We start from the raw sequence: 144,179 nt of genomic DNA on the forward strand, positions 1-144,179 counted from the left end.
TCACTCAAGGTTCCTCCAAAGGTCAGTGGATTGCTCCTCTTCGGTCTTGTTTCAACTTTTTAATCTCTTCTAGAAGTGGAACATACCCTCTTCTTTTCATCCTTCTTGCTTTCTGCCCTTTAGCAGGGTATAAGAGTTCTAAAACGGGTTTTAATTTTAAAGATGGAAAATGGAGGAATGAAAGCCAGGTTCACAAAGGTATTGGAAACACAAATTAATCTTCAGAGAACTTTTGTTTAGCTTATTTTCACCAAATTAGAACATTTATCTTCTTATTATTTTATATTATCTTCTTAATATTTTTCATAGAACTTCTAGAAGATCTGCTCTTCTTTTCTTAGAGCCTTACCTAATCTGCTCTGCATTTCTTTAATGATATTTAATTTTCAGTGCAAGGTGTCTGAAAATGTTCATACTACGAAAAGTGATCCGTCTGTTTTGATAGACAATTTCTTTTTTTACAAACAAATAAATCTAATTTTCCTGAGAGTGTGTTACAAAGTTGTTATTAGTTGTGTTGATTACTCTGCATGCAAAATTTTTTCTTTCCTCTGTTTGGATTAAGACTAGACTAGGAGAGTACTTGGGGACATGTCCTCACGTTCTCCAAGGGGACTTAGAGGTGAGCCCCTCAGAAAACACTAAAACTGAGCAAAAAATAAGTATTGTTTGTAGCATTAGTTTTTTTATATATGTTCTCCAGTTGAAAGAAGAAATCTTATGTGTGCCTAGAAATAAAAGTGTGAATCTACTTATTGGCCAATATTCCAAGAACATGGAGATGATTTGTTCAACTTTACTAACTAGTTTGCATAAACCAGAAATCAGTGTGTAAAAAATACTGGAAAGACCAGATTCATACTTATTTTCAGAGCCTTGCTCATCTATCGCAACTTTATGCTTGGCTCTCAGTGTTTGTATCCTTCTAGGGGAACTGGCAACTTGTAGCTGAGTTTCATGCGGCTGAAGTTTTCATAAAGCCTTAGTGGAGTATATTCAGCAGAGCATTTAGAGCGTAAACTGTTGGCAAGGCACATGAGGAATTCCTTGAGATTCTCTGACAGTTTTATAGATAGTATTTGGAGATTTTTTTCCCATCATATGTGGTACTGCTACTGTAAAGATCCAATTTACTTTGGCTAGAAGTAGACATGGAAAGCTTTTTTTTCCCTTGCATTTATGGGTGGAGGTTTAGTGTTCCCTACTCATCCTCAGACTCTTCTAGGAAATTCAGAGGAATGAAGTGCTAGAGGAATAGATAGAAAATTATGGGTGTGGAGGGGAGGATATCATTGGGTCCTTTTGAATAGAAGCAAAAGTGAGGAATAATTAATTAAGGTTTGGTTATAGATACTGATGAAGAAGACAGAGTGCTGCCCACAGGGACGGATAGCTCTTTGAGCAGATGTGCTGAGTTTTGTTTGATAGCATCCCAATGGTGGAAGCTTTAGTTTGCAACTTGCAGTCCAAGTTTCACAGGTTTTGAACAGTTCTATTCACAGCATCCGTCCCGGGCTGTAAGCAGAAAAAATATTAGTGTTTTGGTTTCTTTCTATTTTAAGTAGACTTTGTCTCCAGTGTAACTGAAGTTTTGTTGTTCATTATGCCAACTAGTATGTCTCAGAGAGAACTGAGGTCATGGAAATCGGCTGGGGAAGGATTTCACAGCAGCAGGAAGGAGTCCAGAAATGGCAGTAAAACTGTAGCTTTTGATTGGTTGTTGTGGTCTATTAAATTTATGTTTAGGTGAGAACACTTTTGAGATATGAATTGGCACTTTGGGAAAAACAAAATTATTTTGGGGTCATTCTTGTATTTTAAGCTTTAGCAGTTAAAAGTCTAAACTCAAGTGCTGCTGTTCATTGCTTTATATAAAAGCCAGGCTGGGAGACTGATTCACCTAATTTGTGAAAGGAGTAAAATAACTGCTCATCTGGAAAGTCATTTTTAGATGTAATTTATATACTTTGAATAGATCACCCAAAGTATATCACAGTGTCATCATAAAATAGATCCACTTCTACTTTAAGTGATAGTAGAACAACAAAGTTATGTTTACAGAGGGTGAATTTCAAAATAAATGAAAAAAATTAGATAACCCAAATATGCCCCAAATGCATAATAACTTACGTACAATAGTAGTTTTTAAAATGAGTTTTGGAATACATTTAACAGGATGAATTACATATATTTCTTCTTTTTCCTCGTTATGACTGTACATGAGCTTCAGTAATGCATGTATGTAAAAAGCAGAGCTTTATGAAAATGTTTATTGGTTTACTCATTAGTGCTGGATACTGACTCTTTACTAGAAGACATTGACATATAGAATCACTGGTTACAACAAAGCAGATTTGCAGGCTGAAGTTACAGTATTTCCATGCTGTGCTGTGGTTATTTTACTGTGTTTTAGAATACACGGAGCCATTATTCAGCCACATGGCAATGTTAAATTCTGAGTATACGGGAGTATTGCATGAAACCACTGACTGCCAAAGTTAGTAGTTTAAAGTGGCTGGCAGGAATTGTCATAAAGAAAGAAAAGAGAAAGGGAATTATACTGAATAGACATACATACAGTTTGGTTTCCCACCAACCTCCATCTTTTTTTCTCATTTGACTCTTTTTTTTTTCCTTTTTATGACTCATTGGATTTTTCTCTTACTCTCTGGGAAAGCATTGTAACAGGGAGTAGAAATTACAGATTTTAATCTATATTTAATATTTATAATTTTGTATTATGATAGCCATGGCAACATTGGATATAGCTGTTGGCTAGTGTTTTCATATGTGAATACTGGTTCCTGTTGAGAAAAAATGTTATTTAAATTGGAATTTGTAACATCCCTCCCAACCCCTAGAAGTTTGAACACCATCCAGAGTAATTCAGAATTAAGGTATACTTCATCAAGCAACTGTGGAAATGCTTATAAAAGGAGGAAATAAGTGTGTTTTATATTGTTCCTGTATTTTATATAAAGCATGGCAAATCTTAATTTTATAGAGCTTGTATATTTTAGCTGGAATAGAAGACTTACTGGAGGTCTCCTTGGAGAAGCAGAGAACTAGATGGAGAACTTCATTAGTTCTTGAAGGATGAAATAGATTATTGAATAATCAGCAGAGATCTTACCTCCCAGCTGTTTGAATTAAATAAGCTGTAATAAAATGTACACAAGTCCTCCCAGAGATGTAAGTGGATGACTGTGCCTGAGGAAGAAGAATTATAGAAAAGAACATCTTAATTTCAGTCTACTGGCTCTGAAACTCATTTAATAGGCACGGAGAATACTGAGCTCTCATAGAAATTAGCCTACTGAATTTTAGGCATCCAACTCAGAAAAGATATGCCCCTAGTATTTTCTCAAGTTATGTGTGATTTATTTTTTGCCTGTAGAGTAGATGGAAGAGGTTACCTTTTATAAACAACAGAAAACTAATTTAGAATTATTTTTCTTAGGATTTTCTTGCTAATTCCCACTAAAATAAAAAAAAGAAAAAAACCTCAGTATTCATTTTATAAAAGCCAAAACAAGAATCTCTGAGGCCATTAAGTCTAAGAAAGTAAATATGAAAGCTGAGAAGGGAAAACATGTAATACTGTTATAATGATTCTTGAATGACACATTTATGTTAGTGTATAATTAGAAAGCTACTATTTATACAAAGCTGAGGAACTATTAGCTTTTATCTTACTGGAGGAGGTGCTAAAACAACAGCAGCAAGAAAGCCAAATTGCATTGTATTTGTTCAGCTTAAGAAGAGAGTGAGTAAACAAAAGAATGGCAATTCTGGAAAGCACAGAGCACTGGGCCATATTTCAGTACGAGATATGTAGTGAATATAGAGGTATAAATGTCTAGGAGAACATTTATGTGATGCAATAAGACTGCTGCATTCCTCTTATGTGTCCCTGAGAAGATGAGCAAAAATCAGCCAAATATAATATATTAGGATCTTCAGAAAACTTTATGTTTACAAGAAGTAGTTCAAGAGATGAGTTTATACCGAATTTCTACTTGGATTGAAAACTGGCACAGATAATAAAGATAGAAATTGATATTCGTCATTCTTCAGCATTTATACTACATGTACTTTGATAAATGAACTAAAAAATAGAGTGAATGGAGAAGTGGCAAATTTAAGACATGATAATTTTGGTGAAGAAGGTTAAGGAAAGTGGGAGAAACTCCTATGGGACTTGGCAGATCTGGCAAGTATAATGTAAACTATTTCTGGCAGAATCGTGTGAGTTGCTGTGGTCAGTGCCCCTGGGCGGGTTCAGGCATCCTTGTGCCCACCTCACTGGCACTTCTGATCAGAGCCTGGCACCAGTCCAAGATTAAATTGGTCAAGTTGATACTATTTTTTTTTGTGCAAGTAATTAACCTGTGTTACCCATAAAAGAAAAATGTAACAAGTTCAAAAAGATTTAATAGGATATTAACAAGGATGAGACCTATGACAACAACACTCATGAAAATAGGATTTTTTTTTTTAATATCACCTAACTCTCATGTCATAAAAGACCAAACCTTGGTCCATTGTATCCCTCCATAGTTGTTCTAGAAGACTTCTTTGTATCTTGCTAGTAAGCATCTGGTACTGTTTGATGGATGAAACCTGGAATGGGCAAGCCACAAGACCGCTGTGGTCATTGTGTTCACAGTTCACCGATACGGATAATAATTTCTGAAGGAGAAAACGCTTGTTTGTACAGGTCATTAGTAAAGGGCAGTGTAAATGGCAAAATTACTCCATTTAGCTTTTGGATCTTGCACATTTACTCTGTGCAAGATGACACTTTTGTCTTATCTGAAAAGATATAATCTTCACCATTCATATTAATTCATAACTGATCACCTACAAATGAGCTAACTACTTAGACTTGTATGGTTTTAGTATCCTAGTCTAGCTAAGTGCTTCTGGAGACTTAAAGCTCAAAACTCTGCCCACTCAAAAAGCTTGTTAATGGGTCCCACATGACACAGCTATCAATTTTTTAGTATCAGATATACATGCTGTATCCATTATAACTTTCACTTAGGAGCAGGCTTGCCCTAACTGTACAGTAGCTTGTAAGGCTTTGCTCTTATTTACAGTTTGAAAGGAGAACAAAATTAACAGTGTTAGATGTAAGTGCAAATATGTATTGCTAAAGAAAAGCAAAGTATTTGCATGGCAGAGAGAGGCCTGATGTCTTCAAAGAGTTGCAAGACTCCATCACTTTTTTTACATTTCCCAGGTTGTTTAAATGTGCATTGTAAGCAATGATAAAATGACAAGTTATCATTGATCTGTCCTTTCCTCCATCTCAGAGGGATTCATTAAATAATGCATGCACCCATGTGAATTACCCTTCTTCACTATACTATCCCCAGACCATTAGCCAAATATAGCAACACCAGCATCTTTCAACCCCTAGAAACCCTTTGGCTTTCATTTAATTAAATTATCCCATTATGAAAACTCTTATAATGAGATTAAATTTAATTATTTATCAGACACTTATTTGCACTAGGGAACCTATCAATTATGCATGGTTGTGCTAAACATTTTTCAATCCATCACCTTTTCTTTTCATGGAAGGTGCAATTTATTAAGTGCATTTGAAGTACTGTAACAGAGGAGCTCTACAAGAAATGTGCATGCCATTCTCGTTCAGTTAACAGCAAGTGAAATAGGAAAACAGAGATATGAAAATATATTCTTTCTCATTTTGAAATATAGTATATTGATAAAACTGCAGATTTTGTAATTACCTGCTATGTTTGCTTTTTTGACAGCCTCACTAAAAAGTTTGTGTACTGCCTTTTTTTCTGGTAGTATTATTTTTCATATTAGGTTATATTAGGTTCATAGGTTAGTTCAAGGTTCCTAAATGCACAGAAATTCAAATGCAGTGTTCAAATAGAATAATTCAAAAAAAAAAAAAAATTGTGACATACTGAAGCTTGTAGCTGTGTATCTAGAAGAATATCTTATGAATTTCTTGAAGATATTAATAACCTCTGAATGAAATTAGTTGGTAGTAAAGATTAAATTTTAGGCAAACCATTAATGTGCATAATTATAAAAGATCATCAGTCAAGTATCTTTCCTAAGAATTTGGATATAGAATCAAAAAACATATAATCTGCCAATAATTGTTTCAAGCAGAATGACATTTTCTTATGAATGTTAAGAAGAAGACATAAACGTCAATACAGCTCTGTGCTTTTCTTTTATAAGACCCTGTCAATATGTAATTAATTATTCAGCTGGAGTTGTGTGTGGCTCAGGGCAGGATTTCAAAGAGCTTTCTTTTGCAAATTGCATAGTCATCATATTATTGTTTCACATTTTTTTTTCTTTCCTTTCCCCCCTCATTTAGAAATACTGTGTATATAAAAGCTCATGGACACCTGCTAGGTGACATATGCAATGCAGTGATAAAGTTAGGAGCAGTAGGCTTTTTAGTAGCACTAGGCTTTAGCAGATGCTTTTAATACATTAGAAAATTTTACCCTGCTTTAAAAGTGCTCATGTTTCATGTTCAAATATGAATGGAGGTCAAACAGAAAGATTTATATCCCTTTTTCCTCAGTTCTGAACGTAAGAGGATATTTGCTTCATTAACTTTGAAATTCATTGGCCAAATAGACTGCATTGTAGAGGATTTCAGAAAATGTGACCCTTATTACTTATTTGACAAATTACTTATTGAAAATTTCAGTCCTCATCTTGAAGGAGTGAGACATGATGCATCTGTTGATAACAGTAGAAAAGTACTGCCTGTATTTGGCAAAACACTCATATCCTGTACATATGACTTTATCAATGGCAATGTTTTTTTAGTATTTGGCACTTTCTGCCTGAGAGCCAAGACTGTTAATTAAATCTCAGTGCACCTTTGTGGGCTTGGTAACATAGTTTTATTCCTGAGAGAGACATTATATTCATTAGAGCAGGTCTCCAGATGATGTTCAGAGCTGAAATTTCCTTCTTGTTATGCTGCCTTTGCCAGCTAAGGATCTAGCTCTGATTTTCCAGAATATGCACCCATCCTGTGCTTATATAGAGGTACTCACATATAAATCCAGATCTTGCATACAAGCAAATATTGGCAAGTGCTCACATACAAGTATGTTTCTTCTGAGAAACTTGAACCTATTCAGTGTTCCAGGATCATGCACCAAACCCATGGCAGTGCCATAACTGACATGTCCTCCACAGAATCAAACCTCTAAATGAAGCTAAAAAAATAATATTTAGACCAAAACCTGTATCACGTTACACTGCAATGAGATTGTTGTAGACCAACAATTGGGTGGTGAAGGGGTGAGTTACATTTAACATCTTCTCATCCTAAAAGCATATTTTAATATATTTTTTCAATAAGTTACATCAGTATCTTCCTTTTAACTCTGACTGATTTAACACTGGCTAGAGTTAATAGTAGAGGACAAGCCAGGCTGACAATACGAAAAACAACTGGGAATGAGAGACTAAGTAGAAGAGGAGTAGCTATCGGGTATCAGTTCCATAGGCATCATTTAAAATACTTACAACCTAGGGGTAGAGAAGAATAAAAGTTGAGTTTGCTAAGGAGTCTGGAAGCACAGGAAGAGAGAGCAAGAAGTGGTAGTAGGGGCTGCTGAAAGCTGAATTGCTTTATTCTACAGCTTGCTTAAGTAGTATCTAGATGCTACGTACATTTGTATTCAAAACTCTTAATTTGGACCACAGCTCTTCATGCAGATAATTAAAGCTAGCTGTGGATTTATTAGCAATGACTAATGTTTAAAAGCACATAAACTTTGACAAAGATGTGTCAATTCCTACATTTTGCATTCTGAAACCTTGGCACTGGCTGTCTGCTAGCGCTGTCAGTTGTGGAACAGTATATCTTAGTCTATGTTGGGGGCTGGTAAGCTGACAAGTTATTCCCATTTTTTCCATTATTTAATTATTTGGCAGCTTTGAACTTTATTTTGAAGCCTCCTTTAAAGAGCATACTGGCTACCTAGCATGGTATGCTCTCTCTATATACTATATATATATACTATATATATAGTTTAGCAAATAAGCTAAACTGAAGAGTTGAGACATGGAAATACATGTGCTCAGCCATCTGCTTAAATTATAGCTACCCAGCCAGGACTGATGCACTGGTAAGTGTTCTCAGTCTTTGATCCTAAATAAACTAAAGATTTCAGTGTTTGTAAGTCGGCAGTGGTTGCAAGTCCCCATGTCGCCACTTTCCTTTTACACATGATAATATCTTGTTTTTCAAGTGGTACAAGAAAGGTGAGCTCTCTAAGAGCTTCAAATGCTGAAACAGTAAAGAAACTCTACATATAACTTATATTGTGGAACAAGTGTTTTGGGTGCAGCTTTTCAGTATATTGAGTAAAAGTTTCAACAGTTTCACATGGGCAAAAGCGTGATCTATGAGGAAAAACAGAATGTCAAGGATGATACCAACATTGATATCAAACACTTACTGTAAGCTTTTAATTCACAGCTTGTTATACAAGGCAAAAAAACTTCCATTAGCATCCTTTAGCTGTTATATTTAATAAAGAAAACCTTTAATAGGATATTGAATAGGTATCAAAATGTTAAAAAGTTATTGATTAGGACTCTGTACCTTTTTGAGGGTGAAAACATCTACACAATGTGGCCCAGTTTAGCTTACTGTAACTTTCGATCTGGACTTTTTTGTAAAGGATGGTTACAACATGCACTTAGTATGGTTCTGCCTTTAATATTATTTTTAAAATATTTTAAAAGAAAAAAGATATTGGATAGAAATTCAAATTATTTAGAAGCACTGAGTAGTGGAAACCTTTGTTGCTTCTTTATTGCTTTTACCTGCTCTAGGTGATTGTCTAGAAATAGGTTTCTGCAGAGTGGTTAAGAGAGGGGTAGAAAATATGATGTATTGTGGAAATTATGCTAAAAAGTAAAAACACATTTAACAGTGACAATGAACATGGATTTTCAGAAAATTATAGAAGATAGTCAAATCTGTAGGACACGTTAAATGCAAAGAACATTCAGGTTTTATTCTTTCAGTTTTTTAAATATTGTTTAGATGAGTGAGGCTATTGTTAGGGTGAAAACATCTGTGGTTTGAGTTTGCTTGTTTGAAGAAAACATTCCTTTTTAACAGATTATCAGTAGTTTCCCCAGTACAAGGAACCATGGCTTGAAATTGCCACAATAAGTCATTAAGTAAAGGAGAAAGGATCTTGCTTGCACTATCCCTTGCATAAAGCTTTTTTTTCCTCATTTTCGATCTTCAGACTGACAACACTTCCTATTTGCCTTGAAATAAGTTGACAGTCCTAAGAATTTCCAGTAAGCTGTCTATCAAAGCTCTTTTAACACCTACTTTTTATAAAATCAGTTCATCATAGCTCATAGAGGGTGTCATTCTTGTGGCTTTTACTTCTTTTCTAGTGGTCTTATCCCTCAGCACATTTCTATGCTGCTGTTGATTTTATTTTCCAATACTTATCAAAATAAACTGAAAGAATGGGTTAGAAAGGATCCTTTTCAGTGATATCACTCTTACGTATGGCCAGGTGATATGTGGTGAGAAAGAGAAAGTCAATCTGGCCAGCATATGAAACAGGACAGTCCTGCTGTTGGTCACAACAGTGTACAAATTCAAGTCTGAAATGCTGATCTGAATAAAGCTGAAATGATCTGTAATATGGAAGAAGAAACTTTTTGATCAAAGGCACAGCTGGGTTCTGACAGCGGGAAAAGAGCAACCAAAGGGTAGAAATTTCTCTGTCTGTACTATTATTTTCCTTCCTTCAGTAGCTCTATAAAATGAGTTTGATTTCTTGAGGTACAGCTTTGCTTATACAGATAGAGACTGAAAGGATTTCCCTTGATATCTTATAGATCTTTCCCTCAGGGAATTACATTTCTAGATACAATGAAGTTGCTCTGTCAGCAAAATGAATGTCACCAAAATGAAAAAGTTCATTAAAATAACTAAATTGGAATTGGATTGGATAATCTCAACCAAGTCCCATGAAGGGTTAGCAGATTCAACAATAATATGCTCCTACAGTTTTTATGAAAATAGGCAGACGGGTTGTGGAGAAAAGCACCTAAACATCCTTGACTGAGGAAACGGCTAATGACAAACGTGTCTTTTAACCTGGGAATCCGTAAGACAGGGTTGCCTCATTCTGGCAGGATGGCTGGAGGTGTGTGGGTCTTCAGCTCAGGCTAGATGCTCTTCAGCCCCTGGGGGCTCTTGGTGGGGCAGTCCTCTGTGTGTCCCTCTACCCAGACTGGGATTTTGGTAAGAGATGCAGGGTGGACTCATCCCACAACAACTCCTACCCCAAGTCACACATCCCCAGTGCTTCCCAGCCCAGAGATCTCATTTCTGAGCAACACGCATCCCGGAAGCCCTACCTCTTCCACTTAGGGCTGCACCATCCTCATTCACAGACCTCCCTTACTTCTCTACCTCATGATTACACCCTGTCTAAGCCCCCCTCTCCCAATCCTCTCCAAATTTCCCAGTATAGATCCTTCAAACCTACTGGAGCTACTTCACCACTTCATTTCTGCCTGTTGTGGAAGTGTTGCTTTGAGATTCCTGTGCTCCCCTGGCTGCAGGTATTCACAGCCACTTGCTCAGTGGCAACTAAAGCCAGCTGGACCTCACCAGGTTTTCTGTGCAGGAAACAAAATGCCTTCCTCTGCCACCACACTCAGCTTCCAGGAGATGTAAAATAGCTGGTAAGAAGCAGCAACTGTGAAAACTGAAGCCTATGAGCTGTGAAATAGAGAGAATCTCTGGCAAGAAATTGTACGAAACTCTAAGTTCGTAATTCTATCTCCTGCAGCCTTGCTCTAAAATACCCTGGCTGACCTCTCTGGCACGTTGTGAGGAAAGTTCAAGTATAGTTAAACAACAAAAATCTTACATTTATAACCTGCAGTCATTAGCTTTTGGGGGAGAAATGTCAAAGCATGCTTTCTGGGTCTGTTTGGTGGGTTATCGGGTTGATTATGTCTTATTCTGTTTTAGGGATATCTTTGATCTTACTCATTGATATTGTAGTTTTAATTATGTCATAGGTTCCCAGGATATTAATTTGCTATGTAGCTAAATAAGCATTTTAGCAAAGGAATTAATGGAAACCTCCTTAGAGATGAGGATTAAGAGCCATGTGAGAAGTTTGGTAACGCTGACTAGGCTAGGAGCTGGAGCATCTTGATCAGTATCTGTATGAAAAGACTTAATATAGGCTGTAGAGTGGGAGATGCAAACAGGGCATGTTTGGAATTATACAGTAATTTTAGATGGTGAAAAGCAGGAAGCAAATGTTCAAATTAGAGTTTGAGAACATAACCATGTGACTCTTATTAAAATTAATAATAACTGCATAGTTAAGTCTCTGTGCACCACTTTGAAAATTTCCCTAGGTATTTTGCTATGAATATTTATGCAATCAGAAATAAAATGCAGACAATGAAGCAAAAGCCAATGTAAATACAAAGTGATCACAAAATTTACATTTTAATTATTTACATAAACTCTAGTTTTGTCCAGTAATAAAATATACATATAACTAAGGAAAGAAACACAAAAAGCTAGTTTCAGCAATTATTAAAGGAAGTAATGCTTTTCTGTTTTAGTTTCTAAAAGAGTCACTAAACCTGCCTGCACGTTTAAGAAAAATATTTAAAAGTTACAGTCTAAAGTATGTTAAAAAAAAATTTGACTGCATCACTTAAGGGGAGAGGTGTATGTCAGTCAGATTCCCTGTTATAAAACATCTTGTACTGTTATTCTAAATCAGTCTCAACAGTGATTTCGACTGGTTTTATGTGTGCTGAAGACTGTATCTGCTATGAACAGGCCAAGGATTTTAAGCGGAAGGTACAGGACGAGAAGAACAAGTGAAAGGATGGGGTATGCGTTTGTTTAAGAGCCTGTAGTGTCCTCTGACCAGTTACCACTGACTTACTAAAACACATAGGCTGCTAATATTTGATCTGATCATGAATGGTGCTAATTTTATTATCCACTGATCTTCCATTCATCAGTATAAATGCAAACCAAGGTAATTAATTACACATTCCTGATATAACTGTCACTGCAGGGAAGGATGAGGCAGTAGAGTTATGTCTGAATCAAATTAAGCAGCCTGCACCCCATCCAAAATGAAAAAAAGAAACAGGCGCATCTCCTGAACCTTTCACCAGTATGAACAAGCTGCTCCAACCCTTTCTGGTGAGACCAGGCGAAGTAATAATTTAATGGGTGAGGAGAAACACGTAGCAAATTCAGCAGTAGCAGAGAGAATGATCCTAAAGTGCTCATTCTCCTGTATGTGTCTCAAGCAAAAATTGAGCACCCTCTCTAGTCTGTGGGAGACCTAAGAGAGCAGCTGGCCTGGGACATATGTTTGGCTCTTCTCTGATGAAGACTTTAAATAGCTTATGTAAAGGAAGACAAAGTGTGTAAAACAATTCACCAAAGGGTGACTTGAGAAAGGATTGGAAAATCCTACCAGGTAAATGTGGCGATCACTGTTCAGCAGTCAGCTGGATAGTAGAACCTGTTACGAAAACACGCCAGCCGGTGCCTACTGTCAAAAAATGGTCTCTGCTCTGAATATAATTCAGAATACCGGTGAGTTAGTACTTCAGTGATTGCAAATTAGTACTTTGGTGATTCAGCTCAAGAGAGCTGATGCAGTGAACATAATACAGATCTATAAATACATCATTTCTTTCCACGATCTTCAGACTTAAGAAAAGGGAAATGCAGTCTCCTCTGCATGGGAGAATTGACTCTTCAGAGAGGGTTTATAATGTGGTTAGGGGCTAGACAGCATCACATTGAACGATGCACTGACTTTTCTGATAAGCACTGTCTGAAAAGTAATTTCTAGAGTTAACAGGGAATTATGTAAATGAAGAAATAATCAGATAAGGTGACCAAGACTGAAGAAATTAAACACTTTCAGGGTGCAGTTACAAAAAGATGATTGGGATGCATTTAACAGACTTCAGCTAATGAAGTTTGTCTTGTGATTGCAGGCAGAGGAGGAAAATGCACAGATTTTATACAATAAATTGGTATTTAAGTTTTCTATTTCATTTAGATTTGCAGGAAGTCAAGATTTTGTGTGTTTCAACCTAAGCTTGAAAAGATATTCACAGGAAATTTTGAAAATAATCTCTTAAGTAATAGCTCATTTTTCTGTTTTTTTTAAAAACAATTTTATTGTTCTGTTTTTACTATCATCATATTCAATAACTGATAAACATTCTAACAAGTCTGATAAACATTCTAGTGAATATATTAATCAAATGCAAATTGCTTAAAATATTGTGAAAACATTATGAAAGTGTCAGATGAGAAAAATGTTGATGATTTCATGTAAAATTCAGTTTCTTCATGAAATTTTTCTCAGGGGAAAAGATCAGCCATGTTTATTAAAAACTAGATTAAAAGCAAGCTTAATTGGGTATCAGGAAGATGCAGAAGTTTTTTCTGGGCCAAATTCTGCTCCCTTCCCCATCTCAGAGGTCTACCTCAACTGCGAAGAGGTTGTGCTGTTCTGCTGCAGGCTTTTCTACCACGTGCATGTCCAAGAACTGCCCTGGAGCCTCCCCATGAAACAAAGTTTCCGATCTGAGCCTGGGTCCTTCATTTAGGCAGGCCGATGAAGTTTCTCCCAGAAATAAGAGAATAATGGAAGTGTCCCACTGGGAAGTGCACAGCAAGCATAGGTGGCTTTGAAGGCTGCTTAGTTTGACTCTGTGGGTGCTGAGTCCTAGAGGCGCCCCTCAGCACCATGTTGTCCTATGCTGTCCTAGGCAAGGCACAGAGGGTCTTGCCCCTCACTCTGTTGTGCTGCATGGGATGCAGGATTCATGCTGAGCAACCTGGATTTGCTTGAGGACGTGGATGCTGTGGTGTCTCCTGAATCCTGCTGAGCCTTGGGCAACAGAAGATGGTAGCCAAAGTGCAATGTAATTGCCCTTGGCAACAAGAGAAACGGCGTTCAGTGTATTCAGCACTCAGCAGCATAATTTAAGTGCTGGAAAAGTTACTATCTGGCATCATTAGTTCCTTCTTTTCACCTAGATGTCCAAAATCATTTCTTCAGTTGAATTGTAAGTTAGATCAAAAAATACTTCCAATTCATGGAGTTGGGAGTAGTTTGGGGATATTTTTTTCTTCTAGAACCAGAAAAAATATATTCTCTTCACTTTATTGACCCAATTTATAATTAGCCACTCAAAATATTAATAACTTGTCTCAAATCTTGTCTTTGATTGCAACTGTTAGCTGACGGTCATTACGATGTTAACCTTTACCTGGCATTCCAGCTGTGACTGGAATATCAGAGTTCAGATATTATAAAGCATTTTCAAAGACTGAACTTAAATCTGAGCATTTCAAAGCATACATGCCTTTTCATCAAGGCTTTAGAAAAGGATATTTAAAACTTTTTTTTGTGTGTGTGAATCTATTTTCACATTTCAGAAAAATCAGAATAAAGAATAAATTCATTCTTTGGGATTTTCAAATCATGGAGATCATCCAAGAGCCAGTGAAGCAAGCAAAATTTATTCAATTTACTGCTGCTTTTGGTAGAATCAGCCCTCTGCAGATGTTAATTTGAACATAGCCGCATTTGTTGTTAGACGGGGAAGAATGCCTGTGGCTTATTAATTCTTCTAGGATGGGAGGAAAGAGACATATTTTCATAAATTAAAGGGAATATTAAATGAATTAATCATTCCCTTGAGCAAACAATACCTCTGTGTTTAGTGATGTGGATATGTGGGAATCTCGCAAAGTCTGTGTGTTGCCATTTTTATTATTTATTATGTTATCCTGTTCCCACTGATGTCTCCACATGTACTTTCATGTTTTTTGACTGTTAAATGGCATCATTGCTTTCTAACTACTAATAGTTCTGAGTACCATTAGTTCTCAAATATTTGAGGGAAGATGTGGTGGCATCATACTTGCATCTTTCTAGCAAGAGAAGTCACGTATATGCTTAAACTTTTGATGTTCCAGCAGCTGAAGTTGGAAATTTGGCATGTATCTCTAAACTGGGCAGTGCAGCTTTATTAAAACAAAGAAACTTATGTTCTGCAAAGTTACAAGCAAGCTTAGGTGAGGGCAAAGATTTAGAAAATCAATGTCTTAAACCAATCTCTTAAATCACTGTGATTTATTCTTCTTTTTATTCATACTCTTGAATTTCTAAACCAAATGTAAACAGCAGTCTTCAAATCTCTTATTCAGGGTCTCTGAAGTCCACTTCTCTTACTAAATTAATAGGAAACATTTTTACTGCATATTAACTTTCAGCTATTTTTTCATTGCTGTTCACTTCAAGTCATTTTATGGTACCCATTCAAATTTGGAGAAACCAGTGTCTCGGCAGACTTCAGTGCTTCAAGACATAAGCAGATAACTAGACCTGGACTGTGCCATCTGAGCTGTGAGGGTGGGCTCTGGGATTGGCACACAGTCCTTTTGAGGTCAAAAGGGCTATTAATGGGTACAGTCGTCCACTTTTTGGATCAGACTGCAGGGCTGTGGCCAGGGCAGAAGCAGATTCCTCCTTCTATTGGTTACTGACCAGAGGAACAAAGCCAAATCCTGGAACTCACCAATTATTGGGAAAGATTTGGATAAAGCTCCCACCGTGCCCGGTACACTACTTATGTTTGAAGCTCATTCCATAAAAGGAAACTCATCATAAAATTGAATTTATTTTATGAATATGCATATATGATATTTGATAGTATTTGGAAGGTGAAAATATTAATAGCGTTTTCTTATTTGATAAAAGATTACAACTGAAAAGTAATAATGAGGCTTTTATGAGAGAGGAGAAGCAGGATGAAAGAGCAACGTATTGCAGAGGTGCCACTGCTGGTTTGTGACAGGTCTTGAAGGTCGTGGAGGGAACAGAGCCTTACGCTGCCAGCAGCGTACCTAGCCGTGGGGCTGCCACTCTCCGGTCCTTGGATTTTCCCCTTCTGACCTAAGCTGATGGCTGTTATGCACCAGATAGTTCCCGATACTTACTGCGTTCAAAATCCTTCCCTTTTGTGGAGGAAGGCTCAGCAGGAGGAGCCTTGGTTCTGGATGGCCATTCTGCCCTGCAGTGACCAGCAGGGTACAGTTCCCCAGCAGCTGGTGGGACGGGGCTGCTCCCCCCGTGAGCCCCAGTGAACCTGGGCTTTGCGGAGCGGCCACAGGGGTTGGCGTGATGGCAGCAGCACCAGGCTCCTTACCGAGGCACTGGCGCTGCTGCATGTTTCCCAGGGACCGAAACGAATCACTTGAAGCGATCAGTTCCTATCAGTACAATTTTGACTTTATTTCAATAAGCTGTCTTCTGTTTTGTTTGTCTCATTGGTTTCCTAATGTCTTCATTCAGTGCTTTCTTGGTGTTCTTTCTTGTCTTAAACTAAGTATAGTGGAATACACTGGTGGAATATATTTTAGGCTAAATTTTCCTAGTTATCTCTAAGTTTGGTTTTGTTGCCTTCCAGAATAACTATTAAAAATCAGTCTACATATACAAAGGTACTTTGCTTATGAACAGAAGGAGGTGGTAATAGATGCACAGAAGATAAATAAGCACTCCTGAATTGCGCTCAATACATTCCATATACTGAAAGTGGCCAAATTACAATATTTAAAAATCAAATTATAGTATAACAGTTAAAAGCTATTTAACTCTGCTCATCCCACTCTGTTTCAAGTTCTTCAAGCAATTTTGCTCTGTTGCATGTATGTGTGTCCTGTTCTTGAGCATGTCATTGCATTCTGCTGTATTATGATTGGAAAAGTGTTCTGCCTCTGCTTGGTTTACTGAACTTGCGTTGTTTCCTTTGACATATAAACTGGCATTCTGAGTAAGGTGTGTTTTCATTTTTCTGTGGTTCTCTGAAATAATAACTTAGCAATATTATTTAATGGAGTATGTTGTCTATAGAAATCCTTATGCTTTAGAAGACAAGACATCCTTAAAGACAAATTTTCAGAACCTTGGCAGGTGAGTTGCTATGGTAGAAATGACTGCTTCAGTGTGTTGTCTAATGTGTCATGGGCACAAAACGGAGCAGCAACGTAGCTGATTTGTTTTTTCAGATTTTGAAATCCAGCTTTGGCCCTTCCTAAATTCTTGTGAATCGCTCTTGAAATCTTTATTTCAGCCTGTTTCCCCCTAAATTAATGAAAGGGCTTCCAGAAACAAAACTACTGACTGCCCTTTGTGATTTTTTTTTCTGCCTGAGCCTTAGTCTGAAAGGGATGTTATCTTGTGTTCATCAACTGAAAATATAAGTGTAATTATGTATAATTGGTTTAGGAATTAAACATTTCATTGGAAAAATATCAGGAAATATAGGTAGAAAATCTGTATGATGCACTTAATTAAAAAAAAATCAATATTAGTAGCCTGGAAGTATCCAAGCAGTAAAAAGAGTTTAAGCTTTGTTTACATTTTGGCTGCAAGAGGTGCCTCTCTTTAAGTATTTAGATAAACAAACCGAAGCTGCTGTTTTCATTAGCATGTAATATAGAGCCCAGTTTCCTTACCTCAGAGAACACTAAACTAAAATTCGGTGGCAGAAAGCAACTTGATCTCTTGCAAATATGAGTCTTGATAAACCTTACAGTATGGAAAAAACCTTCAAATTTTGTACCTATTGACATTGCCTAATAAAAACATCTCAAGTACCGGTGCTTCTGGGTGTGTTTCCAATAGCAATGTGATTGCAGGGCTCTGTGGATAAAGTTACCAATCCTTTGAATTCTGACCTTCAGTCTAAAACAGCTTTAGAGGTTACTCTTTTTCCGATTTGTGAGATTGCAGAGAAGAAGTTAATGCTGCTGGAAGGAAGCGGGGGAGGGAAGGAGGCTTGTGGATGAAAACTGGGACTTTGAAGCCATCTGAGAAGTTTTCCTCTGGCCTTGATTTGTAACAACAAATATTGGCAGTCTGACTCTAAGTAATTATACAAAGTTTCAAAATAGAGTATGCAGCAATTGAATTTCTGTGAATACAATTCTTATTGAGATCCAGTCCTGCTTACGTTGTTTTAAAGGGAAATTTTACTGTTTGTTCCCAAGAATCAGTTGGGATTCTTGGGGGAGCTGTAGCCATCGAAACCCGAACTCTAGTTGAAGCTGCTCATCTGTGTGCATGGAGAGAGGAAACCCCAAAGCTAGCTGCATCTCCCCAAGACATGTCACCTGTGGTGTCTGTTAATCTCCATTGAAGAGAAGGGTTGGGACAATCATCTTAAATGAAATGCTTCATTTTACGTGATTACAGCTAGGTGAGAGGAATCCAACCCCTGCTGAACAGATGAGGGTCATGATATCATCACTGTAAAGTTCAAACCCATTTATTGTGGTAAATTCCACATAAACAGTTTAAAGGACGAGCAGTTGATGCAAGTGTGAAATAAATTGCCCTTGTAATGATTACTTTAACTTAGACTTGCGCTTTTTCCTTTTCATTACAAGGCTCAAAACATGGAATATTTATGAACACTTTTAGAAGATACCTCACCATTCCTGAGCATCGTAAGAAAAATATGTATGACTGAGTGTTTCAAGGTTAAGGACGTACATATATGCTTTATTCATCTAACACTAGGTTTGTGGTTTTGAATGTGTGTTTATGAATCGTCTATATTAAGTTATAAATACAGGATTTCCTTAATCATTTGTCAGAATGAGCTTCAGTTCTTGTCTTATCCATTTTCTTCACAATTCTAAATATTTTAATCAACCTTTTTACTATTTCTCTATATCATTATTTTCTTGACTAGTCTCGTGTCAGCAGCTGAAAAAATATGCAATAATTGACACAAATAACTAAAATACAGTAATGATCGACTGCTCCATCTGCTGTTGAACAGTGACATGAATAATGCTTCAGGAAAAAAATATGGAACGTGTTTAGGAAATAGCAAAATGGAATTTGCAACAAATAAACCCACTGTTTCTGTGGTTAGCGAACAAACATATTTTTCTTGCGGAATTAAGAATTCTGAGTTGGACTTTAATTCAGAACTGAAACACAAAGAAGAGTTTTCCATCTCCCTTTTCACCTTACGGGAGGTGCTGACAAAACTGGTTTTGTTCATGTTAATGGAAAATAGCTGGAGAAAGACAGTCTAGCGTTACTGAGCTGACTCATGTTATACAGTGCGCTGTATTTATATGGCTAGCAAAGTTTAAGTTATTGCTGTGAACAAACTTGTAATGATTTGTTAATTCTATCTTTTTTCTTGTAGCACTAGATGAAAGATGAGGAAGGCTTAAATAGTTGTGGTAGGATGAACTATGAAAAAAATGCATGTGTGTGAAATGATGTGTTTTATGGTCTTCACAGAACAACAGTACTTGATTATTTTGTTAGCTAACTGGTAATCTCTTGTTTGTACTGCATTGTTGCATATGATTTAGTCTTCTGAGGAACTACTGATTATAGCTTTTATCACTCCTTAGAGCAATTACAAGCTACTCATCATCATCACCGGTGAATTTGATTTGACTTACACATTTTTTAAGCAAATTATTATTCACACATCAAAGGGAAGGATGATTATTTTGATTTTTTTGCAGTTATGTTTCCATGCAGAGCTGGAGTAAGAGCTTGAATGTAAATGAGAAAAATCAGCCCTTTCCCAAGGATGCTCACAGTTTCAGATTTACCACTTCCATTTCATGCCCTAGCATGGAAGCGGCTAATTCTCTATATAACCTTTTCTCAGCAACAATCACATGGCCTTCAGTGGGACTTAGAAACAGTTACTACTGTGTTTATACATCTTTCAAGCTGAGGTCTTTGTTCAAAAAAGTGGCACTCACTGATTCTTAGGTACCTGAAACAGTATTCAGCATCCCACTCTAAAGCTATTGGAATAGAATATGGCAAATAATTTTCAGTAGTTCAGTTTAATCGATAAGACACTGCTTCAATAAAGGCTGTTGTAGTTAGTAGAGCTACACCAACATGACTCCTAAAGGAAGAGGAGAGTCTTGACCTCGCTGCTGTGCCAGCAGCGTGTTGTAGTCCTGATCTTTTCTGTCTTTAGGGAAAAGCGATGCCATTCCTTATGGGTAGACCATCTGCTTCAGATGATCTGGAGAAAAAAACTAATCAGTCGTTTTGTGTGGGAATAAAAAGTATAATTCCCTTGGTGAGATATCTAGAAGAGAAAAGTGATGTAAGAGATGCTCAGCTGGATGTTACAAAGTACTGAAAGAAATGGGACAGTATTAGACACAAATGAAACTTACCTTGATGTTGGAAACCTTCCTCCACCACTGCTGCACTGCTTATTTATTTTTCAGCTAGAATACTGGGTATATTTATACTTTACATTATTTGTGTGCATAAATACATATATATAAGCTATATACATTTTTGTTGTTTGTTACATAATGCTTTCAAGATGCTTTGAATATATTGAAAAATCATGCATACGTAGACTGAAAAGTGAAAAACTGAGAAATGCCAATATATTGCTATCAAATTAGAGTTTGACCATTACTTTGGAGTAAAATCTCTGAATTTGTTTATATGTTATTTCAGAATCATATAAAGTCATGGATTCCTGTAAAAAACTAAAGCAATATCAACTTCAAGATAATAAAGATTGCCAAATCCTATTTTAAATTATATGAAATGATCTCATACTTCATACTGAAGTTATTGACTTGAAACAAGCATACTTCCATGCAAAGCAGTGAAGGTGTAACTTAGGCCAGCCATTCATACGCCTTGTGACTAAGGACTATGATTAGCAGTTTGCATGCTTTCTTATAACACACTTACACTTTAATTCATTATTAATTGTATTTGGTATAACTTGAAATGTAAAATTGTCCTTCTCAATCACACTGAATTTTTTTAGATGAAACAATTTAAATGGTTCATTTCTGTCACTTCTCGTTTATTTGTAATTACCAAGTTCTTCCTACTTTTGCTCACATGAGTAGCTAGAGAGAATAAGGACTCCTATCATTTTGCAAACTTCTGCTACAGCCAGGCATGTATCTAGGCAACAGCTGCTATGTGTAAGATAAAACTTGTTTGGAGACATAGGAAAGTTTCAGAGGGTTCAACTCTGTATTACAATTGTTATGGGAAAAGCTATGTAACAGCTTCCATGAGCATCAGAATGTGTCTTCTGCTTTAATAAATTGTGGTCTTTTTGTGCATATTTTTAATGCTTAATATTCCAGTAGCATTTCCTATTTGGAGACTGCATTCCACTATTCCATACCACAGTCTTGTATCTTTTTTTTTTAATTATTAGTACAAATCTGTAATTATGGCATCTAAATACCCAGTAAATACCATGTTCAGAACAGACTCATTTTACTTGTGTTAAACTGGTGACACTGCTTATGCAGTTAAAACTATATCGCATGACTAATAGTTACAAAAATACAAAAATAGCTTGTTGTACACTTGATATTATGTAATAGGCCTGGTCCTTTACTTCTTATGACTCTTGAGATGCCAGCTGAGCCAACAGGAATGTGTAATCAGGGCAAATTCAGACTCGATGTAAACATGTACAAATCCCTCTGAAATCTCTATTCCAAACCCAGTGTTAGTGTAATTGTGGTTTAAAATTGACATTGGGTGACAGCGGTAAACAATCCAATCTGCACTGATTTGGTATTCAGTTAGTTGGAAGAACAAACCAAGAAGCCAAGTAAAGGAATCTCTGCTTTCGGCGCAACAAATGCATAACTTGGTTTCAAATAGGTGGAGTGCTCGGCTGGCATAACTACTTTATTGTTATTGAAATACTGAAATATTGAACTACTTTATTGTTACTGAAATATTGAAATATTGAAGCTGCACTCGCTTGCTCCAAATGAGGATCTGCGGTATCAGCTGTATGATAAGTTCATAGGTTAGACCATGCCATGAGGTAATGATATAGACTAATCTGAAGTCCAATCTTCAGACATCAGATAACGAACTTTAAGGCACTGTTTAATGGCTGTATAAACACAGAGGACCTACTTTATCTTATATCCTCCATCTAATTCATTTATATGGCTTCAGTTCCCATACTATCTACATGCCATACTATAGAAGAGATTAAAAATTCAAAGCCGATTCTTCTCTTGCAGTGCATTGTCAACACCCTTTTTCTGATCATCTTAGCCTCAGTGTAATTCATCCCATATTTATCATCACATCATCAAGCTCTGTATGTGTGTGGGAGGGATCTGTATTAGTTTAATTAAATACAGAGACTGGGCAAACTCCTAAAATTATTACTTAGACAAAATTCCCATTAGGGACTACAAGCTCCAACAGTAAACCTGTTTCAGTAAGCTTTAGTTTCAAAACAGTAACATTTATGCTTATATTTTTGATGTTTGATTTTTTCAGATATAAAATGAAGTAGACTCTTGTAAAAATTCATTTGCATTGCTGGAAGTTCCAGCTATTGATTTTTAAATCATTTTTGCATTTCCATAGCATCATTTAAATATCATTGTTTTTGAGAGAGGGTTTTAAGTTACATTTTTCAATGTGAGATAGTATGTCACAAAGTGATTAATTTTTGAGATTTTTTTTCAGAAGATGCTGAATTTCTTTTTCATAAAAGTATGTGCCTAAATTTTTGCGTGAGTGGATGGAGCTGCTAGAGACACTGATGCAGGAAGTGTGTTTAAGTGTATGTAGGATTAGGTAGATTTTCGTTTTTTAATGATCTTATTAACACTAGTAAATGCTTCAGAAATACATATGCTTTAGGGGATCATGGCAGTTCCAAAAAATGCATAGTTCAGAATGATTACATTTCCTTGTATTTCAGTATTTCAGTGAATTTTACCTGAAAAACTGCATAGCTCTATAATAAGTAATTTGTATTTCTTTCACAGTTTAATATAGAACATCATAAATAGTTTTTTTGGCATGAGATCTGCTTTGTGAGTATAAAGAAGTAAATGAATTCTGTTTGTGCTGGCTTCAAGGACAGGCCCAATAGAAATCTGCTTATTTTGACATGAGTTCCCATATATGGTATGCGACTATCCCGAGATTCCTTTTCTGCACTAAACAAAATGAAATCCTAGGTGCGTTTTCAGCTGGAGGTTGACTTGTAGCTTTGCAAAACGATCTGCTTTCCTGAAGTATTCCCAATGTACTTTCTACAAAATAATCTATCACCTACTCGGATATAGTAGCCAGAAGATATTTCTCCTCTAGAAGTATTGCTTTCTTTCAGAGATTAGTTTGTTGAAGGTAAGGATGTATCAGCAGTGAATAACGTCAGATTTTTGAAAGAAAAAAGTTCTCTTTGAAACTATTTATACAATGTAGTTATTTTTTTATTTAGTGCATTAGAGTGGCATAGTATTAAGACTTTTTTTTGGGGGTACTGCAAATCATTAGACTGTTTTCCTCATCATATTTGGATTACGTGTACCGAAAAAGTGTAGAAAAATAAGCGTTACATGAATTGAAAGATACTCTCTGCGAAGTGGAAATGCTCCAGAGAACCCTGGACAAGTTTAGTCATTATGTCTGCTATAGTTAACGTTTTTTATACTTGGTGTACGTATTTTTTTAAATCAGTCGTTTGAATTATGAGCAACTAAAAGTGCTGTAGTAGAAATATATGATAGAACTGTTTCAGTTTAATCACTAATTAAATTATTTAATTACTTATTGATTGGTAGAAGCTAAGCTTTTAACAGTTACTGTTAACACTCAAATTTAACTCTGTACAGCCATCTCTCTCATCTTTAGAAATACTTTTAAGGTCTATGGAAATAGCCTTTACACAGTTTTCAATAATAAAGTTTTAATCTTGATAGCTGAAGAATGGCAATTTAAAATATAAATTGACTATGATGCTGCTTTTAAGAAGCACATATATTTCACATACCTGCCTGGTTTAAACTATTTAAAAAGGTCCAGATACTTTATTTAAATATCTTTAAATTGGAGAAGGCTGGCTTAAATAGTTTTAGCAGACCTTTTCTTTACAAGGTTGCAAGAATCTCAGATATTTGAGAACAAATCTGTTACATATCCAATCAAAACGGCATGTCCAGACGCGCATGTTGGTTGTACGCTTCGGAGCCGCTGTGAGTATCCTTATTTAGCTCCTCTCGCTGATACAATGTTGGTTTAGCTCCGGTTATTCTATTAGTACGGCTTTTGTTTAAGCCCAGCTTGCTAGAGGGGACGCAACGAAACTTTCGCAGGCGGCAGGGTTTGCTCGCGCGTGGCGGGAGGAAGGTGCCGCGGGGGGCTGCGGCGCGGCGGCGGCGGCGGGGCAGGGCGCGCCGCCCGCGCAGCGCCCGCGCAGCGCCCGCGCTGCCGCTGCGGCAGCCGCGCTGCCTCTCGCCCCGGCGGGAAAGGTTGCCTTTAGCCGGCGCAAGCCTCCACTGCCACTGTTGCTTTTAAACCAATAAGGTTGGGACGAGAGAATAGCTGCGGTTTGCATTACCAAAACAAAAACAAAACCTTAAAAAAAAAAGAAAGAAAAAAAAAAGGGGGGGGGGGGAGAACGCGAGCGGGAGGGAGCGGGAGCGCCGCCGTGCCCCCAGGCAGCGCCGGGCAGACCCACCCGCCTGAGCAAACAAACAGGCGGCTGCAGCCGCCGCCGCCGCCGCTTTGTCTGCCCGCGCCGCCGCCGCCCCGCTCCGCTCCGCTCCGCTCCGGCCCGGCCCGCCCGGCCGCCTCCGCTCCGCGCCCCTGCGCGCAGCCGCCGCCCCCGGCGGCGCGGGGCGCGCCCTGCCCCGCCGCGCCATGGGAGGCGCCGCGCGCTGAGCCCGCGAGCGCGGAGGCAGCGCGCAGACGGCACCGTGAGTAGCGAGCGGGCGGCGCGGGCGCTGACAGCGGCGGTGCGCGGCGGCCGGGCAGGCAGCGCGGGGGCGGAGGGGCAGGCAGGAGCGGGCGGAAAACGAAAACAAAAAAAAAACCCAAAAGCCAAAAAAAAAAAAAAAAAAAAAAAAAAAAAAAAAGGAAAAGAAAAAGAAAAAGAAAGGGGGGGGGAGAAATAGCCTAATTGCAAAACAGCCCGTAGTTGTCCAGCTGTTGGAATTACCCTTGCACGAAGTGCCAGGGGTATTTTCTGCCTTTCCTGATAAGAGTAATACACAATTATAAATCACTGGGTCCGGCAGTTAATTTTGGCCGGGTTTCAGGCTCGGGTTTGTAGGCTTCCCGCAAAGCAGATGTTACGGGGTTCTAGTTGTTGTGTTCAGCCAGGTTTTTGCTTCTCCTGTTTGATTTCCTAGAGTGCTAATGGTTCGCTGAGTACAAAAAACATGATCGTGAGCTATTAAATGGAAAAAAGGAAAGATAGGTGATGTGCGAAATGTATAGATCTTTCTGAAAGAGATGTGAGAGCGTGAGAAAAATAATGAAAGAATTGGAAGGAAGAATGCATGACAGAGATTTTGACAGCGCCTTCTGAAGCAGGAAATCCTTTTGCTTAATATGTTTAATTTTTCCAAACACCAAGCAAAATCTATAGATCCCCAAAGGAGAACTTTTCAGGATGTCAGAATAAACTTCTACACAACTAAGATATTTGACATTTATTGATGGTTTAGATGGCTTATTTAGAACTATAAGTTTAGAACTGGGAAGTTAAAGATCTTTTGAAGTCTCATGAAACTTTGCATCTTGCTTTTGAGCAATCGAGAAGCACAAGGCATTCACAAGTACGTATTTCTCTAGGTGTTTTTGACAAATATCAATAAGAGGGATGACTGACTTTTGTAGTAAAAAGTTTATCCTGGAAAAAGTAAATGTGCTTGTGCATTTAGAAATGTCTCTTAGAAGTTTTTTTAAAAGGTTTGGGGGGTTGGGGATTTTTTTTTTCTTTTTTGGAACGCAGAACCTTTAAAACCAAGAGGCAAGCGGAAAACTTAACAGCTTTCAGAAAGAGAGACTCGTATAGTTCATGTAAATTGTTCAAATTTAAAATAATGACAGGAGTTTGGAGAAACAAATGTAACTATTGTTTAGTACATCCCTGGAAGTTTTTAGCATTAGATGCCACATATAAAGGATATTTTGTTTTCCATCCCATACTGCGTTTGGAAAGTGTCTGCCAGGACACAGGCTGCCACTTGATGTGTAAAATAAATAAATAGTATGTGCTTGTGTGTGTGTATGTACTTTATATAAACACACACGTATACCCCCCACCTCCGCATTTTACACGTTCACAGATAGGTGACGTGCAGTATTTAGCCAAGCTCCTCGTTGCCGTACGAGGTTTCCCAAGGCCTGGTCGGCTCTGTAAGTGAGCAGCCATCCCTCCTCCGACGTGCTGTGCAGTGACAGACCGCGTGAGTCACGGTTCGTCTTTGGAGTGCGCAGCGAAAGAATGAGTAATCATTTTGTTTGACTTTCAATAAGTATGAAATATTTCCCGGGAGCCAAAAAATCTTGGAAAAGCAGAAGGTCATTCTTGAATTTCTGGTCATAATAGCAGCATTGTCACATTGTGGCGCTTCTTTCTTAACGTGAAGAGCTTGTTCGCTTCTCAGAACCTTTCACTCATAAGTGTATGAATGGAGCATAGGGGATAGTACTTCCGAAAGAATTTAAACTGGTAATTAAAAATTAAATAACTGCAATTATCTGCTTCTGTTTTAATAAGTGTAATTTGTCTGTGAAGGAAATACCTAGTGAAAAAGGTCTCCCCCCTGCCCTTACACCCTAACAATATGATTACGTGAGGACTGAAAGTATTACGAAGTTTTCTGTGTTGTCAGCAAGGTGCCTTTTTGTAGCCAATGTGTATTTTAATTTCATAACATTTTAGTTGTTGAAACCATTATGCCTGTACATACTGATTGCACAGCGCTTGTAAGGCGGAAAAGAATGCTGTTTGGGGAAAAACACTCTTCTCTTCTCCTCCCCCCCCCAGCTGAAAATGACATTTTTTTCTTTTTCTTTTCTTTTTTCCCTAAGGAGAAATATTCTGATTAGAAAATTACCATTGTCTTTGAGATCTGAATCCTTAAAGTTGAAGTGTGTTTCAAAAAAGCCAGCTCATCTGATGGCTATATTTTTCTGGATTAACTGATTTTTTTACTTAAAATTTTTCTTTTCAATGGAAAAAACTTTTAAATTATAGCCATTAAAAAAAATTGTTCCTAGCAAGCAAAAAATACTGTGGAAAACCTGTAATCCAGACAAGCACCTACATTTTATTTGCTCTGTGCTGCTGAAATTTAGAATCCCTTCCCATTTACAGTTTACTTTTCACAGAACATTATTAACTTTTTGGCTTCATACATGATCTTCTGTCAGATGCTTTTGATTTGTAATTTAGCAAAGTATAATAAACAGTGCAAAAGTCATGAATTTTCCTCCGCATCCTGAGCTCTGTGGTAGGGAAAATGTGATAAAATGTGTACCTTAAGTCTTGTTTGATGATCTCTCAAAGCAAGTTTGCCTTCTGGAAATAATTTCTGGGGTTGAAGAGCATGGTATTAACAGATTTAATGTGGCTATTCAATGGATTGGTGGAGTACTATGTGAGGTTTAACAAAATGAGAGAGACAAATTGAACATCAACAAAACCTACATCTGTGAAGAATTATAAATTAATTAGAAAAAAGGCAAACTTAAAAGACCTCATTAACTAATCAGAATTTGATGTTACTGATTTAAGAATCTTACATGGATGAATTTTAAGTAGCTTTGTTGTCATTGTCCTTTTTTTTTCCTGGCCATACGCTACCTAGTGCCAGTATCTGCAGACCGCATTAAGGAGAAAGATGTGAATGTTACTTGAAACAACCAAACTATACAAAGTCATATTTTTGATGTATTAAGGAGAATGTGTGCATCACTTATCATTTAAGGCATTTTTAGTTTAAGCAGAGCGCAGAGTATCCAGTGTGAGTGACAGCCACTTTTCTGGGTTTTGGTTTATGTGCCCCTTTGACTGGACGGTAGGGCCACTGCCTTTTCTTTCGCTTTTTGTTTGATATGTGAGTTATGTTGCAGAACTTCAATTATCCAGAAATCTGTTGGCAAAATAGGAGAATGTATGAGAATGAGCACACACCACCCAGAAATGTTTTTATTCTATGAACTAGTCGTCATAAGTGTGGTTCCTTACTACATTGTAATTTTGTACTACACATAAAAACCTGAAAGCATGTGAAGTGTAGCATTTTGTAAACTGTAACTAATTTCACTCACATCTGTGTCTAATTGTTGTCTGCATTCGCATTCTTGAGAGTAGATTTATTTTTCCTGGACCACTATGTGGATTCAGCTGACCAGCCTAAGTGAGGATTAGTTGTTTTAAAGTTATTTTGATTAAAGAGTCATTTTTAAATATGGTAACGTGCAACACATGGTTTAAATAATCCTTGAGACACAAAGGAATATATCTAAAGTATGTCTAATGAAAATGAAGATTGTGGATATGAACTTTCACAAATCATAGAGTGTAAAAGGACATATAAGGTATATATTTAATTTACTAGGAATGAGCTGGATTTTTTTCTGCCCTCTCCCATGAATCCTTAAATTAAAACTCTTTCACTGTACACACACACAAACGTGTGCATGCACGCACACACATACTTAAATATATATATATATATATGTATATGTGTATGGAAGTTATTACTTTGTAAAAATTTGGATAGATAAAATAGTGAGGATTAAATGTATTTTAGAGCTTGGTGAAGTGTGAATAATACTAAAGAGTTCTTTGGAAAATCTCAAATAATTAAAATATATAGTTGAAAAAGGAAACTTCTTCTAGTATAAGATGTATGTTTTAAATGATCCTGTGCAAAAGGGAGTGAAGATAGCTCTGTAAGCAAACTTAGTTCTCACCTATAATTTTTTCCAGGTGTTTAGAAGTAACAACAGAAACATATCCTAAGGCACTCTGCAGTTTCTGGGGTAAAGAATTGCAAAAAAAAAAAAAAAAAAAAAAAAAAAAAGAAAGAAAGAAAAAAAGAAAAAAAACTTGCATCTGAATAATTTTTTAAAAAACAAAATGCTCAGTTTTGAATGTATATGCCCCTCTGGTTTGATTTGGCATGCCACGATGTATTGAAAAGCACGTTATGCAGTCCGTTAAGTACCCGGTTGTAGGAAGATTGATGTTTTTCAGCATGCGTTATTGCATGCGTCTTGACATCATTTGTAATGTTATGCATTGCCTGGCTTCCCCTAGCAGTTGTTTACTCTTGCTAGTAGTAATTCTGTCTGTGATTAAAAATAACAAAAAAAACACTACAGCCGCGTAAGCAGGATTTGCTTGGATGATTTTTATGGCACTTAAAATGCCTCATCTCCCTCGTCTCTGCTCTGTGATCGTTTAAGAGATGTCAGTTCAGGTTGAATGGAAGCACGCACGAGAGGTTCTCCATGTGGACGTTAAGGCGGTATCTACCTTTCCCGGAGAGGCTTGCGTGTGCTTTTAAGCTCACGGTGTATCTTCACCTGAATTTTATCACCTGCTGACAATCCTTACAGGCTTCAGGGAAGAGCCTGTTGTCAGAGCAAATACAGCAGTGTTTGCCTAGCGGGATGAGAGGGTCCGCTACCCACCTGAGCTAGGGAAGGAGTTGTTTGATCGGACTGGAAAATTGCGGCTGGGTTTCCCGGTTGGACCAAGCGCCCTTTTCGGCGAGCTGGCCCGGAGGTGAGCGCCGTGGCTTCCTCCCGGCTGCTTAACCAGAAGCGCTCTCTCGAGCCGCTTTATCAGAAATCTCATTAGTGACCTGGGTTTTTACGAGGCGGCCCTCGCGCCCTACCGGGTGCTCTTGGATTTTAATACGCCCCGCTCGGCGCCGGGCTCCTTTCGGAGGCGGTAGCGTGGCGCCGTCGTTGGTAGAGCCGCCCAGCTCCGCGGCAGGTAGCTTCTGCCCCGCCGGTCCTGGCGGGCGCGGGAGGGCTCGGCGCGCGGGGGCCACCGCGCGCGGCGGCGGCGGCGGCGGCGGCGGCGGGAGGAGGGAGCCCCTCCGCAGCTGTCACGGGCCCCTGATGAATCACTGCCCCGTCATTTGGCCGCCGTCTCCCGGGCACGGGGAGGAGGCAGAGAGACCTGCCGAGGGGACAGCGGCGGAGCCTTCGTTTTAAAGACAATATGCCTTTCACGGCCACCCTACCCTCCTCCTCCTCCTCCTCCTCCACCACCACCTCCTCCTCCTCCTCCTCCTCCTCCTCCTCCTCCTCGTCGCTTGGGTTTAAAGGGCAGAATTGTCATCTGCGGTGACGTTCTTTGTTTAAGCCAAGGCCTCGTCCTAAGGCGCAGTAATAGCGGCTTCTGTTTGTCTCCCTGGTTTACAGGTGCAAAAGACCCAAGCCAGTTCAGATGTTGCTGTTTCCTCAAGTCGCAGGTAAGGATGCGATTGGAAACCGCTCTTTGCTTCTGCGCGCCCCCTCTTCCTAAAGCCAGGCGACGAGTAAGCGTTTGCTGTTGTTTCCCACGTCAAGCAGCCTTGTAACTGCTGGAGTTTCGTGACTGAACGCACGCGGCGAAGTCTGTAAGCTACGAATGGATTTGCTTTTTCACTAAATATTTTACTTTTATCTAAGATACGGACCTTTTTTAACTCTTCGGGGCGTCATCCTGTTTTTTCTCATGTAGGTCGGTCTTAAGTAATGAAATATAAAATTAAGGATTTATGCTTAGAGTTTATGGTAAAAATCTCAGTTTGAGGTGAAAACCGGATGGTTGGAATGTCACTTACGTTTAAAGGTATTTATACCATTTCTGTGGAAAGAATATTTTATAAATTTTAATAAGTCTTTAAAAGAGCCTCACCATTTCATTTAAATAGAAAAATTACTGGTTCAAGTGCTTTGGAGGCACAGTAACCTATGAAATTTCTACTGGGAGCAATTACTTAGAATAAGTACATCCAGTAACACTCTCAAACCTTTTAGGTATAAGGAGACGGAAGTACGGGGCACGGTATTGATAAGCCTGGGCATAAACCAGGAGGTCTGTCATGGCGGTGACGGCTGCTGGCCTGTTCGCGTAAGGCCGTCAGAAACGCGCGTCGGGGATGTTCAGCTGCTTGCGTGCCGTGTACACGTTTAACGTTTGCGTTGGGTTTGAATCGCCCTCGCATCGCTTTGGCTAACTGACAGCTGCGATAGCGCAGAGGGCTGAGGCGTACTAACACCTATACGGATGCACCGTACGTCGGACATACCCCTTTTCAGCTGGGCACGCTCTATGTAATCCACAAAGCAAACAAGCGAGCAGACATAGTAATGTTTTAATGCTGCATTTGTTTCAGCAGAAACAGAGGAACAATTAAGTAGTTTGCCAGAGTAAACACATACATCAGGAATATCTCATTCCCTGTCACCAGACGATAGGTTTCAACAATTGCTTCAAGTGTTTTATTTGGTTTGGAGGCCCATTATGTTGCCACTGAGCGGTAAATCTTGAAAAAGCCCAGTGCTAATTTGTTTTTAAGAGACTATATTTCTTCATGTGCTGATGATTCTGTCTTTGTACATACCTTAAAAATTTCTGGTGACATGAATGTCTAAAGCTCAGTACTCTAGCTAAATTTCTTTCTGTTAGAAGTTGCAAAAAGAGTCATGAAAGCTGCTCAATAACTGTGTATATGGAGCAACCACACAAGAGTTAACAGGAGAAAAGATCATGTTGGGAGAAGCTGTTCATTTTCTGCTAAGTGTTTTCAGGATGTTTGTTAATATTGGGCTGCATTTCTTATAGGCAGGTCCTCTCTAATCCGCATTGAATATGTCATTAAAAGTAGTTGCGTCTTGTTTTCAGGTCTATGGAAATGCAGGATCTAGCCAGCCCACATAGCCGACTAAGTGGTAGTAGTGAATCCCCCAGTGGTCCAAAACTTGATAACTCTCATCTAAATAATAATTCCATGACACCCAATGGCACAGAAGGTGAGCTACCATATTTTTTTAGTGTTTCATTGTTCGTTTTTTCTCTTTATTCCATCAATGTTCCTGCAGTCAGTAAGCTAGAGAAAAGATATTTTACTATTTTGGGTGTTATATATTTATGTACTACAATGTATAGAAGCTATGTTCAGTGTTTATCGGTAGTTACTATTATCAGTTTTCTGCAATAGCTCTTGTCCAGGTTTATGTTCCTTTTATGTAGCTTGAATGCCTTGAATAGGTAGTATGCGCAGTGCTTAAAACGGCCTCCTACTAGAAAAACCAAAAAAATATTTTAGTGATGAGAAAAACGGAAGTGTTTACAGTTGTCTTTTCTATAAAATGTGATCTTATGATCTTTTTTGCTATTTCAGTATTTCTTTATGTTCATACTTCTTGCAAGCTCCCAAGCTTTGTCAAGTAGGCTAATAAAACTGAGTGTTGAAATTTCCTAGGGCTAGCTTGCTGCTCTGGGTGGAGTGGCCAAAATTCAAACAGGTGTAGTAATTCAATGGGGGTAAACTGATACCTATTTTTCAAGAAGCAGTCAGCCAGTTGATAAGTTATGTTTGTTCTCAGTAGAATACTAACAGCAGAACAACCTATCTGCTTTGCCAGTAATGACATATAATGAAATACAGAAGGATTTATATAATAAGCACTGAAAAATACTTTTTAAGAGTAACATTGCTCTGGCAATAAAAAGAAAGACCATATATGATTTTTGGCTAGCTGTGCAGAGGGAGACTTAAAGAAGCATGACTCTAATCACTAGTAATGCATTAAATAAAACTTTATGATATAAATATATAGTTAAACAATTGTTGTAGCGAAGATAGGTGTTTTTTCCCCATAAACTGGATCATACTAGTGCTGCCAGGCTGTTTAGGATTTTGGACATGCATTGCATTCTTCCAGGAAAGGCACATGTCAATCAGACAGATGTCATCCCCCCTCAATTCCCCAAACATCTCTGTTATTCATTCTAATTGGAGTCCTCTGTAGTTGGGAGGGCTTATGGGTTATCAGATTAACAGGCTTTTGTGGCAGAGTTGTGTGTAATTTACTTTTACTATTGCTGTAAAAGTATTGTTGTAAGTCAAAATTTTAAGCAATATGAAAAAAAGATGCAGCTCTTTAAAAAATAAATAAACTGCTTGATATGTTAATGTAGTTTAAGCAGAAAAATATTTCATGTCCACAGATGAGTCTTTTTCCTTTATAATATCAAGTTTATTATTATATTTTTATATTATAGTATCAGCTATATACTGATTTTGGTACAAGATAAAATTGTTTGACCCTTTTGAATTAAAATCCTTCTTGATCACTAAGGCCTTTGCTGGAAATTTCATCAGTTCTTTTTACCTTCGGTGTAACTTGAAGGTTCTTTAGTAGCACAGAAATGGGAAGTGTTCCTTGAAACACTGAAAGACATTCACCATCTGGCTACTCTTTTTGTTCCAAATAGTTGTTGTGGGCAGACATATGCTCTGAACATCGGGTTCTTAATAATACTTTGTCAAGAAATTAGTTATATATTGTATCTGTTCATTCCTTGACCTCATGCAGCAAATAATTCTGGAAGTAGTACCCCTACTTGTCAATCTGAATTTATTGAAGAATGTAAATTAAACCATAGTAAATTATTTTTCTGACATTAGAATTTTAAAGTTCAGGTTTATTCTTTTTGGATGAATTCTACCAAGAAAAACATAACTTGAAATACACATTCACCATCAGAGATGAAGCCAAAGTTTTCTTTTGTTTGCCATTTCCCCCCAGGTGACATGATTCTCCTCAGCACTGCAGACTGGTTACTAAGCCCTAGCACACAAACCACGGCAGGTTTGTGTAGCTGTGGTGAACACATCAGAAGTGTGCTGTTAGCATGCATTTTAAGATGTTGTCCAAAAAGAGCCCTGAGAAATATTTCATGCTCAATGAATCTGGTCTAAACTTTTAAACTTACAATTCCTGTCTCTGGTTCCTATTATGTGACAAATAATGGAGGAAAAAAAAGAAGGAAAGAAAGAAAGAAGCATAACAGAATCATTCATTTCTGAAATTAGATGTGTGCTAAGAGCCACGTTTTGTGAGCTAAGCAGATGCTTAAGAATCCAAAGGTGGAATTTTGCTGTTAATCTGTTTTATCTTGAGAAAATGTTTGGTTTGGGTTCTTCTAGCTGCTAAGCAAGCTTAAGAAAAAATGGAGTGAATGTGTGTGAGATTTTCTCTTTTAATGAAGGGTGAAGTAAAGTTATTTTTTCTGCATTTCTTGAAGCAGAATCCTGCTGAAATGCAAATGACAGATTATAAGGATGCACGTGTGTGCGGTTGCCAAACACCTTTCTTAAAATGCTCCCGTGTGGTTTGCTTGTTTGTTGCATGTGGAATGGAAATGTGTGTTGCTGAACATTCACATGTTCAATATAATATGGGAAACTGATTTCTAATTGATGCCCTTGTTCTCACTTATATAAAAGAGCCCTCCCGTTTTGGCATAAGGGTTGTCATGTGAATGAGAAACAGGGCCTCCAGGTATATACATATTTGCATGTTATAAATGTGTGGTAAAGATATGCTAAATTTGATTTGATTGTGCGTGTGATTAGGCAGATTTCCATACCCCAAAGTGAAGAATATGTTTACTAGATTAGAGGAGGGGAAAAAAAAAATCTGTCCCAAAGTAAAAAGACCCTGTTTCAAACAAATGTTCATTGATTCCTCTAAGGTACATTTTCATACTTGTCCCTTATTGATGTTGTTCTACAAGAGGATGTTGTTCTACAAGAGGATGTGGTTGGAAAATAGCTCACTGTTATTAGCTAAATTTTTAAGCTTCACACTTAGTAGTAGATTTTCAAAGCACTGAATGGGGATTTAGCTGTGTGATTGAATCTTTGTTTAATCTCTGCATGCAGCTTTTACGTAACTCTTTGTGTGAGCCTTTATATAACTTTGGTGTGCTTAGTTTCTCATGGGTAGAATAAAATTATTACAGTGCAGAACTGACCAGGTAGTGATGTCCAAGGACTGCAACTGGAAAAATTCTGTTTTTTTTTAAGGCAATTGCTATTTGTTTCCTTCTATGTATAAATTTCTAAACAAATCAGATTGACTACTTCTTGTGTTGGACAGCAGTTCCTCTGTCATCAGATGCTTTTAGAGTATAGTGAGTTCTCTAAACCAAAACTTCTTTTGAGCTTGTTTCAGGTCATAAGATGACCTTCTTAGCTGTGGGTATCTGCATGGTGAGGGGAAAATAAAATTCCATATTATTTTGGGTAAAAAAGCATAAATAATAACAGGAAGATACTAATAATAAGAAATTACCTTGCTAGTGTCTGTTTTTTCTGCCTTTTGTCTGGCCCAGTCAGGCAGCATGGTCTTCAAACCAGTGATGGGGAAGTAACAGGGAAATTATAGATCTTGACCAGTCAGAAATTTCCCAGGTGCAAATGTAGAAGAGTAACTTTAAAATGTTTCACTAAAAATACTCAGAAAAAAGCAGTCTTGGCATGCCAAGAGGGATAGGATGTCTATCATAAATACTGTGGTATTTGAATGTTTCATGATCTTTTAAAGTGTTTTTCCACAAAATATCCTCTGTCTTAGTGAACAGCAGATACTCTGAACACCTTTAAAAATTTGGCCCTGTATGACTTGCCTAAGAAAATTTGTAACAGAGTAGAGAATCGAAGTGCAGCTCAAAATTTTAAGTCATGCCTTATCTCTAAACTTACTTTGTCAGCAAATTGCTGTGGTGGGTTGATACAGAATGACTAAAAGAAACAATAATTGAATTGCTGTTTATTAATTTTCGTTACACAGCTCCTGGCAGTTCCAACAACAGGGTCAACTTTGAGGAGAAAGGCTGGGAGTAGTTCAGAAATTTGTAAGGATGTGTAAAGCTGTTTTCCACGGTGGCCAATTGCATGCAATTTCTGCTTAGAATGATCTTTACTTTAATCCTAAGAATGTGAGTCAATTCTCTTGGATTCCATGTAGTGAGAAACAGAAGCCTATGACCCATTATTATGGTGCTTTATGCAACCATAATGGAAAAGAATAGATGAAGACTGGGAGAAGGAGCAGTAGTTTTCCAACCAACAACATATAATTTGTGCTAGGAGTATGGAGGTGCTTCAACCTTCATTTCTGAGTATATAGAATGAAGAAGAGAAGGCATTTTCATATCAAGTGGGGAGGGAAATTGAACAACAAATTGAAGATCAGATTTTCAAAGATAAATAGGAAAGGAGGCTTCAAAGGGAGTTGGACATCAAAATTCCTTTGGAAAGAAAAAAGTTCTTGCTCTTAAAGTACCTGCTGCAACATGAGAATGAGATCCCACACAAAGGCATTCAGAGTTCCCCACTGTGTGACTACCAGGCAGGTGGCCATTAGCAAGGTTGCCTCAAGTCTGGTAAATGTAAATCCGTCTTCAGGGTTCAAAAGGCAGCACAGTGCAGTATGTTTGCTGTCCGTTTGTAATATTACAGAGTGGAGAGAAACCTGTATTAGGCATTGTCTGAGGACTTACAAAAAAAACTTACCTGTCTTTTCCCAGAAACTCTTGAAAGAGCGGTATCTTTTTTATTTAATGGCTTCAGTAGTGACTTTCTGAAGGCTTTTGAGCCTATCTGTTCAGTAGACCAACATGAGCCTGCTGGGCTTGTGATCCATACTCAGCAGTGAAGTTACGTAGATGTCTCTAATAGCATCAAGGTGTATTAAGTTGGACCTGGTGCAGCATTTTAGACAGCTTTAAGAGCTGCAAGTGCAACAGTTTCTCTGCATTCAAAAAAAAAGGTATTGGGTACTCTTTCTTAAATTTATCTGTTCCTTAATGAAAAAAGAAAATAATGTTACAGTGATGCTTATAAAATGAGTTTATATATGCAGAAGACACTTCAAAGTCAGTAACATATTCAAAACAAAAGCCTTCGTTTAGAAAGGAAGCTATAGTTTACAGCATTTTTCAACAAACCGTGAAAAGATCTCTGTTTTCTTCCCCAAAACTATCCAAGCCATGCACCTCTCCTAATTCTTTGTAATTTCACCTCACTCCTCAGTTACTTACTCTATGGACAACTACAGCACTTTGTTTTGTTTTGTAATGGATGTTATTTTTGAATGTATGCTTACTGAGGTGTTACATTGTTTATTAAATGTGTAGTTCTGTGAGGCTCTCCATATGAAGGACTGTAATAAACTAGTGGAATAAAATACTGAAATCTGTAGGGAGGGTATGAGCTGGTTGTTACTATGGCATGTGTTGACTATATGGTTATGTAGATTTCTGCAAATGAAAAAGACATTGCACTTCTAATGATACTTTGCAGCACTCAAAATAATCTTTTGATATTGTATTTAGTCATGTGCATTTGCAATGAATCATTCTTAATTTTTTTAACCGTTAGTAGTTATTCAACTTTTTGTATATTTTAAGGTGCAAAGTGGTGGTAGGTGAGGACGATCAGACAAAATGATTCTCTTTTAGAAGATAGTTGGTTTCTGGTATCTTTTAACTGGAGTTTCTGACCGTCATTTATGTTCGAAGTACTGGACCAGTGTTTGTGAGGAAGGGCTCAGTGGTTTGAAAATTGTAATTGATGCACCTCCACATTGAGACAACATGAAATAAATAGCCGTAAAAAGATGAAATTACTCTTTGCATTTCAGGGTAGGGTGTTAGTATCAGGAATTTTTGATCTGGGAATGTCTTTGCTTAGCTCTAAAGGAGGGTGATTGTGTGGCAAAAGGCAAAGACTGCCGGAGGTCCCACTCCAACCAGCCTTGCAAAAGCAACCTGGGGGTTTGTAGAGGCTAGTCTTTGACCTACTGCCACTTCTGGAGACTGGAAAACAGATACACATCATTACTCCGTCTGTCTATGTGAAGGCAAACGGGTAACTTGGACTGCCTTTTTCTTCCCTGCTCTTTACCTTTTTCCTGCTGTATCACATTGGCTTCCTTCCAGACTCTTTGTCTTATCTATGCTTTTGTTCTCCTGCTTCCCCAGGAGTCCTTCCGTCTATTCTGAGCCCATATAGCATAATGCTCTATTATTCCTCTTTCAGAGCTTTTTGGCCAATGAGATCACTTTTCTGTTGCCTCAGCCCAGCAATTCATTTTGCAAGGTCTTGAATGAGGAAACTGGCCTCTAAATATTTGCATATTCATCACTTTTTCTGCATGTATGTGCATCTATTTGTGAAAACATCACTATTTTATTTTCCCCCCTAATGTTTTCCTGAAAGAAAGGAGTGTTTTAAAAAAAAGCCAGTAACAATACTGATTCCCAGAGCCATTTGAGAGAAAGAAAATATTCCAAATAACAAAACTACTTAAGATGAAAGCATCTTGGAAGCACCATTATTTTAATATAAGTCCTTTTCACAAGTTTCTCATGAGCCTGTTGTTTGCAGCATGTGCCATTCCTGCCAGCGGATGGAGCACAGAGAGGCATGAGACCCTTGCCGAGGATGCGTGAGGTCCTCAAGCCCTGCTGGCGAGGTGGCTCCATGCAGGCTGTGGGCTGCCAGGCGCCTGTGAGGATGTTCACTGCTTAATCGAAAACTGCGCCTGCCACACAACTGCACGAGGTGCAGCGTCTCTCCAATGTGTCCAGGCTGTGATGCATGATCCGCACACGTGCAGTCTCAGGGTAGTGTGGTTTACCCTCCACAGCAGAAGACAGAAATATTGTAAGTGTGGCCAGTAATACAGAACAGAAGTAAATCCAGCCTCCTCTTTCTATGTGCACCAGCAGAAACTGCAGGGAATGGGCACAGGACATCCGGGTGTAGGGTAAAAGATCCTACCTTAATAGCAAATAGGGTGATAGCATCTTCAGGGAGCCGTGACCCTGTAGACGTTATAGTACTTCCATTTGGATCCTGCACTCTTCTGAGAGGTTTTGCTTATCATAGGCAGATGAAAAAAGATGAAGCTTAGTCACGCTTTAGGGTTAGCCGGGTCATCTGACCCCTAGCCAGCAAGTGCCAAAACTTGGAGAGAACTACCTCTGCCACCTCATTTAACCAGACGTCCTGAGAGTCTCCCGTGACTGCTTTGGGGTGGGGGTGCAGGGGCAGGTGGGCTGATGCTGTCCCTCCGTATCAGGGTGAATCTGGCTGCAGCTCCACCAGCCCTGGAGTTCGGAGCCTGGCTAAATGTGGAGGAAATTATTTTCTGTTTATGAAAGGCCTTGCCCGCTTTGTCGTTCTGCTTCTGCGCTTCGTGTCTCGGTGATGCGTCTTGTACACTGAAACGTTGAGCAGGCTGGAATTCCTCCTGAGGCCCTCGGTTTGCTTGAAGGCCTTGTGAGCTTCTGCAACGTAGCCTCTTTGCCATCGATGGCTGTGATAGTTAGCCTGTGTGGTCTTTCTACGGCATTTTTATCTGGCTTTGATTAAAGAATACAGATATTTTACACGCACGCGGAGCTAACTATTACCCATGTATAGGGGAGTTGCTATGGCCAGACTCACAATTGAGAATTTAAGAAGAAAAGAAAAAATAAAAAACCAATACCATAACACCATTAAAAGGGTTGTTTATGGATATGTGCTGCCTCCATTTGGACAGGAGAGGTGATACAATTGTTTGGTATAAATTGATATGAGAGTATCAAGGGCTAAGAATGTTATTTTGATTCAGATATTCTGATTTCCTAGGCAGAACGAATGAAACTATTTTAGCTGATGTCTGTGCTTCTCAGATAAATATTCAGACTTAAAACTCGATCAACAGCTGCAAATATTATCAAAACATTTCTCTAGCCAGTTTGGGTTTTGAATTTTCTTTCCAATTTTGTATTGTTGTGGAGGCACCATTTCTTTGTAAATTCAAGATTTTTTGCTCCTAATGAGCAGGAAAAATTAAGGCTTTTTTAGTTGTATGCGTAATATAAGAGAAGAACGAGGCTTATAGGGGAAAAACGTGCAGTGAAAGCTAGGGGCTAGCGGTAGCCAGAATACCTCAGGATTTCTGAAGACTTCTCACATCAGAGGAAGGTAGAGCAGGATATAGTCTGGGCTTGAACTAGAATGTGCTGCTTTGGGTGGGGACTTTCTTTGAAAACGGAGCATAAATTTAGTCTGGAAATTACCTTGCAGTAATTACCCTCAGGTAATTCCCAGACAAATGAGACTCAGGAGGAATCTTCTGGTCGGAGAAGCAGGAGCAAGTAAGTTTATCAGGCTTCATGGCCAAGAGCTGAGAATTTGATCGTCTGTGACAACAGGAGAGAATAATGCCCTCCATAGCAGTTAGTATAGTACAATAACCTGTTTGTACAAATATTGCAAGATTCATCTCCAGTTTCGAGTCTTAATAAAGTGCTGGGAAGCCTCATCAGTTTAGAAATCAAAGGTAGATTTTTTGTACCGTTGTTAGTAACTAATAATTATCTTTGAACTTTCAGGTGAGCTTTGGGCTTCTGTTGGGTACAGAAAGGGCATAGTGTCAAGCAAAATAGTGTATGATTAGTAATCGACATTTGAAATACTTCGTCAAGATATACCAAGGCCGTGAAAAGATGAAAGTCTGTATTGACATACTGTTTAGCTACTAATATTGCTTGAAGATTGAGAATTTGTGAATATTATGAAAAAATCTGTTTTTGCAGTGGTAGTACATTTAATAGCTGTACTAGCTTAATGCCAGGGCCAGAAAAGGGGGAGAAGGTGAGAGAGATACTAAAAGATGTTATCAAATGAAACTGAAAATAAAGTGGAGCCTTGATTAGTGGATAAAAACTGCAGACTGGAGGAACTGCAAAATATTAGAGTCTTTTAAAATACAAATTGCAACCTTATGATTTTAAAATTAGATCAACCTAAGTATGGTAACTTGCCCTGCTAAAAAATGGCTTTGGAATATCAAAGGAACCTAAGTGAAGAATATAAAGTGGAAATGTTTTATGTTGCTTTAATAATTACGTTAAACTCTGTAATGCCTAAACATATCAGTGCTAATTTCTTTTCACCAATTGTAACCAACAGAAGACTCACATCCCTAGAGCGTATTAAAGCTGTTCAAAACTTTTGATTTCTAGTTCAATTACGTTACAGCAATTCTTCTCACATAGCCTATCACCCTAAGACAAAACAAAATAGGGCCAAAGATTTATGTTTAGATGTATGTATATAAATGAATTGCTTCATTTATTTTCTTGAGACCTTTGTACTCCATGAATATTGAGAGCTGTCAGTCAGGACTGATTTTATTTTCCTCATTTATTCATATAATAAAACCACATGAACTTGTGGGTTCTGATATGAAGTACTCTCTCTTAGAGGAGTTTAGAAACTAATTTGTAATTCATTACTAACCACCTTTTGCAATATTGCTGACAAAACTAGGCGTATGGCTTTTACCTTCTCAAAATGTCTTAAGATGAAGTATTTTGACAACCAATTTAATGCTAGATCAGCAGTTACGCTATCTCAGAATTTTTGTGCTTTGTTTTCCAGGGCTAGCATATGTGTTACAGGTTACCAGTCCCATTTTTTTTTCTATTATTCTGTTGTGTTATTTTCTTATACAGTCTCTTTTTAAATCTTGTTTTTAAAATCTCATAGGTAAGGAGAAAGAGAAAAGCAGTGGGTAAAAAATATCTCTCCAGTGACACAAATATTTAAGTCTCTAAACCAAATCTAAATTAGTGTTTAATTTTTGCAGCAGATGAGGAATGCATCAGATTTCTTCCTGAACTTCTTGCTGATAGTCTGTTTTATTATAGGAAAATATATATATATATTTTTTTACTAGCATTAAAATTTAGTAGCATATTGATAAAACAAAGTCTCTCTCTAATGCAAGCCTAATAATGTCATGCCTGTGCAAAATTCTACTTTGATAATGGAACAGCAGAAATGGGAACTCTTCTGGTTTGCTTTCTTTGGTGTCTGCCACAATTGAACATACTGTTGGAAATTCCTGGAAAACTTGCAACATGTTGTGTATAGATGTGACGCAGATTTCCCACTGTCATATTGTGAAAGCTTGGAACACGTTGCATAAATTTTATCGTCATGGAAAAACATAGAGCGCTAAAATCCAGAGCATGTTTAAAGAGTGTGTTACTAAGCCATGGGAAAGAGACATCACGTGTAATGGGAAGGGTGAGGTCTGTACTTGCCGCACATAACGTAATCTGTGACCTTCCAAGCTTTGCTTGCATGGACAGCTCCATATTTTGACATAATAGATATGGATTACTGGAGCACTTCAGTGCTAGAGCAGCAGACTTGTAACATTAGGAGCTCCTTCCATGCCTCTCTTCCCCTATGGTTCTGCAGGAAAATCTGCTATCTTGCAGGTCAGTCTTTGCCTCAGGTGAATGACAGATCTTCCTTTTCAGTGAGAAGCCACGTAGTAGATTTTTCTGATGGGTAAAACTGTGGGTGTTTCTTCTTAGTTTGCTTCTTTGTATAGCAAGCTTTCATCTTCTTGAAATATGTTTAGGCTGCAGACAGAAGGAAATACATAGTTGTTTTCTGGCATTTTGATTAAAGTGCTTAGGGAATGGAGGGTTTTCCAGTCTCTATCCATCTTTATTAAATTCTCAACTAGCTGCAGCACAAAGGTCTGTTAAGGTCATGGTCATTTCTAAAGAAGGAATGATAGGGCTTATTTATTATGACCTTACCAATGTGTATCCAAATCAAGAACAATGCGGATAGCTTTTCTTATCCTATTTTTCATATAATCAGGAAATACAACAGTAGAGGGAGGAGGACTACGGAGCAGCTGTTATCAAAAATTTGTGAGCACATCGATCAGCTAATAGAACTAATTTCCATGAAGAGGGCACTGCAGTGTATTTCATCTATTTTTTCCTGTTTCTTAAGAAGCAATATGTTAAGTAAACAGAGTTCAGTTCTAACTATTGATATATTAAAATATTGCTCTTGAGTGTTTCGAGATTTTAAGGTTTTTCCCCAACTGATACCTTTAACAAAGGTCTGAGATCCAGATAAGTGGCGAATTGTACACTAGGTTTCTGTATTGTGTGAGGTAGCTTAGCATAGTCCTGGTGCTAATAGTTTATGGTGATCCAAAAGAATAGTATTTTATTTTACAAGGAATAAAAGAATCATTTCCCCAGGACAGGACAAGGGATGAGTTGGGAGAAGGTAGACACTGAAATCTGCCTTACTGTGAACATTTATCCCGAACTGTGTTGATCTTTCTTCTCTGCCTTTCTTCCTCCCCTGCCCCCCTTCAGTTGTCAACTATAAAGAAAAACATCCTTCTTTGTTATTCACAAAAGTATAATTGCTTTAAGGAAATTATGCTAGGAAGACTTGCAAAAGTTTGGGAAAGCTGGAATAATCTATGAAGCTGAAAAACTTCTTTTAACTAAAAGCAGAAGATAATTTAGGTGTAACTCTGGATCTCTAAATTTAATGTAGAACATTTGTAAAAATCTCGTAATGTATCCAGACAACCATTTCATTACTAAATACTATTAGTATTTGGTAATGAAATGGTTGTCTGGATACATTATGAGATACTCTGTGTTCCTAAGCAAAAGGTTTGGATCAGAGTTGTGGTTCAGACTGTGCTCCCCTGAAGGGAACCTCCTGACCAGTCTTGAGACCATGCTGTAGCTCACCTTGGGGACAGCTTTAGGCCATCCTTCCTTGCAGATGAAACGAAACCAGGAGTGCAGCCAATGTGCTCCTGATGCTGGTGGGCACTCCGTCCCTGGGACAAGGCTAGACCTTCTATGAAGTAACCCCCCTCCCTCCCAAAACACCCATGCTGGGGCTGCTGAACCCTCTTCACTGGCTGTTTCTCTCTATAAATCTCTTCCCATTGGGCTGCACTTCTTGCTAGTGTAGTCATAGCTGAGTTCTGTGTGGAGCTAGTATTGGTTGCCTGAGTTAGCCAGTGCAGACAAAACATCCCGTGTGAGAATTAAATGAAAATATTGAGTGATTAGTAAAATCTTGAGAGGCTGCATGAAAATCCTTTGGATGAGGTGAGGTGAAAGAAGTAGCGAGGCATGTGGAAGTAAGAATTTGTATTGGCAAGGAAAAGAAAGGTCCTTCATCAAAAGGGAAAAGATCGCCCCTTTCATCTGTTGCAAATCTAGCACCGAAAGGGTTTATGTCAATGATGGTTGCAGTTCCTAAATACGTTCTTATATATGTTCCTAAACAGACACGTGCATGCACACACTTAGTGTCAAGGTGGCATTAAGGCTTTATATGTCAAATAGGGTGTAGTTTACGTTATTTTTCTTGGATTCATTTTCTGTCATCTTATAGAGCTGAACTGCACCACTGAAAGGTCAGATATGCACCAACTCTGGTGTGTAGGAAGCAGTGACTGTATGTCAACAAGAGCAAAAGCTCTGCATCCTTCTTAGGATATAGGTTTTAAAATGAGCTCAGTTGTTTGTGAAACGCTGTCCTCATCCTTGCTTTTGTTGTGCTGTAACTCCAAAAGCTGAGTGTGTAAAAATGCAGTTGAGAGGTTGCTACGGTGCTCTAACAGCTCATGGGGAACAGGTATTGCACCTGTTTGAATCCACACCAGAGCAGCCCTCTCTTTGGTCTGTGGGTCAGAATACTGTGGTTATTGACATTACACTGTAGTAACAGAAAGTGAAATTTGTTCATTGAATTGAGGCTTTATTAAGAGTCAGTAATTAGCAATTAATTATGCTAGTGCATGAGCCAGGAGAGAATCTCTCTTACTCTCATCCTTTCTTAGTCTCTGACAGCTGTGTTGGGTCTCCACTGTGAAGAGAATAAAATGTAAAAGCATTCTTTTTAGTGAAGTATCTGCTTCTGTGTCTCCTTTGTGTATTCAGTGTTGTCTAATATGAATTTGCTTTTTTATTTTGAAAGCAGAAATCCACTATGAGGAAAGAGGGTTTTTTGTTTTGGTTTGGTTTTTTAACTTCATTTGAACTTTTCATTTTTCCTCTGGAAAGTAGTTTGGATGGGAACATTTTGACTAGCCCTCAGACAAAAACCATTTAAAAATTACTTCTTTCTAAATTTTATTTAGATCATTGTGTCTCAAGCTTCTAAATGTCTCTGTGACCTGATCTAAATGTAGCCCCTTATTGTTGGGTCTGTAGGATTAAGAGGAGTCAGGACAGGTGCAGAGAGTTGCATGAGGACTTCTCGTTTGTTGCAGTGGCTCTTATTCCTTGGGGACAGAAATAACCCTCTTGATCATTTTATATGTATGTGTAAATCATGCCTGCCAGTATTTTGCATTGTTTGTACATACAGATACATAAAATGCAAAATATCGATAGCTACGATTTAAACATTTTTGGCAGATTTTTGTTTTATTGAATTTGTGACTGTGAGTGTGTGTGCATGTGCGTGCATATAGAATATATTTTATTTATATTTCTGTAGTTAAAACAGAACCAATGAGCAGCAGTGAGATTGCTACTACTACTACCACAGACGGGTCTTTAGACAATTTCTCAGGATCAGGTAAGGAATAAGCAAAGGTTTTATGCTCAGCAATTTTTCATGTATTATTTTCTTTTCCTGCATGGTCTAAACCTGTGCACAGCTGTTTAAAAAGTTTTGTGCACTTTGCAGCTTACACCTATTTCTGCTCATCATATTGAAGCAGTGTATGTCAGTAAGAGTTTTCCCTGAGTAAGGAACATAAGTATTGTGCTTATTGATGTCCATTGGTGTCTTCATTAAGAGTCTCACCGGGGAGCTGGGGAATATTCTGGCCCAAAGTAACTACTCTTTGGTCTTCTGTGAGTAAACATACCTGCCTCTGTGATTTGAGTTGTAATTGAGGTGAAGGTCTTCTTCATTTGTTGTAATTTGTTATTATGAAGGTTTTTTTGTCATTTTTTTCCCCCTTACTGGAAGCCAAACACATCCTAGTTGCTAATGTTCATGAGACAAATACTGTGAGAAAATCCTAAGATGTTTGCACAGTTTTATGTACCTACAGATTAGCTGTGGTATTTCTAGCACATCATTTTTATGGCACAAAGCAAATAAAAAAGAATCTAATAACACGTAGTGGGATTACGTTTCCAGAGTAGCAACGTCTGACGCCTCACAACCGGTAAGGATCCAGGTAGCCAACCTTTTCCTGATCTGGTGATATTCTCCATTTTCTGCATATGCAGTTGAGTGTGAAAGTGGCACACCTGAAAGGCAAATGAAGTTCCTAGAATATTTTTAAGTCTCTGAAAGAAGAAGAAGCTGTGTGCTTAATAGTAGCTACGTAGGTCCATGGTGATGTGACTAAAGCCCAGGCCATACCGTCTGAAATATCTACAGCCTCACAGGCCATGGAAAAAGACAGAAATCAAGTGTGGAAGGACTGGAGAGCGATTCTCTGCATTAGTGCACATTTGCTGAGCCCTCCGAGATGGGTTTTCCCTGGAAAGGGGTAGCTGGCACAGCGTAATTACCTGTGCCTCATATATTTCCAGGTACTTAGCATTTTGGCCAGTTGTTTCTCTGGCTGTCTGATTTTACAGTAGTCTCACAACCTGCAAGTGACCCCTTCCTGGCAAAGGCTTCAATCTCGACATTGGGACGTAGGGGAGAAATGGCACCCAAATGGTAATCGGAGAGGAAAATGCTCGCTGTAGGGAGCTCCTGAAAATAAGGATGAGAGCAGAGCACACAAGCGCATCTGACACATGCTGGAGGAATAAATACTGGAGGAATTCCATATGGGTTTATATAAAATTACGTGTTAGCAGTGTCTGCTTTGGGGGAACCCTCAAAGTCTGAACTGCCGGAAGAGAAGTTAACTATTTAGCCTTGTAGGTATAAAGTGTTTCACTAAGAAAGTCTGCACATTTGTCACATCTTTGTGTAATACTGGCTATTTTGAAGGTCTGAAAGCATTTTAGAAATAAGTAGATAACATGAGGAAAAAGGGAAGGAGGTGCAATACGGTAATGCATCTTATGCATTATGGAATTATTTTAAAAAGAGGCACGTGTGCTGGAGCTGACCATATGTTTTCAATAGAGGCATGCATAAAGGTCCTTCATAAAATGTAGGTCTTAAAAATTCTAAAAGTTAATAAAATGTTGCACTTGAGATATCATAATCCTTTGAAAATATGAAGGCAAATGTTTCCATTAGGAAATAGATTGTTTGCATTGAAAATGTTGTCTGTGTGCAAGGAAAGAATCAACTATTGCTCTGGAGTTGTACAAAGGGGCAATTTAGTATTTGAAATTTGTAATCAAGATTTTAATGTTAAGCATTCTTGCATAGTTCCTGATAAAATATTATTTTCTACCTCAGGTATCAATGATATTTGAATTTAATTAAAGTCTTGTTAATATTCTGAAATTCTATTAGAAAAAATAATATTTATCTTTGGTGTGTGTATTTACACTTCTGTGTGCTTTCTTTTCTCCTCGGTGCAGCAATTGGAAGCAGTGGTTTCAGCCCAAGACAAACACACCAGTTCTCCCCACCACAGATTTACCCTTCCAAGTATGATATCTTTTAAAAATAATAATAATAGTAGTAATAATAATAACTGAAATAGGCAGATTTTAACCTCATTTAAAATAATAATTGGGTCCATCTGTTAAGTCATAATTTAAACCACAGCAGCTTCTAGGAAAAAAGATGTATATTTTTTTAATGCTAAGAATGTATTTGAAAAAAAAATATTTGGAAAAGTCCCTATTTTACTTATTCTTTTGTTACTGACTTATTATTATTGTTTTGTCTTTGTCTTACAGTTTCTGTTCTCTAGTGCAGCCTACGATTATGTGTTAATGAAGTAGCAGGATTATAATAAGGCTAAAAATAAGTACTTGCATGTCTGTCTAATGCGGCGTCTGTCCTATTTTCTGTCATTTGTAATCAATAGCAGACCATACCCGCATATTCTTCCTACCCCCTCTTCACAAACGATGGCTGCATATGGGCAGACACAGTTTACAACAGGGATGCAGCAAGCTACCGCTTACGCCGCCTACCCGCAGCCAGGCCAGCCCTATGGAATCCCCTCGTACGGTAAGGAACCACATCCGTGTCGCTGTATTCCTGAGGTGGACATTTTCTGGAGGGTTACACGGCCCTCGCGCCAGCGTTCGGCGGGGCAGCTGCGCTCTCGAGCGCTTACCGTGGAAAAGCCGCGTGTGGTTTTCCTGTTGCGGGGAGCGCAGCTTGACTCGTGCGTGGAAGAGCCACTGCAGGAGGGCTGCTCTGTTCTCCTTCAACTGGTGGACCGAGGAGAGAGATTCGTCAGGCGTTTTACTGGAGATACGGAAAGGCAGCGCTGAAACGGGGAAGCCAGTCTAGGGACTTCCGTTACGTAGGCACAGCTCCTGCTAATTCCCAAGGAGTTGTGCTCTCCGGCACAACTCCGTCATGGAGTAAGTTGGTAAATAATTTTCAGCTGACCTAGATTATTGTAAGAAAAGTGAATCAGTCAAGCTGCAGTGATTTTGATGGAATGGAGACCTGATTCAAAAGACCCCCCAAAATCCCGCTTGCAATGCTTCAGAACTCCCTGCAGGCGAAAATTGAGGCAAATTGCCACTAAAGCTCTGTCTGTATGATGAAGAAGATAGTACTAAGTAACAAATCTTTCCCAAAAAAATTTAATTTAAAAACAAGCTGCTGTGGGTGAGACCATTTTGCTGCCAGACTGTCTGCTGGCAGACCACATAGCAGTTCGGCAGCGAAGATGCATTATTAGAAAATAGGTCTTATATTCCTCTGGGGGAATATATTGAAAATATATGATCCACATGCTTTTAGCAGCATATTTTGTAATATATTCGGGTAATGTAAGTTTTATACCAAGGGGACCGAGTTCACAGTGTAGGCTTGTGCCCCTTAAAATTATTAAAAACTCTAAGTGCAAGACTGATGAATCTTTCATCTTGAATCTGCAAGTTGAAATCCACATAAGCATATGTTACAGCAGATTACTGTGGACAGTAGGTAGAATAAATAGATTATTGTTTTCCCTAACTTTACAAAATATGTGTTTCATTAATATTTTGTCAATAATTATGACCCAAAGTAACATTCCTGCTATGGCTTCAATCCTGATTACTTACTACCAGAAATATGGTTATAAACATGAATTGGATTTCTCAGTTCCGGTCCACATATTTTAAACTTATACACACACACAAAAAAAAATCCTTTAAAATATTTAAACTACATTTTCAAGACTAAGAAGATGGGAGTTTTCTCCCCCCAGAAAAAAAAAAAAAAAGAGTTCTTGTTGCTGATGAGTGCTTGTCTGTTTTTTCCAGCTGTATCAGGTGGTCTCATAACAGACAATATCTCTCCCTACAATGCTTTTCCGGACACATTTGTCCTGTGGACACCTCGTATTCATATTTGGCTGTCTGGTGGCTTGGCCAGCCCAAACAGTGACTTTTTTGTTTTCGCCTGGTTCCTCTGGATGAAATCCTGACCTCGTTGAAGTCAGCTACAAAACTCCCACTGACTTCAGCAGGGCCTTGATTTCACTGCTTCAGCGTAGCTGTCTCCCCGTTGTCGGGGCTGTAATTGAGAGTTGCTTTACTTGGCAATAGCTAGCTGGGGGTTAACATGCCTGCCTGCGCTTTTGTTTTGTTTTTGTTTTGATTTTTACCCAGTCTGTCCCCTGTGCCTAAGACTTTGGGTAGTTTTTGCATTGCAGAGTTGCTTTTGTTGCTGAGCCAAATGGATTTTTATGCATTTTGGTCTCTTCAGGCAGAGCCTTGTGACAGGGGCTAAGGTGCTTCTTGCCGGTGTACTTTATCATCTAGCAGTGATATTTAAAAGGAAACAAGCTTTAAAAAGTTTTAGGAGCTATCACCATATATATTTTTGCACATTTAAGGCTCATCATACAATCTGTGTGCCCCAAATAAATTGCTTGGGGAACAGTAGGATGCTCATTTGCCCAAAGCAAGAAAAGAAGTGGAACCTTGTTTAGAGCCATTTTTTTTCGTTTTGGGTCTGTAGCACAGATCTCATGTGTCATATGCTTTGCCTTTCTCTCTTCCAGGTAGAAAGGTTCCAGCGTGCATAAAGAGAGGAGACTTATGTAAAAGGAAAAACTTTGAATTGGAATGGGAGGGATTCTTGTGCTTTTGTTTCTTGACTCTGGGACTTACTTGAGGTGGAAAAATGTTCTTTAATATTCCCCCCCTTTTTTTTAATGTCACCTATAGTTACACATTCACTTATCGACCTCCCTCAAGCCCTTTTTTTTTTTTTTTTTAGGGCAGAATTTGGGAAGGTGCTGTGTTGAATGCATCTAGTCTGTTCGTTTTTCCACTCCTACACCTTGACTGTGCTGAAGTCATGATGGCAGGAAAGGGGGTGGAGGGGAATGCCAGGGACAGCTGCCTGCCAGGGCACTCCTGGCTCTGCCTCATCTGCAAAGCTGCTGAGGAGGCTGGAGAATTTCCTGAAGCTCCCTCATGCTGCCCGCTCCCTCAGGAGCCTCGTAAAGACCTCATTTACCAGCTTCTTCTTCTAGATGTTGGCAGTCCCATTAGGTTTTTTTACACTGACCCTTCCCACTTCTTTGCACATATTAGAGAAGGTAGAAAGAAACAGAGGAGGGAACTTACGCTTTGGTGAGTGAAGGCCTTGTAGGGGAAGGTAGGTGAGCAGAGCAGGTCTCCGTGCCAAGTTGTCTTCCCTCAAGTGACGTCCTCCTGCCACCGTCTTTGATCATCTCCCCTCGCTGTATCTGAGATTGAGCCTTGGATCAAACTGTTGAAGCTGGGCTAGAACTTTAACACTTGGTTCAGCTTTCTCTAAGTAATATTTAACCAGCATTTCCGAGGTCCTTAAACAAACATCAAGTGGGAATTGTTGATACCAAAACATCCATAGCAGGAGTTTCCCATTGGAAACGAGGTGTCACATTCATCAATGTGATTGTTTAATTGCAACATGAAATAGAAGAGGAAAGTAAGCACCAGGGAAAAACAAGCAAACGGGGTGAGTCTGGCAGTTAGCGAGTGTGGCAGAAGGAATTAAGGATAATTAATGACTCCAGTTGGAAATAATCATTTAATTGCCACAAGAAAATATGCTGCCATTTGTGTGCAGGGAAATGCTGAAGTTTTGCAAGCACAGTAACTTCTAAGCCCTCTCCCACCTTCACATATTGTAGAGCATCGTTAAAAAAAAAAAAGGGGGGGGGTGGAACCAGGAAATGGACTTAGATTAACAGTTATTTTCAAAGGAATGTTAATAATTCACACTTAGTTAATTCAAATAATGGTGGTTTCTGAACAGTGAGGTATTACTGAACACCACAGTGAAACATATAAGAGTGCTATGTTACCTTTCCATTTCTTTAGCTATATTTTTTTTAATCATTTAAATGATAGTTCATATTGGGACATTCTTATTAATAAAACTGAATGGCAGAGGCTGAATAGTGTGCATTTCCTCAGTGTGTCATTTGCTGATATTTACTTGCTTACTCATTTGCAAACTTACAGAAAAATCATTGAAGTTGGGAGGCAAGTCATTCATTTAATTGGTCTCTGGATTATTTTATCACTGAATTTGGAAATGAGAAGGCGATGTGTAATGGATTTCCCTGTCAGTGCAGATTGATGAGACTGCTATGTTTCTCCCACATTGGGAGATTGCTTCAGGAATATTTCATGTCTATACGTATTTATTTGTTAAAAGATTTAATGTATTCTGTAGTTTTTAATTAGCTTTGAAAATCTACATTATGCTTTATGCTGATGATTCTTTTTATCTGCTGTAAAAGAGGTGCTTAACTCCTTAGAATGCCACATAATTTTGATGCAGGAATATTATACAATGCAAATCTAAGTTATGTCATTAATGGGTGGATGGCAGGAGAGTTTGGCTATGTTATGCTTCATTAAAATCATATAAAGTTGCTAATCTGCCTCTGTGAAATGTCATGAATATATGGAAAAGTTAGCCTCTGGCAAGAAACGAAAAAAGGAATAATGCAACTTCCTGTTCATGTATAAATTTCTTTTGCAGTTATTGGAAACACAGTTTTGAATTTAACCTCTCCCTGGTGAAATTCAGTTTTATGTGTACTTTTAAACTGCCTTTACCCGATTTATTCATTGTATAATCTCAGTATTCCTTCTGTCATGCATGCGGTAGTTAAAAGTGCTGTTAATGAAGTGATTTAATTTTCCAACCCTGTTTGAATATGAACAAATAGATTTGCTGTCACTAACTGATTTAGGTGCATTGTGGGCAGGCATCAAGACAGAAGGTGGATTGTCACAGTCACAGTCACCTGGACAGACAGGATTTCTAAGCTATGGTGCAAGCTTTAGCACACCTCAACCTGGACAGGCTCCCTATAGCTACCAGATGCAAGGTCTGTATAAATAGATACTACCATTAATTAGATAAAGTTAACACTGTGTGTTTTTTTTTTCCCTAATTTCTTCACATTGCTAGAATAAAAATGCATGCTTGCTTGAGCACTAGCTTGCCTCTGATACTGTTGCAGCTGGAGCTGAAATAATGATTGCCTTCGCTGAGAGCGGCAACAGGCCAGCTCTCAGCAGTTTGGAAGATCCCTCACTTCGAGATTTCATTAGTTTTTTAATATTGAAGTATTTTAGTGTTATTAAAGTAAAATCTGTTTCTCCAAATAGCAGTAGTTTAAAAAATAATGAATGTGACAAAGTGAGTCCTGGAAAATGTGTCAGGATTATGAATTTAGGACGTGCCAAATATAATTTGACACCTAAGTGTGTTTGGGGAAGGAAAAGAAGATAAAAATACCTACTGCAGCTGTGGAGGTAGCTAAGTAATGATTGAAGTCTATTTGTTTGAAGTCTATTTAAAAGCTTTAGGTCTATTTAAAAGCTTTAAGTCTTTGTACATGCTGGCTGTTATGATCAATTATATTTTGTAGTCTTTTTTGTTTGATTTACTTAACATTTTAAAAATCTTTTCTCCTCATTCTAGTCTTTCTCATCCTCCTCCCCTCTTCATCTCCCCCTCCCCCCCATATTGGTAGACTGTGGGATGTACCTGGTTCTGGATTTTCACCACTTTGCAGATACTTAATCTTTTTTTCATACAATTAGCTAATTTTGGATGTCCACTTTAGGACTCTTCACCCCTGAATTGCAGATAGAGATTTTAATACTGCTGAAATAAGTGCTCTGCATGTTCCAGATTTTACATAGAATTAAGCCACATTTTTTAAAAGTTTATCTCCTCTTTTTATTATCTGCCTCATTTAAGCTGTACATATTAACACTCCACGAAATGTCTTGAGGCAGAAGTGCATTCAGAGATCAAGTGAATGAGGTTTTGCATTTGTTCCATAGCTTTAAGGCTATATTGATCCAGCCCTTTGCTCAGACATGAGAGACCTTTTCTTTTCTTTTTTTATCTTTTTTTTTTTTTCTAATCCCCTTTTGAACTGTGCTTGTTGAGCAGCTCAGTATGGCAGAAGTGACCATCTGAGATCTGAAGTATTGCTTACTTGTAGTGCACTTTGGCAAGGGAGAGGAGGATGATATAAGATTAGTATGTTACCTTTCATCTACCCACTGATTAGGAGTGAACTTCTACTCATCTGAGTAGATATAACTGTAACCAGATCACCAGAGCAAAACCAGGTTTTGCTTTTTGCTGATAGCCACTGTATACATACATACATACATATATATACATACATACATATATGTATATATTTAAAAGATTCTGTGTAGGACAGAGCCAAAAATGCTTACCTGTGATTATGAGGAGCTCCTGGATAGACATTCCAGCTTTTAAGGAAGTGATAATTCATGGTCACTGGGAAATACAGCTATTGAAAAATCATGTCTATATTGTTTATAGTTTCTATTGTCGTAGTGCCTTCATGCCATAGTCAGGTCTTGGGATCCTGTTGTTCTAACTTATGTAGCCATATGAGAATATAGTCCCAACATAAGTTGGAGTCTAAAGCAAAACACACAGGCTGGGAGAGCCTAAAGTAACAATAAAACTGATGCTGCTTAGATATAAGAAACAGTAGTCACTCCGTATTGGTTATCTAACAATTGTAAAGATGTTTTTTGTTCTTCTTTTTTTTGTAAAATTCAGAGCAGAAAGATGTCACTAAAAAGGGATTTTAGGGAGGACAGTGAAGTGGTTTTGCAGATATCTATGGGAAACTCATTCAGTGGTGGGAGGAAAGAGGGAGCAGCATGGGATGACGTGAGAGAGTGCTTGTTGGAAAATTTTAAGAGTAAGCAGTGAACTCTGGCATTAGTAGAGCAAAGCTCAGACTCAGTGGACTACATAGAGACCTGTCATAAAGAATATTGCCTTGTTTTATGCAATATGCAAAGTGAGAATCAGATGGGAATTGTCAAGGTCCAGTAAAGGTGGCAGTTGTCAAGACATGGACCAGTAAGATCCTGGAAAGCATTTCAGCTATCCACATTGAAAGACCAGAGCCTAAAAATATTGTGCCAAAGAAACATAGTAAAGACTATGCAGTTGTGAAGCCTTCAAAGAGGAGGGACAACGGCAACACCACATAATTGATTTCACGATAGTACTGTCGACTGACGCTGAGGGAGGAGGTGGTTTGTGTCTGAGTTCAGCTTGTGCCCCGAGCTAAGGCTAGGAGTTGGCATCCGCAGAAGTGACAGATAGAGGAACTGAGTTTGGGCAGGGGAACCGCAGGTCAGCGATGGGGGAGTCTGGGAGTCACCGCGATGTGTGTACCCCTTCTGTCGTGCTCATGAGTGCAGTGTCCTCTGAATGGCGTGGCGTATGGATGGAGAAAAAAATGGTCTGCTACCTTGCAGAACATATGAATGGAAATAAGGAAGGCATTTCGAATGAAATATTGGTGTAGAGCTAGAAGAAGGTGAAGGAGAAAACCTGTTAACTGAGTCTTTCTTGCTGTTAAATGTTCTCCATATATACCTATACTATGCACTAGAATACATGCCTTTTTTAATGCTTTCTTTAACTTTTATATTTCAAAAAACTTTAAATTGACCTGATTCCTCCTTTTGATTGAGCAGATGTTAAACAGGAACATTTGTTCCCCTTCACAGTTTTAATCTTGGAAGGAGAAACTGTTCATAGTCTGAGCTTCTATGAGCTTGGGGTTACCTCGTGCTCCAAAGCCATGGGGTTGCGCCGGTTCTTCGCCCTGGGGCGAACGTCTCCCTGGAAAGTAAAGGCACTGTGCTGCCCTGCGTGTGCAGCCAATTAAGCCCGGTGCTTTTCCTGGCCCAGCTAAAATTACAGGGCGATTAGTTGCTGAACAAAAGCTGAGGGAGAGATGGCCAAATCTTGAAAATCGCCAGGAGAGTCGCTGTGTGTGACTCCATAACTAAGATTATTCTGGTAATTGGTTTTTTGTTGTTACGAAGGTTTCATCCCTGCAACAGCGGGGAGAGGGTAGGGAGAGGAACTACACCGTTCTCTTTCCCCTGACGCACACTTTAATGAGTATGTTCCTTAAGCTGTTTTTCATACAAGTTGCTTCATAGATGTTGAAAGACCACTTACATGAGTAATGGCTGTGGGAATGGGCCGTTGTTCCTATATTGGCACAGTTATGAGGAATGCTCCGTAAGGATGAGCGGAGCGTATGCAGAGGGGGCAGGGGGAAAGCCAAGGCAAGAGCTCTATTTGCAGCTGTCTGCTCGAGTATCCCTGCTGTTGTGATGAAAGTGTAGTTATTGCCATGCACCCCCGTGTCATACCACTGGACGGGCATGAAACCTGTGATGAGCACCAGTATTGGTTTAGTTATGAAGTTTCCGAATATACTAACCAATCGGTTTGGGAATTCATCCATGAAAAGTAAATGTTAAGGTATTTGGTTATTATTATACAGTATAAAAATATTGTGCTGGATGGCTAAGCAGTTACTAGGACAACAAAGGGGAGTTTGCCAAGGATTTTTAAACACTGTCAGCGAACGGAAGAAACCTTGAGTTTAAATAGCCCATCTGGCCTCTGTAGGCTCTCCCGAGAGAGCCGCGCTAAACCTCTGCCACATATATTGTACCCTGATGATAGACATAGCCCATGGCAAAGCGACAGAGCTAGGAAGGCAAATGGACTTCAGTGGAAAACACTCAGGGGAGGAGCACATCCTGCAGAGCGCGGGAGCCCCGGCGGAGCGTCCCGCGCGCCGGAGCCGCCTGCTAGTCCCAGCAGGTTCCAGCATTCCTCCTAGGCTGCCGGAGGTTCCCAGCTTTAATGTGGGTCCTTGCTCTTTGCAAAATAGACCTTTGACCTGCAATTTACAGCTTTTATCACATGTAAAAGCTGCTTAGTTGGCCAACTTGTTGCAGTAAAACCTGCGCGTTTCGTAAGGGTTCTGATTTTCGTGCGAGTTCAGCTAACGCGGGAACAGCAGCTCTATGCCATCCTGCAGCCTGATTATTAAAGAAGAAAAAGAAAAAGCAAAACTGAAGTATTTTTAAAACAACTTTAGGCCAGTAATTCTGGGTGGCCCACAGAGCAGTTTCTGAGAAACCTGCTTCATGTTTGTTACGGTCTAGGAGACCCCTACCCCTCCTCCGTAGGAGCCAGTGCTGACCATGAGATGAAAGAGAGAGATCTGTGTGTTAGTATGTGTGTGTCTTTGTCTGCGAGGGAGAGATGCTGACTGGCATGTAATTACTTTTCTCATTTGCTCTTGCAAATTATTTGCCAAACTTTCAGTGGAAAGATGATGTATTCATCCAAAAAAAGTTCTTTTTTTTCCCCCCTTCCCTTGCAACTATGAGAGGTCTTTTCTATCTTTTTAGAACAGTTCATACCACACACCTATAAACATCATGTTTGAATGTATTACTGCATCACTCAGAAATAACTACAGAAATGAAAAGAGACATAGTAACTTACATTTTTTTCCAGCCAAAGCACTCTTAGAAATAAAATAGCATTTCAAAGTTTTGCAATTTAAAATATTTTTCAGCTGTATTCTGGCTCTAGGGTTTGTTATAATAAAAAATAACATCTGTTTTCCAATTTTAAATTAAATTTAAAACAACATGTTTTTCTCATTAGTACTATTTATCTGTACTATCTGCTAAACTTGGATGTCAACTCTTCTGCTGAAGTAATCTGATTTCAGTCCACAGGATTAGTAGCATCTATCAACAACCACAGAACTTTAGCACTAATAGCAAATAGAAGAGAAATGTTTACAGTCATTATCACACATTAAGTTTAAGGCTCATTTTTTTTACTCCCACTGCTGTCAGACATGCTTCACATCTCCTACTGTGAGGCTTAAGTTGTGTATGTTTTTAGTAACTTTTGCAGTCAAAGCATTTAAATATTTTTTCCTTCTGACTTCTTAATAGCTGGGATGCCTTTTTCTTTTTAAATTTAAAAAAATAAATGGCTCACAAATGCCCTTTAGGGGTTGTACTAAGCATGCAGCCCTGCATTCCTTGCAGTTTGGATTTGCAGGAGCCATTGCTTTTCTAAATGTATAACCATTTTGTATAACCATTTTGTAGCGTTTGGTTGTTAATGGAGTTGTACTGGGCATATTCAAGGATCAGTGACTCTGTACACCTGGCTCCCTATTGCTTTTCATCCCTGTCAGTCTCTTCACCTCCTTTGCTCGCCTCCAAGCCTTCCCCCCCCCCCAAGATCTCAGAGTATCGTTGTCCTAAGGTAGGTCTGCGCGGAGAGGGAGGCTGTAAGCAAGCGGTGCACTCTAGTGCGAGTCTCCTGCTGCAGGAGTTCAGCAGGTTGCCTCGCTGCAGACTTTCTCGTGGCTTTATGTGGTTTCACCCTGTGCATCCATATGTCTCAGCTGGTAGCTGTGTCGCTCCTGGGTTTATAACCAGCAAGGGCAAAACAGCTGAAAGGGGGTTGCTGCCCTTTTGCGGAACGGCGTCTCAGGTTAGATATTAAACGAGAGACCCATCTGTCTATTTTTGTCGGCCTGTGAGGCGGGGGGGCTGTGGGGGAAGGAGGGAAGTGAAGACAGTAATTCAATTTTTGGTCTCGCTTTTAAGAGAGGTACTTTTTTTCCTTTGTGTCGTGCCTGGTAGACTCTGCCAGAGAAGAAGGAGGTTTGTGGCCCAAGGCTGTCTATGATCGATTAGTGAATCCTAATGGCTTCACAGCCGGGTGGAGTTTTTTAGAGCAGGGAATTACGGCTCTTCCCCTTCCTTTAAAGCACTCTGGTTCAGTGACAGGAGAGGTCCCAGCTCCGAATGGCGGTAGGAGAGTGAGCCCGTGGGCTTCTGCAAGGGGACACGGCACCTCTCAGGACGAGGCTCGCAGCTACGGCTAAACAAAAAAAAGCACGTGCAAAAACCCTCATTACTTCCACCGTGTTGGAGGTGGTTCAGAGGGGCAGGAAGATGAGGAGGGCAGAATACCGGGAACCTGACAGGCAAAACGTGTGGTCAGATCTGAGGTGGCTCTCACCCCCGTCTAAAATACCAGTTTCCATGAAAGCAGTTTTCCTTTTTATTCAAATGATGAAACACAGGGTATAGGAACAATGAATTACCACTTTATATTGACCTGTTATAAAAATCAATCAACATGACGGAAATATTGCAATTATACCATACCCTTATGATATAATCACACGATGGAAGTTATTTTCCACTACTGTGTTTTTGTAATACATGTAATTTTTCATTTCATTTCAGGCAGCAGTTTTACAACATCATCAGGAATATATGCAGGAAATAATTCACTCACAAATTCTACTGGATTTAATAGTTCACAGCAGGTAAATTTTTAAATAGGAGTTGAGGAGACTTTAGTAAACTTAGACTTCTCCTTTATTGGAAAAAATGTACTTGATAAATAGCTCTTTGTAAGAAATTAGCATAATTTCAAGCTCAATGAATGCTTATAAATGTTTTTTCTTCAGTTTGTCATCTTTCAATAAAAAAGTTAATTCTTATTCATCATTCTTATTCATCGTAAGCAATGTGTCTGATAAGCTATTTGTATGAGAAGATATGATAAGTTATGTGTAATTTAGATTTAGTTTTACTGCTTCACAGCGTTAGTCCCATAACAAACAGTCCAGAAAGCATACGTGCTGAAAGTCTGACATATGTTTGCAGTTATATTTTGGAATTTATACTAAAAAGTAGCAAAACTTTGATAGACTGTTCAATTGCTTTTTTTGTCTTGCAGGAATATCCCTCTTATCCCAGCTTTGGCCAGGGCCAATATGCACAGTATTATAATAGTTCGCCGTATCCTTCACATTACATGACAAACAGCAACACCAGCCCAACGACACCCTCCACAAATGCAACATACCAGCTTCAAGAACCACCATCTGGCGTCACCAGTCAGGCAGTTACAGATCCTGCAGCAGGTAATTACGTGGATTTTACGGTTCCTACGAGGCACATTTTTGCAAGTTGAAAGGGGCTTCGATTGGATTTTTTTTTGTTTAGTCGCTGATTTTTTTATTATTATTGCTTAATCCTGAGTCTGTGGCACGTCTTTGCGCAGAGTCTAACAGAACATAGACTAAAGAAAAATGGAGATCAGTAAAAGTTTAAGGCTTGTGCAAAATACAGGTTGTTTGTATTGATGTGCAAACCTTTTTGTTAAAATTTGCAGGATATGGGAAAATCTTTAAAACGAGCCAAAACTTTTCAGCCCTGTCTTTATTAAGATCAATTCCTCTGGCTTTTCCCAAGTAAGGCTGGACTCAACTATAGCCCGACTGTCCACTTGAAAGAGAACTTTTGTATTTTTGACTTTCAAAGGACAGAATAGTGCTTGTAATGGGTAGCTGAGATTGCACAAGTGTTTCCATTTTAAGAAAAGATTTTCAGTGGCTTGTATTTTTTTCCCAGTCTTTTACCTTTCTTGCTGGAATTTGGCAGTCCTTTACTAGTTGAGATATTTTTTGAACATTTAGGCCAAACTGCTTCAGCTGTTTTTTGGAAACGAAGGGTGAAAAATAGTTTTCATATTACTAAAAAAAAAAAAAAAAAAAAATTAACAGTACAAGCACGTCAGCAGATAGATGGCAGAAACTTGAAATCTGTTAAAGTACTAGGGGCAGAAGTGTTTCTTGGTAATGTGGTAAAGAGCAGTTCCGATTTGTTAAGGTTATGAGAAGGTTTTGTTTGGGGCTTTGTTGATGGGGGTTGTTTTTATTTTTTCCTTTTTTTTTTTTTTTTTGAGTACTTTACAGGACTTGTTGTGCATGTGCAACATGAGCTTTTAATATAATTTTGTAGCAGTCTGTTTTTTCTGCATGAGTGTGTGCCTGAAGAAAATGCACATAGTGCTGTGTCTTTTGATACATTTGGTGAAAGTAAACCGGGAAGGAAAGGCGGACTCTGTGTGCGTGTGTGTGTGTGCACACGCGCACATAGTCACGTATATGTACATCAGTGTATTTGAGAAGGGAAGCTTTTTAAATATATGAGTGCATATTGGAGTCTGTGTAGTTATTCTGCTTTTCACTTTGCCTTTAGTTTCAGGGGATTGTTTTCTTGTGTTTTTGTTTGCTTTTCTTTTTCAATTGGAAGCAATAAATTCCTCTTACTCTAAACAAACCTGATTAAATTTTAGCTGTTATCAAGATGACTCAGATTGAATTATTGTATCTTATAGGTTTTGATTTTTGCAAAATCTTTATATATGTGTGTATATATGTATGTATATATATGTATGTATGTATTTTTAAAAACTGTTTGATATTTTCTAAAAGTAAAATTATGTGTGGAGAGGTGAGGAATATTTTTCCCAAGTTCGAACTTAATTGCTGAGTCAAAGAGTGTCTTCGTACTTAAATAGCTTTCTCTGTGAAAAACAGAAGAATGTGTTTTTGTGTGGAAGAACACAAACCTGCACTGGGCTTTTTTATCAGTTCATTTTTCAGAGTTCTTTCTTTCTTCCCCTCAGATCTGCTAAACTTCTTGTTTGGTCCAAAAACTTGAAACAGTTGACAGACTTTCTCACTGATAGGTCCTGCACCAAAACCCTCTTCTAGTTTGTGTTCCCTCTTGTATATTAAAGTTCATACATGTGTTTGTGCCTTACCGCTGCACCACTTACACTTACCCCTTCCTTTTTCACAGGCACATCTAGTCTTACATTACTGGGACTGACTTCTCTGTCCTTGAGATGCATGTGTTATTCATATAATAATTTGGAAAAAGTTCTTTATAGTAGTTTCCAAGAACAAGTGGCTTAATGTGGCTATGGGTTACCTGGTCTATCAGAGAGAGGCACGTCTGGGAGTGCCTCCTGTGGACCACTCTCCATTAGCAGGAGCAGCATAGGCGTGAAGCTGTGCTTCTCTTCCCCTTAACTGATGTGGAAATGGTTGCAGAAGGTGCAGGGCTAAGCCCAGGTTTCCCCATTGGTCTTTATGCACCTAAATGAGGCACCTAAGTTATAAACATACCCATTCAGGCTCTTCAGCAGAAAGAGATGAGCAGCTCTAGAGCAATGTTTAGAGTTCAGTTTAACTACATTCTTAATCCAGAGATACCAAAGTCTCTCCACTGGTATGAAAGGAGCTTAAGCTGATTCACCCACCAGTGTTATGTTCCTAGGTTAAAATTAGGTGGGAAGAATATAGCACCTTTCTGTGCCTCGCAAACTTTGAACCCTGGAATAAGGGAACCAAAAAATGGTCAGTAAATCCAGAGTTGTATAACCAGAGGGTATTTTCCCTTGGACAAATTAATTTTTCAAAAATTTCTTCTTGCTCAAGAGAGCTTTTTTTTAATATATATGTGTGTATAAATACATAATATTTTTAAGCCCATTTGTGACTACAAGTGTGATGGGTCTTTTAGAAGCAGAAGAAATGTTAAAGATCTTCCTAAAACGATCTTTCTTTCCAGATCTTAAAAGAGTTAAAGTTTTTGCATCTGCAAGCATATACAGGCATTGCTTACTTTTGTATATGGATAATTTCAGGTCTGGTAACTAGCTTTGTCACACAGATAAAGCTAGTTATAAATTAATAAATTGTAATCTGAAGTGAGGCTTTGTTGGGTTGCATGTGTTAGTATTCCTTTGGGTGCTACTGTATTGAGTATAGGAAGTAAGAGAGAGCTGAAAGCAAGGACTTGGTCGAAGAAAAGCAGAGTCACAGAACAGAATGGAGGAAGGCAATTCTGATGGCATGGGGACAAGTGGAAGGCGCATTAGTATGAAATTCATAGTTAGATCAAAACCACAGAACAAATGAGCTTATTAACCAAATTTTAACAATGATTAAATGTATTATTCAGATTTCTGTAGAATATCTTAGTATAACTGATCAAGTTAGAATGACTATTGCCTTCTTTTTCTGCAATTTGAACTCTGTGTATGAAGGATGGCAGAGCGTGGTGCGGAGCTATCATGTTTAGACTGTTATACCCCTTTATTAGGATGGACTGCAGCTGCTGAATTGCAGCTGTTCTTACTAGTTGTTGATATCCCTAGACATCTTTTGTATGAAAAAAAAAAAAAAAAAAGAAAAACTATGCGGTTCTGAACGATGCCAGGACAAGCACAGAACAGCCTTCAGACTTTATGGAGGCACCAGAGGCACTTCACAGACCTCGGTGGTTCCTATGAATTTGGCCAGGAAGTGAAACAGAGAAGTCTGCTAAGGAACACGTGAAAAGAAAGAAAGTAATTATGTGCTCTTGTGATATTTTAGTAGAGTTTTGCAGACTCAGAAGACTCAGATAATTTCTTTATGTTAAATTCCTTGTCCAAATATAAAATAATCCATTTATGGTTTCCCGCAGTCCCTAGTTAAATAAGCATTTTTTTTCCCATGCAAGGGATGTCCGGGTTTTCCAGGACGTCCACTGATACTTGCAGAAACGCCTGCAGAAGAACCTGAGATTTTTCCATGCTCAGTAGTTCTTCTTTCTCTTCCCCTGGAGGGTCTGAAAAAAGGCATTTCGTGTACCTCAGTTAAAGCGTGCATGTTTCATTGTGGTTTGGAGAGAAATTTCTGCACTGAGAATAGCTTTACCCTTGGAGATTGCGTGACAAAGGCTTCTGATTATGCAAAGGTTGGTAGTCCCTTTCTACAAAAATCAGCTGTGCAATTTAATGATATTTTCCTTAATGTTAATCTCTACAGAAAGCTGTAATTTGGCTAGTAGAAATAGAAGCAATCATAAAATTATTAAATAGAATAATAAAACTTAGTATGACATCTCTGTACTCTGCTTCGGATTTCACAGAAAATTTTATTATCAAAAGTAAGAATTTTTAAACAAATTTTTCACCTGTAAAATTCTAACTTTTGGTTTACAATAAAAAATATTTTGCTTTAGAATAACAGTATAAGATTAATTTCCTTCTGGGATGAGCTTTCAGTCCGTGCATGAACAGATCATCCGAAGTATGGGCAGGGAGTTGCTGATTTCCACAGAAGCCTGAAGATTTTGAGGCATTGTTTGAGCTGTAGTATATAAGACATGTAATAATAACTAAAAAACAAAAGTAAAGAAAACTGGCTCGTGGCAATAACTCACTCTCCCTGCCAGTGCTAAAACAGGAGGACAGTTAGTGAAAGGAGGTTCAGAGCAAGCAAAAGGCAGAGTTTCTTCAGGCTGCGTATGGTTGAGCTGTGCAGCTCCTTGCTGCAGGATATTCTGGAGTCTAAAAGTTTAGGCAGATTTAAGCATTGCACAGACAAACTCATAGTTTAGACATACACAAATACCAGCTTTGATTCAGGAAGTTCTTGAGACAAAAAATCACGGGAGATGCTGGATGAATTAGCACTACGTGTGTTCGTCCTGTTTGTGTCCTCTTACCTAGCTGCTTGCTGGTGGCCACTGTTGAAATTTATCCTGGACTAGATAGAATTTTTCCCTAGTCCATTATGCTGGACCTGTGTTCTAAAATAGTCTGAGGAGTTTCCATAATAATATTTCTAAGAGTAAATGAAGAAAATGACTATTTTTTTCCTAAAACTGTAATGATTTTCTCTTGTAATATGGCATCTCCGTCATCATAACTGGTAATACTTTTTTGATTTGGGCAATTTTTCATTTAAAGATGTAATCAACAAATTCAAATTTATCCTTTTGTGTGAAGTTGTATTTATGATTTATTAAATTGAATTTCTTAAAGAGAGTTGCATTGCTCTTGAATTTTAATCTCAGTTTTCTTGGTTTCTATAATAAGTATGTTTAAAACATTATTGGTGAAGTTGCTTTTCATATTACTCACATACTTTACACTGCAGATTAAAAACCCCGCAAGAACTATTCTACCCAACAAAAATTGCTCTCTGCCATGGGTCACCATTTTGGCCTTATAGGCCAAACTACCTTTTCCTCAAACACTATATCACATTTAGTATTGCAGAATTGAAAGTTACTTTTACACTTTCTCCTTATCATATTTCATAATAGTAAATCAGAAATAGTGAAGTGAAACAGAGCAGAAAGACCAATACCTATATGGGAACATATATTATTTTGCAGTTGTATGCTGTATTTACAGTAATTATTACTATCCATAGATTTGCCATTTTTCATAAATATAAATAAATACAAATGATAAGTAAATACAAAGTATATTGAATGGAAAGGATACCCAATAAAAATTTTATAAAAACAGAAATGAGATTGGATGTAATAATGAAGGACATAATTACAGCACTGGGTTTTACTTTTGAATGCTGAATGTTTGAATGTTTTCCTGTTTTTTGCACTGAAAGCAGTGAGTGTACAATTTGTAATTCTTTTGAATTTCATTTCATAATATATAATCTGACTCACTGTTGTAAGATATGTTGAGGTTAAGAACATGAAACATTTTTCAAAACATTTTTCGTAGATAATTTTTTAAAGTAGATAAATAGGATGTTCATCATTGTTTTCTGTCTGATCAAAAGTAATAATAATTTCAAAGTGTCCAAACTCACAAATAGTGAGTTGGAAAGGAAGGCCTACAGTGGAGAGAAGTACTATCTGTCCATTATAGGATTGCTTAATCCTCATTTTCTTCTTCAAAATTGAAAGCTAGAGAAAAAAAATCTGGACTACTGCAGGGTCTGTTACTATAGTTGTTGTTATGTATTGCTAATATAAACTGTTATACTTTTATATATACTATATACAGTTAATATGTTATTTTGTCATTATTTTGAATGTATTATCTTAAATCAAAAGTCACCCAATTCGTGAGATAAATAGTTTTTGCCAAAACTTCTTATAGCTTCTTTTACCTGAATATTGAAGGTTACTGTCAAAGTTACAGTAGTACTCTAGTAGTCGTCAATACACAAATATCAGATTAGTTTTTTTCAGACAGAGATTTAACTTTTTTTTTTTTTTTAATGACCCTAAAGACATCCTCCCTGATCCTATCAACAGGTATTATTGCATTTCTTGTAATATTTACTTGCTACTTTTACTTACTACTACTAATATAGTAATAATACTTTTTATAGAGAAATAAAAAAATTTGTCAGATGCCTTCATGCTGCTGCTGCATTTGTTTAATTCTGAAATAGTGTTATATATTTAAGAGTAGTCTAGGAAGAAGTGTTTTAGGTACTAATGAGATTCTGTTTATTTATGCAAACGTAAGAAAATAATAGCGTGAGACTGGAATATTAGAACTACTTTTTTTGGTGTACAGAAGTTGAAATAACACTGAACTAAGCATTTAAGATATTTATTCGAATTTTAAAATTTTATGGAAAACCACAATCATTAGGGCATAATCTAAATGGAAAACATTTGTACATACCTATTTGCAGAGACATTTCACTAAAGTATACCAGGACCATCTCATCAGTGTGATTTACATCGTGAGATGAAATATGATTTCTTTGGTAGCAAGCATCTACTATTCTTTAAATATTGTTTTAATGTAGTAGGAAAAAGTCTGATGAAGTTTGCGATGCTTTTGTCAACAGCAAGAGCTTCACTCTACCCTCATGCTAACCAGAGTTAGCAAGAAAGATGAGCTAAACTTGATTTTTGGATTTCCGGGACATCTGGGTTTCCCCAGAGTTTATCATTTCATATTATTTCTGTACAGCACATTGAAGTCAATAGCAAATGTACAATAGCAAAATACAACAATTACTTAGTTCCTAAATTAAAATGAAAATAGGTACTCTTCTTACAGAAATATGAAGGGGAAATTACTCTAACAAAAAAAGGAATTACAAAATGTGATGTAGCAAATGATATCTACATGCTTCTGTTGTCTATTCACAAGTAATAAAAATATTCCAATTTATGAGATGATGGAAAATTGTCCATACACAATATTGTATACAGCACACAGTGATGTATAACGTGCAAGTATTTGCCTATGATGTTTTATGGCAAGTTGCAACAACAGTGTGCTTTGCAGTATAGGGGGAAATCGTGCTATAGTACGGTTCATATCTATGGTTCATAAAATGAAAACATTTTATTTTTCACAAGTATAGTTTTTGTATTGTTTGGGAAAGAAGATGTACATTGATAGAATTTAGGTTAAAAGTGCTTTTCTTACTAACTGGAGAAGACAGAGTTTATTAGATTTCTTCAAGATACAGGAGGAGTATGTAAGCTGAAGCAAGCTTTAACATTTGGTATTAGAAAGCCTATGGCACAGCATGGAGAGGTACCACAGTAGAGAGATCTAAAATTATATGTATCTATTAACAGATGCAGAAGAATAACTTTTGCTGCAGTATTAATACAGTTTTGTGAAGTCACAGGTAGCACACAGGAATGACTGTAGTGGTCCAGACCGGCGGTCCACCTGGCTCCTAACCTGGCAGCCACAGTCTGGCCCTAAGCAGGCGTCTAGGGAGCAAAGAGGACAGTCTGAGCTTTGTAAGATTTGCCCTAAGCACTTTTACAGCTTTCAGATATTTTCCTCACAGGAGATTTCTTAAGATGATGTTGTTTGTCTGTTTAGAGTGTGCCTACATTAGCATTTTTATGTTGTCCTACTCTTGGCTAAGCAGAGTGTCCCAGAGCATGCTGGCTTGCAGGAGGACCTCATCTGGATGATGTCCTCCTGAAGAGCACCTAATTCCTCCAGCCACTAACGAGGGTGCTGAGGCCACCAGAGTAAACCTAGGCTGAAAGAATCTCCCAGAAATGCAAGGCATATGGCTTTGTGGTTATTGGCACCACTTGTTTGGTCCTACAGACCAACCACACTACTCAGGCACGGCCCTAGCAATCCTGAACACATCTCTTCTGAGGATGTCTCCATGATCCTCTTGAATCATCTATTGTGATCGCAGCATTCTTTGGCAAGAAACCTCTTCTTTTGCTTGACCTGGCTTCTGCTAGCTTCATTTGATGATGTAGTACTTTTCATATCAGAGCAGATGATGAAGAGCTGATCCTGTCCACCTTTTCACCTGTCCACTCATGGTTTGGTAGACAGTTGAGTGTTCTCCTGCACTTCCCTCTTTTTGTGATACCCAGGAACAAAATAAAAGTAAATTCAAAACTTTAGAAACATAGCATTTTTCATTAGCCAATATTACACTGTCTGATACTATGAAGTCAGCTGAGGTAAGTTTAACTTCCTTGTATAACAAGGCCTTGCATGTGTAGAACGATGGGTACACCACTAACATATGCTGTGGCTATACAGCATGACTTCAGTAAGGCTTTCATTGCCCTAACAATGATACCTTTTCACTTAACAATCTTTTAAACAAACTGGGATAAAGTGGTCTAGCAGAATGATGCCGAGCTCTTTAGGAAGCCATGTGCAGGGAGTAGCCATCCAAGTAGAAGGACAGCTACAGTGACATTCCTCAGCATCTGTCTTGAGTCCGATACCAGACCACATTTTCATTAATCATTTAGATGACGGAACAGAATGTGTTTGCCTATTAAATATATAGAGGACACCATGCTGAGAGGGGCTGCAAGTTCTTTGGAGACAGACTGAGAACTCAAAAAATGGAGATGTGATCTGAACAGCAGCAGGTGTGAGGTATATACATTTAGGCAGGAATGATGAACTGCACAAATGTGGGATGGGGAATGTTGGCAGCTCCTTCCAGGCTCTACCTTTCCGTGCAGACCACTCTCAGTACTCCAAATATTAGTGGCACACCAAGTCCTCTCACACGCTGTTTTTCTTGCTCCAAAATTTGTCAGAGATGAGACTTGGGCTTGTCCAAGCTCAGAGCTCAATTGGATACTCGATTCTTTGATTAGGTTTCCTTATGAGGACCTGATAACAACTGGCTTGACTGTCAAGCAGTCATTTAATGCAAAGAATATATGCTACGGTTTCTCTTTATATACATAGAATACGTTTCTTATATACTATATCACATTTTCACCCATCGGTTACTGCCATCTGTAACAGACTGATCGCTGTAACTCTCTCCAAAGTATGCTCGGAAGCTCCAGCTAATAGCAGTGTTGTGTGTCCAGTTCATATGCAATATTTGGCCATCTTGTTTCCTTGGAAAACGTGATAGGTGCCTATATAGATTTCCATTACTCTTTTGGCAGATTGAAAGCCCCAGCAGTTCTATAGCTAAAAGGGCTAAATTCCATGTTTTATAGCTTGAATTAGGATTTAATCTTTGAGAAACAAGCAGTTAGGCAACACTTCAGAAGATGATCTAGGGGGGCCTTATGTGAATATTTATTGAAAATGCTGCATAAAAGGCAAATGCCCCCTACCAAGCAGTAGGCTGCAAGACACATGAAGTAAAGCTTTGGTGTACTCAACAGTTTGCTTTAGATTGCAATGTGTCCATTTGCAGAGAATGTAGAGAATAATCAGAGCCTAAAAAAACAGGATTGTTATGGAAAGATTGGGGTCACTTAACCTAGTAAGAAAGAGTACAGGATAACAGTCTTCCGATGCATACAAATATAGTGATGGGAATAACTTTTCCTCTGCTTTTATCGATTGAACTTAATTTGCAGCTACGAAGGCTGAGGTTGCCTGCTGTTTTCTAATGGCATAGCTATTAAAACAGCAGAATAGATCGCCTGTAAGAACAATTTAGCCAAATCTCTATTGGGAATGATACAGGAACATCTAGCCCAAAAAGGTGGGGTAATGACATCGTGTGCTCCGCCAAGCCGGGGTCTCCAGGAAGGGTTGTGAGTGGTTGCGTCAAGAGGGGAACTGGCCTGGTCCGACAAATGACTTGTGCCTGTAAAGGGAAGATGGAAATATCTGCAGAATTACAGCCAAGTGTTGGGAAATTTGAGTGCAGTATATTGAAACGAAGTTCAGTGTGAAGGTGGAAAGCTGCTTCTCTCTTAGACTTTTTGCCTGACCTCACCTCACCTGTTCTGCTGTATATGCTCATTCTGTTAGGTTTACTTGTTTTAATTTGTAATAAAGTTTTATTTATACTTTTTCCATGCTATCCATTCCCTGTTTCATTTAGTATTATTACTACTAAACCCAAATTCAGTACTTAAAAATTTTAGACATCTCATCTCTGTGCAACTTTCAAAATCAGAAATCTAAAATTACATGCCTGAAAATACTGTCAGAAACCAGGAGCATCTCTCATTTCAGTTAGTCAGTAGGAATTGTCCATTACGTCAGAATTTTAGAGCACTTATTTAGAAAAGGATTGGCCAATATACCTATTGAACAACTTTTGGCCTGCTTATTTTACAACATTGCAAAAATAGGTCCTTGTTGAATTAAGATTTCTTATTTACACTTCAGTACAGTAGATGAGACAGCAATCAGCATTCCAAGTATTAATCTAAACGAATATCTTGCAATGTACATTATCATGGAAGATTTACATATCTATGCTATCAGAAAGTACATGGTCTTTTAAGTTTAAATAACAGTAGCCTACAATGGCTTCCAGGTTTTTGTTTAAATCTCTTCTGTCTTTAGCTGTGTAGACTGAGACCACAGAATGTTTTAGTTGTTCATGCTCAAAAACATTCTTTTAGGTGTATGTTGAGTCTCTTTTGAAGAGTCTTTGTTTCACATGGCCTAGACTGCTTTAAAAGGTAAATTGATATCACTATGAATATCAGCATTTATTGAGCTCTGAAGAGTGATTTATGTTAACTGAAAAGTGGAATCAACAAATATGTGGTGTGTGGAAAATGCCAACCACCTTCGCAAAAAAAAAAATAATAATAATAATAATAGCCATGGAAACGAAAGTCTTTTCTCTGGAAAGCAAGTCTTGAAGAGAGCTTCAAAAAATGTGTTACTGCTTTTTTGAGGAGCATGTCACATGTCCTGAAATGAGTTAGGAAGGATGGTTTAGTACGGATACCTGCTTTGTAAGTGTGCAGTCACTTCATTGTTACTGAGTCTATAGGTGTTAAAAATAGATAAATGTCTTCTGACTGGCACTTTTTCAGAAAAACATTGTTCTTACATATGGATATCGCTGTTCCTATTTAGATGTTCAACAACAATAAATATTTTTGTAAATACATTTTGCCAAAGCATAATAGTGTACTTTGTTGTTTATAAACAATTGTATCTTAGCTTGGAGTATTGAATAGACTTTTGAAAAATGGTTTTGAAATATGCATCAATTATAGAAATGAGGTGTAAATTTCTTAATTGAATCTATCCTAAGAAAATAAGAACTCTGCTTCATTCCTTATTTGGAAAGAATTCTATTCAGATAGCTAAAATAAAATCTTCTAAAAATGGTGTCTGTGACCAAGCAATTTAGAAAATTTTTCAGAGGTTTAATTTTCAACTTTGTATATTTTATTATTCACAACTGCACTTTTTTCTTTGTTGTCAGTCACTATGATGATCATCTTAAAGCAAGGTTTTGAAAACTTGGCTTGATGAAATCAAAGTAGCTTAAAAAGTATTCTGAATCAATATCCCTTAAAATTGTTCAGTTGGGGTTTTAAAAGAGTGTGAAGAGATATGGTCTTTTCTATGATTTGGTGGAATGATGATGTTATGGATTCATTTTTTTCTTTGCTGATTGAAAGATTATTCAATGATTACGTATACTCTGTACTTGATTGAATTAATTTATTTATTAGTATTGCCAGTTAGCAATTATAAATTCGATTATTTCAATTAAGATTTTTTAATGACCATCGTATTTTTAATGTATCTGAAAGACAAGCAAGCTGAACATTTTGAAGTTTAAACTGAAAGGTAAAAAATGTTGTTTCTTCACTACAGCAGAGTACAGTACAATCCACAGTCCATCAACACCCATTAAAGATTCGGATTCAGATAGATTGCGTCGTAGCTCAGATGGGAAATCACGTGGACGTGGCAGAAGAAACAATAATCCTTCACCACCACCTGATTCAGACCTAGAGGTATATTTATTAAATGTCTTTCACTTGTTACAGACTCTGCTTCTTTTTACCATTATTTTGTGGAGAGAAATTTGATATATAAATGAAGCCATTAGAGCTAACTCAGATTTTTTTCTCTTTTTTTCCTGGAAGATTGAATTTTTCACCTAAGCAGCCTTTTTCATGAGGAGGACCTACTTTCTCTGAAAAAAAATGGGATTTTTTCCTTCTTCTGACAAAAAAGAAAGATTTTCCTAAGTGAGAGAAAGGTTTCAGTTTGGACAGGAGACACTTATAGCACCATAGCGGTTTTTGTTCACTCATGCTATGCTCACATTCCACTGCGTGGACCATACTTTATGTTCTGAACACATCTCCAATGGCACACCACAGCTATGAATGTCCACACTGCATTACTTTTCCTTTCCAAAAGCTTAGCCCATTAGTCATCATGGGAAATACAATCCCACCAAGATTTAAAATACTCATATTTGAACACTTTATTATTTATTAAAATATCATTTTGTGTGTGGTCAGAGGACAAATTTAAACCATACATATTTTCCAGCCGGGTATAAGTGAAGGAATTATTTACCATTGCCAGAAGTTCTTACATACGCAGCATCTAAATTCACCATTTACATCCCTCAGGTGCCTAAATCTCATTCAAAATGAGCCCAGGTTAAGAGGATTTAAGTGCTTAGCAAGAATTTACTTCTTTACTGTGTTTTTAGAGGTCATTTTTAAGAACATTTACATGAACATTCTTTTGTAAGTCTTGCAGAAAGACAAAATTCAAATGCAGAAGATTTAATTTTGAACGTCTTTCCTTAATATATTTCAGTTTTTAGCTCACTTCTGGCTTTAAAATAATATATTGTACAATATCATTTGCTGTGTGTATTTGACAATAACTGTAGTTTTATTCTAATAGAATATTTTATGTCATAGCAGTTATAATAAAAGTCTAACAGATTGTATTACTTACTCTCTTCTGGAAAAAAACTTGTTAGTTCTGAAAATAAATGGCAAGGAAACTACGGTTTTAATATATAACCATTTCAATACAATTTTCTTATTTGTGCGCTTACTGATTCAAGTCTAAACTTTCCATTTTAAGTATCAGTTCACAGAGGAACACATTGATTTGGTTCTCTTTTTACAGAGAGTATTCATTTGGGATTTGGATGAGACAATCATCATTTTCCATTCCTTGCTTACAGGGTCCTATGCTAACAGATATGGAAGGGTAAGTGTCAAGAAACTGAGGTTAATTTGCAGTAATATTTACTGATTTATGGGAAGACTAAAACATTAGTTAGTTTTCCAGGGACATACTAGTATTGGTATTTCAAGATACAAGATGATCAGAGTTAAGCTCTTTCACATTTCAAATTTTTGCATTTATTCAGCTGCTATTTGCAATAAATATTTAAATAGTATTGGGAATAATACTTTGACCACTTGAGGTTTGTAGGTAGGTGCGGAGTGCCTGAGAAACCTGTTGATATCACCAAAATCTGCAAAGTCTGTGCTCCTCTCAAATTAAGAACTTTAAGGAGTGAGCTAAACCCTAAAATAACATTTTAATTCTAGTGATCAGTACTGGAATACTGTATATTAAAAAGACAAAATACTTCTGGACACAGACAAATTAGTCCAACATTTTTTCTCATCTTTTTTTTTTTAATCTCCCTATTGATTGATGATTTTAAAATCCTGCATATGTGTTGAATCTTTCTGTTATGCACAAGCTTTAGATCATAACTGAACTTACAGAAATGTCTGCAAATTGTAGTTTTCTAGGTAATTCTCGGAAGAGAAACACAATTTTAGGTGAATAAAAACAGTTCATGACTGGAGTGCCAGTCATAAAAAATCTTGCTTTTTGGGGGTAGTACTTTTGAAAGCTGATGTCTCAGCTTGCACCAAGATTTGTGTTCTGCCATTTCAAAATTCACATCACATGATGTATAAGCTAGATTTTTTTTTAATATATGACAAACTCCTTCCAAGAAGAACTTTTGCAGATCACCCAAAAACCTAATATTTCAGTTCAGTTCAGGTCAGCATGAGGAGGAAAGTGCTAGTCCTCACTAAGAACTCAATGCCAGCAGAAACTCAGCACTGGCTTTTGGGCAGCAGAGCAGTGCTCGAAACGTGCAATTAGTCCGTGTCGAGAAGAGCTTATGCCAGCATATTTTTTTCATTTGTTACTAGTTCTCGATAGTGTTTTCATGAACAGGGGCCTGAACATAAACACCCTTTTTGCTGGATACATGAGGCTGAGGACAGTAGCTGCTATTCATCCACGTGGAGATAAAAATATGTGCGTTGCCAGGAGGTGCATAGCTGTAGCCCAGCTACCTCCACTTGTGCAGCAGGTGACTCAATACTTCTGCGTTTGCTCAGTGGAGCCTTGTTGCTGCACTGCAAAATGAGTATACATAACACAGGGATACCGGACATCACCTGTGGTAGGGAAAAACCTCCTTCATGCTGAAGAGAACGACAGCTTTACATTGGGAGTGAGCACGTGACGCACTGTGAATAAATATTAGGTCTTTTCAGATAGCAATAGAAACGTACCCATCCTTGGCTTACAGTGTTGGTCAAAAAAACGTGCCATTCTTCCTTAAAGCTTCATTCATATCACAATTTCTCTTGCATTATTGACAGATTCGGGAAATTTTGGTTGGTTTTGTCTGCCTTCTGACTTCTAACATCATGTTTTCATGTGTTTATCTACTATGGCAAAGGTTAGAAATGCACTTTTAATAATGAAACCTGGGCTGCTCACATAACTGTTAAAATACAGAAGCTGAATCTTCAGACAAAAAAAAAAAAAAGTTAAATAGTGGGCATTTGGCAACTTAGCATTCAACTGTCTTCGTAAGGCCTGAAAGAGTTTCTTGATGAATGACTATGAATGATGGACGGTCTTATTACTGAAGAAATAGATTTGCTTTTCCTTATTCTCTCCCTTATTCCCCCTAACTTCTCACTTTTGCCACTGTTTTCTGTATATCCTTCCTTCTTTCATCTGTTTTTATCACTTACTTTCCTTTTGCTGCTATTGTGTTCTTTTATTCCTCCTTCTACCATTCAACATTGTTTGAATAAAATAATACCCTTGTTTTTCAGTTTGCCTGGTTATAGTATCAACTTATCAACTGCTACGTTTTTATTTGCAGCTGATTTCAATTTTGTGAATTTCATGGAAATCTCTGAATCTACTATAGAAATATGATGTTGTACTTCCAGGAAAAAAAAATGGGAACAACTTTTCTATTAGCTTTTGGAAATCTTTTTTTATGCATATACAGAGAGAGTTTTGTTGACCAAATACTTCAAGTTATCAGTTACTTTAATTGACATTAGTGCTTTAAACACTTATGAAAATTTATTTTTTGAGTCAGATGCCTATTTATAATGTTTTGAAATTTGGAAAAAGTTGAGGCCTTGTTTACTGTCGATATCTTGAAGCAGGTGGAAATATGTCTTAATATTGGCACAAGATTACTGTGGTCTTATGAATTTCCATTCTCTGTGAAAACATTTATATTCAGATGCTTTGAAGGAATTTTCCTTTAGATTATAAGCTGCTTTAACATGGTTTATTATATATTAGAGATTGAGGAAAACAAAGCCTGGTTTCACTTAACCCTTCATTTGTGACCTGTAGGCTTAAGTGGAAAATAAGCCTTGTACCCAAAGTGAACTTTCCTGTTTTTCAGCTTCTTGTTTCTCCACAAAACAATGAAATCAAGTGGGCACAATTTAGAAATGACATACGGACAATGTTTTGGCTCCAATACCAGTATTCAAAACAAGAGGCCTGCTTAAGCAGTTTGACATTGGTATTTCTTTTCTTTAGTTAAACTGTACCTCCCTCGGAGATTTGTACCTGATTTTTGACCATCCCTGAAAAGACGGTGGGGTTGAACCTGCAAGTCCTAATAAACAGGAGCAGATTGTCAGCTTTCCCTCGCATTGTGTGACACCTCTCAATAATTAGTTAGCAATTAGTGGCTTAAAATTGCAAAAGAAGGCTTGGCATGGGTTTTTTTTTTTTTTTTAACCGTATTCTAGCCTTGTCTTCATTAAAGTTTTCAGCCGCCACTGTAATGACTGACACCAGAGTTTAACCTACTGCAGTGCCTTAGGCCACTGAGTCATAGATTGTGCGTTTTACCAGAGCACTTGCAAGATTATAACTACATAGATATTTAAAACCCTAATATAGATAAGGCTTTTGCTTCTGTTAAAAATGTGGGTATCCAGAACTTCTTTTTAACACTTTTTTTTATGCTAAGTGGAACTTTCTATGGAACGTGATTGCATTTAATGAAGGAATTAAGTTTTCTTTGTAAAGAAACCTGTTTTGCATCTTCTCTTAGATTTTATGACATTTAATCTGACATTTTCAGTAGGTGCCAATGATTTTCTTTTTTTTTCTCCTAATTAAATTAGCCTAACAAATGACATTCTTTTAATATTACTTTGGAGGAATCCTTGTTCTGTTTTGTCTACAATTTAAAAAATAACTGACTAAAATGGCTCACAAAAAACTTTACGAAAATAATTGGGATGTAGCTAGCAATCTTCATTTGTATGTTAGACACCTCATGCAGCATCTACCTTCTTTTAGTAACTAGAGCTGAGAATTCTGTTGGATGACTTCTGTTAGTGCTCAGGAGAAATACAAATTCTCATCATCAGTTTAAAAAATGACTAATGGTGGAGTTGTAACTGGGCAAAAAAGATATTTGGGAATGTGAGCAGGTCTCTACTGAGAAAATGGCACCTGCTTTCCACTTCACTTGCCTACAAAAATGAAAAAAAAAAAAAAAGCAAGACATACATAGGTCAACAAATATAGCAATATTAGAGTAGAGTGGCAGAATACTTTTGTTCATATTTTAAAGTCTTCATTTAAATTAGGAATCCAGATACTCTTTTTTGATGGTACTATTTTAAATAGAAGATTTCTTTTTAAGAACAGAATCCTTATTATTAACAAAATAATATGACATGCTTTTTCTATCCTATTTAAGGGCTATTTTTTTGATACTAGAAAACTTATTTACTCTGAACATGTGTCAGTCCAAGAACAGATGTTTTCTCTGTGCCATGTAGCTCTGTTTCTAAATGCTTCTTTCCAAAGTTCTTTTTCTGGTTAGCTTTACTTTGTTTTGGGCATTTCCAGAAGACAAACAGACTGACAAACCACCACACTTTTCCAACTGTTTGCTACTGTTATGATTTGCCTTTTAACCAGTAGTTATAGCAACATGAAAAGTTCAGAGATCATGCTGAAACACCTATTAATTTGATTGAAAGGTGGAAAAAGAAACTAGGGATTTCATCTTTTATTTTTAACTTTGAGTTGTCATCGGTTTTAGAATATTAATTTATTTTAAGTAAAGTATGGTTTTCACTTCTGCAGTTTTATTTAAAATATAATTCCAAACAAGCTAACGTTAGTTGAGGGCATCATGAAATAATATAAGATGTTCTTTCAAGCTCGTGCTTCTGTGCACTTGGATATACTTGGCATTATACATGAGAAACTGTATATCAAATATACATATTAGGTTTTCTTTTCAATTTTTCAGATTGAAAATATATAAAACACATAAAAAAATCAAAACAAGACAAACATCTGTAATGCATTTGGTAACCACAATGCTGAACATGCTTTTTGAGTTTATTAGCTCAGTAAGGAATAAGTTGTTATGGTAATTTCTGTAGAGAAGTTAGTGTGTTATGTATTAATAACAAACAATAGATTTGTTCAGTCTGCATGGGTGGGCCCAAACTGGAAGAGCAATTAAAGCATGGTGTTGTGGAGAATGAAAGAGTGGTTTTGCATATAATTGTCATTTGCAAATAAAATATTAATGGCGATTTTCTTTAACGTTGATAGGTACTCGCAAGATCAACTCCTTTCACTGTGGCCAGTGAGAGTTTGTTTTGAGTAATGATACCATTATCATGCCCCTGGCTGATCATAAAACTGGTAAACAGTTGTAAAATCTGAAGGAGCTTTAGGTGGATTGGATTTGCAGCTGGTGGACTCCTTCCCTTTTTGCAGTTCTATATCGAGGGCAGTAAACCTGTCCATGAATACACACAGGTGACCACAGAGGTCCAGGGGCAGTAGCACGGTGTAAGCTAAAGTCAGATTTCAAAGTGTTACTGATAAGTGTTTTAGCACAGAGCTGGAGAGTAGCTGAAGTTAAACCAAACATGTGGATGCTACTTTTAATGTATTAAATAATCTCTCCTGAAAAATAGTTCCTCTAGCATACGTTCTATATTCTGTATACGTTATGAATGGTAGTGACAGAGTACTCTTTTAATTTCTGCTTTAAGGATCCACCCACTTCAGTTTCCCTTGGACTGCGAATGGAAGAGATGATTTTCAATTTGGCAGACACACATCTATTCTTTAACGATTTAGAAGTAAGTGTTCGTTATTTTAAAACACCTAATGGTTATTTAACATTTATCTCTTATAACAAGTTATTAGGTAGTTTGAAAATAATTTTTGGTTTCATCATTTTACTATGGAGATGTTAGAAAACAGCCCTATATAATGTAGTCGTTAAAATATATATCTATTCTGAATGTCCACACTGGCACCCAGAGACTACAGTGCTTTGAGCAGTAGGTTTTTCTCCTCACGAGTCTTTGCATTTATGACCAAGTAGACAAGTTGTAGAAGCGGATACACCAAGCCCATCTATGAACATTAGAATTCAATAGTCTGTACAGGCCATTAAATATTAAACTTCAGTTTCTATAAACAGTTAATGGCGGGGTACGGATTTCTCACTTACGTCCCACTGTGGGGAAGTATTACCTTAACCCCGAGGGAAATCATTAATGTTGTATATGCTGTCAGTCTCAGTGGCGTATTACACTGGGTCTTCTGCCTTCCCCAGTGGCAGGTACAATTTGTTATGTGCTCGAGTTTCTGCGCTACTCCTGGCTCTCCCCTGCGGCATGCTGCGAGTCGCTGGTGTCGGCATGCGAAGGGCTTTTTCAGCCTACCCAGACTCTGGCTTGGCGACTCTTGTGAGATCGTTCTAAAACTATCTGAATCGCTGAAAGAGACTGTCACCATAATGCCTGGCTGTTTCATCTTGAAAGGGGAAAAGCAATTTCTGACAATATTTTAATAACAAGAAAACATGAAAACAGTCAGATTTCTTTCCCATCATAATGAAGACAGCTGTTTATTTAAAATTCAACTGTTAAGCAAGCTTGTGGTGAGGCTGCCAACACACATTAATCATCAAGTTGTTGTTTTGCTAGATTTTAGAAATGTGTGTTATTCCAGACAGGCAAAAGAATCTAAAAGATTCAAATGCAACTTTTGCTGATCAAAGTTAATTGGCAGCAATTGGCCTTTAAATATTTCCTGATGTTTCCTTTTCAAAATCAAGGAAAATACACCTTATTTAATAGATGAGCCAAAATCATTTGAAAAATGCCAGTGTGTGATAGACCTCAAATGTGGTTTGTCCAACATCTGTCCTATATTTTGATTTCTTTTCATCTAAAAAGAAACCACTCACAGATGAATTGGCATCTTGCAATGTAATGAAATTATTTAAATGTGCTTTATTTTTTCTTCCATTCCTTAGCAAAGTATTTATTTTTTATACTTACAATAAAAGACATGATTTCTTGAAATTTTAAAAAGTGTTTTATTTCATTCAGGGTATGTAAAGATGTTATTGTTTTGGATATAAGTGATACCATTAGTGAGCGATATGTATAGGATTGATTTTCAGACTTGTAGAAGAGAATAACAATGCTAGTTATTTTCCAAATCTGTTTCTGATTTATGGTTGTATTTCATCCAGAGCAGAAAGAGAAAATACTAGCATATCTTAACCAGCATGTTCAATAAAGTTCATAGTGTTTTCATCTGTTGTGCGTAACGAGATATTTAATAGACATGTAGCTACTTCTTGATACATGAATGTAACTGTCACTGACTTTAATGGAAGTTAATCATACACATCTTAGGGAGAGTGGATTATCTTCTGTAAATTGGTATGTCATGGCCTTAACTTTACATCGTTGCAGTTTATTCACTGAAGAGCTTTGAAGCAATGTGTGAAAAAATACTGGTTCAGGTACTTTGCTAAATCACAGGAGCTCATAGAATGATCTCGGCTCTTTTCATTTTCCTGGAAATGAGGGAATTATCTGACATCTCCAGTCACAAGTATAGTAGACTGAATGAAGGAAAAAATACAGTGCAGTATTCTTCTTCATATGTGACACGTGTGCAAGTGAGCAGTTGTGTTCATGTCAGGCAATACGTCAAAACAGAGTTCTGGATTTTGTCCTGTGTGTGCAGGGGCAGGGCAAGGAAACCATCTTTCCCATGTGATCAACTGATCTGCAGGGCATCACAGCAACTAACTTACCCTTCTGATCTCTTACAGCTTTTAGGATGGTAATATTCAGATCTCCTCTGAGGTCTTCAGGCAGTACGAATAGATAATAGAGCATGTGGGAAAACGGAGGAAGGAAATGTGCGTGTTACTCCCTGGTGGCCACACAACCCCTGTGAAGTTTCATTATTCCTGTGATAAGACTAGGGGAATGTAGTTTGCCTGACCTATTGCTGAGGAACATTAATTCTAATCTGAAAGATGATGTCCTGTTCAAGGGAGTGAAGGGCATGTTCTGCATGCAGAAGAGTGGGGGTGAGCTAATGGATTGTCCTAGGTCTACAGAAAAGTAGTGGGAGGAGCAAGAGGAAAATCTGTATTATGTGGAAAGCAGCACATTAGACCTGGACCTGGCCAAAGACTGAGGCTTTTAGTTCCCTGGAAATTTAAGTTTTTTGAAATATCTTGCAGACACATGGTGTTTTTGAAAGAACATATTCTCCTGGAGCTGCTGATTGTCTTTCTTGTGACTGTCACCATTATCAGCAGGGCCTGCCTAGTCCCCAGGCCCTGCGGATCTGGAGGAGATTCCCCACACCCATGCCAGAATCTTGGCTCCGTGGCTTACAAGTTCAGGCTCCCCAACAGCTTGACAGTTTTCCATCAAAACTGTGGGCTATCATCGTGGTTATACCTCAAGCTCACGGCATCTCTCTTGCTGGTGAAGGACTGAGTCTGGAACGTCTGCTGGTGCTCCCAGTAAGCCCTGATCTGTCCCATTTGTGTAAACCAGCGTCTGGGCTGTTGCAAGTCGAGAGGTAACTCCATTTGCCAGCCCCAGAGCTTAGGTGTTCCTGCCTGGAAACAGCGTGGAAGATAAGCAAATCTGGATTTGAGAACATGTCTAACCAGCAGTGTAGATACATCTTTGAGCCTAGCCATACTCTAAAGAGGCATAATCTGAGAGCTGGTGCCCCCACTGCCAGGCTCGCAGGGAGCCCTGCCTGGCATATAGAGAGGCAAACAGGCTTGCAGGCAGACAATCGTCTATCATAACTTTGGCCTATGATTCACATTTTTCCAGACACCACAAATTACTATTTTTAAAAAAATTCTTCTTTCAATCAGTCGCTTTCCGGAAGACTCTAATCAGAACACTACTCCTGTCACCCAAGTTAGGTGGAAAATCTCCTGTCTTCTTGCTAAGGACTGCATTTTGAATGCAAAGGGCAGAGTTGTAGTAGAGATCTCCAAAGAATCACTTCATTTATTTCTCACCTAACCAGCTTTTCATATCTCAAACTAGAGGTTCGTTTAATTTTATTAGGTTACCTTATGAACTTCAGCAGTCATTCTGTAGTGTGCATAAAGTGAATCAGTGCTATCAGTGGCGTTCAGAACTCCAGTTTATCCATCTTAATTTAGTAAGGGGCACAGCCAGATAAATGAACTAGCTAATTTCTTCTATGTTGCTCTTTTAATAATAATAATAATAATAATAAGAAGAAGAAGAAGAAGAAGAAGAAGAAGAAGATGATGATGATGAAGAAGTAAAGTGCTTTAAGGAAGTTAATTTTTTGTTCTCTGCGAATACCCTAAATTTTAATGTATAAAAATCTGTTAATCTATTACTTGCTATTTTTCAAGTCTGCTGAAAAAATTTAGTCAGATCACACCCACTAGCACTGAAGTAAACATTCTGTATATGAATAGGTGACTTTTACACTCAGATTTCCAATTAATTAGTGCACCTCACTTTGTTGTAGTTCTTCTATTATTACTTTAAAAAAAGAAAAGGGGGAGATGCACTGTTTGTTTCACTGTACGTCCATTTCTTTGGAGTAACGAAAATAATTCCAAATTGATATAATATTAAATAATTTCAAATCTTGAAGTAGCATTTATAAATTCTTGTGCAGTCTGTTAAATATATATGGCAAGTATTTTATATACTGAAAGGAAAATGCTTACTAATGTATAATTTGAGCTAAGTACTCTCACAAGCAATGATTTATTGTATTAATTGCAATTTTATAATTGAATTATGGAACTATAATAGGACAAACAAAGGTAGAAAATAAGTACAGTGTCTTCAAAATGGAGACTTTCAGGTCTTTGGGGCCCAGAATAGGCAGCTTACTTTGAAGAATGTCAGGCACATGTTGGAAGTAAATGTGGCTAAGCATAGATTGAAAAATTTTAGTTCAGGTTTTCCATATTGAAAAATCATGATTTAAATATTCTATACTCTGCCCTTTAATAGATTTTTAATAGTATACAGGAGGAAATAAGTATGTCGATGTAATGCTCTCAAGTGAACCAGAATTATCACCAGAGAATAATGTCTGATTTTACACTCCAGTTAGAAATATGTTCTAATAGGGAGCATAAGAAATAATTGTTTTATGATGTGTGTGGAGTAATTATGCATATTAGGTGTTTTAGAAAGTATGCTCAAGCGTTTTATGGAAATCAGCAGTTTCATGATTGGACTAAAAGTGGCATCTGCCTATTGCATTTTTAAAGGTTGTATGTATTCAAGTATTTATATCAATGTATTTAAGTATTTTTATCAACTCAATAGTTTTTCATTTCTTTGACATATCAAATACATATTATAGCTTGTTACGTTACAGGAAGAATTACTGTTCGTGAATGAACACCTTTTTTAAAAAAGGGAATTCAATGCTTTGCAAACCCTATTCTAAAATGATAATATCTCATTAGATCTGTTATTTTAGAAAGTTATACTGTTGTTTATTGAAGCAGGAAATATCACTTTACTCATTTCCCCAGTTCATGAGGCCATTTTTTAAATATTACCTAAAAATTGTTATGAATAAGAAACTTTCTTTTTATCTAAGTGTTGAATTTTATTACAGTCATTAGAAATCCAATTAATTTGTAGTTTTCTTTCAGATTTTTTTTTCTCATTCAGGCTTTTTTTTATTTCTCTTCATTGCAGATTTCTAGTGTGGTTTTTATGAGTTTTTTAATCAAAATATTTTCTATATTATGAAACTATAAATAATTTCACTTTGACACCTCTAAAAAAAGGAAACAATGCATAACAGCACAATAGTGATGACTGGCATTCTACTTCCTCCATTATTGAAGGATACATAATGCATAATCAGGGCTTCATAATTCACTTTTGTTTGTGAAGTCACCATATGCTAAGTGATGATATGTTTATGAAAGTCGTTTATTATGAATGGCAGTATGGTATGAGTTTTTCAGCTACTTTAGTATCTCTTAATGATAAAAAGAAGACAGAAAAGTATTAGGCATTACTGTAAATCAATAACTTTTGTTCTTCAGGAAAAATAAAAGATAGTTAATGGTATATTCTAACAGCATTACTGGACTTGGCTACTTTCTTTACATTTGCCATTATAACTATAAAAAGAAAGAAAAAATAAGGTCAGTGAGATAGATAGATCGCTTGGAGATAATATAAAGATTTATATTCCTTTCTCCTCAGATTCTTACTTAAAATCCACCCGGATATTCATTACAGTGCTCTTGATGGATGTTCAGAGCATAGTCTCTTCTGTATTTAGAAAAGAACTGCGTAACTGCATTATGATTAAAACATAAGCTTCAGAATAATTTGCCTTTTGAGTATTGCATTAGTGCATTATTGTGTATGGCCCCTCTCACATGTTGCCTGCTTTAGGATTGCAGGTAGTTCCCATGATGTGCAGCTCTTGGTGGTACCTATACTCTAGGCTAGATGTAGCTGTAGCCTGGAGGCCAGGACGCAGTGGCTCGCTCCCTGGGCATGGGTGCTAAGCACCTATGCTGCTCTCTTGTCCTTGCTGGCTCCTGTTGCTATCCTGATATCTTTTAAAAATCCTACTTTTTACATGTTAGTATATGCTAGTGTACCTGGCTGTGGCAGAACATCAAGATACTGACTTACCTAGATGCCCCTTTTCACAAATTAAAGCAAAGAATAAACAGCAATTACATCCTTGCACTCTCACAGTCTGTTTGGCCTGTAGGCCTCATTACTGATACAGAGACAAGTCCTTCTGGGACTCCTATAGCTCTATAATTGTTAGCTTGGATATACTCAGATACAGAAAACAATAGGGAGAAATAAACTGCCAGTTATTTTTTATGAAACCTTCTCTTTGTGGATTGTTTCCTGCATCTCGATCTAGCTCTCCATTTTTGTCTATCAGTATTTATCAAGACCACCTCTCCCTCATATCCTAGGCACTTCTGGACTCAAGGACACCTTTTCCTCATCACAAGAACATACATGCTTCTCATCTTCAGTCTGCAAATTCTCGCCTTTGTAGGTCTCTCAGCAACAGCACAGTCAGCACTAAGGGACTGCACTCACAGGTCCTTCAGTGACTATGCACACAGATACGTCCCCAGTGTCCCACACGATGCCCTGTAGGAATGCTTCTGAAGCCATAAATGTTCTTTTACTTTCATCTGAAGGAGGAAAGGAATCTCCTCTCAGACTTGATACTTTAATGTGCCAGAGACTCAGACTGGTACTTTTTAGCATAGCAGCTCTCTGATTTGGGATCATAGGCACTATGATAATGCATATTATTGAATAATAACATTCAACAGGTTTCTTACTGCGTGCGAGTTCCTGCACATCTCACAGAACCATAGTCACTGTAGGGTTACTTTCTCAAAGTGTTTTAGCACATCTCATCCTAGAGTCAAGCAATCTCATAAGTGAACTTCCTGGATGCAAGCTAGCACGTAAGTGAAGGCTTGGAGCAAGGTGGAGAGCTGGATGGACACTATTAGCATGTTGAAGTACCCTTCCATCATCTATTCTCTCACGCATTGTGGAAGTGGGCAGGTGTGTTAGGTCTGCTGTCACCAAGGTACAAGCTTCAATCAAGCTGTACAGAAACCTATAGTCAGTGATGGGAACTGACAGAGCAGCACAGATGTAATCAGAAAGGCCAAGGTAAAAGGATTATTAAAACACAGTCACTGAAAAGATAAGGCCTTCTGAATTTCTCTGCACAGAAACATCAGTTCAAAATTGTTTTGAGGTCTAAGGCCATGCTCCTAGCTCTGAACAAGTTAAACATTTACAGGTCCTGGTGAACACATTTTGCGTATACATGTGTTGAATGAAGAGACACAGGGTCTATTTTTGTAATTGCCACTAATTTATAAATCCTATTCAGTCTTTTTCCCCCTCTTTATGCCATCTTCTCCTTATCTACAGAAAGGGTAACAATAATGATGATAAGGGTGGTATCAACAGATAGAAGGATGTTAATTATGTCATATGGTACACAAGAATGAAAGGAGATAAGGGAGAGGAACGCTATGTAAATGCTAAGTCTGGTGGCTGTAGTAGTTTTCACTGTGCATAGTTGTAGCTGACTTGCTAAGAGTACTTCAGTTCAGTCTCTTTAATGTCTTATTCCTCAGGAACATACTGGCACGAATGCTGTCCGTGTTGACACAGTTAGAAAACTTGTGGATACAATCACAGAATCACAGAATGGTTGAGGTTGGAAGGGACCTCTGGAGATCATCTAGTCCAACCCTCTTGCTCAAGCAGGGACACATAGAGCATGTTGCCCAGGATTGCATCCGGGTGGGTTTTGGATATCTCCAGGGAAGGAGACTCCGCAACCTCTGTGGGCAACCAGTTCCAGTGCTCTGTCATTCTCAAAGTAAGGAAGTTTTTCCTCATATTCAGGTGGAACTTCTTGTGTTTCAATTTGTGCCCGTTGCCTTTTGTCCTGTCTCTGGGCACCACTGAAAATAGTCTGGCCCATCCTCTTGACACCTAGATACTTCTATACATTGACTCCCTCTCAGTCTTCTCTTCTCCAGGCTAAACAGGCCCAACTCTCGCAGCCGTTCCTCATAGGGCAGATGCTCCAGTCCCCTAATCATCTTCCTAGCCCTATGCTGGACTCTCTCCAGTAGCTCCAGGGCTGAGTAGAGGGGCAGGATCACCTCACTCCACCTGCTGGCAACACTCTTCTTAATGCACCCCAGGATAACATTAGCCTTCGGGGCCATAAGAGCACATTGCTGGCTCATGATCAACTTGTTGTCCACCAGGCCCCCCAGATCTTTTTCCATAGAATTGCTTTCCAAAACAGAGCAGGTAAACCCCCAACCTGTCCTGGTGCAGGACAGGTATTTCTCTCAAAGTGCAGGATCCTGTACTTGACTTTGCTGAACCTCGTGAGGTTCCTCTTTGCCCAGCTCTCCAGCTTGTCCTGCTCTGTCTGAATGGCAGCACAGACCTCTGGTGTATCAGCCACTCCTCCTAGTTAACCAACCCACAAAGAAATCTAAAGTAACAAAAAGCATTGCAAATAGTCATTCAAGAAAATTCTCAGTTTTCTATTGCTTTAAAAGTTGCTGTTTTTCAGGTTTGAGTTATTCATGCATACCTGTTGAAGTCTTCTTTTAAAAACCATTGAAAAAATACTTATATAATAAGAGCAGTAACTAGTCACCGTTAGTCACTGCAGTATTTCAGGTGTCTGTTTCTGTGGCCTGGTGATCAGTATGAAGTCCACGTAGTCTGCTTTGGTAAGTGGAGCTTTCTGTTTGGGACTCTGAGATTTTGCTGTATTCCAAATAGGCTGAAGAGTAGATAGGCAGGCTTAGTAATGAAATGCATTGATATATCAAATTACCTAGTATAGTAAAGGGCATTTGTCAGTGGAATCCATGCTAATGAAAAAGGGTTTGTGATAGACAGCAAATTAAGTTTTAGTGGAATTAATCCCATCTCCAAGATAGTACTTTGAAATAATTTGTAGCAGAAAACAGAATGTTTTGCCCAGTTACACATCCAATTGCACTTCCTTCCGGTGAAAGACTTAAAAAGTTCCTGTCCCCTTCCCAGGAAATAAAATACCAAAATTTGCATGCTTTTCACGGGTGGCAGCATGGGTATCTTCACATTACAGCTAGGTTCTGTATAGCCTGAAGTACCAGATTTAAAGATCTGCCAGCCTAGGAGATACTGTATCGAAGGGCAGCGGTGAGGTACTACCTGAAATCTCACGTCAGAGAAGTATACAGACAGAGTCTGTTGCTGGGATCTCAAATCGGCCCCGGGGTATGGTTACTTTAATTGCATTGCTGCTGTGCTGCAATCTCAGGCTCTGAATTGCAACATAAAAATAGCAATATAGTTACTGAGTGTCACGTGCAGACGCGATCCACTGCTTGATGGTTCAGTGCACTTCAGATCCCAAACTGGGTCATGACGTGATTCATCCTGAAGGCCTCTTCGTGCCAGAAGTGCCATTTCAGATTTGAATAGGCCCTTTTTATTATGTAACTCAGCCCAGTAGTCTGTAATAGTAAAACAATGGTGCCAAATGAATGTGTAATTAGTTGATATTAATGGTACAAGCAGCTAATGTTACTGTTAATTAATGTATTACTTTCCGTGTATTCTTGCACAGAGAGGCTTCTCTTGGACTTTTAATATTTCAGGGAGCTGGCATGAACAAAATGTTTTTTACATTTTCTTTAAACATTACAAACACCACTGGAACAAGAGCCTATCTACTACAGATGTAAATGCTATAGTTATGACTCATTCTATATAACACATTCATAAGTTTCCTAAGTAATCCATTATTGGTTTATAAGCTCAAAATCTAAGAAGTTTCACAAATTCAAATAACATTCCTGAGCAACAGATTCTGTGTTTGGGTCTCTGATTTAGCTGACAGATGTGTAAAATCTCATACAGCCAGTCAACTCCCTGGTGCAGCTGCATATGCTGAAGAGCGCAAGTTATTCCAGCTAAGATCAACATTAATTTACACTCAAATATCTTTCCCAGCCCACCCTTTCTGTTCATGTAAAGCAGTTATTTTGTGCTGATTCCACCACTTTGAGGCATTTTTTCCCCTTAACCGACTCTTCCAATGCAAAACACAGAATATAAACTGGAGAAAAGAGCACAACAATCACCTTAAAAAAAAATCTGTTTGTGTTGCTTTAGGTTTCATCTTAGATAGCAAACCACAGATTTGTATTAATCACATCGATGTTTTAATTGGATTAGTCTCTGGAAATATTGTGCCTTTTAGGAAAGCTTTACAAACCTAAGTATCATCCTATTACACCTTTTTCAGGATGATACGCGTTAGCCAATCCTAAGACTTAATAACAAATGTTGGATATCACAAAATTGGCATCTTAGCAGTATGTGTGATAGGTAGTTACTATTAACCTCTTCAGCCTAGGTTTTATTTTAGCATGGGTTCTAGCACATAGAAGTGTAGTTTTCTGGCATCTTGAGAGCTGTCGTGGCGTTTGCCATGCAGTGCGCCTAGTTGTGACTATTATGATTGTAGTTTAAATTGTAAGAAAATATGCACATGCGTGTATTTTCAGCAGATCTCTTTGTGCGGGGCTTCTTTCTTTTTTTATTAAAATATTGTATTGCTACAGGGAGAAAAATTAAGTGTCTTTCATTCATTTTCTTTTAAAAGCACAAAAGTAGTGCTTGAAGTTGTTTCCCAAAATGTTTGAGTTTCATAGTCTCTGGAGATTTCTACTGTTTCAGTGTGGTTACAATAAGGCCTCTATCTGAATTTCATCCAGTTCAATGGTCCAACGAAACTTTGAAGAAGAGGCGGGGGGATTATTCCTTTTACTCATTGCAGTACCATTTTTATAATCTGTATTTTAAAGTAAAATATGACTAGTGTTAATTGTATTTTAGAAGTTTGTCTTTAGGTATAGTCATGGAGCTGAATTATTCTGTAGAGAACCAAAGCTATCTTAAAATGTGCTGTTAAAACATGACTATTTAGTGAGGATTTTTAAAATATAAATGAAAAGCAGCAACAAAAGAAACAATGAGGTATTGAAGTGATTCTGTGATTCTGTGAAGTAATTAAGTATTTGTTTTATTTTTTCCGTAATCCTTGTCCAGGTAGAGCAGGGCAGTCCTGGCAGGGACTCTTTTTCTGCATACTTTCTGAATGTTACTTTAATATGCAGATATGAGACTACAACTATTAAATAATCAGTGACAGTGGAATACAGACTGCTGACACGAGTACTAAACTTAGTTAAAATATTGTTGCCACAAGAGATCAGATATTTCTAACCAAATGATCCTTTAAGAACCCTAAAAAATCATTTGTCAATTGAAAGATCTGCTACCTTTCTCTGTGCATTTGTATAATTTTGACAATATAAGAGATGGATGCACAGGGAAATAACAACACCTTAACACTGGTAGATTCAGAGAAGAGCCAATTGTAGCAGCAAACCTCAACTGGGAGGTTTTCTGTGCATTTACTCTGACTGAACTGTTTAAATATACTAGTGAAATATTTTAATATTCATTTATTGGACAAAAATGTGTGTATAATTATGTGTATGTGCATATATATATATATTTAAGGAGTATTTACAAACACAAAATTCCTACTATGGACCTAGCTTGGCATAAATTAAGCCATAATTGCTTACTAATAAGAACTGAAAAAGCAGAACAAAGTCAATGAAAACGTACACCAACTTCTTTTTATTCCATCACTTTAATAAGTTCAGACATAAATTTGAATACAAGCAACCTCTGACTCCCAAACTATCAAGAGGACGACTAACAAAGTACATCTGTATTTCCTGAATCTAATGTACACTAGTCTAGTTTTTAATAGAGCAAATATAATAACTAAAACCTTTAACAAAATTCATACAGCAAATATTTTTGTTAATTATTCATTACATTGAATATATATATATATAAAAATATATCTTACCTTCCTATGAGGAGGGAAGAACATAGGAAAAAGAGTTTCATTTGAGTGGAAACTTTCAGATTGTCATCAAAAATAGATTCAAGCCTCTCTGCCTGTATAATATTGGGGGTTTGGGGGAAAGAATTTATAACTTAAAATATAACATTATATACTGAGAAAGAACCTCGAATGTTGCTTTTTTGAATCCAATTCTGTCTTTTTTTAATTAAAAATGAAATACTGTGAAAAGATTATTTTAAAAACTTACGAACAATGAAAATACATTTATTAAAACAAGTTAAATCAGCAATATGGTAGTATAGCATTTTTTATATAACTTCATGTGATCATACAAAGGGTTAAGCCGTGTGATTTCAGGATAAAAGGTTTCCTGAGTTGACTATTATTCCTATGGTCTGCCAACAACTTTGCAATAAATGGAATGATTTTTATGGGAATGTGGTTATTCACAGCAAGACTACAGTTGGTGTCAGTATGAAAAATTCTTCTTTAGTAGATTCTCTCAGCAGGGAAAACAGATCTAAAAGAAAGGCAAAAAGTAGTTACAGAGTGCTCTGGCTGGTGTTGGTGACAAATTATGTTTACAGAATGATGGGTTAACCCATTGAAAAAGAAGAAATCAGAACAACAGTAAATCAGAGCTTTGCTCTTCTGAGTACTGCTGTTCCAAAACAAGTTACTTTTGATAATGTGCATCATTTAATAGCTCCCATTTCTCTTATCCATAAAGCAAGTGAGACTTTCAGGCTTTGAGTTGCAGTCGTGTAAAATAATTCTTCAGAAATTAGTAAAATTACTGCAAAGTTATACCATTCTCCTTAAGACAAGTCTCGCTCATAACATAAAATATTGAGATGTATGAGTTAGAATAAAATTCTTCTTTGATTAGATTTTTTTATTAAAGTGTTCTTAGTATATTTATTTATTTATAAGCTTCTTGATATGTTTTGAAATATTACTAGAAGGAAAGTGATAGAAGACACATTAGTCTATTAATGAACTTACATAGTTAGTATTAACTTAACTATGTTGCATTTAGGTCCTGTTAGTCATAAGCTTTCAGAATACTCATTTAACAGCTGATTAAGTCGGTGGCAATTCCATGATAATTGGTTTTATATTTCATTTAAAATGAGGAGTAATAAAGTTACGCAGAATTCAATGATTCTCCCAAACCATACAGCAACTTCACAGGTCTTAATCATTCACTCATTCATAAAGTTGCTGAAATATCTTTTTTGGTTAGTTTTGATTAGGATTTTTTTTTTTTAAGAAACATTTAGCAGCTATTTAAGGAGTAAACAGCAACATTGAATGCTTCCCGCTCTTTGTTTCTCTCATGCACAATTACCCTGGTTCTATTTAAACCATTTCATTTGCAAACCTGTCACAGAGCTTTACAAGACCTTAGTGTAGCATTGGGGCATGAATTTCCTTTGTTATGCCGAAATCACCAGTGAGGTACCAGCAAAGAAGAAAATCAGCCTAGCTGTGACGGTGTCAAAAAAAAATGTTTATCAAGTACAGAAGAGCAGTGTTGGTGATAGGGAGAGATTAATTTCTCTTGAGCTGAACAGATGGGTTTATTGACCCAGAAGAAAATACTGACAGAGCTGATGCCAAAGACAAGGCCATTAAATTTAATATTTTCTCAAACCAGAAAAAAAGTGCATTCTTAATTAGTCTAAATATCTTCATTAGAAATATTTAAAAAATAATCTAAGAGAAAAATTTTTTGTTTGAAAATAATATTCAAAAGAGAATGGTAGTATAGATGTAGCTGAAAACAGAATTAACTCTTGATGGCTGTTGAATGTGGTCATTCATATGAATAATTGCTGGTAACGTAAAAGTTGAGAATTTAACAGTCCAGCTTGTCAGAACATGACAAGTTTTGCCAGATGACCTTTATTTAGCAATGAGCATTATGTCTGGTTCTGCAACAGTGAGAAATAGCTGTTTTCATGAAGGACCTACCTGGTTTTGGTAAAGTTACTTTGTTTGTCTGTGATTGTAAGATGGATCCTAGAAAGTCTTGGCAGACCTTTGATCCTTCACTAGAATACCTGAATGTTGAATAAGAAACAATTGTAGTCAACTGTTACCAAAAAAAAAAAAAAAAAAGGGAAAGAAAAAAAAAAGGGCAGGAAGGATTGTGGAACATACTGAAAATAGATTTCTGGGACATCAAACTCAAAAAAAAAGTAATTGCCGGAAAACCTGTTGAATAAGCTTTATTCCTAGTGAGATGCAAGAGATGGTTGTAGGGAGAGGGAAATTCCACGTAGAACTAGCTGAATTATGTTCCTCTCATCTCCAAATAGTGCAAGGATATTTGTGGAATTAATCCAGGATACAGTCTGTGTCACTTGGGGCCCTGCAGAGCAATACCTATCCAAAAATGCCTTTTGTCCTTCTAGCTGAAGTAGGAGTATACCTCATCCTACTGTTTGCAATGTCTGTAAGTGGAACTTGCAGCCCTGGCTTACTGGTTCTCTATATGTGGATCCCACCGTGAAACTTCTGTTATTTTACTTCCAACCTTACGGAAAATTCTGGGAAACAGAATCTGATTATTTTAAAAGCTTCAATATATATTTTTTTTAACATCCCTATATTCAATTTTAGATGTAATCCTAAATTTTAAGGTTCTTTAAGTCCTATGAAGAATAGCAGATTTTGCTTTCTAATGAACCAGTCAGTGGTTGTGGAAGCCCTTCCAGCAGTGTTGTTAGCATTTGCTTTTCCACAGTAACAGTCCAAGAACAGCTCAGTGTCCCTATAGGAATGAAGGAAAAAAAGGAAAGGGAATAGAAGTTTTGTTGAGGAATTTTCCCTGATATGTGTATGAGGGAATGACAGGAAACAGTTTCTCATCTGCTTGACACTACAACCATGAGCAACTTGCAAAAGGCTCAGTGGATAAATATAACCATAAAAATGAGCACTTGATGAACATGGAACTAAATTACACTGCCCATATAGCTGTAGGTAAGGGAGGAGAAAAGCAAGACAAAATGTATATTCACAGGCAGAAAGTGTGGCTTTGCTGAAGTGTGTGTGCTGAAAGCTGAAAGCTTTGGCCCAGCCCAAGTGCGCGATGCCTGGCCAGTGTGCAAAGCGCAGCTGCGGTTCATGCGTCCTGGAGCTGCGAATAATAACAGATAAGTCTGTTAACTCACTTGAGAAAATTGTTCCTGTAGGGCTTATGCAACATGTTAACCACGTAACTTGTTTCCCAGTGATGCGCACCTTCATATTAGGTGTCACCGGAGATAAACCTTTTATGGTTTCCTTTCTAAAGAAAATCGGTTGGAGTGGCTGTTACGTGCAGACCCCGCTCAGCTGAAATATGCAGGAACCCGCCAGGCTGTCAGCATCCCCTTCATTTACCTGCCTGTTGCTTCTCCCTTTTTTCTAAACAGCTGAGTTGTAACATGTCACAAAATGTTCAGTGCAGCCATGGCGTTTGCAGAGTTCTCAGAAAAGCACAAATCCACCTTCTGCTTCAGCTGGGCACCCGTGGTGTAATCTCAGCTGAATGACACTGAGCCCTTCTGATAGGGGTCCACACCTGCCCCACGTCATCTGGGGAGAGAAAGAAAGGGAAGGAGAAGCATATGCAGTGTTGTGCAAAGCTCTTCAAGCTGGACAGAAGAGCAGAAGTTTTAAGGTCTGTACTGAAAAGATTAGCGAGAGAATTTTAATCCCAGTCTGTGTCCCATTAGCAGACAATTACAAGGACAGGAGACTCACTAGCCCAAAGCAATATAGCTTGCATTTAAAAACGTGTGTTTTGGAGATGAGCAAACAGCACCAAGGCACAGCAAGCCTGAATAATTCAGTCACACAGAACTGAATGAGAGTTTACATCTTCTTGTAAAAAGTTTCCAATTGAATCACAAGAATATTCTCATTTCCAGAGATAGGAGACATTGTTTTCAAGCTTCACTGGAAAGTTCAGTCATTTCATAAGTTTAATTTCTAAATTGTTTATAATTTAAATATATCTAAACAAACCTTAGTATATAGTTTCAACAAAATGTATACGTTCTTAAAAGTATATTTTCAATTTAGTACACTTGGGAATAATTCATGACATACTGACCAGGTTCATGGCTTTTGTTACTTCTTTAAACACATTCATATTTTATTTTCACTGGATTTCATTAGTCACAGATTTTTTTTTTCTTTTTATAAAAGTATATATCCATAGATAACATGAATCATGTTGTAAAGAAGGTATTTACTATCTGACATGCTGAACTTTTAAAATAAAGTGAATTTGACATTTAAACTTAATACTGTCCTTTCCACCGATAACAGACTCTTTAGATAAACTTGAGTGGCTTTTTGTCATTTCTATCTATTGGTAAAATTATTTTTCTAACACCCTCTCTTTCCCTTTTCCAACCCCCAAAAAGTGTATAGACTAATAAGTTGTTTTTATCAGAATTCTAGCAAGAATTGATTGTTAGACAGATATGCTAAATCATTTCCTGAGTAAAACTGTACATTACAGAAATAAAATAGTTTTGAATTTTATATTGTCTGAACACTTCCAAAGGAACGAACATATTCAGGATGTTAGGGAGAATCTCTGAATTAGAACCTGAATAATAAAGCTACATTCTAATGCTAGAGATGTGATTTTACAGTTTGATATTCCTTTTCAGTAAAAAATAGAAAGATTTCAATGTATTGGCGCTATTTAAGTAATGTGAGAAAAGAGTTGAGACCATATCAGTTCTGAAAGTATCTGCTTCCTTGTACTAAAGAGATAAAACTGGCAAAATAGAATTTTATTCTGTTGTGGGACTGAAACTGGTAAGAATTTATGTCTTTTCCATCTCATGCATTATAGTTACCCTCTAGATAAAACTTTAGTTTAAATTGGATTCTTCCAATTACAAGGTACAGCTAAAATGAAAAAGTAAACCCTGATTTTAGTGTAGCTACTCCAGTGAACACAAATTGCAAAATTAGATCTGTATTTATTTTGGAAGAAATACTGCTTATTTTGGGAGTAGCATATTTAATCCAAATGCACTTGTTCGTGTGAGCAAGCAAAATAGGCTTTTAATCACTTTCTCTATTAGAAAAGAATGGGATCCATTGTGCATTCTAAAATGTGTTCAGTGCAGTAAAATACTCCTAAGTCATTGACTGTGAAAAATGACTTTGCTAACTTATTTCAGTCCTCAGTCCTGAGTGATTAGAATATTGTTTTCCATCTTTTTCTTATTTCTTTATTTGGTTCTCTATATAAAGGGATATTTTTTGGTTTTTAGTTTTGGGTTTTTTTTGTTGTTGTTGTTTTTAGAATATAAGCTTCTCTTTACATTCAAAGTTTAAAATGGGAGTGTTTTGAAAGCCTTCACAGCCTGATTTAATTCCTTGACTGTTCGTCCACAAATTGTCAGACAGAATGAAGTGGATTTCAAGAACTCTCTTTGTTCTTCATATCCTGTGCCTGACCCACAGGTAATCTGTACCTTTTTCTTCAGCACAGAATAATTGTGGTGGGAAAGAAGAGAAAATGTTAGGGTCACAAAGTGCAGGCTAGACGGAGATGACAGGTCCTGCCAATTGACTGCCAGTGCTGAGAACCTGCGAACCGTAGTCTCTGCTTTTTCACATGGATTTGTGTCGTATGTTAACAGGCATTCCAGGATGATGGGTTAGGAAGTTCAGCACTTAATCCTTTATTGCCCCTGGTTGAAAAGTAATGCAGTTTTTTTTTTTGTATATTTAGCAAGTACAGTAGAAGAGCATTTAGCACAGGCTGTGCATAAATATGGGATATAGACATGTTGTTCTATTTAATATACATTTTCTGACCTGTGTGCACATACTAGAGATTTTGCTGTCCTTCTAGTCAAGTAAAAAGTGGAGATTTACTTATAAAGTTTAATAACTAGAATTAAAAATGTCTTAGAATCCTTTCATGTTATTTTGCTAAACTTAGAATAGAGTGAAGTTAATTTACTCCGCTCTAAGGGAGTTGGAGTAATCTGCTTTTTATTTTGCAGAAAAATAATCATAACTGAAAGTAAAAAGATTTAGAAACCAATAGACTCATAACAAAAAATGGGCATTCATAAACTAGCTTTGGAATATTCAATTGTTGCTTGGCAAAACATCTCATGGCAGTCTGTGAACATATGTCCACCAAAGAAACATGTTGTGATGGTTTATAAAAGTGATGACTATTTGTGGAGTAGATATTCATCTGAAGGGGTTTATTTCTGACTTCTGGAATAGATATACACAGAGGTACTGCTGTCCTTAAAAACCAGCACAACAAGCACAGTAGTGTACACTCGAGGATTTTTTTTTAATTAGGGGTTTTTCAGATACATCACATTTATAAAGGATTGCAGCTTTAACTTGTTATGCCAGATCTGTTCTCACATGTACATGACCAAATTTCTCTACTGTTCAGTAGGGAAAATGAAGCAGTGAATATAATTGCATAATGACAGATATGAGAGGAACAGAGAATCCCAGCAATCATTTCCTGTGAGTTGGCTAACTTCCAGGTCGTCTCAATGGACACACTGATGTAAAGGCAAAATGAAAATAGCTTGTTCTGAAGGGTTGTTTTTTTTCCCCTCTCATTTTACTTTGTAGACTAAGGTATTGAAACAATTAGTTGACAGCATGGTGTTAGCTTTCTCACGGTAAATTAAGAAGATTAAGCAAATGTGGAAATGTATTTTAGCTATAATCAGCAGATTTGGGACTGTAATACTTCAGCATCCTCTGAGGTCATGTTCATAATGTTATTCACATTATTCTTTCTTGTAATGTGCAAACTTGTCCAGAGTTATCTTATACTCAGTGTTTATTCAAAGACAGCAGAATTACTAGGTTTATTTTTGTTAGTTTTTAGCACAGAAATGCAGAGGATCAGCATACTAGCCGTTACATCACTGCACTTGGCCTGTGTTATTGGCACAGATAAGAGAAGCTGTTGTAACAGCTTTAGTCTCTTTTTTATTATTATTAATTTTCCTACAGTAAATTGAGTAGTAAGGCATATTTTACATAATTATGGCAGAAATGCACAACTTGACAGGTGGTAGCAAAGGAGCAAAGTAATATAAATATTTGCCGAACATTTCTGCCATAACTTAATGCTTTGCATATGAATCTTTATAAAAGCCTGTAGTTAGTTTAAAGGAATAAGTCCAGAAGTCTACATAGGTTCAGGCATTTTAAGAGCTATGAATGATGACTGTGGAGCATCTCTGGGAGTTTTTGGCCCGTCATCCAAAACAGAAAAGAGAAGGAGGAGAAGTTAGCAGGAAGGAGTTAGCAAATGCTTTGGGAATGGAAGAGGGAGAAGACACAAGCTTTCCATGTACAAGTCTTATGCCAGATTCATCTATTCATGCATTTTTGGATTGTTGTTTTTGTTTGGCTTACTGCATTGCACTGGAGACATATTTTCACTTAGCAAATGATTGCAGTGGTTTAAGGAGCTCCTGCAGGCACATATCTCTTGTTGGTTCAAGCCCCAAAGCAGAGCTGATGGAAGGAAATAGAAAGGCAAATCTCTATCATTAAGTGCAAAGTCTATTGGTTTAATTTTAACTGCTGCAGACGTATTTCAAGTAAAGCTATCAACTGTGGCATTGAAGCAGCTGAGGGACGCAAGTGGATGGTCCCATGCAACCAGATTTTCTGAGAGCACAGGAAGTCCCAGCAGAAAGACAGCATGGACTCTAACTTCTTAAAATACTATAGGTAGATTTGCTAAGTTACGTGTACCAACACTCTCTTTTTCCTCTAGACTAATCAATACGTCCATAGACCGCCCTAGACCACTGCTAACATCATATCTCTTTTCAGCTGATTTGAGCATGCTGCTGATGTTTTCAGATCCCTTCTCTACCTACAGTCTTCTCCTCATCCACAATTTTATTTTGAAGATGTATAGGAAAACTCTCCCTTCTCTCATGTGACGATAGCTTTTATTCAAGCCTCCCTCCTAAAAGCTTTTATAGCCTACTTTTTGTGGCTTTCATTCTTTTGTGTTGCCATTCCTGTGCTGAAAAGTCCTGCTCTCTCCCTTTGCAGAAAATGAATTTTATCTCTGCCCCAAGCTCCTTCTTAAAATGTAGTTTTTCCATGCAGCCTTTTTTGAACAAAGCTCCCCAGCTCACAGCTTGTACTTACTTAACGTGGCTCTCTGAGGGTGCAGCGTGAGCACAGGCTGCTGCAGCGAGGGGCAGTCCTGCTCCCACCGCCCAGCCGCGCACCTGCCTTTTCCCACAGTGGTGCTCAGTGTAGCGTGCGGATCTGGCAGAAGAGCAGGCGAGAAAACGAGCCCATCCCAGTTTCTGACTGACTTGCCCCACGGTTGCTGGCCTCTGTTGTGAGGGAGGCAGGGGAATACACATCTGAGGCCTGGGGATGTGTACTATATGCAGATATATATATGTATATATATGTGTATATTATGCGAATATATCTGTCTCTTGGGGCACAGTTGCAATGCTGAGTAAACGTATAGCAGTAGCCTTCTTGACTGCCTAGGATGTTATTTACTCGTGCTAAATTTTAATCTATGGCTGCTGGTTTCTCTGATTTCTGCTGTCATAACTGTAGGGAAATGAACTTCTCTGGGCAGGAGACTTGAGAGTGAGACTCCAGCTCGGGCTCCTGAGTCTGTTGATGGGGGGTGTCAGAGCAGCCTCACTTCCCCGGACTAGCTAAATTACCCCCTGTGAACACAGGTGTCCTGTCTTGTATTTGCCCCTCATCTACACAAAGTGCACATGACACCATGAATAACGTCTTTTAAAATCTCTGAATAAACGTTCTTTTAAGAGCCCAAATCCCATTTTCAAGTGTGAGTTAAGCCCATCAGAGACGGTTTCATTAAAATCAGTGCAATTTAGGACCCGTATAAGAATAAGGTTTAGGCTCTCAGTATCCCTTGCACTTCTGAGAGTGTGATCCCAAACTGTACCAAGGGCATTTTGCTTTTCCATGATTATGCTCACGTTGCAGAGTTGCATCTCAGCCTGTCTGATTGAAATCCAAACCTTTAGTGCAGACATGTCATCACTTGTTCCTCCTGAAGATTTCAAACTAGATGCACTGAAGTTGCAGGGTCAACACCTTTAGGAGCAAAACACAGCTTGCTGTGTAATCTTTGTACATAAGCCGCAGGCTATTTTGCTCCTCACTTGCCGATTCAACCTATTTCAAAAGAGAGTCGAACAATTTTAATGTGCTGCTTTACATCTGACTGCTAAACTGATTCAATCATAATAAAATGCATCTGCATAAATAGCATATTTTTATAGTGTTTCTAAAGGAACTTTCAATATTAATTTCAGATATCACTTTGCCAAAGAAATTAGGGGGACAATACTAATACTGTATTTCCTATGAAAATCTTATGAGCAAGTCCCAAATAAAGGATTGAAAAGGTAAACCTACAGACAAACCGATTTTTTCCTGAATAGTTGTTTATCTCTAACTTAAATCCCAGTCACAGAAGCTTTTGGGAGAAGTACTGGAGGATTTTCTAAGTCTTTGTATTTTTGTTAAAATACACTTTTGCGAAAATATATTGGTTGAGAGGGCATATTTTAGTTATCATTTGGTGTCAAGCTTCATTTTAGCATATCCCTGATTATGATGCACATTGAGTAAAGCAGTGTTTTAAAAAGTTTCAACTTGTTGATGCTTGCTTACAAGTAATCAAGACACTGAACAGTGCCTCAGATAGTTGCCTCTGCCTTTGAACAAAATGCCCCTGCAAAGCAAACAGGTGAAAATAAACACAAGGGATTCAAATAGAAAGTTGTTATCAATCAATTAACAGTGGGCAGGTAATTGACTTCTTTGAAAAGAGTTACTGCTAAATAACTTCACTGTTAGAAGAGCAATTGCTAAATGAATGTATTTGCTTCCTGTGTTCAGGGATTGAAAAGCACACCTATCACTCTCCTAGGGAGAGTCCAAGTCAGCTAGACAGTGTGAAAAATACCTGGCACTTGAGTCTCACGTTTAGCCTCAAAGCCATGTCCTGCCACTCAAGAGGAACAAAACAGTTGTGCACTGTTTGTGACCTTCCTTTAGTTGTAATGTACTGTCAATCACATTTGTCTTTAATCCTTTCCAAATTATAATGTGTTTTTCTTGTGCTTTTACTTTTCTTCTTTCCCTTCCTGACTTGACTCTTTTTTTCTTCTTTCATTCCTGCCAAAAGATTACAGTATCCTTTTCCACTGTATTCAGTATTTCGCCTGAAATTTGTGATGTTCATGACCTTTTCTTCACTTCACTTTCTTTCTTGACACAGTTTCTCTACGATTATCCCACCAATTTTTAGTCTTTGATCTCTCTTCTGCATTTTTCTCTCCAAAATCCCTCTCTCTTTCAACACTGTAATTGCTATTTCAAATGTATCCTTTCAGTTCTCACTTTCTACCTAACAAGCAGGTGGAAAATGAGTGTGGTTAGACAAAAGGGAAAAAGGCTTACGATGTCCCAGGGTTGTGATGGTCCCAAGACCTTGCATGTTTAAATTAAAGTTACAAGTCCTCTGACCCTCTCAAATTGTGGGATCAAAGACACAGCAGTTTCCTCCTCCCTGTTTCCACCTTTTGCCCAAGCGAGTTAAATTAGGACATTTTTAGGGTTCCTCCTTCTTTCAGGATCTCCTGTGAGAAGATGATCTTCTATTCCGTCTATTCCTTATTTTTGTGACTACTACAAAAACTGTCTCTTTCCCCAATTTTAGTTTTGAATCCTTTTCTGTAACAACTTGTTCCAGTTGTCATTCATCATTCCAAGCTGGGAGAGGAAGCTATCGACTTGATAATTTTCATTGGTATGGTGACAACCCAAGATTAAGTTTTCTACCCTTGCAGACTTAGAGAAATCACTGAGCACTAGGAGAGACACCAAAATGGGAAACTTGCAGGCTTAGGAAGATGTGACCTCATTAACTTATTCTCAGTTCATATTTGAATCATTAACTTTTCCTACATATAGATTGGGAATTTCCTTTTGGTTTCAAAAAAAAACTTAATTTCTATAAATTTGATAACTTGCTGAAGAAGCTTCCTGCTTTTCTTAGCCAAGTTGATTTTCAAGCCCTTAATACATTCCCATTTGTAGTTGCAGCTCTGTCTGTGCATCTAATCCATTCTTTCTGCCTGAGAAGGAAATTCACTTGATGATGGTTGAATATGAGCAAATATAGCAGTCTTACATATCCTAATTGTTGGTCTTTCCTATCCTAGTTGAGTATCTTTCCTTTCTCTCTCTTTAATGCAAACTACCGCTATATGAAATACAAAACAGTATGTATTACAGTAAGAATAAGGACATGATCAAAAGACCACCCTTTGTTCTTCCAAAAAAAAGTTTGAAAAGCTCCTGAGGTATTTTTCATAGACCAATGTTTTTAAAAATCTAGAATCCACAACCATCATGTGAGGCCAAATAGACTTCTGCTTTTTTCTTATCTGAGGTTGTTGACCTCAGGAGAGGAGGAGAAGGTTACAGGGTCAAAGTCTTTTCCTCCTTGGAGCTTGCTGCTTGCTGGGAGAGGGTTGGCTGGAAAATAGATGTTTTAGAAAAGGGGTTGAGGGTCATGATTTTAATTCTGTTAGGGAACAGCTGGTTTGAGTTTCTTTCCACGTCTATCTTCCCTCCCTTCCTCACAAATCCATAGAGAGAAAAAAATTTGTTCAGGGGAAAGCAGTAACACAAAAATAAAGGATTCCAATATTTTCATTTTTAAAATACCCCATATTTGTTATAAGATTTCACATTAGGAGAGAGAAGAGGAAATTATTAAAATAATTGCAGTCCATTGTTGTTTCAAGGATTGGATTGAGATTGATCTATAGTGCCACAAGTTTGTTTGTTTTCCTGCCAAATGTCAAATTGTTAGTAGTAATGTTCTAATGGTTTTTAATGGACAAACAGTATGTGTTACAATTTTTAATTTAGTGGCAGATGAAGCTTATTATAAATGTGCCATGTTAGTTTGTGTACAAGTCATTGAAGAAAGACAATTTGATTTGGATATTTCAGATTTTCTTCATCTTTTCATGCTGCTTTCATGCACTGAGACCAAAGAGAGAGAAGGAAACTCACAACTCTCAAATGAATGGCAAACTAGGAACAGATTTTTTGTCTGCACTCCTCTGAAAAACTGGCCTCAGGCTGTGTTGGTGTGTGGCTCAACAGCAATCAGAGGTCATAATTTCATTGGCGGTTAGCATCAGGTTTAATTTTTCTAATATGTTACATTTACCAAAATGTCTGGTTTCAGTTACACTTATGCACTGACTGAATCAGCTTCGAGCAGCATGATGTTTTAAGGTACCTGAAAGGCTACAAGAACGTTTATGGAACACATATGCTAATTGTTTTTAACCACTTTCCTTTCTAAACACAAAAACGTGTTTTTGGAAAGCTACTTAACAGTAGTTGTTACTGATAATATGCTTTTATTCTAAGAAATGAGCATAAGGAATAGGTAAAATAGTTGTTTTAACAAGACTGCCATCTACTGATTTACACAATTAAAAATAGTCCTGATGAGCAGATTGTTCATTTTTTTAGCTTGTTTTTAAGTTTTGCAAGATAAAGAGAATCACAACGTCTTTCTGTCACCTCAGGAATGCGACCAGGTTCACATTGATGACGTGTCTTCAGACGACAACGGTCAAGATTTAAGGTACAGCAGAGCTGAACAAGACAAAATGTTGCTTTTCAAGTGTTTTCCTGGGAAAGTGGTAAACTGTTGTAAATCTTTACAGTAGCCCATTGGCCTTTCATCTCTGCCTTTGCAACTGAGCTGTGAATTGTTCATGGTTGAACTTTGCCTGCTATGTTTTGTTAATTTGGGGGCTTTCTTATATCCAAATAGCACCTATAACTTCGGAACAGATGGCTTTCCTGCAGCAGCTACCAGTGCTAATTTGTGCCTAGCAACGGGTGTGCGTGGAGGAGTGGACTGGATGAGAAAATTGGCTTTCCGCTACAGACGAGTAAAAGAAATATATAACACCTACAAAAATAACGTTGGAGGCAAGTGACTATGAAGTATATAATGAAGACAACTGAGAAAGAGTTAAAAAGGAATAACTTTTCTCTTGTTTTCTACTCCTTTTGTAATATGGTAATGTTTCTTTTGTGAGCTGTTTAGCTTACACTATGTGGAAAATTCTCTCTGAAAGCAAAGGAAAATGACAGAACGTTACTTAATTTCAGTGCAGACATGCCCTTATCTATTCCACAGGTCTTCTGGGTCCTGCCAAGAGAGAGGCCTGGTTACAGCTAAGAGCAGAAATTGAAGCTTTGACGGATTCCTGGTTGACGCTTGCACTGAAAGCACTCACACTTATTCATTCGAGGTGAGTACCAGGAGTAAGGACAAGATATGAAACTTTCAAACATCTGCTGATGTTTTAGAGGAGGCTGCCAGGCCTGGCGGACAAAATGTTGAGACCGGAGAACCTTCTCCTTGTTCCCTGTTCTGGTCTGACCTTGCCACTGTGTGCCTTGCTATCCTCTCAAGTGAGGGAAAACAACTTCTTTGCAAAGAAAGTGTGGCGATAGTAATGGTGAGGGTTTCTGATGGGAAGGCTATGGTGTTCCTCATTGTGTTTTGTTAAAAAAAGGATGTTTGTGTTTTCTGTTCCACAGGACAAATTGTGTGAACATTCTTGTGACAACTACTCAACTTATTCCAGCTCTGGCAAAAGTCCTGTTGTATGGATTAGGTGTTGTATTTCCCATAGAGAATATTTACAGTGCAACTAAAATAGGTGAGCTATTTGTATAATGTGATATATTTGAAGATATAATTCTAAAAAAAAATGCTGTAGTAGCCTATATTTATTTCTTAACATACATTCACTGTAGCACATAAGGAGTAAAAACAACTGATCTCATGAAACATTTTTCATGCTGAGGCATCCTAAATCTGCTTTACAAATGTATGTCATGATCCAGCACAAAAGACTTCGTATAGCTCTAGAAACACTGAAGCAGCCGCTGGTAGGATGCAGTACAATAGCTTTTTGACATCATTTCTCAGAACTGTGAGACTGTGTAGCAGTTCAGATGATTTTTAATTGGCTGTAAACTCAGAACATTCAAGTAATCCTAGATTAACTGAGGAAATTCTGTAATGGTAAGCGCTGACTGCATTCATTTTCATATGCTACGAAGCAAATTTTGATAAATAATTTACCAGAAGCAAGAATGTTTTGCTGCAAAGGGTAATTTAAATTTAAATTTAAATTTAAATTCAAGCATATATATTGAATATAATAAGCTTCAGCCAGGCAAATGTTTATTTCTGTTTTCTGGTTCAGTATGTTATTAAAGATGTTATTTTGAGCATGTAGAAGTACATAGTACCATATGGCAAGGGTGCTTTTAGTTTTTAATGTGATTATGACATATCTGTTCTGTCTCAGATTCCCTCAAAATTGTGGGCTACATGAAAACATTTTTTATGTGTTCTTAAATATCTGTAATACAGGAAGCTCAAATGGCCAAGAAAAAATGGTGGGTTATTTTTGTTTGTTTTTACTCTTAAAAAACTTGGTTGAGAATTTTATGTAGAAATCTGAAAGCATTACCATAAAAGATTTAAAACTATTTCCTAGATAGAAACATTACTGTACTGTTTGCAGGAACTTTAAATGAAACCTTGAATTATAATACTTTAGATACACATTTTAATTAAAACATTTTTTAATAGATGTTCATTTGTGACTTTTTAGAAGAGAAGGTTATTTTTGGAATTCTGAGTTTAGTCACGGACTGTTGTATGTAATCGTGAGATTTTTGTAACATGAAAAGATTTATAATTTTCAAGCACTATCTTAGCCTAGTTAATGTTGGACATTTCTTGTGTCTTGTACTACTATGAAAGGGTATTCTTGAATAGTTTAGTTCCTCTGTTGGATGGAAACCTTTTTCTAATTTCTAGCCTATTTGTTCTTGAGCTGGCTTAGTCCTGTAGTAGAATAACTTCTGTCTGAAATACTATTTTTCCTTCTGGATACTTTAGACATACAGTAGACACACGTGTAGGCATGTATTATAAGCAGACTGAAGAAATCTTTCAGAATGGGAACATTTAAGATAATTTTACTGTAAGCATATATATCCTTTCTGGATTCCTGGTATCAGCACCTGAAACTATGTGTAGAGTTAAAAGTATTGGGATTCATTTTGCTAGGTCTATGCAAGGAAGTAATGAGCCATGTTAATGGATCCCAGTGCAGGATCAAGGACATTGTCCGTGTATTGGATTACAGGCATTTAAATCTAAATCTTTTTGGTGACCTTCTAAGACAGGATACTACTGTTTCAGGAGCTGTGATTAATCTTGTCACAGGTTGTAGAGAAAAAGCTAGAATTTCTACTCAGATTCAATCAATTTGCTCTGTTTAGGATCCTGACTGTAAGTAGCCAGTAGGGAATTCTCCTGGTATGGAAATTCCCTCTGAAACCTGTCTCAGATTAGTAAGGGAGACAAGAAAGTTGATACTGTACTTAATACTCTAATATTAAAGGACGTGTGTATTAAAGGACCTTCTAAGCAGATTTTAAGGTTACCTGCTAGGTGCTCTAGCAGCAGTAAAGCTGCAGTGGGCCTTGATACATCATCACACTAGTGGGGCTTCTTCCTCCTCAGGAGAGGCTCCCCTCTCGTCTCCCTCAGTAGTGCTAATTATATATTGGAAGTGTTGGGGCGGTCCAGGCTAAAATAAATTTAAAATGATATAATTGTATCCCATCACTACCTATCCTGAATAGTCTGATTTTTTCTTTCAGGAAAGGAAAGTTGTTTTGAGCGAATAATTCAAAGATTTGGAAGAAAAGTAGTGTATGTTGTTATAGGGGATGGTGTTGAAGAAGAACAAGGCGCAAAAAAGGTAATGGCCCTTTTTCAGTTCAAGTTTTTTTCAAGAGGCTGAAAGAAAAAATGTTCTTTCTTTAGCTATGGGGTAGTATATACTGAAATTGTATTTTTATACCTTTGCTTTGTGAAATATAATGTTTTGGTCGTATCTGGTAGAAGACTGCTTAAAACTGTAGATAATGATGTGCCCTGCTGTTCCCCAAAGGACGCTTTAGGGTAGCTCTGTATGTTTGATTTAGTTCAAGAAGGAGCCAGAAAAATGGACCCTGGCTTTTGTGCCAAGAATTAATAGTTCTATTTTCATTGACATCCCAAAATACTAGACAGGGTGTTACGAATGTATGCAAAAAATGGTGATGCTTTGGATCAAAGACATTATGCTATTTGACTGTGTGAAATAGTTGCGCTTTTAAAAGGTATGTAGGAATGGATTAGTTACACATAAATGTCAGTTTTCTTTCTGTCAGTTTTCTTTCTTTTTCTTTCAAATTTCCCTCATTTGAATTTTGCAGTCACATAAATACTCATGGCTTGTCGACTCCCCATGGTCTCTGTTAACTGAGTTGAGGATACTATTTGAACATGTCTTTAATGTTTTTTTCACATTCCTCTGGGAGAAAAGGAGAAAATGACTTTTTTTTCCCCCAATGTGGAGTGAGCTCCTTAAAAAGCAATGACAACTCCCCTGAAAAAGCAGTGACAAATAATAGGCAATAGTCCTAGACTTGCTATTCCACTCAAGTGAAGCATAGAAGATGTCTTCATTTGAAGAAATGAGGCATAATTTTGCCTGCTTCAACAACAGGAAAACGAGTAGGAAAACAGGCATTTCTGTTCTTGTTCCGTTTTGCAGGCAGATTGCTTTTTCACAGATTCTCTTTTACATTCTCTTTTACCGTTAAAATGATACTACTGTATCTGTTTCCCCTGTAACGTGCTAAGCGGAGAAGTGCAGGTAAGCAGTCCACGGGGCGCTTTGCACCCCTGACGGGTTTCGCTTCGCGCGACGTGGGCTTTTGTCCCTCCGCGGGGCTCCGCGTGGGTTCCCGGCCCCTCTCGGCACTTTGCGAGAGTGTCGGTTTCCTACATCCCCTTGGCGGACTGACGGGAACAGTTTGCTCCTTTCTCCTTCAGAAATGCCTTTCATCTTCGCAGAGAAATGTTTTCCCGCTGCAAATGATTATGTTTTAAGAGCTGCATTTAAGATGGGGGGGGGGGGAGAAAAGTCTCCTCTTTGTTCCTTTTCTGTTGCTCGGTGGAATAGTGTTGTATATGATAATGGCAGGAGTAGCCCTTTCAGTAACATTATCTAATTCAATACTTTTTTTGACAGGAAACATGATTCAGAAAAGCATAAGAAAAAGAGCCTTTCCAGTTGCCAAGAGAAGTAGCAGTATAGAAAGTTCCTTTGTGCCATGACTTCTGTATATTCTTTCTTAGTGGAAGGAATTTTCAGATTTAAAGAACGTTAGGTGCTCTGGATTAAATTATCTGCTACAGTAATGCCAGAGAAGTCAATAAGTGTACTAGCAGTCCTGCAGAAGTATACTTTCTGCAGAAACTATTAATCTGATTAAGGAAAATGCTTCTGTGGGTCTCGTCCTGCTTCTTACTCCACCTTACTCCAAAAGTAAGATTTGCCTTCAATTTTTGGCCTTCAGGCAATGCGAGAGGAAGAACCGCCCACTGCCATGCTGTACCAGAAGCTGCTCCCAATTCATATTAAGCCTTATTTGCTGTCTACTCGTCAGAGAGTTTTAGCAATGCTAGGAGGAGCAAGCATGGGAATGCATGCTGGTGTGGACTGTGCTTCGGTACAGAGACACGCGCGCTGCCCAGCGAATAAATGGTATCACTCTGTCAGAGTATGGTAAAAGCCTAGGCCTTCTCCGGGGAGTGTACCAGCAAAATAAAGGATTTCCTCCCACAAAACAATCCCAAACCCATCAACGCAAACTGATACAACAGCCCATAAAAGTACCCTGCTGCCTTGCTTATCCGCTTAACATTGTAGCTGCTTCTTTCCTTCGCTCCTTCCTAGGCGTAAGCTGTTCTTTGTGAGAGTCGCTTTTATGCTGTCCCCGATACAGCACCTCGCTAAAGGGGTTTGGTGTGCAGTGAAGCCCCTAGTTTGTGTAGATTCGTTTACACTACCTAGTACATAGTATATTTTATTATATACTTCCTGTATTTTTTCATGTTTAAGTATCACTTCATTGATTACATACAAACTACATGATGAATATTGTTTAAGTGAGCATATGCATTCAAGCCTATTTCATTTGTGAGGTTTTTACTCTTATTTTCATTTAGTGAAAAGTGCTGAACTTCTAGGTTGGGAAGTAGGAAAGTTAAGGTTTGTTATTAAAAATAATTTACCAACAATTCAGCCAGTTGCTTCATCATTAAACAAGATTTTCATTTATGTCCATTATTCACTGGGATTCTTTAGTATTACTGTTCTTACTGTGAAAACTTGATAACATAGATTTATTGATACAATTTAAAAGATTATGCTCCTTTCAGAATTATTCTGAGGCTGGACTTTTTTCTGTAAAGAAAAATAGTGCCTCTTTCGATGAAAATAAACACAATATTCAGAGGAAACTGCACACTCTTATGTTTCATGCAACGTGGGACAAGCCACGGTATCGACGCCTTTGCTTAACTGTCATTTACTGCAAAATATTAGAGAGGGGATATTAGAGGGGTGGGGTTTTTTTTTGGTTTACATTTGGAAGCAAAGTTGTGAAAAGCTCATAAAGCAGAAAAAAACTCTCTAGAGTTTTTCTACTTTGGATTGTCCGCCTCAGGATTTGGAGCGCGGGAAATGCGACAAGGGAGGAGGGACTGTACGTCGAGGAGCTGGATTTTAGATCAGGTGGTTTGGGAGAGCGTGGGCAAATCGGTTTCTGCCTGTGTTTCTGCAGCGGTCAGGCAGCTTTTCTGCCAGTGGAGGGAAACTGAGAGGAAAAATCATAAATCTTTGTGGAGTAATAAATAGAATATAAATGGGTATCCAATATGCCACTGTTTTAAAGCTCGCAGTCACACTGTGCTGTTCAGGTTTGCGATAGGAAGTAAAGACGACTGCCTAGCAAAGTCTGGCAGAAATACAACAAAAATACCAGGAAAGGTGACAGAAACTTATGAGTTTTCTACTCAAATATGTTACAAATCTCAGGAGTAAGGTTTTTGTATAAATACATGCTTATTTAAGGGAAGGAAGATAGTCTGCGCTTTTCAGTATTGCCCAGTCAAAAAATGGCTTTGTTTTGTGTGCAAGCGTACTGAATAGAAAACAAAAGAATGAAACACTTTATTTTCTTTGAAATAGTTGGGGGGGGGTTGTTCTTTTAGTAAATACACATTGTAAAAATAATATTGTTTTTATTTCAGGAAGGAAATACTTTAGTAATTTTACGATTATTTAATAATTTTATAATTGTTGATTTTAAGAATTTAATAAAACGTGAACTTTTGATGTTTTTTACACCAAACAAAACCAAGTTCAACCTTTTCCCACCATATTTCATTTCAAAATGTCATCAAAATTAGATCGTTAAACAGTTCATAAATGTACTTCTTATCAAGCATCATGTGTTGTTAATCATCTGCAAAACAATTCGTGTTTTTAATTCACTCCAGGTCTACCTGGACAATATTAAAATCGTGAAGAAAATTGTTGTTTTACCACCAGTCTAGATATACATTCCTCCAGTAAGCAATAAGAAAAATTTGTTCATGTTTTCATTATATGCTAGTGCATCCAGTCACACTGTACATCATTAGCAGTTAGCATTTGTCATCCATCCTCACACAGTAGTGAGTGAGATATTACTATTTTTCAGTGTGCTCAGAATAGAAGGCACCTGTTGTGTATCATCAGATGTGTGGTAAGTGTTGGCAGGGGCAACTTTCTAAAGGCAATATTGAGTAAATACCTGTCAAAAGAAACTCTTCCTGCCTGGTCATCTGGTGAGAAAAAGGGCCGCTATCTCAGGGCTGTGCTGTCACTTTTGACAAGACTTGCTAAAACAGGAATAATGTGCAATTTTTTGTACAGTCATTTCTGTTATCTTAAGGTGAAAATCTTTGTACATGCAAAATATACACAAATACATGTAGACATACATGTGCGCGCACACACACATAGATATATATAGATATGTATCAAGTTTGTTTCCCCTCCTGTTAGCTGTGCAGTTGTGCCGTAGGATCAGACTGATACAGATCTGATTTGGCCGCCAGAGACCTGTGCACAGAGCTCTCGTGCAGATTCCAATTTGCTTGCAGCAACTGCATTCCCAGAATGTTTTGTTTGCTGGGAGTGTAGCATTGGCCCTTTGACCTGTATGCAGCAGAACTGAAAATAGTTGTAATCTTAAGATTTAGGCAGCCTTTTTTTTTTTTTTTTCATGAGACTCCCCAGGCCCAATCATCCAAACCTCACTCCTTTAAGTAAATGGAGGTGTACTCGTTTCATAGACAGATAAAATAAAGCAAAGGACATTTAAGTGAATATGAAAGCTATAGCCAAAACAATGTCCACATAAAGTTTTGGGTTAAAACCTGACCATAAACAGCTGAGACTAATCCAAAACTGATATTGCATATGGACATCTAACAAGAGTCACTGTGATTTGATTTAGCAGAAGCTTAACCTTCTGTTAAATCAATCAGGTGCTGTAAGCACCCGCGATGCCTGATGTGTACTCTCTGTGATGCTGAGGCTGTTACTAGGGAAGCAGCATAATGCAGGAGCTGCATGGAGTGGGAGCTGCAAGCCAAGAATTTACCACTGCGGTTCTCCCTATTCATTAATGAGATGGATGACCTCATTTTCCATGTCATTGACTCTTGGCTTCTATGTAGACATTACTCAAAGGCTGACGTCCACCAGGCTCTTCACTGTGCCATATCTTACATATGTTACTTATATCTCTGACGCAGTGATTCAGGCAGGTACCAAGCTCACCATGGGAAACAGAGAGTTATGATCGGTAGCAGGGAGAACAGCTCAGTGCTATCTAGCAGTGGGCTTGTGAAAGAAGAGGGAAACTGTAGCCACAGAAGAAAGAGGTGCGGCATTACTGACCAGCACCAGCTATGGGCAGGCAGCCTAGTAAGCACTGCACAAACTTGCAGCAAGCACCAGCAAGTCCATATTGTCTTTGGTAAAATACCCCTATCAGATGTTACAAACATCTGCCAGGAAGATCTCATGGCCTAAATATAAGATCACAACATCACAAATAGGAATTTTTATTTCTTTTTGCTAGTGTTGGTTCATTTCCTGAACATGAAGCAAGAAATGAATATTTAGGAAAGATTTACACTGGAAAGCAGTGGTATCTGGCTTGACAAACTGGAGAGGACAGACTATCTGCACAGTGTTACAGGAAAGACTGGGCAATGGGTATGTAACCTGATGAGCTAATTGCACAAAGTCTCTGTCACTGGCAGAGCACAGAAACAACACAATGGAAGTCTCAACCAAGACACAGACATAGTAGATGGCATAGCTGACTTTTTAACACTTCTTTCTTAAGAAAAGGAGTAACATGGTTTGTCTCAGTTGATTAGAGCGTGGTGCTGCTAATGCCGGGGTGGTGGGTTTGATCCCCGTATGGGCTACACTGACGGTTGGACTAGATGGTCTCCGGAGGTCCCTTCCAACCTTACCATTCTATGATTTTCTCCAATACCATCTCTCTTTTCTCTGAATTATTATTTTTCCCCTGAGGAAGATAATATTCAGTTCTCCTGGAAGCAGCTGTGGCCCCCCCATTGTCTTTCATGCTGAGATTCAGTTAGCTATTTCTCAAGGCTTTAAGACACTTTGGAATTAACAAACAAACAAACAAACAAACAAAAAAAAAACAAACAAATCAGCAACTGTTCCGGTAGTGTTTCGTTGTGGGTCGTTTTGTTTTCTTCTTGATGGAGATTCTTTGCTCTGAAGGCATTATCTGAATATGGAGATCTGCTGATGCATCCACATAGCTAACTCAGAATGTATAGTCCAGGTGCTCACAGATGCACTTCAACTGCTAATGGGCATTTTTCCATGATAGCAGATTAGAACTATTCCGAGGTGGAAACACTAAAATGTGCATACTGAGGACAGTGGGACAGTACCACCTCTTTAACACTACAATCCACTCTTGCTATGCAACAGGACTTGCAAATGCCTCTGTTAACCCATATTCTGTCCTATATTTGGTGTGCCTTTTTCAGTTTGCTTCTAGTGCTCCATCGCTGATCATGTACCACTCTTTGGCAAGATCTTGCTAATTTATGTTAATTTTTCAGTATCATCTCTACTATCTCACACAAGGTTGATTGTTCCTTAACAGTTGCCATTTGACTTTAGAGAGACTTGCCTTCTTACCTGGTTATATTTCTTTTTAAAATCTCTGCTTTATTCCTTAAGTCCAGCTCAGTTAATCATCTCATTGTTACCCGGTTGAAGCAACCGAAAAATAATTAGTATTCATACATTGCCTGTGGTTTACCTGAACTTCTAAAGACAAATTTATCATAGGCACTGTGCCAAGGAGTTTGTCTTCTCACATGAAGTAATTTGTAAGCATTTACAGTAAAACACACATCTGGGAACAGAAGGTTTCACATTGGTGTTGATTTCACATTTGATCCTGTTAGTTTTCAATATTATTCTCTAATTTAAATTTTTGGAATGATGATATGGATGAAAAAAAGGAGGTCAGCATAGAAATGATAATTGGAAGAAAGGGAGTTTTACCACTTATTTAGTAGATTTAGGAATTTTTCCAGAGCTGCTAAAGCAGGATGAAAGAGGCCTATCTAAGAAATTGTAGATAAAATGCTTGAGGATCTCAGAAGCTATTGTGACAGTGAACTGCTCGTGGTTTGCATCCTAAAGATGCCAGACACAAGCTGAGTTAGTGATCATAGCAAGTATGATCAAGTTTAGCCTTCAGAATACTGTTGCATTGCAACTATTTTCCCATGAGACCAGTAGAATATTTTCCAGAATGTTGATGATTATCTTCTTTTACTTATGAAAAAGTTTTTGCTGATACTATGATCTCTGTTTTGCAATATAAAGATAGTGAGCATTCTTAATCAGCTTTTTACCCTTCATGGATGAGGTAATGTGTGCATTTTCCTGGTATTTATGTCTTTGGTTTATTCAGATTCTTTGCAAACATATTTGTGCTGCAGACTGAGATCTTATTACAGCTAATAGGAAAAAAATATGAATTTGTTTTAAAATTCTCCCATCTGGAAAGTTGTTTTAAGATCAGTGCTAACAATGACCATTATAATACAAACCACTGGGATAAAATTCCTTTCCAAGTGATGTGAGCAACATATGAGCTATTTTGAATCATCACTGGTATGTTCTTAACTCACCTGCCAGGGATAGTTCCACAAAGAATAAATGGATTTTGGTACTAAGTAATACTTTCATTTCCTCTGTTTTTATTTTTAACCAAGTGTCATTCCCTTCTTCAAGCTTCCCGCGTGCTTCATGCATAGACTTTTTTCCTTAATTTATTTCTAGAAATAATATTTTCTTCTGCACTGTGCTGAAATCCTTTTCTGAAAAAGAGATGAGAAAACCCTCCCTTCCTTAAGATCGCCTAACATGTTTGTTGTTGTTCTTGTTGTTAGGTAGATTTGCTGTTATTGAGAATTTATAGACAACCGAGAGAGAAATGGGAAGGGCTAGTACTTCTAAGAGCCCTGACTCTTGCATTCTCCTTGCAGTATCACCTTATTCTTGCAAAAGACAATGGGTGGGTCTAAATACCAGAGTGCTTGGAGTTATTTTTACATTTTGTCTGTGCTGTTCACAGCATGCTATGCCATTCTGGAGGATCTCGAGCCACTCTGACCTTATGGCCCTTCATCATGCCTTGGAACTGGAGTACTTGTAGCAGCTCAGCAGCACTTTGAAACCCCAGAACCTCCTTGCGCCCGCAGACGGTGTGCCTGTGTCTTGTGTCAGCGTTGGACTGCAGAACTTTGTGATTTCAACGTGTTGACGTACAGCTGCAATTGGTCTTAACCCTTGCCCTTTCAGTAAACGGAGGAGCACGTCTTTTTCTTCAGAACAGCTGTTGAGTCCGGTACTGTGAGTCCAATGAAAATAAGCCATGCAAATGTTCGAACAACTCATCTTCAGCATACTTGCTACCAAAAAAAAGTAGAAACGAACGGAAAGGAAGTAAAAGGTTCATACCTGTGAAGAATAAAAGGACCTGCAAATACCCTGTAGTTCTTAGACTCTTCAATGTGACACACACCATTTCTTCAACATAGCAAACTTTGATTGCACAATGAAGACTGAGATTTTCAAAATACCAGTGGAGTAATTTTCTTGTAAAGAAAGTTTACTTTTTGGTTTCTCATACCCAGGGTACTCTGTACATCTTTACTTATTTATGAACAGACTATATTTTGGCATCATATAACTGAGGATATGTACAATAGGATTAAAGGCTATTATAAGCCTTTGCCTTATGATACAGCAACTACTTTTGATTTTAGCACATTACAGAGTAGTTTAAAATATGTCTAATTTAAAGTAATAGGTACATCACTGAGACAATCATGTACAGGAAGAATTTTTTGTGTAAATTTGTAATAATGAATGATTCTTTTACATATTGTTAAGGTAAATGCTATTGAAAGATAGTAATGCCTTGGTGAAGAATGAGGCCACGTGTGCACAAAATATTGTGCAGTGCCTTATCAATGCGTTGGATATAAATATGTAGATAATGGATTTTTTAGATAAATTTGTCAAGACCAAAAGCATGGATGTCAAGTGTCAATAGGAACTGGGTTTTGTTCTTTTTCAGCTGTTTCTGTACCTTCTTATTTCTCAGCTACTCTATGAAAAATTTGATTTCTTTCCCCCCACTAAGCAAACACAGGTAAAACAAATAAGTGAAGAGGAGTCTCTTGATATCTCCTGTTTTCTCTTTTAATGTTAACATATTAACATGCTTTTAGAGTATTGAAAAATGAATTACAGATTCATTCCATAAAGAAGTATATAGAGAACACAAATATATTTTAAGATATGACTTAAACTGGAATCTAGGTACCGAATAGTTTTTGTCTCATCCAAAAATAAAGGAAATTATCATCATCTTTATTTTTAGAAATTGGGAATATTTTCGAGAGATTGAGCACGAAATATTCATATCCTGATCTATATACTTAAGTCTTTTAATCCTCTTCCACCAGGAGTCAGATTTTCCTAAGATATAACATCCATTGCCGGCAATGGAAATACTGAAATAGTTGTCGCCAAGGAGCTGAAATTTGTTCCGTCTATATCCATTTGCAGGACAATGTTAGACTGTGTCTGTCTGTGACTTGTGACTTTTCTAATCCTGAAGGCCATGAGCTACTTGGTCAGATAAACTGTGAGTCTGACTTTTCGGCTTGAATTGTACCAATTCCCTTTACCTGATTTAAATCTCTTCATTAAAAAGAAACTTCGGCTTTGTGGGTTCATTCTCCATCTTTCCTTCTTGTTCCCTTTTGCTAAAAACACCAGCCTAGAAACAGCTACCTGCAAAGCTACAAAGCACCAATGTAGCTTCAAAGCAACACCCTTCTCTATTGGAGGAATCATATTGCTGCTAGAATTCAATGTTTGTGGTTTTCCAAATTGCTTTATTTGTTACTATAACCAACAAAGAGGTTTTTACCCTACCAGGACTTACACATGTGCTTTACTTTACATAATATGAGTATTGGAATTCACATGGTATTCCATACATACATAAAGCACGCGGTAGGTAGTTTTTAGAATGGAGCCTATAATTCGCCTTTTTTTCTTCAAGAAAAATAGACAGTGATGAGGAGTTGGTTGTCTTTCTTTCTTTCTTTCTTTTTTTTTTTTTTTGGCGCTTTTCAATTTTTTAGTCACTTGCAGACTGAAAAAAACAGTTTATCTGGGCCTTATTGTACAAAAAAGTGTGTTGTGTCCACAATTGTGTACAGATTTTTTTCTTCATTAATTTTGTTTTAAATTAATAAAATTGATTTGTGAACATATTAAAAAATCCTCTTAGATGCAAGCGTGTGATATTTCTCCCTTCTAAGTCAAGAACAAGAAGACATCCCTCAAGGATGACCACAAGGTCATCCTAAGCTAGTCTGCCTGAGAAGTGTCCTCTATTCCTCCTGGTGCTGTTGTGCCACGCTGCACAAAGGGTATTGTACTCAAGCCAGAGACTGCATGAAAGAAATGAGTGGGTCAAGGTATGAGTATGACTGTACTGAAGGGAAAACCAGAATCAGCCGGGGGAAACTGGGGCTATGAACCATGTATGTGTTTGATACAATGGCTGCTGAGGAGCCCTTTTTGCTCCTCTACCCCACGAGGGAGAGCCTGGAAGGGCAGGCACTTAGTGGGCACCTGTGCTCACTTTCTAGCCTAGTGAGGCGTGGTCCAAATGGAGCAAAGGACAGTGTCTCAGCCTAGGAAATGCACAGCTTAGTCAACTGTGGGCTTAAATCTTCTCAGAGAGATAAAGGATTCAGTCTGCATAACTTCCTTCTTGAGCTAATTGTACGATTACAATAGGGTTGAACAAGAGGAGTATATTGCACCTATTCTCTGCATATTTTAGAATTGATTGCAGGTTATAGACTTGATATCTGCTTTATTGGGAGCATCTGATCCTACTGGTATTTGAGGTCCTGGAAGTCCCTAGCAAATCAAGGCTTTAGCAGATCTAGGGGAAGAAATGTCTGCTTTCCAACTCTGCTGGCCGTTGGAGTGAGCTGGGAACAAAGACTATGTAGAGATCAGACATTTAAATGCATGGAGCTCTAACTTTGAAAACTGCAATATCTGTGAATTTTAGGTAAAGAACAGGATGGCGCTTATGATTACTAGGTCTTAGGTTAGAGATATTTTGGAGGCTGAATCTACTTGCCAACTAGCCATGCTTTAAGAAGCCAAGTTTAAAGTAATCTTTTTCCCTCAATGCTGTCTTTTTTTGCTGAGCTGGTTTTGGAGTTGAGGCTGTGAGATCGCAATGTTTTAAAACATCCTCTTTCATGATTATTTCTCATCTCAAATTAGACTTAAACGAAGAACACTAAATGGCAAGTGTTGCTTAGCTCCAAAGATTTGCTTCCAGAACTCTACCAGCCTGTAGCTATACTTTATTTGACATTAGCAATGGAGGCTATGTAGGCTAAATGTTCTACACTGTGAATCAGCTCCTTTGATACATGAATACACATACTCTTATTTAAAAAATATTGCCTCAGGTCCCTCATTTTCTAAAACTTTCACATCTTAAAATGATTATATGTCCAGTACTCTTGATGTTTTTGAGGCAAGAAAAGCCAGACGCAATATATTATTCTGTAGTAATCTGTTAAAGTATTGAGGTTACAGTGGCAGATCACAAATACAGTAGTACAAACTTTTGCTTATAACATGGAGATGAAATTGAGCTTTTTGTCAATATTCCCTCTCTTTGCTTGAAAGCTGACAGCCTAACAAATGAAATGAAAAACAAGAACAATCAAAGAACTGTTTCTGTATATTTGGCACTATCATGGAAGTTAGATGCTCAGAGTTAAGTTCTGTCTATATGTTTTCAGCACAGCACCAGTGACTCTGGGAAGTAGTCCACAGATGTAGTCACCTAAATCTGCTCTGAAATCCATGGCCTTCTTTTCTGAGCATCTCAATGCCCATAGCTGTAGTAATGAGGAGAACTATGCCCATGATAAATTTAAGACAATTATTTTTTGAAGAACTTAATATGAAGGCCTTATTTAAATTTAAAATGAACAGAGCTTCATATAGAGTGAAGGGCATTGTGTTATGTAGGAAACAAGAGATCCGTTCAAGATCTGCTTTCAGAATGCCAGTAGCACCTCAAGTTCCATTATCTTGGATACTCACTGATAACAATGTGCAGCTTTAAAAACTTCAGCTCTGGGAATAAAACACATCAAAATCATTGGAGTTATGTAACTTTGGGGTAGGGCCAAGAAGTGAAATTAGTAATAGTGATTATTATTATTGATGCCTTTCATGACCAGACATCATGCTTAGTGTGCAGTATCTCTGCCCCAAAAATGCTTGCAATGAAGGCCAATAAAATACTATCAGAAATTCTCCTTTGTCTTTTTCTTCAAATATCTGCTTCTCTCAGTGTTGTGATTTTTGAATTCTGCCTGGCAATGTGAATAGAGGATGGGTGTCAAGAGGCATCTTGGTTTACGTCATTTGACAAGGTTTCCTTGTCAACAGCAAGGCTGCATGGCTACTGCTTTTGTCCTGCTCTCTTTAGCCAGGAGGGCTCTAAACCGCCTCCCCTAGCTCTCCAGTTAAGGCAAAGGGCTAGAAGATAAAAGAAAAATGCAGAGGAAAACAGTCAACTACCAAGTTGAAAAAAAAAGGGGGGGGAGAAAGGTGTGAGGGTGGCAAGGCTCACAAGTGGATATATCAGGAGGCAAGGAGGACTGCGGAACACGCAATCCACCATGTCCAGATGGTGACCCAGGAACTGCATGGTGCTGCCCAGACATGTGAGCAGGCACGGAACCGCTTAGAGGCCCCACATCCTCCAGGCACCTTGATCTATCAATCATCACCTTCATGGTGTGGATGACCAGCTTGGCCAGGGCAAAGAGAAATTTCACAGGGACATACTGCAACTCAGTACAGACCTCTGATGTGGGGTGTCTATAAAGGAGAGGCTGGTGACAGTCCCTTTGCTTGTTCTTCAAGATCCTCTTTCTCTGTCCCCCTCATCTCTGCCCAGTTCTCACCGTATGTGGGGGGCCACTGCATGACATGGAAATGTATGTGCAGTATGTACTCTGAAGTCCAGGGAGTATTAACTGTGTGACCCTTCTTGTAATATATAGAAATATTGCCAGGCTTGATTATGACAGCAGAACTAGAAGGCTGTCATTTGTGTAACTTGGGCCAGTGACTTTAAAGCAAATGGTTTGCAATAGGAAAAGCTCTTTATTCTCATTCTCCAGCAGAATTATGAGAGATAAATAGAACTACTACATTTGCCTACAAAAATCATCCATCTTTATAATTATTTGCCAATTTTTCATTTTATGGTAGTGCAAATAAACTTTCACACTGATACACTGAGGAAAAAATATATATTTTCTTCTGTAGCGATATATGGTGCTAGAATAACTGTTGAAAGGAAACAAAAAATTCAAAAGAAAATTATCGCCCTGCCAACTAACACCTTGTGGAAGTCAGCCCAACAGATAAGTATATCATAAGTGATCTGCCCCTTCCACTGTCCCACCACTTACTGACAGTTATTTTCTGGGAGGAGGTATTTGAGACTAAAAGACTTTATTTCTCGCCCACTTTTGAAATCTTCTGCGTGGACTGCTGACAACAACTCCCTGAAGAGCTGGCCTTTGACACCGTGCTCCTTCCAGTCTTGGGCATAGATGCCGCATTACTTTTCTGAAGTGGGAATTGAGGCATTTGCAAAGGAAGCCCTGCACTGCTTCCTTTGTTGCCAACTCATGTCAGATTTGACGTGGAAGCGAGATGAAATCTAAAGATACCGCTAAACTGTGTAGTTGAGACCACAGAGACAGGAGAAATAATGCAGAGGGGACGGAGAGTGGTTAGAAAGAGAAAGAAGAAATGTAATTCAATTTGAAAAAAAAAATGTAAGATATAAATCTGGGAAAATACAATCCAAAACAAAGGGCAATGAAGAGTGAAGAGCTGTTCAATATGGAGGGAATTAGCTTTAGTTTTAAGAAGGCAAATTTCATCTCCCAGCTCTTTCACAGAACCCCCGGGCACGTCATTAGGGCCTCTCTCCTGAAAAGCCTTGGACTCAGAAGAACGAAGGGCGATCCGGAGCTCTGGCCAGGCCTGTGTCCCCTGTCCGGAGGCGCTGGTTGCTGCAGTGGGAGCCAGGACCAGAGCAGTGCATGAAATCCTGCCTACCCCAGGAGCCTGAGTACCACACCTAGCGGCAGGCCCTGCTCAGTGCCCTGGATGACAGCTGGGAGCCCTTTCCCAAAGGTAGCCAGCCGCCTGCTTGTTTTCTTATCCAGCTGGGAGCAGAGGCTTCTGGTGGGCACCTGATGGGGAGTGCTCCGTTTCCTGCTCCTTTCTGCCTGCTCATTTCTGTGCAAAAGCTTGGCAATTAGTGAAAACTCACTCAGGAAACACATGACTTGAATTAAAGTCCCCTTTCTACCTTATCCTAATCTCTGGTACCTCTTGGGAAACTGCCCTAAACACAAGACTAGAGAGAGATTATTGTACTTCCTATTCCTTGCCATTGATATTCCCAATGAATTAAATATTTTTATGTGGGAGTAGAAGAATAAAAGAGAGAAAGACAGAGATAGTAACAAGCTCTCAAAGAAGAACCCAAGAATGTTTTTTTGTAGAGAAAGAACATCTTGCCTCAGTAGAGCTGCTTAATACAAAATGCAAAAGGTCCTCGGAGCAGACACTTAGTTTGGAGCTCTTATCTATCTACTAGGCCTGTGCTCTCACCACTGAAATATAATCATGCTCTTTACTCTCCTTAGCAAAATCTGTTAGATAAACAAATTCAACAGGAGAGAGTAAAGATATGGTATGGTACAGGTATTCTCTCTCCTCTCCAAACGGAACAAATGCAGTTCATGAAACAAAATCATGGCATTCCTTTTTACCTCAATATATACTGTAATTCCAGAAGGGAATAGTAACCTTGCATTAAATTCAAGTTCAGGTTTCTAAATCTATCTGTGCAGTCAGTATTCATATTACTCAACATTCAGTAGTGCATCTCTGTCACAGATATCAGAGATCTACTTTCTTGACATTTGGTACCTGCCATTTATTTTGGTGTCACAGAAGGTTATTCCAGTAATATCTCCATTTCACAGCAGGTAAATCCTCCAGGACTGCTCCTGCTATCTTCTTATGAGATGACAGTTTGAATTCCGTTAAAAAGCCCAAATTTATCCCCAGTAACATTCTGCCTGGAGATACTTGGTTTTAAGACCAAGCAGCTGCAAAAAAAGCCTAAATTATATACTAAGCTTTCCAGAAGACAAAGAAAGATCAGCAAAATAAAATGATATTTGAAGTAATCAAGGTTGCAATATCCCTTTTGCGATATGGCAATTGTAAGGAAAAAATAGATTCTCACAAGTTTTTCTGATTCTTTCTCGTGCTCGTAAAACTTAGTTGTGATCCATCCTTCTGTAATCTTCTGATGGAGCTCCTCTCAATTACTTGCTTTGTTGCAGCTCGATTCCTCCTCCCATTGCTCCACTTACTGTGTCAACCAGCAGACCTGACGATTCCCCTGAGGACCTTTGGGAATTTCCCTGTAGGAAACCCAAACCGGAAGATGAGTGCACGGAGATCAGGCAACCAAGATAATGTTAATATACTTGTAGGAGCAAAGATGCACTTGCTGCAATTGTCGTCTTTGTTTTATAGGGGAAGCAAGTTAATATATTTCTGTAGTAAATGATAGCTGAGAAGTTTTGATAATCTTTACGATTTATGACCTATTTTTTGTATTTTCCTTTCTTATAGATAGGCATAATTGTTTTGCTGTGGCTAAATTTGCTTCCAATGCAGTCAAAGACTAAATTCTCATCAAAACCTAAATCTAAACTGCCTATTACAAATCCCAGACAGTGGGACACCCATTGGTGTCTATAAACGTATCCTGTAAGATCTGTAACTGAATCCTGAAAGTTTATTGGCATTTTTTGTTAATATTGCTCATTTTTTCCATTAGGAATAGGAAGTAGGCAAGCCAGACTATTACTATAGTAACCTCTGAGCCATAGCTTTTTCTTAAGACTTTTATTTGGTTCATGAATCTTATTTTGTTTGAAAACGTTGTTTGATTATATTTCCTCCTTCCTGCTGAGCAGTCCAAGTCGTGAGCTGGGCCACAGGGTGATGACAGCAGATACTTATCTGACTCTCTTTTTTTTTTTTTTTTAACCATCTTTTCTCCTTCATTTCTCTAAGAAGTGTACATCTATCATACTGCTCTTGCCATTTTAACTTCTTCCTACTGGGTCCAATGTCCTCCTCCATATTCTATACCCTAATGTTTTAAAGATTGACAATTGACATCTGAGACAAAAACTATTTAATACTTCCATAATAGTACATAATGTATTTCCTTCTTTTCGGAGATGGAGAATACTGTACCTGAATTATGCAGAAAAAGTTACAGTACAGCTACTAATATTTTCCACAGGCTTCTAATTGCTCTTTCATCTGTACCAAATATAGACTGATGTTCAAACCTTGTGTAGGTCTCTGGCAGGACTTTGAACGCTTACGTTGTCTCTGGTCTGATTTCTAAAACTCTTCTAGTAATTTTGAAAACATGCTGGCAAAAGGAGTCTGTCTGCAAGACACCAGTTCAATTCTTAGACAGCGGCTTTCTGCTGAATGTTTGTGGTATCATTTTAAAGCGTTGAAGTACATGGGATTTTTAAACCCTCAATTTCCTGGTGGGAATACTTTTGGACAGATGGTTTTACTATCCAAATGACAAACTAATTGCCAATAACTTTATAGAAATAAAAATCATATCTGAAATGGGGACCTAACTGTTATGTAAAAGAAGAACAAACTATTAGAAATGCTTCACTATGAAGCATAAATCTGAAGATGAGATATGAAATCTGCTTTCAAATTAGTCTGAGTATTAGGCCTATATTATACTTGTAGGTAAGATTCAAGGATTTGTGTTTTATTTCAGTGGTGTAAAGCATTGTGAGATTTTGACTCTCACAGATGGAAAAGGTAATTTAATCCATTCCTTTCTATCTGGAAATGGGAAGTAGACCCCTTTCAATCTTACTTAAAATGAAATCTGAGGGACAGCTTCAGCCTGAGGTTCAATCCAATTATACCCACGATTCAGTGGAAGGACTTAGATTTGGTTTTGGGCCCTTTGATTTAACAATATATCTATAACAAAATGACATTGCTTTTAATATACTGCAGGATAACTCAGTGTGAAAAGTTAACCATAACACAACATGTTTGTGGTCAAACTGGTATGTGAACACACTTAAACACGTGTAGCAATTATGGCCTAGATCTCTAACCAGTGCTTTGCCATTCCCAGTTCCTTGGATTTCACTTCCAGCAGCAGTTGCACAGTCAGTATCGGTGCTGGCATGTGGGGTTCCCAGATGGACCCAGGGCTGCTGTGTGTCCTTCCCACCACTTTTCTGATAGACCATGTTGTGAGTCTGCGTGTATGCAGAAATACATATTTTAGCCACTGCTCACCTTCCCTTTTCTTCCTGTGAGACTCCAGCAGACAGAAGTACCGGTGTATGTGTCCACACCCATCTTATTTATTAGCAGCTTCGGCACTGTCTACACAGGTAGTGCTCTGTCGTGGCTGGGTTCCAGCTATTTTATATACAAAGGTATGTCATATATCTACAGAGTTTATTCTTCAGATCTTTTGATACTACATAGTATGAAGTCCCTACATTCACATTCAGTATAGTAGTACTACATATATATAATATATATATAAAATATATAAAAATAAAAAAAATTTATATTCATGGAGAGAAGAAAAATCTTTGTTTCAAATTCACTACAGTGTTCTTTAATAATATCGTGCAAATTTAAGCCTGTCTAAACAATGTCAGGAGGAAACAATTGCAATAATTCTGTAAATAAAATTAATCGTAGGTTCTCCAAAACAAGGATTAAGCATGCCATTAATGATATAGCCCATGAAAAAATAAGCTATGAAATCATAGTGGTCAGATTATAACCAACTCTGACTTCCTCATATTTTATTCTAAACTTTTGGTGGTTTGCAGTTTCCTTTGCTGCAAAAAATAAGGCAAAAAAATTAAATTGAAAAGCATTGCTATGATTTGAAATCACTCAACCTAAGCTGAACCCCTATAGCAGTGTCATTTTGTTTATCCACCAGTGCTGACATTTTGTTCTGCCAGAACTTCCTAAATCCTCAGCTCTGGAGTACAGACAGCAAATCCTACAGCACCATGTTTTAGTAACGCTAATTGATGCAGCTGCTGAAAGAGACCAAACACCCAAAATACCAAATAGGATAATGGTAACAGCCTCTGTCCACAAACCTAGCTTGTGGTCTCTGTGACTTTGCCACAGCATTTCAGCTTACCAGATGCTCACTAAATCAGTCTGCAATTATGCTAGATTTCATTCATTTAAGATTTGTCCAGCTTTATTGGGAGATAAAGGCCATTCTGGATCTTTAAAAATAAAAAAGTAAAGGATAGGATAGGATAGGATAGGATAGGATAGGATAGGATAGGATAGGATAGGATAGGATGGGATGGGATGGGATGGGATGGGATGGGATGGGATGAAAAGTATCATAATAAATAAATGGTTTGGATTGAAAAGTACAGCTGGTGGATCATTACTTATCTCCCAGAAACTAAAAGATGGGCAGCAGTCAGGGAGATAGGATCAGCCAGGCTAAGAGAAATGACTTCCAGTCAGCTTCCAGTTAGAGCTGATGACACTTGGATTTATCTTCATGTCACCTTCTTAAGGTAAGGGAGTGCCATAGTTCCCATTTTTCATGTGGAAAGGTGAGGTGGGAAGAGAATAGACTTAGATCCAAAAAGGAACCTGGACACTTAAAGTGCAATGAAGCTTCCAGAAGTGTTAAATGTAATAATTCTTAATATTCTTTCTACAAACTAAAAATTGCCCTTTTGCAACTGTCCAAACTTCTTGGTTGCGCAGAAAGGCTACAAAATGTAACTTTTTTTAGTCTTTTAAACCTTAGATTTTCTTCTAAACTTCATGAGGATTTGAGGGTTGACAAGTAACTTTTGGAGGGCAGAGACTGACTACAATCTTAAAATATTATTTCACATAAGAAGAGAATATCAAGCAGTGACATCTAATGTGAGTCAGGAGTAGCATATTGAAAGGAGAAGGAAGATCTATGCAGCCGGGCTGTAATCTCAGATTCCCTGTGTTATGCTAAGTAAAACGCTTATCAACTCAATCTAAAGTCTCTTGAATCTTAATTAAAGAAAATATCATATGCAAAATGGCTGTTAGGACATTAGCAAGCTAACAGTAGTGAAGCACTGTGCACTTCTCAGACATTACCAAAAATGTCAAATGTATTCAATATATGCCAGTATTTTACTGCTTGTACATTTCCAGTTTAAAAGTGATTTTGCTTCTATCATCTCATCCGTTTTTATTTTATTTACTCCTCACAGATCTCAGTAGGTCAGCCGGATGTCCTGAGAGAGACAGTCCTCCTCCTCCTCTTTCTCCTCCTGAATCTCCATGTCCCTTGAAAGAGTGTCATTGTCCCCACTTTTGGCTTTCATAGAATCACAGAATCAGTAAGGTTGGAAGGGACCTCTGGAGATCATCTAGTCCAACCTCCCTGCTCAGCAGGGTCACCTAGAGCATGGTAGACAGGGTTGCATCCAGGTGGGCCTTGAAGATCTCCAGAGAAGGAGACTCCACAACCTCTCTGGGCAACCTGTTCCAGTGCTCTGTCACTCTCACAGGGAAGAAATTCCCCCTCACGTTCAGGCAGAATTTCCTGTGCTTCACCTCCCTTGATCTGCTGGCAACAGTCTTCCTAATGCACCCCAGGAGACCACTGGCTTTCTTGGCCACAAGGGCACATTGCTGGCTCATGGTCAGCTTGTCATCCACCAGCACTCCCAGGTCCTTCTCTGCAGAGCTGCTCTCCAGAAGGTCAGCCCCCAGCTTGGACTGGTGCCTAGGGTTATTCCTCCCTAGGTGTAGGACTCTGCACTTGCCCTTGCTGAACCTCATGAGGTTCCTCTTTGCCCAACTCTCCAGCCTGTCCAGGTCTCTCTGAATGGCAGCACAGCCCTCTGGTGTGTCAGCCACTCCTCCCAGCTTGGTATCATCAGCAAACTTGCTGAGGAGGCACTCTGTGCCCTCATCCAGGGGGATGAGGGGACATCATTTCCTTGTGGTGTGGGGTGGCAATACGAGGTAGAGAAAACAGTCACCTTTAGCAATCATGCAGCGAAAGTAGGCAGAGGTGATGCTTCCTGCTGTCCCCCCCCCAACCTAAACTCAAGGCCGATGGCTCTGCAGGGACGAATCCCTTCCCCTGCCAAACGTGGCAAGGTATTCAAAGGAGAAGTCCTCCCGTTACTGGTACTCACATCTCAACCCTGTCCACTGCTCCCATGCTGGCCATGGGCAAAGTGAGCTCCAGGTTTTAGAGTCCAGCCAACCTCTCCTGTTTTCCGACATTTGAGGTGGAATTGAATCCTAAAGCTACTGTACCAGCTGCATAGCAACAGTTTTGTGAAAGATTAGTTGTTTCAGAGTTTTGTCTGAAGGGTATAATCTGAGTGTGAGAGAGGGAGGAAGAAATTTTTATAAGGAAAAAAAGGCTGCTTCAATTGCAGTGTTATTAGATCATTTCTGAGGCCACTTCTTTCTCTCTGCATTATCAAATATAATCTTAAATTCCTCATAAATCTCTATTTCTTCCTCAGAATTTTCATGTGTGGTTCTCTATCAAATAATTGGATAGGCTGGAGCAGGAGTGGAGGAGCTGGGTGTTTTGTTTTCCTGAATTTTTGTTATTAACGCATGAAGATTCATGGAATTCTGAACAATACAAGTGTCTGACAAAACAAGTGTTACAAATAATCTGTAAACAATTTTCTAAAAAAATTGTTTTATAATACTGCAACCAGAAAGCAAGCTAGCTCTAAAATTTTAAGTAGGTCTTAGTGATTTGTATCTGTGAGCTAGTGCTTTTGTGTGTTCTTCTGAAGGATGCAAGTTTGTTTAATAGGGATATATCCATTAAAGAAATGTGAACCTTGAAAGCCCTGTCAGGTCCTGGTGGAGATTACAAACTCTATGAGTAATCATGCAGACGTTACCAGTTCTGCCAGCTGACCTCCATGTGTTGAAGGAGATGCAGCAGCAGCAGCAGCAGCAGCATTTAGGGAAATGATTTAGCTCAGAAGTCCTCTCCTATCTCTCTAGGATTTATTATCAACACATTTGTGTGAGCACCACAGCCTGGATCTTTCAAGGAGATTGGGGTGACAACACCTGTCACTCGGTCACTCAGAATTATGTTATTTTCTGGCTTGACTCACAGTAATACGAGTTAGCTCATCTGTTAAAATTGCAAAAAAAAAAAAAAAAAAATATTCTCATGCTGTGAGTTCAAGGGGGTTTTTTGTTTTGTTTTGTTTTGGTTTTTTTCTGCTGAAAGGTAAATGCAGAGCACAACTGTGCTTGAGAAATCCAGAGTAGATTTTCTGAAATATCTGAATTTATTCAATTGTCCAATGCCTGTTTTGCCTGTCTGGTTTCTAATCTTTTTGGTTTTAATCCTCCTCTACATTTGATCATTGTAAGTTAAATATTCTTCCAATATATTCTATATTTCTCATTTACACACTTACTGCTAGTAACACTTATTGTTAATCCAGGCTCTTCTGCTGGCTTCGGGGTTAAAACTTAAAGTGAAGTTATTTTTATTTTCAAGGAAAATAAAACATCCCTTGTGCCAGGCGAAATTTTGCATTCTTGTCTACCCACCTGCTGTACATGCCCAGGGTCACTGTGCACCACATCTGTACTAGTCCTGCTCTTCTCCAGACAAACCTGCCTCCAGTCCAGGTGTTGCTTTTATGCAATGCTCCTTCGTCTGGAGCAGTCCCAGGTGGCTGCAGGGGAGAGATTCTTGGTCTATTCCTTGTGCCTGTGGTAGGATACTAGGAATGCATTTTTGGTTTCAGAAAACATCTAGTCAAGCAAGATCATTTCAGTTATTTTTACTCATACCCAACAATTGATGATTTTTAGAAGGAAAACACATAAATCTGATGGCAGTTGCTAGAAATGTTTCATTCTTATCAGCATGGAGTAAGAAAATTTGTGGTCTGATATTGACAGAACATGGCTTTCCTGGGTTAAAATATACATTTACTTCTGCTACTGGTTTAGAAATGCTTTAGGAATACACAAAGGATTTTTAAAAATAAGAGCATGGTGCCTCAGGGAGCGCTGCTAGTTTAAATAACACATGAAAAGTATTTATGAGCCTTTTTTTATGAGGTGGTCAAAGCAAAGACCATCTAGCATGTAACATAAGACTGGCTAAAGAAGAAAGGTTTTCAAAACCACATCGGAGAGTTAGGCATGAATGGAATTTTATTTCAGTCTCTATTGCTTATTTAAATTAATGATGTTTTCAGATGGAGTCTAAATGATAATACAGATCAAGGTGAGTTTTGCCAGGGAGGCTGGAACTAGTCTATCATTTGAAGAGTGTTACCGGCTAACACTGAATTAATCCTAAAGAGACAATAGCTTTAGTGAAAGGGAATTTTTAAGCAGGGGTTGAAAACATTTTCAAATGCACCAGAATTATGTAGACTCATTCTTTAGCAAGGGAGATTAGTACTCCTGATTAGTCCCATGTAGCTTATCTACAGTTATCCCAATATTTTTGCAGTGTATACAACCACAGTAAAATGCAGAACAGAAGTCAGTGCCTGTTGTCTAGTTAGGCTGTAGTGGTTTGGTAGTTTCTGCTCTGTCACTATAGAAATAATGAACTCTTCTGTACTATAAGAAGAAGGAGCTCCTCTCCATCCTCCTGTAAGAGTGTATATAGCCTCTGTGTCTCATTCCTGAGACTGCCAAGTCCTCTGCTTTTCCTTGAATCCTTCGAATGGATGTTTCCAATTCTTCCCTTCCCTTCCCTTCCCTTCCCTTCCCTTCCCTTCCCTTCCCTTCCCTTCCCTTCCCTTCCCTTCCCTTCCCTTCCCTTCCCTTCCCTTCCCTTCCCTTCCCTTCCCTTCTTTCCCTTCCCTTCTCTTCTCTTTCTCTAACTTTGTTACTTCCATATAGGTCTCTAAACTAAGCAACTGGTTATAGAGACTTAATAGCTTACGTATCACTGTATAACCTCCCTAGATTTACTGTCACTCCTCGTCCCATTCCTGCCATTCCCTGGCTTGCCTAGTCAAATTTTTCAGCCCAGGTACTTGCAGTTAGGTAGCCTGCCTTTCTAAGATACTACATATCCACGCACTCACTGACCTAGCATACCAATCTCAGCAAGGTGAACTTTAGACTTCATGAATTACGTCTCACTAAGAGGTTGACTGCATTGATTTCATAGTTATTCACTGATTCTGCATGTTGGCGTCACTGCAACAGTGCAACTCCTTAAGGGGTTTGCAGAAGCGTGAATTGAAGAAAACTTGTGAATAGATACTGCTTTGTCTGTGTCTTCCTTATGCATAAACATATATAGATTATTCTTTGAAAATTACCTTTGCAATTAGTATGCTAGTAAGTAGGGCATAATTCAACAAGATTGATTACAACAGGACTACCTGTAACGGCTTACAGTTAAACATGGGCATAAAACCTCAATGTTTTCAGAACTGTATACAAAAAGAGGAGAGATTCAATATCAGCTATTATCAAATATCAACCATTTGTGTGACTTCACTGTGAATAAGACTGGGAGTTGATCTAGCTGAAAAATAAATTAGTGGGGAAAAAATTGTTGGTGTTTTGTTTTGTTTTTTAACTGGGGAAATTTCTCTTAAACTGGTTGATCATTTTGTAACATCAAACCATAGTCTCACACAGGAAATGTAAATAAAACCTGCCAAGGGTGGCATGGAACTTCAATAACCATTTTACACCTAAATGAGAGCATCTGTGGAAGGGATTAACATGCTGTAATTTATGTGCAGTGACTTCCCACCTTGAGTTGATTTGCCTTAACTTTCCCAAGTGTCCCTAGGCAGATCTGCAGACATGGAAAGTGTCTGGACTGCACTGGTTAGTCACTTCATGGAACAATTCCATGGATCTGGCTGTTTGAAACTGATATCGTGCAGAGATTCCTTGATTTCAGAGGAGCAGCTTAGCTGAATGGATTCACATCACTCACAGCAACACTGCAGCTGAGCGGATTGCTCGGCGATGTATCGTTAATGATGAGGACAGTATGCCTGTCTTGGTAACTATTGTTGTTCAAGAGTATGGTGTTGGCTATGGCAATGAGGATTAAAAGCATTTTAAAATGAAACAGCTGCATGCATCTCTGTTGTTATTCATTAACATTTTATTGTTCAATCTGTTTTATTGATTTTCATAGTGCATAAGATACAGAAAATGTGCAGAAAATCCGATGCTGAATGTAGGAACAACGCGGTCTTTGGAGAATCACGTAGTCTGAGAAATGGCGATACTCAGGTTTGGAAACAGGCTAGGCACGAATTCTTTGAAGGAACTGGACTAAGCTGCCACTGTTAAAAGGGCTGGGAGAAATCATCAAGCTCCTCTGAGGAAGTATATAGCCAAAATAATAGCCATCTCCTATCCCAGAGCACAAGCCTATGCCTCCACTCAGAAGAAAGGGCGGTAGGATCCTGCGCTAGAGACTGAACAATCCTGGCGGAGGAGCATTGGACTTGCATTAAGTAGGATGTGGTTGGGTGTGTGCACAAGCGTTTATGGGTCTGTGGGTACTTTTGCTTCTTTCACAAAAGTCTGTGCAGATTCAGTGACAGAAAGCTCAAAATGTGGAAAGAAAGCTGAAGAATGGCTCGATTCAATAGAGAAGAAAACCAGACCATTTGTGGGAAAGCTGCCCTAAAGATTTTGCTTCTAAAAGTAAAGTTGTCTTTTGTTGCTGCATTCTGCCTATGTTCAGGAAAAAAGGGCTGATAATAACTGGCGAGAACTACATGTAAGCTACCTGACTCCATCATCAATTTCTCTTCTTAAACAGTTCAACCTTCAAACTTCCCATTTTTTGGCAGAGATGTCAAGATGAAAAAGGTAATGATTTAACCTGCACGCGCAGTACAAACTCTGCCTGGTAGTCAGGGAGCCAAACTGGCATTGTTGAAATCCCACAGAGGTGAATGGAATGACTGATTTCACCCAAAATGTGCTTTAGGTCAAGACCATTAGTAGCATATATATGATTTAAGTGTATATTGCTTCCCTCTCTGGGTAACCATTAGTTTAATTTTAACTGGTTACAGAACACCACCACTATGACAGCAAAGACATTAGCCCTGCCACAGTGCTGCTAGCTAAACACAGGGCAGATGCTTTGCTTCAGTGAAGCACTTCATCATGGCAAGGACAACTCCTGCTTTGCAGAGCAGGGCTCTCTCAGTGCTGTCCCTGCCCCTGCCCCTGCCAGGGCAGTCAGGACCACAAACGCACGCAGCTGGTCTGTGCCTGATGGAGATGCGGAACATCTAAAGCCCTCCAACAAAATTCACCATGTCCCATAATGTGATTCCCAAGGCATTTTGGACACTCTTTCCAAAGGCCATCATGCACAATAAAGCCATGACAGGATTCTCAGGGCATTTGAGCTCGATGCTATAAGAGCAGCAGTGGTATCCTGGCAGAGGAATAGTCCAACCCTGGGCAGTGCTTTCCTGTATTTTGAGAGTATTTGGGGTCTGGCAGCTGTATGAAATCGGTCAGAGTAGTCTCCAAAATTTGGCTATGTCACTTGTGAACACATTCATTAATGTGCTTATTAAAGTACCTTGATTTTTCTGTAGATATATTAGTTTTCACTGCAATACAGATTATAAGCTTTATTCTATAGAAGCCAAACCATGACCTTGTCCTATTTCATCTTCTGAGAACCCTTTTTCATGTGATTTTCATTTATATTACTAGATAGTCTAAGTATATGTAGTCTACTATCTTTCACTCTCTAGAATATAACAGGCACATATCTGGCACTATAAAAGTAATAATGATAATAACTGAACTGTCTCTAAGTGCTTTTTTTTTTGAATGCATCTAGTAAACCCAAGAGAAAGGCTGTATGCGCTGATATATTTCATTAAAAGACAACTGATGTTTTATTTAACTCAGTAATTAAAACTTTTACAAAAATCACCTCAGGGTGATTTTATAATAGCTCAGTTTCAGCTCAATGCCCAAATCAACAGGTATGATAATTGTCAAAGAGAATAATTTTAATATAAGCAATAAAGGTTTTAAAGGATTCAGATGTGTTTCCTCAAGACAATGAGAAATGTTTCTACGGAGATTACAATGACTGTATGTGTATAAACTATACAAGGCTCCTACACAATCTGAGTAGACAGTATATAGTATATAGTTTCCTCTAGCTGGTCAGTGACGATATGGAACGGTAAGATAATGGTACTCTGCTGCTTTAACTCTCATTCAGGAAGGATTATGGCCTGTAAGAAGGACAATATTTTGCTTTAAGCAAAACATGGAGAGAAAAAGAGATGTGGATTGCACGGTTGCCTCTTCCTTTTTTGAAAAGGTTATTTTTTACCCTTATGAACTGAAGTTTTTCCCTATGGCACAAAAAAAGCATCTAACAAAGCAGTACTTTGGGAATGACTAATTAGTAAAAAAAAGTGGGAATAAACTCTCACTTTCCCTTCAAGAAATGGATGACAGTTCCTGCACAGTCTATTCCTGACCTGCTGCAGAAGCTTGACAGCTAATCTCTTGCCATTCCGTCCTATAACATGTGTTCTCATGCTGCCCTTTCAACTTGTAGCATTAACTGCTTTACCCTTTCCATGTCCTTCCAATCTTAACTTTTTCCTCATTCAAATTGCTGCTTTCTGGATGTCACAACTCCTGTCTTCCATGGCAAACCAAGTCTCCTTTCTGTCTCCCTGAAGAAAAAAAATAGTTGTTATGCCTGGGTGTATTTTTCACATGCATGACGCAACTTGCAAATCTTATGGTGGCACTAGGTGTTACTTACCATGCTAGATGTTTGCTATGCCGACATAGCCTCAGCAACAAACATGGCAACTGTTTCCTAGTCTGCTTAAGCATAGGGTTAGTGAATTAGCTCAAACCAGCTTGATGAGTTTTGAGGTTCATCTGGCTGCCTGTACCCTGAGTGGCCTACATAACGCAGATCAAGAAGCTCCAACAAGCAGGCAAGAGCAAGCTGGGGGCGGATAGGACTTCAAGTTCTCCAGTTTGATCCTGGCAGATGACAATACCTTAAGTCTTAAATTTCTTCATAGACAAAATCTGATCCCTTAATAGTTTATACCTTGTCTTGTACTTGTTTAAAAATGACTGAGTAACATTCGCAGGTCGGGCTTTGTGCAAAAACATGGGGTCCGCTTGACATTAGTAGGTTATATCAGTATTGACAGGCTGAGAGCTTTGCCCTTTGACTTTTGGGTATGTGTATAGTGCTATGAGTGACTGCATGTGAGCACTGAAGTGCTAAGGAGAACAGTCATCATCTTAGTAAAGGATGAACGTGAATTGTTGTCAAATTACCATAATGGTGTTTATATGAGTAGCTATAAATGGTGCTGTGAGGTTGATTATAGCTCAAGAGCTGCTTCCCTGCTTGCTGATTGTAATTAGTGCTTCACCAAATTGCTTGCCAAAGGACTCCATTAAACTACAGTCAATTGACCTTATAGTCTGTATTTTTAATGTGTATTAAATGTATAGTAAGGCACACACACAGTTCACACACAGAACTGCAGATAATCTGACCATTGCTCTAGTAAGGTGAATGGAAGAATCCAGTCTAAACAAAGGAAAAAAAAATGTGGGTTTGTACATACTATGTTACATTACACATTTGCAAGCTCTCATAAGCTTTTAAAAGTCCAAATCTACCAACTATTTCTCTAACTTGCAGATAAGCCCCCATCGGTCTGCTCTCTCATTTAGGTGAGTCATTCGATTCCGTTTCAGGGGTTTGAGGGGAAAGAATAATTTCTGCATCCCTTAGGGCCACCGGTTGAAAATGTGATCGGTGTTCAGTTTCCTAAAGCACATATACCACTCATGGTAAGTTTTAAGACACTATACTTGCATTTGATCAGTCCTTATTTTCAGTGTAACAGCGGAGGCTTTCACCTCACAAATCTCACTTTCTCCATTTCTTTCCTCCAGGCAAAAACTCTTTCCCTCCTTCTGGTAACAGGCAGAATCCCTGATATTGTAGTTGATATCTAGCCAGCTCCATACTTTGCTGGTATCTGCTTTTACTTTTGTAACCCAGGAGGGAACATAGCTTCCTCCAAGCTCCACCTAAATTCAACATAAACTTTCACACCCTTCTCTTTGTTTTAATATTTGACACCCCCCAGTCTTCTTCCCTGCTGATTTTCTTAAAGCACCATGAAACCTGATTTTGATATCACTGTGAATCTGACCAAATAAGATTGGCATTTAACAAAAAAACTCTTTTAGAAACAAAGTCCTGAAGTCTAAATGTAATTACGCTCATTTTGAGAGCTGCAGTCATTTGTTCTTGGCTTGTTTTCCCCAGAAATGACTGGCACAGGCATATTTTTCATAAGGGTAGTTGGCTCTGCTCTCACTTGGCTGGTCTTGGGAGATGATTTCAGTTATAGTTTTGTCTGCCAAGTCCCATATTCCCTTGTGACCTAGTTTAGATTTTAGATTTCCAGCTAGACCACCTGCCTGGTGTTAATTAGTTATGGTTTCCTTTTTATATGCAAAATTGTTTTAACTTCATGAGCTGGCACAGATTTGCTTGGGCTTCCCTTCTAGTTCTACTGTACAAGCAGCACTGCCTGCTTAGACCTGTCATCTACACTGTAAAATCAAGTAGCCTCAATCAGATATGACAAATTGTTCGAAGGGAAGGGGCAGAAAAGAAGTAGCAATTAACTTTGTGTTTCCCACTTTCAGGCTGTTGCGCTCTCTGGACTTAAAGAAAATCTTCATATCTCACCAAGTTGCTGGACTTCTTTCTAAGATGTTACTGTTTTTTAATCTGAAGCAGAAGGAGAGGGAAAATATCATTAATAAATACTAGAAGTCCATGTGCCCAGCTATTTATAATCAAGCTATACAACTCTGGAAGTGTTGTTCTTTTACACTCAGACAGTTTGTTGTTTATTTGTTACTATATCAGGCTGGACTGGGTATCCTGGTTCTCTGCTAGCTATTCCCAGTAACCTTTACACATCCCACCCAGTTTGTTCCTGTTGTAATTGGTGTTACAGAAACCGTCACCTGGACACCACAGTACAACACCGCACATACGGCACATGCTGCACCGCCGTAAGGATGTGTCTCCAGCCTGGTCACCACAAAGATATCACATTAGCTCACACTGTCTGGTCTACATAAGCAACCAAAATCTCCTCTTCTCAGCCACTCTTCTATGGCACAGGCCTTCTGTCCACCCTCTTTCCACAGTAGCCTTTTGCCTTTGGCCATAATGTACAGACTTCTTTATGACTAATAGACATTTTATTGCCCCATTTTTTTTCCCCTCTTTTGGGGACTCAAGACTTACAGGTCACTTTGAGGAAGGGGGAGGGACTGTGATAGCTGATAGGTGACAATAAATTTTTATATCTTCTGTTTATACTTTTGTATCTCTGTCAGCTGTGTCATATGCCTTTTCAATCTGTCCTAGCAGAATATGACTACTTTTTGGTCAGAATTTAGCTGCTTAGATATTGCAGTGAGTGTCTGGCGGCTCTTGAGTCTGCAGAGATGGGACTATATCCAGAGGAGTTTCATGGGGTAGATGTTTATCAAAGCTCACTTATTCACTGTTGTTATCCCTCAATTTAACAGTGAAAAAGTCAAGTGCTTAGTCAGTATCAACCTCAAGGTACTTTCAGAAGTCTTTCATTCTAAAACTACTTTTTTAGGTACTAAATTTTCCCTTTAGACTTCCCTTATCTCTTCCCAAGGGAACCTCATCTAGGTTAAATCAGAGATGTAGCTCTAGCTTCTAGTTTCTCACATATAAGTGAAAGAATCTTTCCTTCTTTTCATCGAAGTGACAAATGCACTAACTTTTCTGCTTTATAATTTAAAATGTGAATGACAGTTTTCAGTTTTGAGTCAGCCATGTCAATCTACGTTTATATTTGTCACTGTTCTTAGGCTGCACAATTCTGAGGATGCTCCTTTGGACAGCAACATGAGCCGTGTCATCAGTCTTCTGAGACATGAGGCATCGAACATCATCAAGTGCTGTTTTGTGTTTTATATTATGCAAGCTAAATCTAGAGTAACAGTACAGTGGCCAAACAACATGTCAGTATGGGTAAAGAGAGTAGCTTAAAAAAAGTCTAATTTCTGAATTTGGGATGAATTTGTCATGTTTCTTCTGAGACATTTCTTGTGATGTAAGCGAAGACTGCCCTCGGAAGGTTCAAATTCAGTGAATTGACACAGCTCAAAGCTTTTGTGCTCTAGTCTCAGACTCAGAGATGAGACAGGGATGGAACTTAACTCAAGCATATGAGTTACACTGCTACTTACTTGCTTAAATATCTTGGGACATCAAAGTCTCTCTGAGTCCATTAACAGTTCCTTTGAAATGAGAAGGATATTTTATAGGTCCTTTAAATATCAAAGAGATAGAAGTCCCCTCGAACCACTCAAGTTGTATCTAAACTAATAAACTAAGTGTGCTTGGAACCGTTCTCTGGCACTGAGAGCAACTGGCATTTGCATTAGCTTTACACTCTTACCCTCCAAGACACAGTGCCTGCACTCAGGTTGCCCACTGAGAAGAGATTCTTAGACCATGCCTAGGTATTGTTTAGGAGAGTGCTATCTGACATAAGCTAAAAACATCCCGGGACTTTTAAAAATATCCAGCAGGATAGGCAATTGAAGTCCAGTGCCTGGGAATGTTCCTTGCCATTTTTTAGTCTGCTAGAATAGTTGTAGCCTCAGAGCCTGAACATTCGTCTCAGGTTGCACATGCATAAAGGCAAGAGAAGATTGAGAGGCAGATAGTCAGGAAAACAGTCACTTTGTGTTTTCTACCAAAGCTGCATGTATTTAACTGTTAATCTGGACAAAATAAAACAGACTTTCATCAGCCTGTTGAAATGCTGGAACATTTCTGACCATGACACTATACTTCTGTGCCAAATTCAAATCTTCATTCATGAAATACTTAGATGCTAATGATATTCCAAAATCTTTTAAGTATTAATATTTTTAACAAAGGCAAAAATTATTTTGTAAACTCAGTAATGTCTGAGACTATATTTTGCTAATTAATGAAGAAAAGACAAATGAAAGAATACAAAACAAAACAAAACAAAACAATCCTTCAGAAAGCTAATTCCATTTAATAGATGAATATTTAAGAAGAGCAGTAATAACATAAAAGGAGAAAATTCCTAGGCAGTCTTAGGCACCTCTTAAGTTAGTAGCATTACTGTTTTTGTCATATAGGACTGACAAGCCCCCACTTCCACTGAGTTAATACTGTACAGTCATGGAAAAAAAACATCTGCTCTTTGATACAGAAGACAAGGTACAGCATCATCGCCCAAACGTAGCAAATATCTGCAAACAACTTGCTATGGGATATACAGTAAGCCAAATCACAGCCTCATAAGCCTGTGCAACTTAATATAATTGCAGAAAATATTGCAGGGCAGAGTGTGGCCAGTTTCAGCATGTGCCCTTTTTTTCAAATTCTCACAGAAAGAGCATCTGCGCTCCAAAATCATGGCATTCACTCTCCTTCAATTGTCTCACTGTACTTTCAGGCAGAGTAAAAAATAGGCTGATATGCAAGCTACAAATGCAGTTCTGCTACCTGCTGACACTGAGGTCATTGCCTGAGTTTTCCCTCTTTCCGATTACTTCATGTATTCTTTTGTGCAACTGGATACATTCGTCTGTGCATGCTTTAAGAGTATCAGTTCTTCTGCAAACTGTTGAGAGCAGACACTGGAGCTGATGTACCTTACAGTATACGACTCTGCTGAGAATAAATGAGCAGGGAGTGAGTTGAAAGACAGGACAGAGGGTAGCCGAGAGACCCTGCAATAGCATAGAGCGGGCAGGAAGTGGCTAATGAAACTGAATCCGACAGCAGCTGTTGCTGTATTGCTTATAGTGACTAGCAGAGATTTCACTGGACTATCCAGAGGATAACAGGAGGATGTACAGCCTAGCATTTGCATTGCAGTTTATGATTAAAGAATAGTTAGAGAATTTTTTAAAAGACCTAGTTCACTGGAAAAAAAATCTAATAGAGCATTTGAAAAGAGAATAATATTGTCTGCTTCACAATTTTTCCTTCAAAAGCATGCGACATATCAGTTCAGCATCCTGCTGAACTCATGATGAGCTTGGGCACAGTCCTCCACATAATTCCTCTGGCATTGGCTCAGATTGATGCTACAGCTGAGATTCCAATTGAGTAAGACACACATGCCCTGTTCCTATCCAAACTATTTTGAGATGGCATGAGTGCCCACCGAAATCTCTGTATGCTGTATTTGAATGGCAGAGCCACTATATTTCCTTGAGTGAATGACAGAAACTGAGGAACAAGTATGTTTCATAAAAAGTAGGCATCTGTACCTTGCAATTTGTGCAAGCTCCTGTAGGCCATTCTCAATAAAGATTCCATCAGAAGGGATTTTCTCTTTGTAGTATTCATGTTGACAGAGAAGATGTTCAGCTGGAGGCCAAGTTATTGGAAATTTGATAACACTAGTTTACCAATTAAGATCAAATAAGTAGTTTCTGAAAATCCAGCAGTGGTACAAATTGAAATAAACTTAAGTGGCCAGGATATGTATTTCAGAAATTGAAAGTGGAAATAATTTTTAAAAACACTGTTCTTGTTCACATGAACAGGACAAACTTTGAAATGCTTTCCAGATTTGTAGGTTGAAAGAAAGGGATTTTTTTTCAAAAAGAAGAAAAATGAAGGTTTTAGTGTGAGGAGAAACTACTCCACTTTCTAATTCCTCGTACATAAACGCTAAAGGTCAGCCACAAATGGAGCTACAATAACTATGTGTCTTTTAAGAAATGACAGCCGTTTTACATTAAAATCTTTCTTAAAGAATGTTTTGAGTCTCGTTTTGGGGCTGAGAGCCCCCAAACCTGTGTAATAGATCTTAATCTTTGAGTAGCTACTGCATTCTGCTATGGGTGTAGCCCTGGATGACTGAAGCTCAGTGCTGGCTGCTTACTTGCTTATTTAATAATATTTTTTGATAAGGGTAAGTTTTGCAGTCTGCGCTGATCTCCCTGCTGCCGTAGCTACATTGCTACAATTTTCTGAGATAACTAACTTGCAGCCAGTGTGGCTTTGTCTATACTACCTTTAGCCTTTAAAAATGTAATTCATTTCAATAGACCTTACCCACGTTTGATTGGGCAGATAGTCTATTCTAGTCTTCTGGGGCAAAATAGCCTGAATTTACACAAAGGAGTAATGACTCTAACAGGAATGGCCTGTGTGCTGGTTTGCACAGGAGGGAGACAATAAGTCTTCTACTGTCCCACTGCAGGACTGAAAGAAATAAGGGATCTAAGACTCATCTCAAGGGGGAAGACATGTATGTCCTAGCTGAATCACTTGCAGCATATTCATCAGTGTTACCAAAATCCCAGTCAGAATAGTGGTTTGAAGGCTTTCTTTGATCTCAGGATGGCACAAGCCAATCCAAATAGTCTGATTTCCCTAATCTGTGCTTTTACCATCACCAGTGGAAACTGAATTGGATGATGCACTCTGAAAGCACTTGAGATATATGTTTAAGACCCAGATGAACTTCTTTCTGGAAGTTCTTGTCTCTTTTTTGGACTGTAAAAAGACCTTAGCTGACATCTAATTTTTAGGTGGGTAAAGGTAAATTAAATGACTCTAACAGTGTTGTCAAACCCCTCCAGTTCAATGCTGCAATAAGCTGAGGGCAGCTATGGTAGGCAGATTCAGTCAACTGCTGCTGATCTTCAGCTGCTTGCTCCTACCCTCTCCTCTGAGGCTGTCTCTCCCTCACTTGCGCTGGTTTAACTGGTTTTTAACACACTTTACTCAAGTTTGTGAATGAACTAGGTTGATCATTAGAAAAAAGCTAACAGATGATGAAGGTCATTCCCATAGGAATGAGCAGCTGGATAGAGGGAGTTAGGTTGCTGACCACCAAAGGTGAGTTGGCAGCCGTTGGGGTACGTTATCTGACCATAACTAAGCTTTAATTCTTTGGGCTTGAGCCTAGGCCCTGTGTAAAGGAGATTCTGAACGTTATAAAGATCTTTTCTAAGGAAATAGGAGGAGTAGTTTTGTCGTGTATGTTATGGGTTAAGTCAAGAGAGAAATAGAGAAATTCCATATCAGTTTCTAAGGCAGACAGTGTGCAATAACTATCAGCAAGAGTCCTTTAATGGGAAGTCTGAGAAATCAGCCATGTTGAAGACTGAGCAGCAGTACATGGAAATAAATGAATGGGTTAAACAATTTTACCTGCATGACCTTTTTGATTAGTTGTATTGAGATAGGTGTCTAGAAATGCCTGCATTTCTGATATGCATTTCTGCAGAGAAAATGCTCTCTTGTAGGTCAGAAAGTATTTCTGCATATTCAGTCCTAGCTGAACAGCTCTTGTTTTGTTCCAATGGGGTTTTCCATATATAAGATGCTACAAATAATATTCAGATGATATTGTGTACCTCCAAGTCATTGGAATCCCTACTGGTTTAAAAACTGTGAGCTCTGCGTGCAGTCACATCCCTTGGAAGAACTACAGTAATATGCAAATGGCATTTGTCATCACTAATTCCTACGAACGACAGAGAAAATATACAAAAAGCTTAATGAATGGAAGAAGAAAGAAAAGTGGTAACTGACATTTCTAGCTAGGGAATATGACAGTCAACAGCAGGGCTACCAGTAAATCCTCTTATAGGCCCCCAAATGCTAAAAGCTTTAGCTGAGTGTAAACAAATGCCAAGTTCTGAGAAAAGGAGTCTTAAGGGACAGATCTGTTAACCATCAGTGGGCATGTTTCATCTCACCGCTCATTTCAAGCAAGTTAAAGGGAGCTTTGTGTACCTGCTTACAGACAGGAGTTGGGCCTCTGTGATGCATGAAACCATTGCCTTCCCCCCAGGCCTAAAAGCAAAGACCATAGCTGCTCCCTACACATAGAAAATATAATATAGACCATTTATAAACACAGAATTCTTCAAACGCCTTCCCTTAGGCTAGCACTTTACAATTATACCCAAAAAAGCAAAGGAAATGTCAACTTCAGGTCAAAAGTGAGGGCAGATTTATTTTTTAATTTGATGTAAAAGGTAAACCTATCTTGTTATATTAACCTGCAATACCATGAAGTGTTGTTTAATGCTTTAAAAAATTAAACGTATCTTTGAAATCATGCCTTAAAAAGCTGTGTGATGCAAAGCACAAGACCTGGAAAACATTTAACTACTCATTTAACTTTCAGCTCTGGTGTAATCCTACAGTAGTCAATGGAAGTGCTCATGTACTTGACATTCTGCCCATGCTTTGATCTACCTTTGCCTGAGGCCTCAGTGGCCTTCTTCCATATGGAAAGTCAGTGTTCCTCCTTTTGAGTAAGTATATTCTTTATGTTTGCACAAGCCAAAAGCCAAGTGGTTCAGATCATCCTGAGTTCCCAAAATGTTTATTGAATTGTCACTTGTTTACAATTGGTGAGCTAGTCACTAAACAACTTTGGTGAACTAAAGCTGTTAAATGTCTGTTTTGAGATGCTTTAAGTTTAAAGTAACATTGAAAGAATTCTAAAGAAAGGCACAGAAAAGTCTTAAAATACACCATAGGAACTTTAAGAAAAAGATCTATTTTTAAGTTTAAAGATGGTTTAAGAAGCTAAAGCTTTGCTAAGAAACTCTTCTAATGAATTATTCTGAAATATTTGGCAGAATCCTGAAATATGACTAAGCACACACACAAAGTGCTATCTGGAAAACTAGTGCATTTGCTTTATTTGCCTATCATAGTAAAAAATCTGTGGTTAACGTAATGGTGGCTCATAGCTCATAATGTTAAAATAATTGCAGTTTGATAAACAAACTCCTGAATAAAATCTTCTTGGCAAGGAAAAGACAAGTTTGAAAGATAACACCAGTCATAGAGTCAAGTCAAATCAATTTAATTAACTGTCTGACCCTTCTAAAAGGGTACAGTCAGTCACACACTGCCTTTAGTTTTTTTTTTTTCTCGACCTACACACAAAAAAGGTTGCCTCACTACTTCTTTTCTATAGTAGAAATTTTTCTTGCACTGCCTAATTATTACTGATATAACCTTCTCCCCGATACATAGTCTTTGCATATGTTCACATGGCTTCAGGCATTTATTTCCTAGCCTGAAGAAATCATATAATGGTCTTTAATCTCAGCCTCCTGGATTACAGGGGTATATTTGTGGATTACCCCTGCAGCACAGCAAATTACCTAAGAAGTCAAGTGACCAGGTGAATATAAATCAAATTGTCAGTGATGGACTGGGCCTCTAGGACCTCTGACCTTGCTGTTGGCCGGAGCTGCTTCATCTCTGGGGCTTGCATTGCTTGCTGCTCGCTTGCTGCTCAGGGAGCAACTTGCAGCGTGATGTTGCGGCTTCTCCCCAGGAAAACAACGTGCAGCGCTGGTCTGACTCAGCCCGGCTGGAATGAGCGTGTGGTTTCCTGCTGAGCATCCTTCAGCAAAATTACCTTGTGCCTCTAGTTGCTTTTGTTTACCTTTTTTTTTTTTTTTTTTTTTTTTAAGTAACCCTACTACAGGCATTTTCTTATGATGTGAAGTTTCTGTGCTCATTCTGTCTGTCAGGGCTCTGAAATAAGGCCAAATGTATTTGTTCAAGAATAATATCTACATGCAGGAGGCATGCTGCAGTGCTAAGGTGTTACTAACCATAACCATGCACTCTACTTTGATAACCTGGAGACCCACCTCCAGGATAAAGCCCAGTCTGCATCAATGATTACCTTGCTTCCATGTATTAATCCATCCCTCCTAAGGCTACTTCTAACTCTGACCAACTTCAAATGCACTTTTTTTAAGCCCAAAAATGGTTAAGGAGCTGAAAGAAGCATCTCCTTTCCCCTTGGCCGCAGCGTAGGCAGAAGTGCTCTCACCCCACTGCACCTGTGATGCGCTGCTGTGCGGGGCAGCTCGTGTCCCTGTACAGGACAGCGTCGGGGCTGGGAACGCAGGTAGTGGCCTATAAGTGCTTTCCCTCCTTGGAAATCAATAAAACTTTGACAAGTCCCAGAATCACACAAAAAGCCTTCTCCCTTCTGTTTTCTCCTGCAGGTGGACACATGACTTTTTCCTCCTCTATGGATTTCACAATTTGTTTCTTTTCCTAGTAGAAATCTGGCTTCAGTACAGGAGCCCAGTGACTCCCATATTCAAGAGCAGTGTTGTAAATTAGATAAAATACAGATTTAGCAAAGGCTTTTACTACTGCCTCACATTGCACATGGATTTTTGTTTTTATTTTTATCCTTGTCACTGGTATTCTGACTTCAACTTTATTTAGGAGTTCTGGCTGTATCAAAATTTGAGAAAACAGATCAGATGATAGCAAAATAGCTTTCTAAATGAACTGTAGCAGTAAGTACATTAACATAGGCTTTTTTCCCCTCCCTCTACCTATGACAGGATATTTTCACATTCACTTCTGATGAGGTTATGTTGCTCTCACCATTCTGAGGCGTATCATTAATACGAAAATCGTTGCAAGGTTTCTTTTCTACATAGAAGTTTGGGACCAACAGAGCCTTAATATAAATTGTATTGCATTACAATAATTCCTGGTCAAAATAGCACAATGTGGTGTTTGAAACAAGCACTTTCTACCCCCTCCGTGGTGAGACCTAATCAGTCTGGGAAACGGTAGTGAATTCTGTTACCTGGACTCGGTTTCTAACTGTAGATACAGAACTCGTACAAGCAACTAATATTTGTAGTTAACAGTTGGTTCAAAGAAATACATTCCAAATAGTGAAATGACCCTAAAAAGAAACATTTATTTCAGGAAAGCTCCACTTTAATAAGCTGTAAAAGCAAGGAACGAGTCAAGGAAAGCACTGTGTTTGTGGGCAGAGGTCACGAAATGTGTGCGATAATGTACTGGCTTTGCTCTGCATACTTTCCGGGTACCTGATGCTTTAAATGGTCATGCTTGGAATGTATTATTAAATTATAAATACATATTTAACAAATAGTGTAAGTATTTTGAGGATGTCAGTCGTAAGTGTAAGGAAATATCCCAGAGGGAATAGTCAAAATTAAAGTACTTGCCCATTGTACAGTAATGTATGTGTGTGGGATGCAAAATATATTATCAAGGTAACACAACACCATGCAACACATGACTAGCAAAGCCATAGACTTACGCTGCTACTGATCTGACTGAAAATATATTTAGCAGAGCTCTAGAAAATTAAATAACGGAAATTTAGGACCTTATGTACGTCAATGGACCAATTCAACATTTTCCATTCCAAGAATGTATCAAATAGGAAAATAAAATCACTGGTTAAAAAATAATTAATTTTATTAGAGGTTTCTTTCTCTCATGGAATATTGCAGTTGGAAAAAAATCATTTTTATAGTTGCATTTTCATGCCTGCAAACTGACATCTTTCCATGCGTAAGATTTTTGTCCTGAAATCACCTGGGATTTCAGGGGGGAAAGTTTGAAACTATGGTACAGAGAGTGTGCATAGAGAAATACAACTTTCCCTTACTAAATATAAATTCTAGTCTTGGGTGGATTTTGAAAATGGTAATAAAAGAGTTACAAACACAGGGAGGTAAGACCTGAAGAGGTCTTCTGCATCACTAAATCTAATCTTCTGCTTTAAAGTGCACACACAGGTTTTTGAGTGTTTGAGATTACAAGCTAATATTTATTTCAGGAAGGGATTTGCTAAGGTGTTCCAGGGGTCTAGATAGAGCACTGTGACTTTTACTAAGAATAGTGGAGGAGCACAGGGCTTAAAATTTTAATGAATAATTATTGATTTCGTATTGCAGAATATAAGGCACATCCCATTAATTTC

General features: G+C 38.2%; 1 protein-coding gene across 3 annotated transcripts; it reads left to right on the plus strand.

Annotated features, from left to right (window-relative positions):
• Positions 1-30,372: 30,372 nt before the first annotated feature.
• EYA1 (EYA transcriptional coactivator and phosphatase 1) lies at positions 30,373-113,182 on the plus strand. Of its 3 annotated transcripts, XM_062568185.1 has the most exons (17): positions 30,373-30,409; positions 31,828-31,955; positions 45,353-45,433; positions 47,365-47,434; positions 47,820-47,965; positions 52,161-52,298; positions 58,585-58,667; positions 59,084-59,270; positions 71,033-71,172; positions 72,317-72,400; positions 77,530-77,619; positions 101,989-102,047; positions 102,240-102,400; positions 102,612-102,726; positions 103,019-103,140; positions 105,167-105,267; positions 113,102-113,182. In XM_062568185.1, exons 2-17 carry the CDS (start codon positions 31,832-31,834, stop codon positions 113,180-113,182), a joined length of 1,782 nt encoding a protein of 593 aa, XP_062424169.1. In that variant the 5' UTR covers positions 30,373-30,409; positions 31,828-31,831. The 3 variants fall into 3 exon arrangements, with proteins under 3 accessions (XP_062424169.1, XP_062424170.1, XP_062424171.1); XM_062568186.1 differs by lacking the exon at positions 77,530-77,619 and having other exon boundaries at positions 52,176-52,298; XM_062568187.1 differs by lacking the exon at positions 77,530-77,619 and having other exon boundaries at positions 47,823-47,965; positions 52,176-52,298.
• Positions 113,183-144,179: the final 30,997 nt, after the last annotated feature.

The sequence above is a fragment of the Rhea pennata genome, chromosome 2 (genome assembly GCF_028389875.1).
Source record: "Rhea pennata isolate bPtePen1 chromosome 2, bPtePen1.pri, whole genome shotgun sequence".
Lineage (NCBI taxonomy): Eukaryota > Metazoa > Chordata > Aves > Rheiformes > Rheidae > Rhea > Rhea pennata.

Bases quoted from the DNA above. Each gene is read 5' to 3' on its own strand.
- EYA1 (XM_062568185.1), top strand. From the start codon at position 31,832: ATGGAAATGCAGGATCTAGCCAGCCCACATAGCCGACTAAGTGGTAGT. The intron at 31,956-45,352 runs GTGAGCTACCAT...ATATTTCTGTAG, and splicing joins GACACCCAATGGCACAGAAG to TTAAAACAGAACCAATGAGC. The intron at 102,048-102,239 runs GTACAGCAGAGC...ATATCCAAATAG, and splicing joins GACAACGGTCAAGATTTAAG to CACCTATAACTTCGGAACAG.